The sequence below is a fragment of the Nycticebus coucang genome, chromosome 7, assembly GCF_027406575.1.
Source record: "Nycticebus coucang isolate mNycCou1 chromosome 7, mNycCou1.pri, whole genome shotgun sequence".
Taxonomy (NCBI): domain Eukaryota; kingdom Metazoa; phylum Chordata; class Mammalia; order Primates; family Lorisidae; genus Nycticebus; species Nycticebus coucang.
This window is the reverse complement of record NC_069786.1, coordinates 37,092,225-37,214,120: the sequence shown is the minus strand read 5'-3', so window position 1 is coordinate 37,214,120 and position 121,896 is coordinate 37,092,225. Positions and strand designations below refer to the sequence as shown.

Below are 121,896 nucleotides of genomic sequence, written 5' to 3'. Positions count from 1 at the left end.
ATCGGTGCAGACTCTGGGGTACGGCGGAGAGAGGACTGTTGGCCAGAGGGGAGCTACACTGGAGCGGCCGTTGCCTGAGCCATAGAACAGCGGTCCTCTTTTGCTAGCAATACAGCTCACTACCGAATATTCTGAAGCCACACCCCCTGTCTCCCTGGGCAACCAGAGACTCTGAGTTTGCCTGAGGCAACTCCAGCTTGCAATCCCGGGAAACTCCCAGGTTGGGGCTGACCCAGAGGTCCGCTTTACTAAACCTAAGACACACCTCAGGGGATCATCAGCCTATAGACAATACAGGAGCAAAGACAAGCTGATTTGGAGCTCAATTCAGCTTCTCTTCTGCAGGGGAACTGCAGAGTTGTTCTGTTCTGTTCTGTCAGTAACATTAATCAGGGGCGAGACTGGACCTGAGTGAAAACCCCTCAACCTTCATCAAGTGCCCGAGGTTGTCAGGCCTCACCTCCTCCTGCTGGAGAGAGGCAGAGCGCAGCAGCCTGGAAGACTTCCTTGTGATTCAGGCAGGTACAAACTCTTGGAGGACCGATTCACTACAGGCAACTGGGTCAGCCAACTGCAGGGCTATCAGTGACTGGATGTGAAGTGGTGCAAGGTGGGGAAGGAGGCATCAACCTTCCCAGACTGATTTATTGGCTGGGTGGCTTCTCCTGACTCCACGCAGCACTGGAGCAAGCCACACCAGAATAGTCACCAGACCCCTGTGATCCAGTTCCTAGAGACCTCTTAAACTCTCTCACCCGAGACAGGTACAGACTGAGACAATTGATTTGGACCTTTTTGAACTGAACCAATTGCCTGAGGACAAATCAGGTGGTGCCCTGGGTGCACGGTGAAGGTTTGATTTTTCTTCTCCAATTGTTTGCCGGTGGGGGGTGGGGTGATGTAATTGCTGATATTTCTCCACAGCTGAGACTTCAATCCAAAGTATCTGTTTCACTAGGGTGGAACAGAAACCAGCTGAAAACAAGACAGAACCACTTAGCCCCACCACACCAGACAGGGCCCCAGTTTCTCAGGCCACAACACTGTACGGGCCCTCAACAAAGCTCCAGGGGGAAAAATCAGAGGGAGTAAAACAACAATGGGGCGGAATAAGTGGAAAAACTCTGGTAACATGCATAACCAGAATAGATCAACCCCCTCCTCAAGGAAAGATATGGCAGATGCAATTGAAGATCCATTTCATAAACAACTGGCTGAGATGTCAGAAATCGAATTCAGAATTTGGATTGCAGACAAGATTAACAAAGTGGAATTAGGAATTCGAGGAGAAATTCAAAAGTTGTCTCAAGAATTTAACGAATTTAAAGACAAAACCACCAAAGAGTTAGACACACTGAAGCAAGAATTTGCAGCCCTCAAAGATATGAAAAATACAGTAGAATCCCTCAGCAATAGAATGGAGCAAACAGAAGAAAGGATTTCTGACATCGAAGATAAAACCTTTGAACGCTCCAAAACTCTCAAAGAGGAAGAGAATTGGAGAGCAAAAATGGATCACTCTCTCTGAGAGCTCTGGGATAATTCGAAGAAGGCGAATATCCAAATCATAGGGGTTCCAGAAACAGATGAAGTGGCCTTGCTGGGCACAGAGGCCCTTCTGCATGAAATTATGAAAAAGAAATTTCCAGACATGCCTAGAGATTCTGAAATTCAGATAGCAGACAGCTTCAGAACCCCAGCACGACTCAACCCCAATAAGACATCCCCCAGGCATATCATAATTAACTTCACTAAAGTTAATAAGAAGGAGAAAATCCTCAAAGCTGCCAGGAGAAAGAAAACCATTACCTTCAAAGGGAAGAATATTAGAATGACTACAGATCTCTCTGCTGAAACTTTTCAAGCCAGAAGAGGTTGGTCACCGACTTTTAATCTCCTAAAGCAAAATAACTTTCAACCCCGGATCTTGTATCCAGCTAAACTGAGTTTCATTTATGATGGAGAAATTAAATACTTTAATGACATTCATATGTTGAAGAAATTTGCCATAACTAAACCAGCTCTTCAGGATATTCTCAGACCTATCCTCCATAATGACCAACCCAATCCTATACCACAAAAGTAAACGCACTCAGAAACTTTGGATCAAACTCCAATTTCCACACTGGTGAAAGGATTAAAAATGCCCATTGGACTTTTGAAAAACTCAATACCCAAAACTTCACCACACTTATCAATATTCTCCACTAATGTGAAAGGCTTAAACTGTCCTCTAAAGAGGCATAGGTTAGCTGATTGGATACAAAAAATCAGGCCAGATATTTGTTGCACACAAGAGTCACATCTTAACTTAAAAGACAAATACAGACTCATGGTGAAAGGATGGTCGTCCACATTTCAGGCAAATGGTAATCAGAAAAAAGCAGGTGTTGCAATTTATTTGCAGATACAATAGGCTTTAAACCAACAAAAATAAGGAAGAACAAGAATGGTCACTTCATATTTCTTAAGGGTAATACTCAATATGATGAGATCTCAATTATTAATATCTATGCACCCAACCAGAATGCACCTCAATTTATAAGAGAAACTATAACATACATGAGCAAATTGATTTCCTCCAGCTCCATAATCGTTGGAGATTTCAACACTCCTCTGGCAGTGTTGGATCGATCCTCCAACAAGAAGCTGAGCAAAGAAATCTTAGATTTAAATTTAACCATCCAACATTTGGATTTAGCAGACATCTATAGAGCATTTCATCCCAACAAAACTGAATACACATACTTCTCATCAGCCCATGGAACTTACTCCAAAATCGATCACATCTTAGGTCACAAGTCTAACCTTAGTAAATTTAAAGGAATAGAAATTATTCCATGCATCTTCTCGGACCACCATGGAATAAAACTTGAGCTGAGTAACAACAGGAATCTGCATACTCATAAAAAAAACATGGAAGTTAAATAACCTTATGCTGAATGACAGCTGGGTCAGAGACGAGATTAAGAAAGAAATCACCAATTTTTTGGAACAAAACAACAATGAAGACACGAACTATCAGAACCTCTGAGACACCACAAAGGCACTTCTAAGAGGGAAATTTATTGCTCTACAAGCCTTCCTCAAGAGAACGGAAAGAGAGGAAGTTAACAACTTAATGGGACATCTCAAGCAACTGGAAAAGGAAGAACATTCCAACCCCAAACCCAGTAGAAGAAAAGATATAACCAAAATTAGAGCAGAACTAAATGAAATTGAAAACAAAAGAATAATACAACAGATCAATAAATCAAAAAGCTGGTTTTCTGAAAAGCTCAAAAAAATAGATAAACCTTTCGCCAACCTAATCAGGAAAAAAAGAGTAAAATCTCTAGTCTCATCAATCAGAAACAACAAAGATGAAATAACAACAGACTCCTCAGAAATCCAAAAAATCCTTAATGAATATTACAAGAAACTTTATTCTCAGAAATATGAAAATCTGAAGGAAATTGACCAATACTCGGAAGCACGTCACCTTCCAAGACTTAGCCAGAATCAAGTGGAAATGTTGAACAGGCCCATATCAAGTTCGGAAATAGCATCAACCATACAAAACCTCCCTAAAAAGAAAAGCCCAGGACCATATGGTTTCATGTCCGAATTCTACCAAACCTTTAAAGAGGAATTAGTACCTATATTACTCAACCTGTTCCAAAAGGTAGAAAAAGAAGGAAGACTACCCAACACATTCTATGAAGCAAACATCACCCTGATCCCCAAACCAGGAAAAGACCCAACAAGAAAAGAAAATTATAGACTGATATTACTAATGAATATAGATGCAAAAATATTCAACAAGATCCTAACAAACAGAATCCAGCAACACATCAAACAAATTATACATCATGACCAAGTCGGTTTTATCCCAGGATCTCAAGGCTGGTTCAATATACGTAAATCTATAAATGTAATCCAGCACATAAACAAATTAAAAAACAAAGACGATATGATTCTCTCAATCGATGCAGAAAAAGCTTTTGATAATATCCAGCATCCCTTCATGATTAGAACACTCAAGAAAATCGGTATAGAAGGGACATTTCTTAAACTGATAGACCATCTACAGCAAACCCACAGCCAATATCATATTGAATGGAGTTAAATTAGAATCATTTCCACTCAGATCAGGAACCAGACAAGGCTGCCCATTGTCTCCATTGCTTTTTAACATTGTAGTGGAAGTTTTAGCCACTGCAATTAGGGAAGAAAAGGCGATCAAGGGTATCCATGTAGGGTCAGAAGAGATCAAACTTTCGCTCTTCGCAGATGATATGACAGTATATCTGGAAAACACTAGGGACTCTACTGCAAAACTTTTAGAAGTGATCAAGGAATACAGCAGCGTCTCAGGTTACAAAATCAACATTCATAAATCGGTAGCCTTTATATATACCAACAATAGTCAAGTTGAAAAAACAGTTAAGGACTCTATTCCATTCACAGTAGTGCCAAAGAAGATGAAATACTTGAGAATTTATCTACCAAAGGATGTGAAAAATCTCTATAAAGAGAACTATGAAACTCTAAGAAAAGAAATAGCTGAAAATATTAACAAATGGAAAAACATACCATGCTCATGGCTGGGAAGAATCAATATTGTTAAAATGTCTATACTACCCAAAGCAATATATAATTTCAATGCAATCCCTATTAAAACTCCACTGTCATACTTTAAAGATCTTGAAAAAAACAATACTTCGTTTTATATGGAATCAGAAAAAACCTCGAATAGCCAAGGCATTACTGAGAAATAAAAACAAAGCAGGAGGAATTACGCTACCAGACCTCAGACTATACTACAAATCAATAGTGATCAAAACAGCATGGTATTGGCACAAAAACAGAGAAGTAGATGTCTGGAACAGAATAGAGAACCAAGAGATGAATCCAGCTACTTACGTTATTTAATCTTTGACAAGCCAATTAAAAACATTGAGTGGGGAAAAGATTCCCTATTTAACAAATGATGCTGGGTGAACTGGCTGGCAACCTGTAGAAGACTGAAAGTGGACCCACACCTTTCACCATTAACTAAGATAGACTCTCACTGGATCAAAGATTTGAACTTAAGACATGAAACTATAAAAATACTAGAGGAGAGTGCAGGGAAAACCCTTGAAGAAATCGGACTGGGTGATTTTATGAGGAAGACCCCCCAGGCAATTGAAGCAGTTTCAAAAATACACTACTGGGACTTGATCAAACTAAAAAGCTTCTGCACAGCCAAGAACACAGTAAGTAAAGCAAGCAAACAGCCCTCAGAATGGGAGAAGATATTTGCAGGTTATGTCTCTGACAAGGGTTTAATAACCAGAATCCACAGAGAACTCAAACGCATTAGCAAGACTAGAACAAGGGATCCCATCGCAGGCTGGGCAAGGGATTTGAAGAGAAACTTCTCTGAAGAAGACAGGCGCACGGCCTTCAGACATATGAAAAAATGCTCATCATCTTTAATCATCAGAGAAATGCAAATCAAAACTACTTTGAGATACCATCTAACTCCAGTGAGACTAGCCTATATCACAAAATCCCAAGACCAGAGATGTTGGCGCGGATGTGGAGAAAAGGGAACACTTTTGCACTGCTGGTGGGAATGCAAATTAATACATTCCTTTTGGGAAGAGTTATGGAGAACACTTAGAGATCTAAAAATAGATGTGCCATTCAATCTTGTAATCCCTCTACTGGGCATATACCCAGAAGACCAAAAAGCACATCATAACAAAGATATTTGTACCAGAATGTTTATTGCAGCTCAAGTCATAATTGCTAAGTCATGGAAGAAGCCCAAGTGCCCATCGATCCATGAATGGATTAATAAATTGTGGTACATGTACACCATGGAATATTATGCAGCCTTAAAGAAAGATGGAGACTTTACCTCTTTTGTGTTTACATGGATGGAGCTGGAACATATTCTTCTTAGTAAAGTATCTCAAGCATGGAAGAAAAAGTACCCAATGTACTCAGATCTACTATGAGACTAATTTAGGGTTTGCACATGAAAGCTATAACCCAGTTACAACCTAAGAATAGGGGGAAGGGGGAAAGGGATGGGAGGGAGGGGGAAGGTGGGTAGAGGGAAGGGGATTGGTAGGATTACACCAGCGGGGCATCTTACAAGGGTATATGTGAAACTTGGTAAACAGTCTGTAAAGCTAGTGAATGATGCCCCATGATCATATCAATGTACACAGCTGTGATTTAATAAAAAAAAAGAAAAAAAACCAAAAAACATAATTCTTTTGAGATGATCTACATTGCGTATACCTATGGTTCATTCTTGTTATTTCTGAGTACTATCTCATGCTATGGAAGTTAACACAATTTGTTTATACATTCTTCTTTGATGAACATTTGAATTGTTTCTAGTTTGTGATTATTATAATATAGCTATTTATGCACAAGTCTTCAGACGAACATACACTTTCATTTCCCCTTGGTAGATACTTAAGTTTGGCATGGGTGGGTCATATGTTAAGCATATGTTTAATGTTAAAAAAAATAAAAAAATTCTTTTCCAAAACGGATGTACTATTTTACATTCCTGCAAACTGTGTATGAGATTTCCATTTTTTCTCAACCATTTGGTATGTTCAGTCTTTTAAGTTGTAGCCATTCTAATGGATTTGCAGTGTTATCTCATTATAGGTTTTCTGTAATGAATGATGTTGAACATCTTTCCTGAGCTTACATTGCCTTCAGTGTATTGTCTTTGATGAGATCAATTTATTCTTTAAATTACATTTTTGATTTCTTACTATTGAATTGTAACCATTCAAAATATACGCTTTATCTAAAATATGCAACTGACAAATATTTTTTTCAGCCTGTACCATGCCAATGTATTTGAAGAGCGGGTTATTAATTCTGAGGAAATCTGATTTATCAATTTATTTTTAATGGAGTATATTTTGATGTCATATCTAAGAAATCTTGCAAATTTTTGTTTTAAAGATTTTCTCCTTTGTTTTATTCTAGAAGTTTTATCTTTAAAAATTTTATATATGTTTATAAATCATTTTCAGTTTATTTTTGTGTATGGTGCACAGTAATAATCACAGAATTTTTTTTACATACTAATATCTCATTTTTTCTGTACCATTTTTAAAAAGACTATTCTTTCTTTTCTGAATTTCCTTTTAAACATCAACAAAATTCAGTTGGCTATATGTGTTAGTTTGTGTCCAAATTCTCTCTTCAGTTCCATTAGACCTGGTCAATGCCATTAGCACACTTCCTTGATTACTACAGCATTTTTAGTCTTGAAACCAAGTACTGATAGGCCTCCAATTTTGTCCTTTAGAGTTGTTTTGCCTACCCTAGATCCTTTGGATTCACATATGAATTGTACAATCTACTTGTAAATTTGATAAGAAGCCTTCAGGAAATTGTATTGAGATCGGATTGAATCTGTAGATAAATTTGAAGATAATTGAGAGTATAACAATTTTTAGACTTCTAATTTATGGGCATGGAATATGTCTCCATTTTTTAGGTCTTCTTTAACTTCTCTCAGCAAAGTTTTGTCATTTCTCAGTGTATATATATCTTTCACATAAGGCCAGATTTTTCTTTTGTGTTTCATTTGTTTGATGGTATTATAGATTCTATTCTTAAGAAATTTTTATTTCCTATTATTGTTTCCAGTGTAGAGAAGTAAGATGTCATTTTTTTTTTTTTTTTACATTGGTCATATATCCTACAACCTTGATAAACTCAGTAGTTGATAGAATATTCTAAATAGCTGACCATTTTGCCTGTGCTTGAAGACTGTTTTACTTTTTATCTTCCTATCTGAATGCCTTTTATTTCTTTTTCTTGTCTGATCGCACCATCAAGAACTTACACTACAATGTTGAATAGCATTGGAGAGAGTGGATATTCCTTGTTATATTCTTTCTTTTTTTTAAAAAAAAATTTACTTTTTATAGAGACAGGGTCTCACTATGTTGCTCACTATGCTGGTCTTAAACTCCTGGCCTCACGTGATGCTCCAGTTTGGCTTCCCAAAGTGCAGGGAATACAGGCATGAGCCACCAAGCCTGGCCATCCTTGTTTTTTTCTTAATATTAACTATAATGTTAACTATAGATTTTTCTTAAATGCCTATATCAAGTTGAGAAAATTTTTTTCTACTCTTTGTTTTTTATGAGGTTTGTTTTACAATTAGGAATGAATGTTGTACTTGTTTAAATGTTTTTACTGCAGCTACTAAGACTATCATACATTTAAAAAGAAAGAGTTATTAATAAGGCAAATTATATAACAAGGGTGTAAAAATGTATACCATTTAAATAAAGGAAAGACAGTATTAAAATTATAATACTCAATATTTATTGGTAAAGTTTGTTATCTTGTGTATTATATCTTGTATGTCTTATAATTGCAGAATTTTCAGATGTCAAATATGACTTGAGTATTATAATTTTATCCTTCTTAAAATGTTTATACTTTTTTTGGCACCCTCTGTAGATTGGTTTTGAATATTAAACCAACATTAAATTTCTGGGAAAACCCAACTTGATTATGATATATTTTATATATGGTATATTTGACTTGCTAAAATTTTATTTATAATTTTAGCATCCATGTTGTTAAAGGAATATATAATTTCTTATAATATATGATTCTCTTCCATTTTCTGGAAGAGTTTGTGTAGATAAGGCATTATTTCACCTTTAAATGTTTGGTACAATGTACCAGTGATGTTTCTCCAGGCTGAAGTTGTTTCTCACAAGCAGATCTTCAAGACCTCTCTACCTGAAAAGCTGCTCTGTGTCTTTCCACACTCTCTGTTCTGTAAAGTCTTATTGCCATTTTCTTTCCAGACTCTTAGCTCAGTCTCCTCAACTCAGTGAGTTCTCCAGGTTATCCTCACTGTGCCATTGTCTGAAAATACTCTCAAATCAGCAAACTGGGACAATTGTAGGACATTTTATTTGTTTCCTGGCTATAAAAGAGGTCTTTCCTTTGTTGTTTGATATTCAGTGTCTTGACAATTGTTTTTCATGTTTATTGTTTGTTTAGTTGGTTTTTGCTTTTCTTTGGTTTAGTTTGATTATTTTAGGTATAATGGCAAACCTTGGTCAGAGGCAAAAGTCTAAAAAGTCCTATTTAATTACAATCATAATTTGTTTTCTTTTGCTGCTGTAACTCATTATTACAATTTAGTGACTTAAAAAGCATGGATTTATCCCCTTATCACACTGAAGGTCAGAAGTCTCATACCAAAGTTGAGTCAAAGCTGTGTTTCTCCAGAAGTCTCCAGGGAGAATCCACTTCCTTTCCTTTTCCAGGATGTAGACACCAAGTGCATCTTTTACAGGTCTGTTGATGTTTGGCTTCTTCCTCTGTCTTCCAAGTGCATCACTCCCTCCAAGCTCTGGTTCTACTGTCTTATCTCCTCTTTCTGACTTTGTTCCTCCTTCCTCCTTTTCATATCACAGGGTCCCAAAATAATTGATGCTTGGTGTGGGTGCAGAGAGAAGGGAACACTCATGCACTGCTGGTGGCACTGCAAACTAGTACAGCCTCTGTGAAAAACAGTATGGAGATTCCTCAAAGAACGAAAAGTAGACATACCATTTGATAGGGCAATACGATTAGTAAGTATTCACTCTCTTTTATAATTTAATTTAATCTCCTTATATCAAGACCTTCTGCTAAATTACATTGGTAAAATTTCTTTTATCATGTAGGGTAACACATGCACATATTTTAGGGATTAGGACATAGACATCTTTGAGGATCTATTATTCTACCACACATTACAAATACATTGGAGACAACTACTGAGCTACTAAGTAGACATTTTATAACTATGTGTGCTTTATTTCTTTTTTTTTTTTTTTTTTTTTTTTTTTTTTTGTAGAGACAGAGTCTCACTGTACCGCCCTCAGGTAGATGCCGTGGCATCACACAGCTCACAGCAACCTCTAACTCTTGGGCTCAAGCGATTCTCTTGCCTCAGCCTCCCGAGCAGCTGGGACTACAGGCGCCCGCCACAACGCCCGGCTATTTTTTGGTTGCAATTTGGCCGGGGCTGGGTTTGAACCCGCCACCCTCGGCATATGGGGCCGGCGCCTTACCGACTGAGCCACAGGCGCCGCCCCCTTTATTTCTTTTTTAATGAATAATTACTTTTGTGATACTTATATTATTATGGTAATTGATTTATTTAAAATATTATTGCATGGTGATGTTATGATCTATAGATAAGAATATTAATATGTTCTTCAGTTTACTTTGAGTTAATTTACACTCAAATATGTTTAGATAGTATGACTAATTTAAAGCTCGTGACTTTAGTAACTTAAAAATGACTATCTAGGGCAAAGGACTCATCTATGCTAAATCTTGTGAACCAAGTTACAATGTTAAAGTGTTATTTTACTTAGAATAAAAATGAAACATATATTGATGATTGACTTGTTCAATTTACAGATTTCTTAGCAGAGTAGCTGGTATACCTCAGTATTTTCTTAAATATAGACCACATTAAGACTTCTCCAGTCAGATAGTTGAGATACAAGATTTTTAGGATTAAATTAAGAAATAAATTTTCATCAGTCATTGACATTTTCACTGTAATAAAATTATCTATATAATTTACAAAGTTGGGTCTTGTTATTGCATGATATTTCGTTATAGCATCATGGCCAAGTTTGGGACTAGAATTGGAAAGACCTGCATTTAAAGCTTCTTAATCTAGGGCACGTTTCTTATCCTCTTCATATTGCTTTTCCTAAACTCTAAAATATTACCTTCCTTCATTGGTTTGTTTGGAGGTTACATGTCTTGAAATTAAATTATTGAATGGTAATATAAGTAGACTTGTAATGCTTTTGTTCCACATAGTTAAACACTTCATTCTTAGTGCCATGTTGTCAGGAAATAATTTTTTTTTAATATTTATAATCTTAATAACAGTAATTTTACTATGGACTGAATAATTTACATGTTTAGAAAGAGAGGGAGAGAGAGAAAGCAAAAAGAACATTCACCTTTGTTAAATTCTTGAGGAATATGCTTAGTGTATTAATATTCATTCAGCGTGGGTAATCTTAGATTTTGAGATGAGGTTAAATTTGAAAAATTCTAATGATTAACTGATAGACATTTTTTAATGTCCCCTCTGCATTGGATTGAATAATAAGGAGAGAAAGTATATGAAAAGTGGTCATTTGACAGTTTAAAAATCTGCTTATACTTTGTAGCTACGCTTAGATATATACCCAGAAGTGAAGTGTACTTACCCAGTAGTTATTAAAAAAAAAAAAAAAACTTCAAAGAGCAGTTTATCTAAATGTCAATGTGTGTGTATTTACTCACTAACTGCTCTTTGCAAAATTGTTTATTTTAAGGTCAAGTGTGTAGTACAAACACAAAGTCATATAAAATTACTAACTATTTTTTATGGATAGATGATACAAAGATATAAATCTAAAAAAGGTTAAATAGAAACTTCTTCAAATAAAATTATTTAAAAAATAGATTAGTAGTTTCACTTATTACTAAAACATATATTATAAATTTAAGAAAGAAAAACAATTGCATAGCAGAGTTCATAATAGAAACACATAATCACAGCAGTTCAAATGACAGCAGAGTAATTTAAGTTTCAGGTTATATGATATAAAAATTACTCTCAAAATTCTTAAAGCCATCGCCAAATTGTTTCATGTCATAGAATACATGATATTAAAATCTCTCTTAAAGTATGTTGGATGAGATGGAAAACAAGAGAAACCAGAGAATAAAAGAAAGATCAAATTTAATTTCTTAACCCTTGTCTTATCATTTAGATTGAAAATACCTCTCTTTCTAAGAGTTAAGTGGGGTTGCCCAAAATAAGTGTGCACGTATGTATACATACGTGTGTGTGTGTGTGTGTGTGTAGTACAACTATATTCCTTTGAAAAATAGGCTAAGATTCATGCCATCCTTTTCTCATTGTTAACAATATATCACCTTTATGTAGAAATTGGTATTTTTTACTCATAGCTCTTATCAAACACCTGATTTACTTTCATTCCACAAATATTCATTGGAAACTTCCTGTGTCTCTGGCCCTTCTTGAGAGCCAAAGCTACAGTAGTAAAGAAACCTAACCAGCTGTTTACCCTTATAGAGGTAAGGGTAAGGGTAAACAGCTGGTTAGGTTTCTTTATTAAGGTAAGGGTAAACATCTCTTTCACCTCTTGAGAGTGAGAAAGATCATACAAAATAAAGATAACACAAAATGCTAATGTAATTCATGCTGTGACCACGGGAGCAGATCTCAGGGAAGAGCAAGTGAGGGAGAGTGACCAGATGTTACTTAAATTTGGTGGCCAGAGAAATTACACTTCACTCACGGCTTCTATTTAATTATAATTTTTATCTTTCTGTCATCAAAGGAACAGATGGACATATTTTATTTATTTTTGTAGATTTTCCAAATAATTCATAGTATCTTTGGTCCCTGAAGAAATAGATTCACTAATTTAAGAGTTGATACAACATTTGACCTTTTATAGCTACTTGGTTCCAAAGTTGCTATTTTAAACTTTAGTGCCAGATTATTAGTAAAATCATTAGTAAAACACTATGTGATATTGGATTATTATTTTTTATATAAGCACCCATGCAAAAAACAGTCTACAAAAATATTTGGGACATTAAGTGAATTTACAGAATTATTTCTACTAGATAATGTATTTCCTACCCAATTTTTCCATTTTTCCATTAGTGACTAGTAACACAGGGTAAAATTTCATAACCACGTAATGTTTTCCAGCAAGTTAATATTACAACTAGAACTCTTGATTACCATCCAGTACTTTTTCTATGATATCACAGCTTCTAAAGGTAACTTGATTTTACTTCTGATAAAAAAATAAATGAAAACATTGCTTTTTAAACACTTTACTTCATTGAATCTAAGGTACTATTGACTCTGGGATGCTCCATTACTTCTAAAGATGCTTCCAAGTGAACTACCCTTCAATATTATTGTCACTTAGTTTTATATTTTATACTTTTATACCAAAAGAGCTCTTTTAGACATATGTACATGTCTTTATCAATCTTATGCATGCATGGCGGAAGGTGTAATGAAAATAAACTGGTTGAGTTGTCCCTATAAATTTTATACAATCAGACTACAAGTTATCTGAGTAATTTTTCAATTCCAGTGTTTGATATCACTTGTAAGAGCACACTGATAATACACAATTAAAAAAATCTTGTATGCTGGACACTTTAGTAATGGGCTTTTTAGATAACTTTGCAATTATAATGATCTATCTTACTTTTAAATACCATGTCAGGAATTCTGCTAACCACTGTTTGATTCAGTTTCTCTAATTTTGGTTTCTAAGAGTTTCAAAGAATGTTCCAGTGTTATCTCTGGGATTTCCTACAAGTGACTGCTACCTTTTCTGCTACAATTTCAGTCTGGCATTTTGATGGCTTCCCATGCATAAGTAATGGAAATTATCTTTTCTGGTTGATTGCTGTTGTGACACATTATTGATTTCAATACACGTCAAATTTCAAAGATGTTAAAATGAAAAAAAAAAAGAAACAGTATTTGATGATGACTAATGAAGCAGAGTAACAAAGTAAGCATATTCAAGGTGTCACCAGTTCAACAGGAGGCTCTGTTTAACTTCCTATCATTTACTGTAAGGTCTTAAAGTCAAAGTCCAATATGTTATATTAATATGTTCGCTTTTTACAAAAAGTCATTTATTTTAGAATAAAATTAAAATTTTCATTTATAGGCAGTGCCTGTTTTATGAATGAGATAGGTTCTGTAAGTTTGTACTTAAGTCAAATTTGTATGTAAGTTGGAATAGGTACACTTCACCTATTACTTTTAATAGCCTCTGTTTGTAGATGTAAGTCACATGTTTGCGACTTTTCATCTGAAGTCAGATGTTTGTAACTTGAGGACTCCCTGTACTTCAGTTTTCCTTTATTTTCATAAGTTAATGTTGACTTCCATTCTCATCCCTAAAATTTCATATAGCTTATTTGTCCTAATATAATTATATACTCTGGAGTAAAATCTCTCTGTGAAATCTACTTCCCTACCTTTTTTTCTTTCCAATTTATAAAAGCTCTAGGAAACAAAATCTTCAGGAGCTATTGCTAACCATTTTTGAATCTACATTGAGTTTGCTCAGCAAAATAATTGTTTTTTCCTAGAACCTTTGAAGCAAGGCGAGATAAGGAAGGGGACTAGGGTGTGTGGAGATTAAGCTAAAGGCAACTGTGTTTGCTGAGACTGCTTACTTGTGCTTTAACTCTCAGGGGAGATGTATGCAAAAAGCTGACCACTACAGCCACAATCCAAGTTCAGACACATAGTTTCTCTTTGGCTACTTATTCTGTCCTGTGTAGCATGTCATAGTAAATAAGTATGCTCAAAAGGTTGTGATCATGCACATTGTAAATAGGGGGATGAGTTCCCATTGTGGGGATTTTAAGGGTCATTCCAATATGGCTCTGGGAATTACACCCAGAGAGGTATATCATATGGAAGAATTTATCATATGGTTAGGTCCTAGAGACAAAAGGCATAGAAAACCATGCAAGGGGCCATATGGAAGAGCTCCCAGGGAGAGAGAGTCCCACTCCAAGCAGCTAGGGAGCAAGGGAAGAGAGGGAGAAAGATGGAGAGAAGAGGTTTGGGGGAGAGAGGGGAAGAGAGAAAGAGAGGTAGAGAGAGAGAAATATCTCCTGTGGATGAATGCTTTTCTTGGTGCTCAGGGTGGGAGTCAGGGTACTCACACAAACAAAAGGTGTGAGGGGATTTCACTGGTGCATCTGTATGTCACTAGGTTATAATCCAAGAGGGCAAAAAGAGGAACTGTTGGCAAGGATCAGTCTCATCACAGCGGTGTACACAGTCACCTAGGCAGGGTGCTTATGGCCTATTTACGGGGATTTTGAGGCATCAGGAAAATATGAAGTTTTAAAAATGTAAGATACTCCCTGTACTTGTTTCCTTTTCTCTTCTGAGTTAAATGGTGGATGAGGTGCATCATATTCCAGTTATATGTTTCTCACACCACAGTACTGAAATGTGAAAGCAGGTAGATGCTGAAGAATAAATGTCCCTAGAAAATGGCTGTCATGTAGCAGACTGGCTGGCTAGGACCCAATAGACTCCATAAACCAGTCTTTTCCTCTTCTTTATATTCTAAATATAAAGAAGTGCCTTGATAGTGGTCTTATCTTACAGAGACAGAGACACTAACCATACTCAAAAACAACGGTTAACCAGACTTTCTATTACTAATTTACAATGAGAAATAGAGCAATTATATACATATATGTATTAAGAAATATCTAATGCAGCCTTAGCTATGCTCAGCACAGCTTCATATAACCCACCCAAATCTGCTTCTTCCATAGCCTTATCAACCTGAATTTTATAGTTTTTGGATTCTTATAATTTAAGCAAAAACCTTGGTTGCACCTTTGGCTTCTGTGTTTCTCTAAATCAAGCATCCTCAGCCAATCCTGTGGACTGTGCATTCAAAACACATCCAGAATCTGATTATCCCTCCCTATATTTCTATTGCTACACTAGTCCAAATCACCACCTTCCCTTGCCTGTGTGATCATGGTGACCTGCCAAGAATTCTCACCATTTCCAACCTTGCTCTGCTTTGTTCTGTTCTCATCGCAGTGCTCCGAGAGAGTCTACTAAGACCTTTTATGCATAAAACTCCCCTACTCCAGCTTGGCACTCATAGCACAGTGGTAATGGTGCCAACCACATACACCAAGGCTGGTGGGTTCGAACCCAGCCTGGGCCAGCTAAACAACAATGACCACTGCAAAAAAAAAATAGCCAGGTGTTGTGGTGGGCTCCTGTAGTCCCAGCTACTTGAGAGGCTGAGGCAAGAGAATCACTTAAGCCCAAGAGTTTGAGGTTGCTGAGAGCTATCATGCCATGGCCCTCTACCCAGGACAACATAGTGAGACTCTGTCTCAAAAAAACAAAACAAAACAAAACAAAAACAAAAACACCTTCACCTACTGCTTTCTATTTTACAAAGTATGATTCAAAACCTATAACAACTGAAAGATCCCCGTGCTTAACTTCCATCCCTGATTATTCCCTTATATTTTGTATCCCCTTTTTTTGTTTTTCTTTACATAATTTACTACCATCTAACATTTTTACATATTACACTAAAATGTAAGTGCCACAGGGCAAGATCATGTTCTGTTTTGTTCACTGTTTTGTATTTCCGTCACGTACACAAACAGGTGCATGGAAGGCATCCAATACATGGGGAACAAATGAACTTGTTCTGTCCACCTAAGTATAGTGTTTTTTTGAAGGCAGATAGCAAAGCAATAAGGTGCTAGGTGAATATAGACATAAAGGAAAGCAATTATTTGCATGCTCAATGCTATAATAATCCAGTGCTTCCATTTCCATGAAGATCTAATATATATCATATTTACAGTTAATGTTGAGTGTGTGATTCAAGTTTAACTTCCCTAAAGTATCTTCTAAATTTTATGTACTTTTATATTCATTTTCCAAATTTATAGTTACCCGAGTAACTATAAATTTATAGTTTTATTTTCTTTATTGCATTGTTCTTTTAAAATAATGAGAATGTTAGATATGATGCTCAAGTTCCTTTTGACTCCCATGTTCTGGCCCCCTCATCCTTGCCTGATTTGGTGTATATCTTACTAGAATTAATCAAAAAGAAAGCTTATGTATCTGAATACATGCATGAAAACATGTACAAGTTTTGGTGTAAGTTTTTCTTTTCAGCTAATTAATACCACGATGTGCTTATAATTTTACAATTTGCTCTTTTTTTCCTACTCATGTATGTTTTCAATCTGTCTATGCTAATTTACATACAGCATCTTTATTTCATTGCACTCCACTTAATTATACTTTGCAAATATTGTGTTGTTTACAAATTGAAGGTTTGTGATAAACCTGCATCAAGAAAGCCTGTTTGCATTGTTATTATTATTACTTTTTTTTGGTCTCTACTGGGATCACTCAGTGATACCTCTAGCTCTAGGGCTCAGGCGATTCTCTTGCCTCAGCCTCCCAAGTAGCTGGGACTACACATGCCCACCACAATGCCTGGTTATTTTTTGTTGTAGTTTGGCCGGGGCCAGTTCGAACCCGCCACCCTCGGTATATGGGGCTGGCATCCTACTCACTGAGCCACAGGCACCACCCATGTTGGCATTATTTTTTCAACTGCATGTGCTCACTTTGTGCCTCAGATTTTGGTAATTCTTGCAATGTTTCACACATTTTATGGTTGTTATATCTATTATGGTGATCAGTGCTTTTCCATGTTATCATTATAGTTGTTTCAGAGAAACATGAACTACTCCTGAGATGGTGAACTTAATAAATATATGTGTTTGGACTGCTGCAGCCACTGGCCATTCACTCCTCTCTTCCACCCCTGAGGCCTCCCTGTTATTCAAGACTCAACAGTGTTGAAATTAGGCCAATTAATAATGGCCTCTAGGTGTTCAAGCGAAAGGAAGAGTCACACGTGTCTCACATTAAATAAAAAGCTAAAAATGGTCATGCTTGGTGAAGAAGTCACCTTGAAAGCAGAGACAGGCTGAAAAACAGGCCTTTTGCACCCGTTAGCCAAGTTGTGAATGCAAATGAAAAGTTCTTAAAGGAAATTAAAAGTGCTACTTCAGGGAATACAAAAAATAAAAAGAAAGCAAAAGAGCCTTCTTGCTGATATGGAGAAAGCTTTAGTAGTTGGATAGAAGATCAAAGCAGCTTTAACATTCCTTTAAAGTAAAGTCTAATCCAAGCAAGGACCTAACTCTTTTCAATTCTGTAAGAAAGATAAAGAAGCTGCAGGAAAAAAGTTTGAAGCTAGTAGAGGTCTGTTCATGAGATTTAAGTAAAGAAGTCATCTAAATACCCTACAAGTACAAGGCAAAGCGGCAAGTGGCAGGGTTTTGTCTTTGATTTTGAATGTCGTTCTTTTGTGAGTACAATGTTATTAGATGGCACTGAATGCTACAGAGAAATCTTACATGAAAGGGAGGCTTAATCGATGTGGCAAACTTCACTATTGTCTTATTTTAAGAAATTGCCTTAGCTACTCCAGCCTTTAGCAATCACCACCCTGATCAGTCAGAAGCCATCAACACAGACCACCACCAGCAAAACATTACAATTCATCAAAGGCATGGATGGTCATTAGCATTTTTTAGCAATAAAATAAACTCATACCAAATGGGTGCAATCTACATATTCTGGGTGAACATTCATAACAATGACTTCAAATGTTGTAGAAATGCAAATTATGTAACCAAAATGTGTGTACCCCTATAATACTCTGAAATAAAAAATAAATTTAAAAAAGCAATAAAGTATTTTGTAATTAATGTATACTTTTCAAAGGCATATGCTATTTCACAGTTAGTAATCTATAGTATAAACATAAACTTATGTGTACTGGGCAAAAAAATTTATGTGACTTGCTTTATTGCCATAAAGCAAGCGATTGCCTGCGATAGCTCTGAGGTATGCTTGTAGTTTGGTTTATTTCTTCTACCTGCTATATATTATTCCATCATATCAACAAAATAGGCTTAATTGATTTTTCAGTGTTTCAATTGCTTATTTTTGTTTTCTAACTTTTGGCAAGTATATTTAGTCATTAAATACCTTACTATGTCTCCATATATATATGCAAGTTTACTTAGAATTGCTAATTCACAGTCTTTGTACTTTTTTGGTGTTAACACTTTTTATAAATTCTTCTGCAAAATTGTTCTTTTGTTTACTTTACCATGATCAATGAAAGAAATTACTGTTTCCTCCCAATTTTTCAGAACAGAGTTGGTATAATAATATTTTTTCATTTTTTTAATATGATGGGTAAAAAGTGACATTTTATTGTTTTTTTATAAATTTGGATTGCTACAATTGCTACTGAGAATTAATACATTTTCATATAAGTAAAGATCATTTGAATTCCATCTATGAACTTTTTACTCATATTGTCTCCTCATTATCATTTTTGTTTAATCCTCATGTGTAATCAGTTATATGAATTGATAATAAATTTCATCTATAACATATTTCTTAAGATTTTTTTCCTTTTTATCAAAGTATTTAAATTTTGATGTTAAATATGTACATCTTTTCTATGGTCACATGTATATATGCTAAAATACATTTTAAATTGATAATAAATGATGACTTAAAAAATCAGGATAGATAGCAATAAACTCAAAAAGGGAAACACAGGTATGAAATGTTCTTGTGATTAGTTTTTAATTGATGGTTCAGGAATTATTTTTAATGTATTCATTTTTGTACATTGTTTTGTACAAATATTTTTAATATTTGTATTAAATATTTTATAGTTTTTTAAAAATTGTTGTCTTCAAATTCTTGACTATAATTTCATTTGTCAACTTTTCAAGTACCTTCCAATCCTTACCACCTTCTTTCTGCATTTTTATGCCATCATTAAGGTAATTTTCAGGTTTTGTTTTTGTGCTTTTCCCTATCTTTACCATGACATTCTTCTTTCTATGTTGCCGTCTGTATGAATCAACAATGTGATTTATTTGCCTCTGATATTCCCATAATATATTTTTTTATCTCCCTTCCTATGATTTATTTTAGATCTTTGAGAGAAGTAAAAAGATAAAGAACTATAGTGGAAAGATTTTGAACAGAAATCAAGTGAGTTATTTAGTGTCTTATGAGTATTTAACACAGGTGAAAAGTTCAAGTCTTTCTTCTCCTAGCAGGTTTGCATTTCCATCTATATTAAATTAGTCCTGTCTCTTCCATTTCTATTTCTTCTACTTATTAACTGCCTGGGAACTCTATGTGTAACTTCTGCTCTGCACTGGGTAGCTTAAATCAGTTTCTTGAAGGCAAAATAAATGCTCGCAGATTGTAATATTTTGAAGGAAAAAGGCACATCTTGTAGCTTTCTTTGTTCAGTGCCCGGGACAGCATTATGATGGTGAGGATTTTCTTTGATTCCTACTTCTTTAGAGTAAATAGTGGTTATTAAATCACCAGAAATTTCTCTTCTCTTTCTACTGCAATGTACCCAAATACCTAGGCCCCTATTCTAGAAGAAAATATTCTGAACAAGCAAATCTTTTAAATCTCACTGCTGTCTTCATGATTTTAATACTAACATAGCATGTAAGGATGTCAGAGAAAAGACTCTGTGAACATCAAACAGCTTTACCCAGTGTTTATTAACCATGTTGTGCAGGACTACCCAAGGAGTTATTTAGCTATCAGAGGGCTCTAAAAATAATATTTGTACTATTTTAAAATCCATAACACAACGTAAGAGAAATTTAAACACTCTACTTTTTATGTAGTAGTGCTATATCCTAACCCAGAGTGCTAGGATTACAGGCATGAGCCACTGCACCTGGCCTAGTCCCTTTAATTAAACACCTAGCAGAATCAAGAAGGATGAAGTTTAGGGCCCAAGAGCAAATAGGCAAATGATTTACACAAAGGACTATTATCTTTCCTCTGGAAGAAGATGGAGGAACTCTGCAGGAGGACTTAAGAAGAGGAGAGAGAAGTGAGAAATATAGATGATGGAGGGGCAGCATTGTCTGCCTACTGGCCGTTTGGATTAGGTTTGATATCTGGTGAAAATAAGTGAGCTCATGTTAGAAGCTGAAAGGATACCATTCGTGAACTGTGCTATAACACTCCAGGAATTCAGCCTTGGAGCTTCAGGGTCAACACAATACTGTGCATAAAATATTGTACTTGCAGATACTTCCAAAGGACTGGAAATGGATCTCAGGAGAGACCTGGCTCATTGTCTAGAAAAGAACACCGGAATAGAAAACCAGAATGTCATGACACATGTGAGATAAACACCAGCATTCATATTCTCTACAATAACAGATTGAGAAAACAGAGATTTGAGAAGGGATGACTTTCCTGCTTCAACCGATGAAGTTTTAAATCCAATGGGGATTAATGTTTAATGTGGCACTGTTGTTATAGTCTGATGAAACCTAAGACAGTTTATTAAACCATAGACCTTAATAAATATAATGAAACTAGTTCATCTGATTTAAACTTTATTTGTTGCAACCTATGAAAAGGAAATACATTTCATGGTGGATTACACACACAGACACATCCCACACAAAATTTAAAATAAGTTTATTGAAGCAATGTTTACCCTTACTGTGTGATTTACTTTGATATTTTCCATTTTATCCATTTACACTATTTTATTTCTTACAAGACTGCTGATTGTGACTCATTTAATTTATTTTATCACCACTAAAGAGATATAAAAGCCCTCCTTCATTTTGAAAAACCCTGATCACATTTAATTCTTATCATTAAGAAAACTAAGTCTTGGTTTGAGCAATAAATCTATACAAATTCCTAAAATCCATGATGCATACAATTGCATCATGCTGTTTTTGGTCATTAAATCCTTAAGAAGTGAGGCAACATCTAGTTAAATTGTATTCAACACCACTAGGTTTTTCACCTCTGTTTTTAGTGAATGTTTCACAGTAATTCTGAGTTTTTGAGCACACTGTTTCATGGGTTTATCTTATCTTGCTCAAGGAAATCATTAGCCCTTTGAGAACAGAATTATGTCCACCACTCTTCTTGATCTCCTACAGCAGTAACACAATTCTAAGCAAAGGATTCTAGGACTGAATAAAGACATATTTCGTTGAATGATAGAAAAATAATTACAAGAATGAAGATTTTATATTTATATGTCTCTGTGAGGAATAGCTGACAGGCTTGTGTCACTCTTCCAAAAATAAAATAAAAATCATAGAATTTTCTCAATGATATGAAAAACCTAATGTATCATTTCTCTCTTCAATATAAATTGTTAGCACAGTGACTCAAAATATTCTGTTTGGAGTCCATTACTAATAACAAAAAGCTTTTCCAGATTTATAAGAACATAGTTTGAAATAGACAAGCCTTCAGACTCTGTGACTAGCTCACAATTTTCTCAAATCTGTAGAGTGCTGGTACACCTGAACAGCCTAATAGTTACCCAAGATTCATGTTCTGCTAAAGTGGTTGGATTTCATGAAGAAAACAAACAGGTAGGCTAATTTTATATGAAAAAAGAAGAAAATAATCTCCACAGAGACTTTCAATTCTTCCTTTCTATCAAATAGAATTTTTATGGCTTTGGCATAAACCCTTGAAAAGCTGGAATTTTAATAGAAATGCCAATGTAGTTTTAAATATAGCACCCCTGGGCTATGCTTGCATTAAAGGAAAATTCAATGTCTCTTGTAGCAACTGAATATTGGAAATGTTGATGGTGGGTTTCCCTTCAATGTTTAGCTATTTGGCAATCTTCTTTTTGATAGGAAATACATTTGTCACCATTTACATTTGTCAGGTACTGAATAATTTTTAAAATTGCTATAATCAATTTAAATATATGTACTTAAAACCACTGCTTATGCAAGTCTAAATTTTTAGGTGCATAAATATGGTGAAATATATTTTGTAAGTATGAAGTATAATACTACATATGCTGTCAGAATGATGCAGTAAAAAGAATACCACAGCCAGAGAAAGAAAACCTGATTGTAAAAACTAAATTTGTTATTCACTGTCTGTGAGATATTAGCAGATCACTTATCAATTTAGGCCTCAGTATTCTGATAACACAATGAGAACAATGACATTCTTAAATGGCTATTATGAAAGTAAAGTAAGGCATAAAGTGACAATGTAAAATATATATATATATATATTCTGATTTAAAAATATGTAGTTATTGTAAACAAATATTACAACTATATTGTAAAACCTAGGAAATATTAAAGATTACAAGTACCACAAATAACCTAATACATGAAAAACACTAGTTTGATTTCTCCATAAAATTCTATAAATAATGTTATATCATTCTTCATATATTTAGGTTATATCTATAATATTTTTAAATTTAAAAACTTGTTCCTTTGTCATTAGCATAAACATCTTTGTAAACAAGTATAGACAAGATCACAAAATTAAGTTTGTGAACTCATCCTAGAAAAAGTGCTACACATCTCATTGCTAAATATCACTATAGTCACCTCTCTTAGTTCACCCCTCAAAGCAATTTTGGAACTCTTTTACTGAAATGGCCATCAGAGCTGTCATCATACAAAGGTCTGACAATTGAATTCACTAACTTGCTATCATGCACTTAAGTCGGCAGTACTGTACAAACAATTTGGTAAGAATTCATAATATTGGTATATCATTGCTCCACTGCTGTGTTCACACTGATGTGTAGTGGCATCTTGCTGAGTGGCATTCATCATTGCTATGTGTTTTGTGTGTGTATATGTGTACACGTGTAAATATTTGCATATATATAGAATTATTGCTTTTGAAGAAAACACTTGAAGTGGATTTATTATGTCACAATAGTGAAGATATGCTATTAATTGAAATGTAGAAGCATTTAATTCTTTAAGGTAATTCACTGACCAAGTGATGCCAATTTTAAGGTAGCATGACACTTTCAATATTTGATCATTTTTTAATAATATCTGACTTCTGCAACTAGACTATTATGCTAGACTAGACTAATATGTCTCTTTTGCAAAAAGTAAATAAATAGTGCTATCTAAATCACTATGTTAATGTTTTTAAGAATATTTTTTTTTGAGACAGTCTTAAACTGTCACCCTCGATAGAGTACCTTGGTGTCACAGCTCACAGCAACCTCTAACTCCTGGGATTAAGTGATTCTCTTGCCTCAGCCTCCCAAGTAGCTGGGACTATAGGTGCCTGTCACAGCACCTGGCTATTTTTTGGTTATAGTTGTCATTGCTGTTTGGCAGGTCCAGGCTGGATTCAAACCTGCCAGCTCCAATGTATGGGGCTTGCACCCTAACCTCTGAGCTACAGGCACCAAGCCCATTTTTAGCAATTTTTAAAAGGAACCGAAATATATTTGAAAATTTTAATATGAAAATCAGCTTGTAACTTTTTGAAAGACAAAGAAATACATATCAGTTTTTAATTTCTATCAAAAAAATGCTTAATTGAAAGTAATTTTTATCTGAATCACAGAAACCTCTAATTATTGAGGCTTTCTAAATTTCAGAAGAAAAATTTACTGAAAATAATATTTAACTTTTCTGAGTTATAATCATGCAGTATCTAAGGTGACTTTTTGTGACTAGGACACAGTTTAATTCATAGCTTAAACTGAGAGATATGCACTACAAAATGAATTTCCTACTAGCATATATAAATCTAGAAAGCACTTAAGAGTTAAAGTTTATTCATTTTTCAGTAACATTGTGTAAGAATCTACCTTTACAAAAATACATTACTTCTTTTCAATGAGATTTTATAAAAAATAGATTTGAAAGTATTTATTCTTTTGAAAGTCTATGGAAGATACTCCATTTTTCATTTGTGTAAAAAAAGATATTTAAAGAACACTTGACTATTTAGACAGCAGTCATGGAATACATGAAAATTAAGCTCATTAACTTAAAGCATCAGATTTTGTGACAGTCTGTGTGGGCAGGATATATCTATTCAATAATTAATGTACCTAGCTTGAGTTTACTAACTGTAATCCCAATGAATACTCAATGTTTAATACTACAAAATGAGAATATGACTCACAGAAGACTACTGTGGACATCAGACAATTAGCTGTTCATACTTAGCTAAGCAGTAATTGATAGTCTACTAATTAATAAATTGTCTAAATTGATAAATGTAAATGATTTCTTGCTGTACATTATGGTGTTTTTAGCTCTCAAAATATGCATTATTACTTTAAAAATACTGGAAGTGGAGTAGGTGGACAAACTTCAATAAATCAATGTTGTTTATCATTCACTATTGATATCATCTTTGAAAAAAAATCTCAAAACTTTATCCTAGTTGGTGACATTATTTAGTTGGCTTTTCTGTACATAAAATGACATTGATTAAATTTAGCGGGATGACACTATTGCTTGAATAGTATAACTGGGACACATAAATATAGCTCATAAGAGATTTTATTGAAGTAAGCATCGGGTACTTCCTTACCAGCTTTTGGCATTTTGGAACTGAAAAAAAAAAAAAAAAAAGCCTACAGACTTAAAGGCATTTAGTTGCCTATGAATTGAACTTTAAAGTAACTCAGGACAAACATGTCTCACTGCCAAGTTATATTTAGTCTTTTTTTGGTTAATAGTTTCATCTTTTTAAATAAATGGAATTATAAGAGTTTAAAATTGCTCCTGCCTTACGTAAAATATGAATAATAGTACTTATAATCTGACTACTTTAGAGAGAGAGGGAGAATGAAGAGGATTTATGAGGTGCTTGGAAATGGCTCCACATTTCTTGGAACAAAACGTTCAGATATCTCATTTTTGGTAGCATAAAAATAGTTGGACATCAATTGTGTCATAAAAGATGTGTTGGTGTTCCACTATATATATATATATATATATATTTTTAAATCTTTTCTGTTCTTTTTTTTTTTTTTTTGGTTTTGGCCGGGGCTGGGTTTGAACCCGCCACCTCCAGCATATGGGACCGGCGCCCTACTCCTTGAGACACAGGCGCCGCCCATTCCACTATATATTAACTCTAGGTACTTCTGATCTGATTTGAGGGTTCTGTCTATCTTTCTTTTCCTCCTAAGAGTTCCATGTAATTTTATAAATATTTGCAGTCACTGCATTCTGATGCAGTAACCATTTCATAGGCAAATGTATGTTACAATGATTTTTTTGTTGTTGGCAATAACAATAAATAAATTTGGCTAAAATTGTCATAAATAGAAAAGGAATTTTTTTCTTTTCAGAACTAGAAAATTTAATATAGTACTGTCTTCACATAATGCTTGCTTTAGAGACTCAATTATATTCCCAAAGAAGAGGCTTCTTTTAACTTTCCACTTTGCCTTTCATCTAGTTGACATCATCCCAAAGTTGTTTCCCTTAATGACATGAAAATGGATCCTTGCAGGTCACATGGGCTGCAAGTTTCTTCTTAAAGGTTAGCCTCAAAAAGTCCTTGAAAAACTACAGAAATTAAATTAAATTGGATTGTCTGGGGCCACATGTCTTGCCCAGACAAAATTCTGTGGTCAACAGAATGTACTGATTGGCTTAGGCTAGGTCCACATCCATGGCACTGTGGAAATAGTCAGTTGGGAACAACACACATTCCCAAATGAAAATTTTGACCTGTTATGAAGGTTGAGTTTTACTTTTGAAGTGACGGGGGTGATAGGCATGGAAACACTAGGAGAAGAAGAGTCTGACTGTGTTCATGCTGGTAAGGAGAGCCTGATTTAGAGGAACCCAACCAACCCAGCTCCTCAAAACCCTTGAGCTACAGGCATGGCCTAACCACCATGTTGAACAATGACATTTCTTTTATCACTCTTATCCCTCTTTCCTGGCCTCTTTTTCTTCTGTTCTTCAATTTTTTTTTTTTGTTATTCCATCTCCCCCTCCTTTTTTTCTTCTATTTTTCTTACTCTTTCCTTCTTTTTTCCTCTTCCCTTCCCCCTTTACTCTTGCTTCTCCTTGCTCTCTCTAACCCTTCTCCACCTTCTGCCCCCATACCAAGAGGTCTCTTCATCATATACACTCTGAGAAGGTAATGTGAAGCAAAGGAGGAATTGAGAAGGAAAAAGAGCACAAGGAAATGAACAAGAAGAAATCACACATGAGGAGGAACTAAAAGGAAAATTCAGGCACCATGAAGAACCAAAATAGAGCAACTCCTCCAAGGGACCCTGAGACAGTTTTTACTGAAGACTCCTCCTATAAAGAATTAATGGGAGACAGAGGAGGCAAGATGGCTGACTGGAGCCAGCTTTAGACAGAGTCACCCATCCAGAAGGAGAGATAAAGGACAGCAGTTTAGCAAGTAAGCTGATGGTTTGGAACTGAGCCAAGAAAGAAGATTGAAGAGTGCTCATAATCCTTGCTGAGGTGAGTTGCAACCCCAAGGAAATAAACAATAGGTACAAAACCCATCACCAAACAGGAGTCCTCTCCCCCATGAGAAGGGCTCGTGGTATACTTTCTACAAACAAGTGACCAGAGTTTAGATCTCCTTCTATTTTATCACATGGGAGAGACTCTCTAAAAACTAGAACTACTTCCCCAGGGAGGACCCACTAGTGTGCCATGGCACTATCCCAACAGGCATAAAACCAAACATATACTCTACCCATAATTCTGAACTCCCAGAACTCCCCTCCACTCTTACCCTATGGTCTGGAAGCCTGTCCCCCATGGAGTCCAGATTCTTGGGCATTTTCTTGAGAAGTGTGGACAGGGCATGGGCTGTTACAAGTCTGTGCTGAATCGGTGGCACAGATGTAAAGTGGGGACTGTGGAGTGAGTGAGCCATACGGGAGAGGGAGAGATGGTGGCTTGTGGCACAGTGCAGCAGTGGGAACAATAGGGCTCACACCCCTAGTGATATTTTGGAGAAACACTTTCCACCTCTTAGCAAGCAGAGGAAGCCAAGGCTCTGCTCCATGGTGGCAACAGGCAGAAAAGACCTGGGATGGAAATGCAGGTCCTTTGAGCAGAGTGTATGCTTGAGGCAGTACCTGTCTGGGTGGGTGCAGCAGGGTGGAGAATAGAATCACTGTGCATGCAGAGGCAACATACTCCCAAGGAGAGCTGAGTCAGAAGTGCTGCTTTTGTGACCCCAAGGTGCAACCGGCCCCCAGGACAGCGTAGCTGGGGCATAAGCAGACATAGCAGCAGTATCAGCCCAGGGAAAGGCAGGAACTGAGAGCTGTTTGTGAGCTCTAACTGTGCCTACCCCAACAGAGTGCAGCTCTGTGAAAATTGGTGCAGTGGCAGCTGTTCAAGGTGGGGCTGAGTCAGTTTCTGTGAATTCAAACTGTGCCTGACACACAGGGGAATATAGCCAGGACAGAAACACAAATTCTGTGAGAATATAAGTGGCAGCAACATCAATCAGGGGTGGGGCTGGAAATGAGTGAAACTCCCCAGCCTCCAGTAAGCACCTGAGGTAGTCAGGCTTCAGCTCCCCCTGCTGGCTGGTGGCAGAGTGTGATGGCCTGGCCGAAGAGACATACACCTCCCAGTGATTCAGGCAGGCACAAACTCTTGGTGCATCTTCTCATTGGAGGGAACTAGGTCATAGCCCTGTGGGGTTACCAGTGACTGGGCATGACAAAGGTGCAAGGTAGGGAAGGAGACATCAACCTTCCTGGACTAATTCATTTGCTGGGTGGGCCCTTCTGACTTCACAGAGCACCAGAGTGAGTCATACTCAAGCTGCCAGCAGACATCTGCTATCTAGTTGCTGGATACCTTTTGAATTCTCCCACTTGAGACTGGGTGCTGACTGGGAAAATTGATTTGGAACTCTTGACCTGGGCCAATGACCTGAAGACCATCCAAAGTGGTACCTGGGTTGTCTTGTTGTGGGAAGGTTTGATTTTCCTTTCCCGTGGGAGTTGGCATGACTTAGTTGCTTGTATTTCTCCATAGCTAAGACCTCAACCCAGAGTTACTGATTCACTAGGATTAGACAGAGACCAGCTGTAAACAAGACAGAGCTATTTAGCCATACCACACCAAGCAGGTCCCAGTGTCTCAGGCTGTAGTACAGTATGAGTCCTTTGCAAAGCTATAGGGGAAAACCTGTAGTCACCGGTCCTAATTCTTGGGCAAAGGGATGGTTAATCACTACTCCAGGAGCCACCAATACAATTTCACCTTATCTGTTCATCTAGCCAAATGGTGAAAAATAATCATGGAACAAAATCAGCGGAAAAACTCTGGCAACATGAATAATCAGAGTAGATCAACTCCCTCAAGGAACGACAAGGCAGACACACCAGAAGATCCCATTCGTAAACAAATGCCTCAGCTGTCAGAAATCAAATTCAGAATTTGGATTACAATAAGATTAATAGAATGAAGTTAAAGTTGGAATTAGAAATTCAAGGAGCATTTCAAAAGTCTCAAGAATTCAATGAATTCAAAGACAAAATCACCAAAGATTTTGGCACATCGAGGCCAGAACTTGCAGCCCTCAAAGATCTGACAAATACAGTAGAATCCCTCAGTAATAGAATGGAGAAGGCAGAAGAAAAGATTTCTGACACTGAAGACAAAGCTTTACAATACTCTCAAATGCTCAAAGAGGAATAGAAGTGGAGAGCAAAAGTGGGATAATTCAAAGAAAACTAATATTTGCCTTATAGGAATTCCTGAAAAGGCCCAGATGCTATATTCCAAGAGATAATTGTGGAGAACTTTCCAAACATGGCAAGAGATTCTCAGATACCAGAAAGTTTCAGAACCCCAGCACAACTCAACCCAAATAAGGCATTTCCCAGACACATCTCCCTTCACCAGCATTAATATGAAGGACAAAATTCTGCAAGCAGCAAGACATAAGAAAACCATAACTTACAAGGGAAAGAATATTAGAATGACAGCAGATCTCTCTGCTGAAACTTTTCAAGCTAGAAGAGGGTGCTCATCGAATTTTAACCTCATAAAACAAAATAACTTTCAACCCCATATTCTATATCCAGTTAAACTGAGTTTCATTTATGATGGAGAAATTAAATATTTTAAAAGACATTCACATGTTGAAGAAATTTGCCATAACTGAACCAGCTCTCCAGGATATTCTAAACCTATCCTCCATAACAAACAGCACAATCCTCTACCACCAAAGGAAACTCACTCAGAAACTTTTGATCAAACTCCAACTTCTACAGAGGTGAAAGGATTTAAAATGTCCACTGGAATATTGAAAAACTTGATACCCGGTGGTGCCTGTGGCTCAGTGAGTAGGGCGTCAGCCCCATATGCCAAGGGTGGCGGGTTCAAACCCAGCCCCAGCCAAACTGCAACCAAAAAATAGCCGGGCGTTGTGGCGGGCGCCTATAGTCCCAGCTGCTCGGGAGGCTCAGGCAAGAGAATCACGTAAGCCCAAGAGTTAAGAGGTTGCTGTGAGCTATGTGACGCCACGGCACTCTACCCGAGGGTGGTACAGTGAGACTCTGTCTCTACAAAAAAAAAAAAAAAAAAAAAAAGAAAGAAAAACTTGATACCCAAAATACTACCAGGCTTATCAATATTTTCAAATAATATGAAAGGCTTAAATTTTCCTCTAAAGAGGCACAGATTGGCTGACTGGAAACAAAAACTCAGGTCAGATATCTGCTGCATAGAATAATCTCATCTTTCCTTAAAAGATAAATATAGATTCAGGATGCAGGGATGGTCATCCATAATTCAGGCAAATGGAAATCAGAAAAAAGCAGGTGTTGAAATTTTATTCACAGACACAATAGGCTTTAAAACAACTAAAGGAAGGAAAGATACAAATGGTCATTTCATATTTGTTAAGGATAACAATAAACATGATGAGATTTCAATTAAGATTTATGCACTCAACCAGAATTTGCCTCAATTTATAAGAGAAACTCTTAACAGACATGAGCAACTTGATTTCCTCCAGCACCATAATAGTTGGAGATTTTAACACTCCTTTGGAAGTGTTGGATAGATCCTCCAATAAGAATCTAAGCAAAGAAATTTTAGACTTAAACTTAACTGTTTAACAATTAGATTTGACAGACAATTACAGAAAGTATCATCCTAACAAGACTAAATACACATTCTTCTCATCAGCCCATGGAACATACTCCAAAATTGATCACATCTTAGGTCACAAGTCTAACCTCAGTAAATTTAAATGAATAGAAACTATTCCTTGCATCTTCTCAGACCACAGTGAAATAAAAGTTGAACTCAGTAACAAAAGGAATCTACATACTCATACAAAAACGTGGAAACTAAATAACGTTAGGCTGACTGATGGCTGGGATTGATGACTGATGACTAAATGAGATTAAGAAGGAAGTCACCAAATTTTTGGAACAAAACGATAATGAAGACAGAAATTACCAGAACCTTTGGGATACCACAAAGGCAGTCCTAAGAGGGAAATTTATAGCAGTGCAAGCCTTCCTCAAGAAAATGGAAAGAGAGGAAGTTAACAACTTTTGGAACATCTCAAGCAACTGGAAAAGAAAGAAACTTTCAATCCTAAACCCAGGAGAATAAAAGAAATAACCAAAATTAGAGCAGAATTAAATGAAATTGAAAACAAAAGGATATACAACAGATCAATAAATCAAAAAGTTGGTTTTTTGAAAAGGTCAGTAAAATAGATAAATCTTTGGCTAACCTAACCAGGAAAAAAAGAGTAAAATCTCTAATTTCACCAATCAGAAATGACAAAGATGAAACAACAATAGACTCCTCAAAAATTCAAAAAATCCTTAATGAATATTACAAGAAACTCTATTGTCAGAAATACGAAAATCTGAAGAAAATAGATCAATACTTGGAAGCATGCCACCTTCCTAGACTTAGCGAGAATGAAGCGGAAATGTTGAACAGGCCTATATCAAGTTCTGAAATAGCATCAACTATACAAAATCTCTCCAAAAAGAAAAGTCTGGGACCAGATGTCTTCACATCGGAATTCTGCAAAACCTTTGAAGTGGAACTAGTACCTATATTACTTAACCTTTTCCAAAATATAGAAAAAGATGGAATATGATCCAACACATTCTATGAAGCAAACATCACCTTGATCCCAAACCAGGAAAAGACCCAACAAGAAAATAATATTATAGACCAATATCTCTAATGAATATTGATGCAAAAATATTCAATAAGATCCTAGCAAACAGAATCCACAGCACATCAAACAAACTATAGACCATGACCAAGTGAGTTTTATCCCAGGTTCTCAAGGCTGGTTCAATATACTACGTAAACCTATAAATATAATTCATCACATAAACAAAATAAAATTCAAAGACCATATGATTATTCCAATTGATGCAGAAAAAGCTTTTGACAATATTCAGCATCCTTTTATGATCAGAATGTTTAATAAAATAGGCATAGAAGGAACAGTTCTTAAACTGATAGAGGCCATCTACAGCAACCCCACAGCCAATATCATATTGAATGAGGTTAAATTAAAATCATCTCCACTCAGATCAGGAACCAGACAAGGTTGCCCATTGTCTCCACTGCTTTTTAACATTGTAATGGAAGTCTTAGCCATCACAATCAGTCAAGAAAAGACTATCAAATGTAATCATATAGGGTCAGAGGATATCAAACTTTCACTCTTCACAGATGATATAAGTGTATATCTGGAAAACTCCAGGGATTCAACTACAAAACTATTAGAAGTGATCAAGGAATACAATAACATCTCAGTTTACAAAATCAATACTCAGAAATCTGTAACCTTTATATACCAACAATAGTCTGAAAAAAAAAAACCAGTCAAGGACTCTATTCCTTTTACAGTAGTGCCAAAGAAGATAAAATATTTGGGATTTTACTTAACAAAGGACATGAAAGATCTCTATAAAGAGAACTATGAAACTCTAAGAAAAGAAAAAGCTGAAGATGTCAACAAATGGAAATATATACCATGCTCATGGCTGGGAAGAATCAACATTGTTAAAATGTCCATACTACCCAAAGCAATGTACAATTTTAATGCAATCCCCATTGAAGTTCCACTATCATATGTTAAAGATCTCGAAAAAATAATACCTTGTTTTATATAGAATCAGAAAAACCTCAAATAGCCAAGACATTACTCAGAAATAAAAAAAAAAAAAATCAGGAGGAATCATGCTACCAGACATCACATTATACTATAAATTGATATTGATCAAAACAGCATGGTACTGGCACAAAAACAGAGAGGTAGATGTATGGAACCAAATAGAGAACCAATTGATGAACTCAGCTACTTACTGTTATTTGAACTTTGATAAGCCAATTAAAAAACATTCAGCGTGGAAAAGACTCCCTATTTAACAAATGGTACTGAGTGAACTGGCTGGCAACCTGTAGAAGACTAAAATTGGACCCACATCTTTCACCATTAACTAACATATACCCTCACTGGATTAAAGATTAAAACTTAAGACATGAAACTATAAAAATACTAGAAAAAAGTTCAGGGAAAACACTTGAAGAAATCGGTGTGGGAGAATAATTTATAAGAATGACCCCCTTTCCCCGGGGCAATTGAAACAACACCAAAAATACATTACTGGGACCTGATCAAACTAAAAATCTTCTGCACAGCCGAGCATACAGTACGCAAAGCAAGCAGACAGCACTCAGAATGGGAGAAGATATTTGCAGGTTATGCTCTGACAAAGGTTTAATAACCAGAATCCACAGAGAACTCAAATGTATTAGCAAGAAAAGAACAAGTGATCCTATCTCAGTGTGGACAAGGGACTTGAAGAGAAACTTCTCTGAAGAAGACAGACACACTGCCTACAGACACATGAAAAAATGCTCCTCATCCTTAATCATCAGAGAAATGCAAATCAAAACCACTTTGAGATATCATCTAACTCCAGTAAGAATAGCCACATCAAAAAATCACAAAACCATAGATGTTGGCATGGATGTGGAGAAAAGGGAACACTTCTGTACTGCTGGTGGGAATGCAAAGTAATACTTTCCTTTTGGAAAAATGTTTGGAGATCACTTAGGGATCTAAAAATAGACCTGCCATTCAATCCTTCAATTCCTCTATTAAGTATTTATCCAGAGGACCAAAAATCACTTTATAAAAAAGATATTTGCACCAGAATGTTTATTGCAGCCCAATCCATAATTGCCAAGTCATGGAAGAAGCCCAAAGTGTCCATCTACCCATGAATGAATTAATAAATTGTGGTATATGTACAACATGGAATATTACGCAGACTTAAAAAAGATGGAGACTTTGCCTCTTTCATGTTTACATGGATGGATCTGGAACATATTCTTCTTAGCAAGGTATCTCAAGAATGGAAGAAAAAGTATCCAATGTACTCAGCCCTACTATGAAACTAATTTATAAGCACCCACATTTCCATATGAAAGCTATAACCCAACTCTAGTACAAGATGAAAAGAAAGAAGGAGAGGGAGAGGCAAGGAAGGGGAAGGATGGGTAGAGGAAGAGTAAGTGTTGGGACCACACCTATGGTGCATTTTACAAGGGTATAGGATGAAATCCTATATGTCTCAGTGTCTAAAAGAGAAAAGCCATTTTGCAGAGAGCAGCTTCTGTGCTTGACAGGCACTGTTTCATAGAGGCCAGGCTGCACTTACACAAACAAAACTATTAAGCCTGATTGCTTTTGGGCATAACAACCCAATGTCAGAGAACACAGCTATCATTAAGCCCAGTGCCTTGAAGATAATACTTCAGAACTGGTGACATGGTCAGGAGACTGATGCATGGAAAAAACATGCATCTGGTAAGCTGATGGTACCTCCAGGCTATGCTCTATTAAAATAAGAAGTTTATGCATCTCCAGATGGTATGAGACATTTTGAGACTTTAGAGATATTCATCAGTTCCCCTAAGAATAACAAACATTTATGGTTCAGGAAAGACATAAGAAGTTTTATGTCAGTTGTACGTACGATATAGAAGAAAGAGTATCAGTTAATTAGTAGGTTCCAAGAAAATATTTATGATGTTTTGTGATGTATTTTTTGTTTATTGAAAAAGATTATAGTTTAACAGAGTGTACATGACCAGCTGGCTATTTAAGCCAGCAGAAAATAAAATTTGTCACTACTTGCAACTCAGAGCATTCCTTGCTCCATACCATTTCAATAGTGGGCTCTGCATCTGCACTGCCAACCACTCGAGAAGCCCTCACACAGCAAAAGAGTACATGTTAAATCTACTAAGGGTAGAATATAAATATCTTAACACAATAACTAAGAAAATGCGGTGAAGGCTATGTTAACCAGTTTATGAAAGTATTTCAAATTGTATATAAAACCAGCACATTGTAACCCGTAATTGCATTAATGTACACAGCTATGATTTAATTAAAAAAAAAAATAATTGGGTGGTACCTGTGGCTCAGTGAGCAGGGCACCGGACCCATATACCGAGGGTGGTGAGTTCGAACCCAGCCCCGGCCAAACTGCAACAACAAAAAATAAAAAATAAAATTGAAAAAAGAAAAAAAAAAAAAGAATGCTGTGATGTCACAGCTCACAGCAACCTCAAAAAAAATAATAATTAATGGATTTGACAGAAACAAATTTAAAATGTAGATGATTAAGACAATAAAGGGAATGGATGAGGAAATGTAAAGACAGAACTTTTGAAATGAGGGGGGAAATATATATATATATACCCATGCATACACCATACATATGTGTGTGTGTGTGAGTGTGTGAAAATCTAGCTTCAAGATTTAATGCCTAATCAAACAATTTATTTTATTTTATTAAAAAATGTAGGTATAGGGTGGCGCTTGTGGCTCAAAGGAGTAGGGCACCAGCCCCATCTGTTGGAGGTGGTGGGTTCAAACCCAGCCCTAGCCAGAAACTGCAAAAAAAAAAAAAAAAAAAAAGGTATAAATGATATGGCCAGAGCTTGCTTGCATATAAGCATAAAATTGGCTTATATTTGCCCACAAATGTATATTTCAATAATGGCTAACCTCATAGCCAAGAATTGTGGCAGTAGCCTGTAGTCCTAGCTACTTGGGAGGCTGAGGCAAGAGAATCATGTAAGCCCAAGAGCTGGAGGTTGCTGTGAGCTGTGACGCCAGAACATGTTTTTGTTCATTCATTTGTTTTTTACTGAGTTCTCCTTCCAGAAATTTCTGAAAATTTTCAGTCCACACTTAGATATTCCAGAAAACAATTGTGGTTTTTATTTTTCACTTCACCTTGGCATCTGGCTCTGGTCTATTGATCCTCACTGTATTGGATAACTTTGCTCTGCTTTTCCTTAAGCCTATAGATTTTACTGCCCTGTTATCCAGACTGCTTTCTACCCAGCTCCTTACCTGGCTGACACTTCATCATTTCAGGTCTCTTTTCAAAAGTCATCCTTAGAAGAAGTATTCTTGGTCACCTAATCTATATTATGCCCCCTCATGCATTATATTAACTTATTTTATTAGTCTGATAATGCTAAATGGTATTTAAACTTCTTTATAGTATTTACTTGTCTTTTAATTGCTGATTATTTATGTCAGAGATCCTCAAAAATTTTTAACAGGGGGCCAGTTCACTGTCCCTCAGACTGTTGGAGGGCCAGACTATAGTTAAAAAAAAAAAATACTATGAACAAATTCCTATGTACTGCACATATCTTATTTTGAAGTAAAAAAACAATACAGGGACAAATACAATATTTAAAATGAAGAACAAGTAAAGTTAAATCAACAAACTTACCAGTATTTCAATGGCAACTATGGACCTGCTTTTGGCTAATGAGATGGTCAATGTCTGGTTCCATATTTGTCACTGCTAGTCGTAACAAGTGATGCAAGTGTGCACCAGTTAATCTAGATCTGGTTGGAGATTTCAGATGTTTCATTCTGGAAAAAGTCTGTTCACAGACATAAGTGCTGCCAAAAATGGTTGCCATTTTGAGTGCATGGTTCCTGAGATTAGGATATGTCTCAGAGGGGAGAGATGCATACAAATTAGGAAGGCTGCTTGACTTGAATGTATCTTTCAGAGAGTCACAATTCTGCAGTTCAGCCAGTTCCATTTGGTAAATTGTATCCACATTTTTAATGTCAATAGAAAATGGGTTATGGAAAAGCTGTATGTCCTGTTTGTGGAGATGAAGCTCTTTAAATCTTAAGTGGAACTCCTTTTGCAACTTTTCCAGTGAATCCACACATGTTTTATTTGGGAATGCAACCAAAGGATTTTTCCACTAACAGATTTTGAGTTGTGGGGAGATGGTAGAAACTTTCCTCCTTCACTTGTTTGATAAGGAGGCCTAATTTTACTTTAAATGCTTTCACATGTGATTGCATATCACAGATGAGCTCCCCCTTTCTTTGAAGTTGCACATTGAAACTGTTGAGTAGCTCTGTTACATCTGTCAGAAAGGCAAGGTGCCATTTCCATTCCTCATTATTGAGCTCCGGTACTTCTTTGTTTTTTGAAAGCAGAAAAGATGTAATCTGTGGAAGTAAGTCATAGAAATGTTTCAAAACTCTCCCTTGACTCAGCCAACAAACTTCTGTATGGTATGGAACGTCTTCACAGGCAACATTTAGCTCAGACAGAAATTCCTGAAATTGTCTGTGGTTTAGTGCATAACTTGTAATGAAGTTAACACAAGATACCACAGTTTTCTTAACAGAGTCCCACTTCAGTGATTTACTACACAGCACTTGTTGGTGGATGAGGCGGTGTGTGGCTATTGGATCTTGGTTAATGTGAGCAATTACTCCTTTCTTAGACCCCAGCATGCTAGGGGCACCATCAGTTGTCACACTGGCTAGTTTTGCCCAGTCCTGCTCCAAACTATTCACAGTTTGGCAAAACTTTTCATAGATATCCTTTCCGATAGTTGTTCCTTTGATGCTTTGCAGCACAGCAAGCTCTTCTGTGACTTCAAAATAGTCATTCATCCCATGAATAAAAATAATAAAAATTAGAAGTTGTGCAGAATCACGAACATCATTACTTTTGTCAAGTGCCAAGGAAAAATAGGAAAGTTTTGGGGGATTTTTGCAAATGCTGATGCAAATTGTCTCCCATTTCTTCAATCCTTCATGTAATTGAGGGTTCTGAAAGACTCCCTGTACTAAATAAATTGGCCTTCTCTGGACACATCTCTTTGGCAACATAAGAAGGCATTTTTTAACAAATTCTCCCTCCATGAGTGGTCTGCCAGTGCATGCTATTAGCTTGGCAACTTGAAAACTTGCTCACAGTGATGAAGTATTTAGTTGTTTCTGCTTCACAAAAGTATTTTTCTGAGTTTTCAATATATATTTCAGTTTTTAATATCTTATCTTTTCTCACTTCTCCGACCAAACAATCATATTTATCTTTATGTTGAGTTTGATAGTGTCGACGCAAATTGTATTCTTTGAACACAGATACTATATCTTGGCATATCAAACACACAGCTCTTTCCTTGTACTGCACAAAAAAGTAATCATAAGTCCACTGTTCTTTGAGTATCCTCCACACCAAGTCAATTTTTCTCTTTCTTGATGTCATTGTTTCCTAGGGATTCCAAATTGCTATTAGTAAAATACCAATATATATATGCAGTGCTCCAAAAACAATATACCAGCAATAACATTGCCCCACAGAGACATATAGACTGCACTGCCCATCAATGCAGTCTGATCAGTGCCCATAAATGCAGTCTGATCAGTGTCCATCAATGCAGCCTTGCCAGTCCACATCATTTCAGCCTCGCCAGTGCCCATATTGTGGAACTCCACCTTTACCTCAGGCTCACACTGGTGCAGTGTGGGAACAGGCACGATTACAGAGCTGGTTCCTCCACTACCTTTCCAGTTCACACTAACCTGTGCGAACCGCACTGCGATCTGTGAACTCGCACAGGAATCTTATCGCATGGGTGAGAATACCCATGCGATCAGATTCCACTGCAGGAAAAAAGAACGCACATATGCCTTTTTCTTCTGAATCTAATGCGAGTTCAGCCATACAAGTATATGGCTGAACTCACACTGTTCAGAGATCTCAACAGTGTGAACTGAGGCTTACACAGCACACAACATACAACATCATACACAACTGAATAGCAATCAGAATATAAATGCACTTACTGTCAATTAAATTGGGTTTCCTACTCCTTGGCTGTCTGCAGAGCCAGATTAAGTTCCCATGGGACCCTAGGCAGATTACCAGTTTGGGGCTCCCATGCAATAACACTGAGCACTGACCATTTGCATTAACACTGAGCACTGACCATTTGCGATAACACTGACTGCTGACAATTTGCATTAATACTGAGCACTAACAATTTGCATTAACACTGAGCACTTACAATTATCATTACCACTGAGCACTGACTATTTGCATTTCCTCTGAGCACTGACAATTTGCATTAGCACTGAACACCATTTGTGTTATCACTGTGATGTAACCCCCCTAGAAACCACCCCCAACCAACTAACCAACTTAAAAAAAAAAAGCTCTCCTAACTTCAAAAAAAAGGCGCTTCTAACTTCAAAAAAAGTCACTGCCTATCTGCAAAAGAAAAAAAAAGAGCTCTTAACTTTAGAAAAAAAGGCCCCCCTTAACCACACACACACAAAAAGGCCCTACTAACTGGAAAATAAAAAAAAAAAAAATAGACCTCCTAACTTCAAAAAAATGAATAAATCTTAACTTGTTCTTACCTCAGTCCTTAGGCAGCAGCAGGCTCTGCACAGGTAACCTGGTGACTCCTCCGATTATACCAGAGATTGAGAAGAGGAGTCAAGAGACTGAGAGAAGGAGGGGCGGGACAGTCTGAGAGAAGGAGTGAAGTTGGAGAGTTGGCACACATTCCATACATGCACACTGTGGCCAGGACGAGTTGGCTGCTAAGTAGGACAGGCAGTGTGGCAAAAACACCCAGTGGGCTGGGATGATTCGGCTGCTAACCAGGACAGGCAGCTGTGGCAAAAACACCCAGTGGGTCAGATAAATATCCTCGGCAGGCACATGTGGCCAGCGGGCCATTGTTTGAGGACCCCTGATTTATGTCACTGATCTCCTCACATTGATATCCCCATCAAGGGGATAGACTGTTTGGTCACAGTCTTTAACCTGCAGCTAGAATAGTGCCAAGCATGTAACAGGTATGACAAACATTTGGAGAATGAGCAAATGATGGTTTTGTCTTTGAATGTGATGTGATTTTTCCCTTTCTTGTCCTGTGTCTCAAGTATGGGCATAAATTTGCCATCAATCTCTCACTAAAGAAGTTGAAAATTAAAACAATGAAGTAAAATCTTGTGTGAAAGTTTAAGTAGTACCAGTCATGTTGATCTCAGAGCCCAAAGGTACCACCACTAGACTTTACTATTAGGAAGTTCCTAACAAGATAACTTCCAACTTGGATCTGTGTTGCATTGGTCAATTTCCTTTCCTCCTAATCCCTTTGCTCCCACACATCCAAATGAGTGTTCTATCCAGGGAAGAACAGGCAATGATATCTCTCTTTTCTTCCAATCTAAGTACTACCAAATCCATTGTCTGTCCCCAGTTAGACTTCCCAAAATGATTTTCATAAATATTTCTACTGATTTTAAGAAAAATTCCACCTCCAACCACAATGTGGAATCTGCCCCAAAGCCTTGAATAATCCTGTTGGAAGACAATAGTCCTCCATCAGATCCTTTCCTGACAAATTATTTGTCTTGAATAATAATAGTGTGGAGCATCAGCAATCAAATCCATTAGTCCAATGTCTAGCTTAGCACAATTCATTTCCAGTGCACAAGTTGGACGTTTTATTTTTTTTTCAAGCAGGAGTTAATTGAGCATTCAGGTCTTTCCTTAAGTCCATAGAGGTCTCAATTGCTGATGTCTTGTGGCCATTGTTTTCACAAAAATTTCCCCAAGGGCTGGTTATAATTTTCAGAGACAGCACATTCTAAATCCATCCTTGGAAAAAAACTTTCTCTAAGGGAAGCACAATCTGCAGATAAGCAATTCTACTTGTAACAGAGCCAACCTCTATATATTATCTTACAGAGCAATTGCATTCCTTGGAGTCACATCACTGATTTACATCCTCAAAATTAAAAAGCACATTATTAGTGCATGGTTTTCCCAGAACAATAAAACTAGCTCCCCAAAAGTAGAATTGTCTCTAATAATTGGAAGGCAGAAAATTTCAAGACTGCTTTAAAAGATTTGTTTAGTTTTATGTTTCTTCACCACTCTTTCACCAGCTTTAGATTTCAGAGATGTCAGCATGATGTTTGAATCTAAGTTCAAATCAAAGTACAGTATTACATCTGTAAGTTGACTGTAACAAACTAGTCAACATATGGAAGTGGTCAATGTAAGGAACATCTATTAAGTACATGTGACGCATGTCTAGTGTATGCACATTATGTCAATTTAAGGATGTGGTCTAGATAAGAAGGGAATCAACTATGAAATTTCTACTATATTTGCTAAATTCATCATCCAAGAATTCCTACTAGTGAAAGGGTTTCTTAAGGTTTTATTTAGTATGATCTTCAGGGATCTCTGCCTTTTCTAGCTTCCAACATCTTTTTATGTTCTAATTAGTTATATGCGGTACCACATTGGGAGGGAGGGAGCCAAAATGAGATTCACTAGTGGAAAAAAGGTTTGAAGCCAAAGCATTTAAATAAAAGTTTTCAGGCTCCATACCCGTAGCTCAGTGGTTGCAGCACCGGCCGCATACATGGGGCAAGGAGTGGGGAGGTGCGGCATGGCTGGTGGGTTTGAACCTGGCCCAGGCCTGCTAAACAACAGTGACAACCACAATAAGAAAATATCCAGGCATTGTGGCAGGCACCTGTGGTCTCGGCTACTTGGGAGGGTGAGGCAGGGGAATTACTCGAGCCCAAGAGTCTGTTGTTGCTGTGAGCAGTGATGCCACAACACTCTACTGAGGGCGACAAAGTGGGATGCTGTCAAATAAATAAATAAAGTTTTCACAAAAATCTAGGTATCTGTCCTACTCTTCTCCAATCACATCAAAATTTTAACTCTGGCTATATTCTTTCAGTTTATAGGTTCATAACATTTGGAGTAGTGATAGAAGGTTATTGGTCCCTTCTTAGATCAGGAAGAAAGAGTATTTCATGAACACCAAAAGGATTTGAGAAACTGGCTCGTCAATGGTGGAAGAGTTAAACCAATAATCAAGAATTGCTAACTATATTCACTGATAATATTTAGTTTCTTAAAAAAAATTCACACATTTCTCCACATGCAAATTGTGTAGACAGCTTTCCTCTGAGGATGATAGAATTGTTAATGCTGGACCTGAAACAACATGGAGGTTAAACGTGGAAGCTTATTTAAAAATAGTTTTGCCCCCTCCTTGGGCTTTAATGATAAAGGCCAAATACTTGAACTTGGAGTTTGCTAACATTTAAGGCCAAAAGTATTGACAGAGAGAAGCTCGTGTTAATGGCTTAATGGAGACTAGTGGAGGCATAGGACAAAGGGAATTCATTTTAGTAGCACTTTCATGAAGTGAGAATTTGGCAGGAGAAGCTGAGAGGCTGGTCAGTCAAAGGTTGAGGTGGTAATGGACTGAATGTCTCTTGAATTATTGGGACTTCAGTTTGATTGATTTACTAAAAGATATACTTAAGGGCATAATGGATATAGCATTCAAAGGTGTCATTATCTCAATGCTCTCAACTCTACTACTTCAATACTTCCAGAAATTGTTACGTCCTTTCACTTTTTATTGCCTTTGCCTTGACTACTTGCATACACTATTATCATATTAGCTCCCAAAGTAGCATCCTGAATGTCATTGTTTCTTGCCCCAGTCCATCTTCTAAATTTCACACAGAATTATCTTTCCAAAACACAACTGCTTAGAACTATATATGGATGTTGAGAAGGTAAATTGCTTCCAACTTAATGGGCAACTATAGCAACATGTATCAAACTTGACCAAGCAACTCCTCTGCTAAGAATTTATCTTATAGCTATTCTTACCCATGCAAAATGGTAAATGTATAAGAAGAATATACATTGCAGTGCAGTAGATATGGAAAGACTTTTAAAAAACTAAACAGGGGTTCTCAAACTACGGCCCGCAGGCCACATGAGGCAGTACGATTGTATCTGTTCCTGTTTTGTTTTTTTACTTCAAAATAAGATATGTGCAGTGTGCATAGGAATTTATTCATAGGCTTTTTTTTTTTTAAATATAGTCCAGACCTCCGACAGTCTGAGGGACAGTGAATTGGCCCCCTGTTTAAAAAGTTTGAGGACCCCTGCAACTAGCTAAATGGATTGTGGCACATTCATACAATTGAGTTTACATAGTCATTCAGCCAGTAAGGCAAATTAAACAGATCTTCCTGACTTTAAGTATGTGTTTGTTAGCTTTACTTATTTATTGGGAAAATAAGCTGTATAACAGTGAGTGGGGAAAAATGTATAGTAAAAGTAGAAGGATCAATAAGAATGTTTATAGTGAACACAGGAACAAACTGTAGGTTGGAGACTTACTTGACAATGTAAAGGTTTTGCTTACATATAAATTGAACTGGTGCTGTAATACTCAATACCCATAATTGATTTTAAAAATCATACAAATCATACAAATAATTTCTTGGATAATCTAAAAAATCATTAGTATTATATTCATATATAAAGAAGGAGATATACTATAATACTATAAAATTAGCATTATATGAAATATAACAATACCATTTGCCACATGTATCTATAATATATATATTCATTTTAATGGCATGTATGGATGATATTATGGAGATATATATTATATATGTGTGTGTAAATATATAGATGAGAGAGGTATTTGTAAGAATATTACTGTTGATAGTTATCAATGAGAAAGAAAACTTCCAAAATTTGCACCAACAGAGCTTTCTGAGTTTCCTTCACATCACATAGGGTATTTGGTGGTCTTTGTTATAAATTAGTTGTGTGTGATTCTGAAAAGCTGCTTAAAGTGAAACTTTTTGTTTTCTATTTTTAATATTGAATGTGTATCTATTGAGCATGTAGCATGTAATTCATGCTACATAAAATACTAAATTCATTATCATAATGCTTACAACTCTTTCATAAGTATGGAGACTGAGATTTATACAAGGACAAACAATTTATCCAAGGTCACCCAGAAAGTACATGAAAGAGTAGATATTTGAACACAGTTATCCCAGCTGAAGCCTGGAGTGCTTGTGTTTTCCTCAGGAGACAAACCCAGAAGTGAAGTCCTGAGGGAGCAACACCAGTATGATTGCAAAGATGTTTTCCTTGGGAAGGGGACATCCTTTCAGGGTGAGTCAATCCATGCAAAACTTCACGAGGAGAGTGACAGTGGGAGAGAAGAAATCTAAGACAGAGAAATAGGGATAGCATTTTAGTTCAAACTATATGAAGTCATCATTTTTGTATGTAAAAAAAGTCAACTATTGCAAATTTTATGTGATTCATCTAAAATGTGTTTGTGACAGTGGTAATAACAAGGGCAAAGTTTAGAAAGTGAAGAGTTTCAATTCTCTCCCAGATCTTCATTTTTAATAGGACTCCTGAATAATGCAAAGAAAAGAGAAAATCGGAGATGTGAAGAGATTAGAGTACTGGTTGTTAATGGGGAACAAACCTCAAACCCTATAAAATAATTTGCATTGGTTTTTGGAGCTGAGTATGACCAATAGCCCAGAGCACTTGGCCACGAGTGGTCCTGAGAAAATGTGGCCAGGTTACAGTTTCATTTTCATTCATGGATACAGCATTTACACACAAAATCATAAATCAATACATGGAAGGCATACATTGGTTTGGCCTGAAAAAGAAGGGGCTTAAAGCTTATAGGTGGGTTTAAAGATTTCTTAATTTGTAATTGGTTAAAGAAATGAAGCTTTGCTTATAGGTTTGGAATGATTTAAGATAAAATAAGGAAATCTGTTAATCAGAGACCAGCCAGTGAACATATATTGACTCAAATGACCTATTAAATAAACTGATGGCTTGCAGGTGTGGTTTAAATTTTGTTTTTGTCTGGCCTTAGGTCTGGCTAATGATTTAGTATCTTACTGTTATAAAGAGTAACTAAAACAAGGAGGGGGCATGATGAGCCATATCTGACCTTTCTTCTCCTCAGGGCTAGCAACTCAGCTTTATGGTTTTTCTGGAGTTCCCTTGGCCAAGAGAGCGTTCCGCTCACTTGGCTGGAGGTGTAAGATTTTATTTTAGTTCACAAGGTAGTCTGGGAAAAGAATAATGAAGATTTAAATGGAATGAAGTTCAAGAATAAATTACTAATGCCATGATCATTAATGTATGAACATTTTAAATCAGTTCCTGTTATTATTATTTTTTAAATTTTATTTTATTGTGTTAAGGACTTTTAGCTTGAGATCTACCCTCCTAACAAAATGTTCAAGTGAAAATTCTTAAGCAAAACATTTTCTACAGAGTTAAGACTAAAAATACACAATGCATCTTTAAAAACTATTTTAGTAAACTTTGTATTATAGTATAATATACACCCAAAGAATTACACATAACATAAATATTTAGCTCTATAAATATTATAGTGATATCAATTTCATTTTATTACCAGAAACACTTATAAAAAGAACCTAATTAGAACGAAGACTACCTTGTTTACTTCCCAGTCATTACTATGCTCAAATAGAACTATCTTTATGACTTTCAACACCATAAATTAGTTTTTCCTATTTTAAAATTTTACACAGATATAATTATATCATGTATGTATGTATGTGTGTACATATATATATAGTTTTGAATTGGTTTACTTCATTCAACATTATGTTTGTAGATTCATCTAGGTAGTAACCTGCAGCTACAGTAATTCATTAATTTTCATTAATGTTTAACATTTCATTGTATGAATATAGTAAAATTTATTGATTTGTTTAACTATTAACATACATCTGAGATGTTCCAGACTTGGAGCTGTTAAGTATAGTGCTATCATGTACATGTTAGTACATGCCCTTTGGTATACATACGTTAAACATTTCTTTTCAAGATTATATGTAACTGCTAGATCATAGATAGACATTAACTTTATTAGACACTGCCAGTTTTCAGTAGTTGTAGCAGTTTATCTTCTAATAGCAGTGTATGATGGTTACAGTTACTCTCAGTCCTCATCAACAATTGGTAGTCAAACTATTAATTTAGAAACATCCCAGTACATGTGTATGTATGTATGTATGTATGTGTGCAGTGTAATTTTTAATTTTAATTTCCATTTCCTTGATAATCAATGACGTTGAGCTTATTTTTGATGTTGGTTGGATATTTGATGTCTCTTTTGTGTGACATGCCCATTGAAGTCTTTCCCCCGTTTTTCTATTTAGTTAACTTTTTCTTGATTTATGGAAGTTCTTTAAATATGACTTAATTGCCAGACAAATGTGATTAACATATCCTCTCATGCTTGGTGACTTGCTTTTATTACTTTCTTTTAAAAAAAATAATTAGTGGTGATTTTATTAAAGTTTATATAGGTCATATGGAAATGGGTTATATTTCATAGTATGCAACATTGGTTTATTTTTCATTTTTTTTCAAGCTAACAGTATTAATTTAACGTGATGGGTGGTACTCAAACAATAGATATTGTTGTACACAAATGTAGGAAGTATTCAAGTCTTTTTTTGGAAAGTTGTGGTTTCTGTTTCAGTTTTCTTCTTTTTATATTTCAGAATATCATAAGAGTACAAACATTTTGGTTGCATAAGTTGTATTTTTACAGTTTGAGTCAAATTTATAAGTGTACCCATCACCTAGATATCATGCATTTTACCCATTTTTAGGTATGAATTTATCTGTCCCTGCCTGTCTGCTCCCACCTGCTTGGTTTTCCCTGAATTTTAATTCCAGGTGTGCCCATGGGGTTGAATGAGAACAATTAGTTCCAATTTAGTATATGTAGTGTTTGTTTTCCTGTTCTTATAATACCTCACTTAAAAGAATGGTCTCTAGTTCTATCTAGGTTGTTAGAAAGGTATTAGTTCATCTTTTTTATTAATGTTTTCATAGTACTCCATGGTATACATATGCCACATTTTATAGATCAACTCACGTATTGATGGGCCCTTAGGTTGTTCCACATATTTGCAATTGTGACTTACATTGCAATAATCATTCATGCACAAATGTCTTTGATAAAATTTCTTTTTCTTTTTTTTTTGTCTTTGAGTAAATCCCCACTAGTGAGATTGCTGAATCTAATAGCAGGTCTGCTTTTAGCTCTTTGTGGTATCTCCATACTACTTTCCAAAGAGATGATGAATAATTTTCAATCCCACCAGCAGTGGGACTTTCTCTCCACATTCATGCTAACTTCTGTTCTTTTGAGACTTTCGGATAAATGCCATTCTCTCAAGGAAGTTAGGTTTTGGTCATTGTGGTTTTGGTCTTTATTTCCTTGATGATTAGCAACTCTGAGCATTTTTTTCATCTTCTATTATTATTATTATTTTACTTTATTTGCTTTTGAAAAACTTCTGTTTGTGTCTTTTGTCCACATTTTTATGGGGTTGTTTATTTTTTCTTGTTGATATTTTTGCATTCTTCATGGATTCTGGCTATCAACCCTTTATTGAAAATATATCATGGAAATTAAAGGATTATGTGGTCTTTGTTGTAATTCTATGTATGTGGTGAATTACATTTACAGATGTTCATATGTTGAATCATCCTTGCATCTCTGGGATAAAGCCCACTTGGTGAATCGTTTTTTGAAGTGACACTAAATTCAATTGCTGAGAATATTTGCATCTAAATTCATAAGGGATATTGGTCTGTAGTTTTCTTTGTTGTGTCCTTTCCTGACTTTGGTATAAAGGTGATACAGGCTTCATAGAATGTACTTCGAGAGAATTCCTTCTTTCTCAAGTTTATGTAATAATTTATGTTGTGCATGTACCTGTTCTTCTTTGTAGGTTTGAAAAAATTCAAATGTGAAACCATCTGGTCTGGAACTTTTATTTGTTGAAATATTTTTTAATTATTGCTTTAATTTTGATACTTGATTTGGGTCTGTTCAGGATTTCTATTTCTTCTTGACTGAGACTAAGGCAGTACTGTGTTTCCACGAATTTGTCCTTTTATTCCACATTTTCATGTATATAAGCATAGAAATTTTTATAATATTCAGGCATAATGTTTTGTATTTCTGTGATATAAGTTGTGATTTTTCCTTTTTCATTTTTGATAGAGCTATTAGAGACCTTTCTTACCTGTTTCTGGTTAATCTAGCAAGAGGCCTGCCAATATTGTTCATCTTTTTAGAGAACCGACTTTTTGTTTCATTAATCTTCTGAATAATTCTTTTGCTATTTATTTCTTTAAGTTCTGAGTTTGGTTATTTTTTTTTCTTCTGCCAAGTTTGGAATTGGTTTGTCCTTCCTTTTCAAGTTCCTGAGGACTATTCTTTAGATTGCTGATTTGTGATTTATCTGTCTTTTGGATTTAGGAATTTAATACTATGAGTTTTTCTCTCTGTAATGCTTTTGCTGTATGAAACAACTTTTGATAATTTGTGTCTCCATTATCATTTAGTTCAAAGAATCTTTTGATTTACATTTTTATTTCTTCCTTGACCAAAATATCATTCAGCAATAGGTTGTTTGGTTTCCATGACTTTGTGTAGAGATGAATGTTTCTTTTGGAATTGATTTCTAATGTTATGCCACTGTGTTCTGAGAAGATACATGGTATAATTTCTATTTTTTAAATATGTTGAGACGTGTTTTGTGGCCTCAGATGTGATCAGTCTTAGAGAATGGTCCATGAACTCATGTGGATAATGTATATTGTGTAGTTTTGGAATAGAATATTCTATAGAAGTCTGTTAGGCCCATTTTTTCTAGAGTTCTATTTGAGTACATTGTTTTTGTGCTTATTTTTCTGTCTAGAAGATCTGTCCACTTCTCTTAGTGAGGTGTTGAAGCCCCTAGCCATTATGGCACTGCTGTTTATCATTTTGTTTAGATCAAATATGATTTATGTTATGAATCCAGGCCCTCCCATGTTAGGTGCATAAATATTTAGATTGTTAAGATTTCTTGTTGAATTGCACCTTTCACCATTGTAATGACTATCTTTTTATTTTTTTTACTTTTATTGATTTAGTCTGTGTTGTCTGATATGAAAATGGCTATACCAGCTTTCTTTTGACTTCCATTTGCATGGAGCAGCATTTTTCATCCTTTCACCTTGAGTTTAAATGAGTCATTGTGGGTTAGATGTGTTTCCCTGAGACAACAGATACTTGTATTATATATTTTTATTTATTCATCCAGCATATGTCTCTTGAGTGGGTAATTCAAGCCATTTGTTGAAAGAATTAATAAGAGGAGTGAATTTCTGTTCATCCTGTTGGGTGACCCTTATTGTTTTATTTTTCCTGTAGACACAATGTGTTATCTGGGCTCTGAACTTTAGCTTTTGGATGATTTTACACTGCCTCAGTGTCTATTGTGCTGATGAGTGCATAATGCAATTCTGAGCGCTTTCTGTAGGCCAGGTCTTGTTTTCACATGTTCCCTACATGTTTCCTTGTTGGAAAAAGTTTTTATTTCTCCTTTATTAAAGAAACTTAGTTTTGCAGGGTACAAAATTCTAGGCTAGCCTTTATTCTGTTTTAAAAGACTGAGAATGTATCCCCATTTCATTCTGGCTTCTAAAGTTTCAGTTGAGAAATCTACAGTTCATCTGATAGGTTTTCCTTTGCCTGTTACCTGTTTTGTCTTACTGCTCATAGGAGTGCATCTTTCCTTTTTTTGGGGAGGGGAGAACAGAGTCTTACTTTGTTGCCCTTGGTACACTTCTGTGGTGTCACAGCTCATCGCAACCTCAAACTCTTGGGCTCAAGTAATCCTTTTTGCCTTAGCCTCTCAAGCAGCTAGGACTTTAGGCACCTGCCACAACAGTGGGCTATTTTTAGAGATGGGGTCTGGCTTGAGCTCAGGCTGATCGCAAACTCCTGAGCTCCTCTTTCATATTTACTTTGGACAGCCTAATGACTGTGTGTCATGGTGACTGCATGTTTGTGCTGAATCTCCCAGAAGTGGTATGTGCTTCTTGTACCTGGATGTCTATATTTCTACCAATACCAGGGAAATTTTCCTTAATTATTCACTCTGATAAACTATCCACCCTTGTCTATTTTCTTCTTCGCTCTCAGGATACACACAACTGTTATATTTTCCCTATCACATAATCTGACATTTCTTGTAGACTTTGTTCTCTTATTCCTCTGTTCTATCTTTTCAACTGACTTGTTTAACTTAATGGTGTTTCTGTGTTTTGTCTGAAATTCTTTCATTCATTTGATCTAGCTTATTCTTAAAACTTTTCACTGTGTTTTGTATTTCCTTGATTGCATTTTTCATTTCTAGAAGCTCTGCTTGATTTTTTTTAATACTTCAATTTCTTTATTCTTTGCCTACATTGTTTTTGTGGTTTCTTGGTGTTGGTTTTCTATTTTCCATTGTATTTTGTTGAGCTTTCTTACAATTCATATTAAACATTTTTCATCTGTCATTTAAACCATTTCATTTAGGTTGGCATCCATTGGTAAGGAATTATTGATTTCTTTTGGTGTTGTCCTTTTGCCCTGATTTTTCATGTTCCTGGAGTTCTTCACTGATTCTTTCTCATCTGACATTTTAATCGAGAGTTGAGGGTGCTAGGGCTGGCTTATGGACTTCCCAGTCCCCAAAGATTGATATTTGTGCCATGAAGAGGAATGCTGGTACTGAGTTGTCTTTGAGTGTTTTAGTAGGTTTGATGAACTTGTTGGGTTACCTCTGAGCTGTTGTCTTCACCTCTTCCAAATGGAGTGTAATGAGATTGATCCCTCAGTCTAATCTTGGTGTGGTGGATTGTACTGGTGGAAGGAACTATGTTTAACTTTGGGGTTGTTCCTCATATCATTGATAGTAGTTTACCTAGAGTTTGCAGTGAGGGGCCAGCTGCCAAGGTAATCTTTTTTTTCCCATGTAGGCTCTGGACCTCCAGGTGAGGCACTTGAATGCCCCAAGATTTAGGAGGGACCCCAGAGCTCCCAGGGGATTGCTTGGTTCCTACTTCCCCTGAGGCGAGGGGAAGAGCAACACAGATCATGAGTGAACTTCAGGAGCCTGAGAGGTTTTGCTAAGGCTCAACCCAGCTCAGAGGTTGCTTATCTGGGCACTAGGGGAAGCTGCTGATAAGGAGTTCAGAGCAATTTCTTCAAGCCAGGAAGGCTATGTCTGGGGGAAGGGTCCGATTTGTGTAATTGAGATATCTCTTTCCCTCCCTACCCTCTTTCCCAGTTTTTCTTCTGGGTGCAGTAAAAGCTCTTGTATTTGCTCCCTGGAACTTCACAGCCCTCTTCTCCCAGACCAGTCCTAGTCCAGTATTCTGTGGCCACCCCAAATTGGCTCTTGAACTACCCTGTGGTCTGTGGTGCCTGACCTGCTAACTAGTGTCTTTGCTGTCAGCTGGGATAGGTATCTCTTGGCATAGAGAACTTTCATGGTTGCTGTGGGGGAGGGGGTTAGGCAGGCCATTGTCTCTCTGCACCACTCTCACGTGTGGGGGCGGATACCAGTCTACACCACCTATCCAGGCCACTAGTGCACAATTCCACAAAATGGAGCACAGAGAGAAATAGGCCTCTCAGCACCAAGCACTCTTATGGTTGCTGCGGGGGTGGGGTGAAGGGTCCTCGGTTTCCCTGGGCCATACTTGTGTCTACAGAGTGACCGTCTAGCCCACCTGTCCAAGCTGCCAGCAGGTGACCCTCTGTGAGGGCAGAGAGAAACAGGTCTCAAAGCACGGAGCGCTCACAGTTGCCACCGAAGATAGGGGTCATGGCCGCAAATCAACTAGGGCTCACACGGCTTTCATGATGCAGCGGATGCCGCAGATGGAGAGGAAGAGGCATGAAGGCGTGAAGAAAGCTGGTTGAGGTGAAGGCTATGTTGATTAGTAGGATGTAAGAACTCCAATTTGTACAAATAATCAACAAATAGAATCTCATATTGGCATAAATGTATTTATGATCTATGTACAAATGACTTAATAAAAAAAAATTAAAAAAAGCTGGTTCTCTGGTCCCTCATGGCACTATCCAATGCGGTGAGAATTTTTGCATCTCGCTGCTTGCCAAAGGCACCCAAGTGGAGAAGCAGAAAGACTCTTATCCTTTCACTTGGCTACTGGCCGTCTTCTCATCTTCTTTCTACTTCTTTGCAGCCCTTCTCGGTGGGCTTCCCCCAACCCCCACCACTATTGTCACTTCCAGCTCTCTGCACCTGAGCTGCGATTGCTCTCAGCTCTCCTCAGTCCAACCTTCCACTTTTGAGGTGGGACAATCTGAAGACTAGTCTCTAGTCGGCCATCTTCTCTACCTCCTTTCTCACTTGCTTGACACGTTTGATCACCAGAAGTTCTTAATAAGGTTTCTCACTTTATCATCCTGATTACCTTTATTAGCACTAATCGCCTTGGTTAGCACTTTTCCCCACTATTTGAGACACCTTTGTTATTCCACGTTCATGAAGATACTTTCCATTGTTATTTTCTAGAACCAACCTAACCAGCATAACTTTCCATGATGAAACTCTTCTCTATCTGTGCTGGTAAATAAGATAGTCACTAGTCACATATTAATACTAAGCTCTTGAAATGTGCCTATTACTACTAATAAAATGAATTTTTAAAGTTAATTCAAATTTAAATAGGCACATGTGGCCAGTGGTTATCTTATTGGATAACACTATTTATTTATTTTAGTTTTTAAAAATTTTCAGTTTGGTTTGCAATTCATCTGGAAGGGAGTTTTGTTTATATGAAGAGTCAATTAAACCAGCACTGTATTTTGGAAATTGCACCTTTTGTACCCAGATTGCAGTGAAACTTTTATATCTATATACATGTAAATGTGGGTGTCCTTCTTAATCCTATTCTATTCTGTTGTAAAATTTATCAGTCTTATTACATACTCTGTTAGTTATTGTAACTTTATAATATTATTTGATTTACAATATTGTAAGTCCAACACTTTTCTTTTTCAAGACTATTTTGACTATTCTTGGCTTTCCTTTGACTTTCCTAATTCTACATGAGTTTTCAAATTAACTTGGTATCTAAAAAAAGTTCTGGGACTTGATTGCGTTAAATCTAAGGATAAATTGGGAATAATTAGCAATATTAAATACTGCTTTTTTGTTTGTAAATGTAATAATTCCATTTACTTATCTTTTCTTCAATTTTTTTTATACTGATAGCTTTATTGATGGTATTACAGTAACATTGAGAGTTTTATCTATTCTTTTCATCGGATGTAACGTGCATAATTCCAGAAGAGGCATTCATATAGAACCACTGATGAACATGTTATCATTTAAGAAATTCCAAGGATCAAGGAAAAAATAAAGATTGATGCAGCCAAATCAATTAATTTTGCTTTTTTACTAATTTAAAATATATTCTGTCCTTGAAAACAGTATAAAGAGGGAATACATACAATAGTTACATAATATGTAAAAATTACTCATCATTACTAAGGTTAAAAGGGCTTTTTTTTTTTTATTAAGTCATTTGTACATAGATCATAAATATGGAAAAAAATATCCAGTGTACTCAGTACTACTGTGAAACCAATTTAGAATCACTCACACTTGCATATGAAGATGAAACACAACTTTTCTTCAATTTTAATAAATAATATTTAGTTTTCTTTGTAGAAGTCTTATACATCTTATATTGTAAATAGTGTAATTCTTAAAGTTTAATTTTTTAATTCTTGATTGTTGGCATATAAAAATACCATTTAGTTTTATATTGACCTTGTATAGTGTAATCCTGCAAACTTCCTGTTTTAGACATAATATTTTGTAGGTTCTTTAGGGTGTGCTATATATGCAGTCATGTCAACTGAGAGCAATGGCAGTGTTATTTCCTCTTCTCTAGGCCTCTTAGTTTTCTTATCCTCTTGCACTGGTTTTGTCTTCTAATTAGATATTGAATAGATGTGTTGATAAGGGGCATGGTTGTTTCTTTCAGATCTTAAGAAGAAAGATTAAAACAATTTACCTTAATGATAGTGACTACAGGCATTTTTCATTAGAGATTCAATTCAGTTTCTTCTATAGTAGATATAAAAGATATAGATACACACACTATATATACACATGTTAATTCTATAGCCCATTAATTAGTAAAGATAATTAGAGAAACCAAAATAATTTCCATTTATTCTGAGTGTATTTATTGAGTATTTTTAATACTGTGGTAGTTTCAATTAAAAATAAACAAATATTTGAATAGACATTTCCCCAAAGAAGTACACAAATGACCAACAAATGAAGATGCTTGATATCATTAGTCATTAGGGAAATAAAAATCCAAACCACATGAGATACCTCTTAATGACTAGTAGGATGGCTAAAATTAAAAAAGTCAATAACAACAAGTAATGACCAGGATGTGAAGAAATTGGTACCTCATAACTTTTAAACCCTGGCTGTGTTTAAAAAGTTGTAGTCAATTTGAAAAACAGCTTAATTATTCATCAAAACATTGCACATAGAATTATTCTATGATCCCACAATTCCATTCCTAGGTAAATTCCCAAGAAAATTGAATAGGTATTGAAACAAAAACTTATACATGGATATTTATTGAAACATTATTCATAATAACTAAAAAGAATCAGCAAATTGAATGTCCACCAACTATTGAATTTGATAAACAAAATGTGGAATACCCATACAATATAATATTATCCTGCAATTAAAGAGAACGAAGCTCATGTATCCACTACAATATGGCTGGACTTTAAAAACATTCACTTTTATTTGCATGGTTCATACATACAATGAAGTTGAATGATTCCATTCATATAAAATACTCAGAATAGGAAAATTTCAAGAGCTAGAAAGTAAGGCTGATTGTAATGATGAGGAGGTTGTTGAAAAGGGAGTTTTTAATAAAGAGTATGGATTTTTTATTTGTGGTAATGAAAATAATCTAAAATTAGATTGGTAGAGTTACGCAACTCTGTGAGTACAGAATTACTTTATTGCATACTTTCGGTGGGTGAATTTTGTTTTGTTTGTGAATTACAATAAAAAACCTGTTTATAAAATAAAGTAAAATAATGGATATCATGATAAAACATTTTAATAATATAAATTTTATTAAATACATATATAAAAAGTATTATCTTTCAAAATATTTTCACTAATTACTTCTCTGACCTCTTTTTGCAAATATGTTCTGAAGTCTATGATTATGAAAGCAATTTTCTGTTTGAGACAACTAATTACCTATTAATTCAATGAAACAGATGGCTAAGAAGAGTATCTTGCTCTAAATTGATTAAGGCAACCTCTCACCATTATTTTTCAGGATTAAAAAGGACATTCAAATTACACAGTTGGAAAAAAACTACAATGTGGTTTGCTATAACTTTGAAAAAACATTTTTTTTATAAAAAGCAAATCAGGTATGTTAAGTTTTGACTTAGTATTTTGATGGGTACTTTGTGAGAAATAATGAAAGACAAGCTATGTTAATGCATAAGCTATAATTGTTGGAGGGTACATAATATTCTTTCTATATTTACTAGTAAATAATTTACACACTTGTGAAGATAATACACTGTTAATTCCATTGAGAAGGCTTGACTTCATTTCTAACTTTTCCTATCACAAAATTTCACGTTGTGCGTGAATGGTAGTTATCTTAGTCAGGGTTCTCCTGAGAAATGGAGCCAATGCATATATAAAGAGATTTATCGGCTCACATGATTATGTGAGCTGAAGAGTCCAAAATCTGCAGAATGTGTTGCTGGGCAGACTAGAGACCCAGGATAGCCATTGGTGCAGATTAAGGTCTAAGGCAGTTTGTTGCAGCACTTTGAACTATTAAATGAGACCAGCTCATTTTGGAGGGCAACCTACTTTATCCCAAATTCACTGATTTATTTATTTGTTTGTTTATTTTATTTATTTATTTTTGAGACAGAGTCTCAAACTGTAGCCCTGGGTAGAGTGCTGTAGCTTCATAACACCTATGCATCATAGAACCTCCAACTCAGACTCAAGTGATCCTCTTGCCTCAGTTTTTCTATTTTTAGTAAAGATGGGGTCCAGGTTTTGCTCAGGGTAGTCTTGAACTTGTGCGCTAAAGCAATCCACCAGCTTCACCTCCCAGAGTGCTAAGATTATAGGCGTGAGCCATCACACCTGGCCAAATTCGTGGATTTAAATGCTGAACTTAACCCATAGTACCCTCTGAGTGTAAAATTAACCACCCTGGTATTTAAAAAATATATATTGGTAACATCTTAGGGAGGACCATATGAAACGTACATTTTCTCAGAAATTACCAGTTAATACCTTTGTCTTTTATCTCTAGATGTTATTTATCTGCCATGACACTTTCTCAATAAGCCCATCTGTCTCTATGCCTTCTACCTCTCTGTATCTTCTCCATGCCTTTTTTTTTTTTTTTTTTTTTTGCAGTTTTTGACGGGGCTGGGTTTGAACCTGCCACCTCCTGCATATGGGGCCAGCACCCTACTTTGTTGAGCCCACAGGCACCGCCCCTCCTTGTCTTTTATTGTCCTCACAACCTTTACCAATGTTACTAGCCAAACATGCACCCAAACCATACTTTGTATGCTACAACTTCAAGTGTCTTTTTTTCCCTAAAAGGCAAACAGATATTCTTGAACATGGTAAATATTTATATAAAGGAACAAAAACAGATGAATGAAGGTATAGTGTAAAATAAAAAGGAGAAAAAAGGAAGAAAGAAAATTATGTGAATGTATCATGTTTTAAAAAATTATTGTGGGATAAATTGAATTAACTTGACTTTTTTTTCTGCTAAAATCAAAAAAGGAAAGTAGTTTCATAACATCAATAAGAACTAATTGGGTGATAAAAATGAGAGACAGATGCTAAGGGCATTAGAGAGGAAGAAAAGCATTCTGACTGGTTAAATAAAGGATATAAAATTGTTAAAGATTTTCAAGGTTATGTCTTATATCATAGTTCAAGTCAAATTTCCTACTTTAACTGTAAACATGTACAGAATAGATTGATATGTAGCAAATATGACACTTTCATAAACACATGAAAAACAAAATATAAATATTGTAAATTGTTAGCAAAAGATTTGATGTTAATACAAAAAACTCACTCACTTGTACAGTTCTCTGATCTATTGACAGATCTTTCAGAAATTTACAGAATTCTAATTTTTCTTATTAGTGTCAGATTCTATGTAGTAATTCAATTTCTCATCACTTTTAATACATATTTTCATTTGCAACTGTTTAAAATGATGCCATATTATTATACATAGTAAAATATTGATGGTTATATTAAAAGAAATCATCTACATATCATTCAAAGTTAAAAACTGGTTCACAAAATTTATGTGTCTTGTTTGAAAAAGTATTTAATGCATTTCTATCTAAGGTATTTTGTGTTTACCTTGAGCCCATTGCAATAGCAACATGTAATTCAAGTAAATTAAAATCTAATTTGAAATATTGGGGCTGACAACATAAAAGTAAATATCTCTTTCAACAAAGTCCCTACATATGAAAATCTTAGTTCAAATCTTTGTTAAATACACAATATTTAAACAGAGTATTGTTTTTTTTTTTTTTTTTTTGCTATTGACAAATTTCATGCTAAGGTACAAATGCAATTGGAGTATGAGAGTATAGAATATTAATATATTGGTTTAAATTTAATTTTAAAGATTTGTGTGATAACCCTAAAATGTGTATAGTTTGATTAGCTGTTATAGGAGACAGTGTAGTTGGCCTTAGTTAACGCCTTTCCTAATCTTTTCACTTGTCCTCCTCTACTGTATGCTTTTCAAAGCTAAAAATCAAATCCCCATCCATGCTTACAGCTTGGGGCAGCCAAGTGTTCCCTGGAAGTGCAGATTTATCCTGCCAAACAGAGGGGACAATTAAAAAGATGAAAGCTGTGAAGTATGAAAGATGGTTGACCCAAGAAAGATCAATGGGGGAGGGAAGGTGCCACTGAGGGAGGATAGAAAGAGCTTCATTTTCCCAGGTATTTTCAGAGCCTTCACTAGTTCCATGCTCCTCTCAGAATTTCATGGTATGTGTAACAAAACTCTAATTTCTTTAATTTAATTTAATTTAATTTTTTATTTATTTTTATTTTTTTTTATTAAATCATAGCTGTGTACATTAATGTGATCATGGGGCACCATACACTGGTTTTATAGACCATTTGACATATTTTCATCACACTGGTTAACATAACCTTTCTGGCATTTCTTAGTTATTGTGTTAAGACATTTATATTCTACATTTACTTAGTTTCACATGTACCCTTGTAAGATGCACCGCAGGTGTAATCCTACCAATCACCCTACCTCCGCCCATCCTCCCCCTCCCTCCCCTCCCTCTCCCTTGTCCCCATATTCTTAGCTTGTAACTGGGTTATAGCCTTCATATGAAAGCCAAAAATTAGTTTCATAGTAGAGCTGAGTACATTGGACACTTTTTATTCCATTCTTTTTTTTTTATTATTAAATCATAAGTGTATACATTGATATGATAATGGGGCATCATACACTCGCTTCATAGACCATTTGACACATTTTTATCACAGTGGTTAACATAGCCTATCTGGCGTTATCTCAGTTACTGTGCCAAAACCTTTTTGAAGGTGCTGTTGGTCATGATTTTGTTTATTTGAAGCCAAATTCATTACCAAATAATAAAGCCACTATTAATTTTCATTTTTATTATTTTTAAATTATGTATATTTACTTAAATATTGTAAAAGGCACATTTTTAATGCATTTATCATGGATATAGAAATGTGTGTCTTAAGAGATGTCCAAAACAGAAATGACACATCAATAAAATCAAGAATCATCATGTTTGAACATTACAGCTAAAAATTATTTAGAGTCTTTTAGTAATATGAAATACAGATGTGAATTATATTTAGTTCTGCACAACTACCAAATATTTGATGCTTGCAATGTGCCAAATTCTATTCTAGGTATTTTACATGAGTCATTTTTATCTTTTTCGAATCTTCGCAATAACACTACAATGAAGATAACGATTTTACAAAGGGCCAAACAGGGACTAAAGTGGATAAAAAATCAGCCAGAATGTGTGTGATTGGGAAGTAACTGATCCAGGATTCTTACCAGCTCTCAGCAAGGACAACTGTCTGTCCTCTTGCAGACATCCCATTTCCTGTGAACGGTGCTGGTTCAGGTTTGAAAATTGCTGCTTTTTTCTCTTTCCACCACTGGCCAAATTCATATTTAAAATAGTTTATTCATGTGTTTTTTATGCATCACACTCTCATTTTTGAAGAGAAAAAAGTCTTTTTTGATGAATAATTTCATTTTAATGCTTTAATTTTCCATGGGAATCTATCAGATGAAGATTGATGGTGTGATACATTTGACAGTTGAGGGAATATATAAGACATGAGCTCAAAGAGAAGTTCTGGATAAATGTCATTGCTTCTTGCATGTAGATATTTATCTTGATATGTTTCACCAAATATTCACTCATTCCATACATTTGTGCTAGTTTCTGTGCTACACCCTGGGGTTACCAGTAAAGCAAAGATTCTTCCCTCAAAGTGTTTATATTAATAGTTTATCTGGGGGCATGCCTTTTTACAATGCAAATGAAAAATGTAGGAAAAGGGTCAGGACAGCTAAGAGGGAGTTTGCAAATTGTGATCTTAAAGGGCTCCTGGATGACCAGTGAGTGGTGGTGGAAGTCCAAATCAGTTTTCCCCTTGAAGCCCTGTGCCTCCATAGAGGCAGTGTCCAGTCAAGGGAGTCTTGTTTGTTTCTTATTGAATACATTTCCACTAGCTGGCCAACCCTAAATGCATTATCATTATTCTTCCATGCATCTCTCTGCACTGGTTGGAAGAAGTGCTGTTCCTTCATAAAAGGACAAGGAAAGTGGCAGCATCAGCCATTATATTAGTGTGCGAAAGGAACCCCCAATCTTATTCAACATGGCAAAGGAAATTTACCTCAAATAATAGCCAAGAATCTCATCTTTGCAGACCATCAGAGCTCTCTGGTGCAGAGGATACAGAGGTGGTGTATCAGAACAAAAATATGCGGAAAATCAATAAAATATGCTCAAGAAAGTTGAATTCTGAAAACTTTGTTTATCAAGTATCATGGTGAGAAGGTTGCACAGATCTCGAAGACTTCCTACTCCAGAGTAGGAATGATATAAATATATATTTTGTACTTAAACAGTCTCTATCCATATAACAATAAGATACAGAAATTAGAGATTTACTCATAAAAGGATGATCTTATAAATTTTACCTTACTTACACATCAACTTAAAGACCTCCTGGAGAATGCTGATGTATAAAAGAAATAGTCTCTTATCTCATAATAAACTGAAATTTTTTATTTAGATATTGTAAGGGAAATTAGTTATAATTTGGAAAGAACTGTTGACCTCAAGAGAATCAATATTTTTTCTTATTTATAATCCATGAGGTATATTTATTCTTAGGTAAATCTATCTAGTGTGCAGTTCAGTATAATAGATTTTAATGTGATAGAAGGTATAACATTTATTGATTTAATTTGAATTTTCACATTGCAACATACCTTTAAAATAATACCACTTGTTGAGTTTTGGGTAGAATCAAATAACATCCACAATTTTCTGAAACACTATTAAAATACTCCTGTCTTTTCCAACTGCGTACCTGTGTGAAGCTATATTGTCTTTAGTTAAATCGATCAATACAACAGTTAGCAACAGTTGAATGCAAAATCATATTAGAATCCACCTATCTTCTACAGTCAGACATAGGAAGAAATTTGCAAAAATGTAAAATATATTCCACATTTTCACTACCATTTTTTGCCTTGAAAAATAGTTAATATAGAAAAATGTTATTTATGTTAGTATGGAATAAAATTATTATCTTTATTTTGAATGAATCACTCTATGATTTTAAGCTTTCTCAGTTTTACCTACCTGTTCAGTAATATTGATAGGCATAATCTGAACAAACAAAGGCCTTTGGGTCCCTTGATAATTTATTTTGATAGCTTTATGGGGGTATAACTGGTTTATAATAATCTTTACATATTTACTGAAAGTAATTTGATAAATTTGATGGATTACACCTATGATTTCACCACTACATTCAATATAGTAAATATACAAATGTACAACAAATATAGTAAATATAGAAAAGGTTCCTTTTGTCCTTTTGTGATTACTTTTTCCCACCCCTTGCCTACCAGTCAACCAGTGGTGTGCTTATTGTTCCTATAAGCTAGTTTCATCTGCAAAATTTTATGCAAATGAAATCAAGTGCATTCACTCTTCATTGTCTGGTTTCTGTCAGTCAACAAATTTTATTTTGATGTTTGTTCATTTTGAGTGTGCTAATAGTTCACTTAGGTATCTTTAAGTTTTCAGCTGCTAAAGCGACGTGGACATCCATGAATAAGCTTTTGCATGGGTACACGTGTATGTTTCTTTCCTTCCACCAGGGTAAATACATAGGGTCATACGGTAGATGGGCATTTTAAGAAATTGCTGAACTGTTTTCCAAAGCGGTTGTGCCTTTCTATATTCCTTTCAATAGTGTATGAGGGTTTCATTTGTTCAATAGTTTTGGTTCACACTTGATAAAATCAATGTTTATAATTTAATTCTTTTAATAGATGTGCAGCTACCTCCTTCTGTGCTTACTTTACATCTACTTTACAAAAAGATGTTAAAAATCTTTTCATATGTTTACTTTTAAGCTGTATATTCTAATTGTTGAAGTGTCTAAGTCATTTGCTATCTCTTTATTGAATCATTTATTCTCTAATTAATGTTTTTGAGGGTTCTCATGAACTCAGGTATAAGTTTCTTTTCAACTATTTTCTCTCCATTGGTGAATGATTTTTTTTTCAGTGTTTTTCAGCTTAAAGTGAATTTAACAGTATATTTCAAAAGAAAGAAATTGTTTTAATGAGGATTAATTTAACTTTTTTTTGTTTGTTTTATGAATTCTATTGCTGTTATTGCATCTCACAAGTCTTTATCTAAACCAAGGATACACAAATTTTTCTTTCTCTTTTTTTGTCTTTATCCAGAATTTGAAAACTTGTAAGCTTGCATTTAGACTTAGATTCTATTTGGAGGGTTTTTTTTTTTTTTTAGTTTATTTTTGTTTAAGATAGATTAAAACTGATTTTTATGTGAATATATAATTGTTATTGCTTTTTTTTGCTGTTGTTGAAAACATCATTTCTTCACTGAATTGCTTCTGTTGAAATCAGTTGAAAAAGAATGCTCCGGTGTATTTCTGTATAATCTATTCTGTTTTACTCATCTATTTGTTTATGATTATGCCAGCACCACACTGCTTTGATTATGGCAGCTTTTAATAAGTCTGGAAATAGAAATTAAGTAACAATAGTTCTCACCTTTCTTCTTCTTCTTTTTTTCATTAAATCATAGCCGTGTACATTAATGCAATCATGGGGTACAATGTGCTGGTTTTATATACAATCTGAAATATTTTCATCAAACTGGTTAACATAGCCTTCCCAGCACCCTCTTAGTTACTGTGTTAAGACATTTATATTCTACATTTGGTAAATGTCACATGTACCCTTGTAAGATGCACTGTAGGTGTGGTCCCACTAATTACCCTCCCTCCACCCATCCTTCTTCCTTCACTCCCCTCCCTCTTTTCTTTTTAAAGTTGTTTAAGTTTTTCTAGATTGTTTGACTTTTTTCTTTTCTTTTCTTTTTTCTTTTTTTTTTTTGTGTGTGGTTTTTGGCCAGGGCTGGGTTTGAACCCGCCACCTCCAGCATATGGGATCAGCGCCCTATCCCTTTGAGCCACAGGTGCCGCCCCTTGTTTGCCTTTCCACATGCATTTAGAATCAACTGTTAGTTTCCACCCAAAAAAGTTTATTGGAATTTTCATCAGAAGAGATTGAATTTATGGATCAAACTGGACAGAAATTATATCAATGTGTAGTCTTCTGACCCATGAGCACATCTCTCCATTTATTTAAAATTTCTATAATTTGTCACAGGAATATTTTGTATTTTTCAGTGTATTCTTTTACATGTCTTATCAGATTATCCCTGCCAGAATATCTCTATTTTGAGTTTTAATAGCCCAAAATAAATATTTTTATTATAATAAACTAAAAAAATCATTATAGCAGCAGATGTGTTAATTTTGTATTTTATCATTTCTATCAGTTCATTTTCAATTTTAATTTCCAATTGTATGTTGCTAGTTCATAAATTGATTTTTATTTATTATTCATCCATCCTTTAACCTTAATAATCTCATTTATTAGTTATAGTAGCTTCTTTGTAGTTTTATTGGGTATTTTATTTATTTTAATATATATAAAATAATTTTGCCTATAAATGAAGACTGTGTATATTTATTCTTATCCAACTTGGATGCCTTTTATTACTGTTTCTAACCTTCTAACACTGGGTATAAACTCTAAGATTATATTGAATAGAAATGAGATGGGCATCCTTAATTTGTTCTGATCCTTCGGTGTTCCACAATTAGTGATGATGTTAGCTGTGGATTTTATTAGAGGCTGTTTATCGGGTTGAAGGAGCTACTATTATTATTTTTCAGAATACAGGTGTCCCCAAAGTCGCCCCAAAGTCACCATACATAGTGAAAAAATGGGAAATTGTAGTTAAATAAACCATTATTAACAAAATATTCACTGTAAAATATTTAGAAAATATTCTCTAAGTATTTTCCATGTCTTTGGTTTTTACTTTCTCTCTCTCTCTTTTTTTTTTTTTTGAAGGGAAGAAATCTGCTCTGTTTATTGAGAGATGTGCTGCTCTGAGACTTAACATTAATTTGTATCCTAGAAGAATTGGTCTGGTTATTGGAGAAACATAATTCAAAAATATCCAGCATTCAGGAGAGACTTCTAGTGATGATAAGTAGCTGTTACTTTTATTCTCATCCTTAGTCTAAAGAACAGTAGAGATACATCAGTTGGTTGTTCTTCACACTGTTCATAGTGCCTGAGAGTGGACCTTTGCATACCATCTGATTCTTTTTTTTTTATTATTAAATCATAGCTGTGTACATTAATATGATCATGGGGCATCATTCACTAGCTTCACAGATTTACCAAGTTTCACGTATACCCTTGTAAGATGCACCACTGGTGCAATCCCACCAATCCCCTTCCCTCTACCCACCTCCCCCCTACCACCCCTCCCTTTTCCCCTTCCCCCTATTCTTAGGTTGTAACTGGGTTATAGCTTTCATGTGAAACCCCTAAATTAGTTTCATAGTGGGGCTGAGTACATTGGGTACTTTTTCTTCCATTCTTGAGATACTTTACTAAGAAGAATATCTTCCAGCTCCATCCACATAAATATGAAAGAGGTAAAGTCTCCATCTTTCTTTAAGGCTGCATAATATTTCATGGTGTACATATACCACAATTTATTAATCCATTTGTGGATAAATGGGCACTTGGGCTTTTTCCATGACTTAGCAATTATGAATAGGGCTGCAATAAACATTCTGGTAAAAATATCTTTGTTATGTTGTGATTTTTGGTCTTCTGGGTATATGCCCAATAGAGGCATTACAGGATTGAATGGCACATCTATTTTTAGACCTCCAAGTGTTCTCCATATCTCTTTCCAAAAGGAATGTATCAATTTGCATTCCCACCAGCAGTGCAAAAGTGTTCCCTTTTGTCCACAGCCACGCCAACATCTCTGGTCTTGGGATATTGTGATATAGGCTAGTCTCACGGAAGTTAGATGATATCTCAAAGTAGTTTTGATTTGCATTTCTCTGAAGATTAAAGATGATGAGCATTTTTTCATATGTCTGAAGGCCATGCACCTGTCTTCTTCAGAGAAGTTTCTCTTCTTGCCCAGCCTGCGATGGGATACCTTGTTCTTTTCTTGCTACTGCGTTTGAGTTCTCTGTGGATTCTGGTTATCAAACCTTTGTCAGAGACACAACCTGCAAATATCTTCACCCATTCTGAGGGCTGTTTGCTTGCTTTACTTACTGTGTTCTTGGCTGTGCAGAAGCTTTTTAGTTTGATCAAGTCCCAGTAGTATATTTTTGAAGCTGCTTCAATTGCTTGGGGGTCCTCCTCATAAAATACTTGCCCAGACCGATTTCTTCAAGGGTTTTCCCTGCACTCTCCTCTAGTATTTTTATAGTTTCATATCTTAAGTTTAAATCTTTAATCCAGTGAGAGTCTATCTTAGTTAATGGTGAAAGGTGTGGGTCCAGTTTCAGTCTTCTGCAGATTGCCAGCCAGTTCACCCAGCACCTTTTGTTAAATAGGGAATCTTTTCCCCACTGAATGTTTTTAATTGGCTTGTCAAAGATTAAATAACAGTAAGTAGCTGGATTCATCTCTTGGTTCTCTATTCTGTTCCAGACATCTACTTCTCTGTTTTTGTGCCCGTACCATGCTGTTTTGATCACTATCTATTTGTAGTATAGTCTGAGGTCTGGTAGCATAGTTCCTCCTGCTTTGTTTTTATTTCTGAGTAATGTCTTGGCTATTCGAGGTTTTTTCTGATTCCATATAAAATGAAGTATTGTTATTTCAAGATTGTTAAAGTATGACAGTGGAGCTTTAATAGGGATTGCATTGAAATTATATATTGCTTTGGGTAGTATAGACATTTTAACAGTGTTGAATCTTCCCAGCCATGAGCATGGTATGTTTTTCCATTTGTTAACATTTTCAGCTATTTCTTTCCTTAGAGTTTCATAGTTCTCTTTATAGAGTTCTTTCACGTCCTTTGTTAGATAAATTCCCAAATAGTTCACCTTCTTTGGCACTACTGTGAATGGAATAGAGTCCTTAACTGTTTTTCCAACTTGACTATTGTTGGTATATATAAAGGCTACCGATTTATGAATGTTGATTTTGTAACCTGACATGCTGCTGTATTCCTTGATCACTTCTAAGAGTTTTGTAGTAGAGTCCCTAGTGTTTTCCAGGTATACAATCATATCATCTGCAAAGAGTGAAAGTTTGATCTCTTCTGACCCTATATGGATACCCTTGATCGCCTTTTCTTACCTAATTGCGGTGGCTAAAACTTCCATTACAATGTTAAAAAGCAATGGAGACAATGGGCAGTTTTGTCTGGTTCATGATCTGAGTGGAAATGATTCCAATTTAACTCCATTCAATATGATATAGGCTGTGGGTTTGCTGTAGATGGTCTCTATCAGTTTAAGAAATGTCCCTTCTATACCAATTTTCTTGAGTGTTCTGATCATGAAGGGATGCTGGATATTATCAAAAGCTTTTTCTGCATCGATTGAGAGAATCATATGATCTTTGTTTTTCAATTTGTTTATGTGCTGAATTACATTTATAGATTTACGGATATTGAATCAGCCTTGAGACCCTGGGATAAAACCAACTTGGTCATGATGTATAATTTGTTTGATGTGTTGCTGGATTCTGTTTGTTAGGATCTTGTTGAATATTTTTGCATCTATATTCATTAGTGAAATTGGTCTATAATTTTCTTTTCTTATTGGGCCTTTTCCTGGTTTGGGGGTCAGGGTGATGTTTGTTACATAGAACGTGTTGGCTAGTCTTCCTTCTTTTTTTACCTTTTGGAACAGTTTGAGTAATATAGGTACTAATTCCTCTTTAAAGGTTTGGTAGAATTCTGACGTGAAACCATCTGGTCCCCGGTTTTTCTTTTTAGGGAGGTTTTGTGTGGTTGATGCTATTTCTGAACTTGATATCGGCCTGTTCAACATTTCCACTTGATTCTGGCTAAGTCTTGGAAGGTGACGTGCTTCCAAGTATCGGTCAATTTCCTTCAGATTTTCATATTTCTGAAAATAAAACTTCTTGTAATATTCATTAAGGATTTTTTGAATGTCTGAGGAGTCTGTTGTTATTTCATCTTTGTGCTTTCTGATTGATGAGATTAGAGATTTTATTCTTTTTATCCTCATTAAGTTGGCCAAAGGTTTATCTATTTTATTGACCTTTTCAAAAAAACAGCTTTTTGATTTATTTATCTGTTGTTTTATTCTTTTGTTTTTAATTTCATTTAATTCTGGTCTAATTTTGGTTATTTCTTTTCTTCTACTGGGTTTGGGGTTGGAATGTTCTTCCTTTTCCAGTTGCTTGAGATGTCCCATTAAGTTGTTAACTTCTTCTCTTTCCGTTCTCTTGAGGAAGGCTTGCAGTGCTATAAATTTCCCTCTTAGAACTACCTTTGCGGTGTCCCAGAGGTTCTGATAGTTTGTGTCTTCATTGTTGTTTTTTTTCCAAAAAATTGGTGATTTCTTTCTTAATCTCATCTCTGACCCAGCTATCATTCAGCATAAGGTTATTTAACTTCCATGTTTTTGTATGAGTATGCAGATTCCTGTTGTTACTCAGCTTAAGTTTTATTCCATGGTGGTCCGAGAAGATGCATGGAATAATTTCTATTCCTTTGAATTTACTGAGGTTAGACTTGTGACCTAAGATGTGATCGATTTTGTAGTAAGTTCTATGGTCTGATGAGAAGTATGTGTATTCAGTTTTGTTGGGATGAAATGTTCTGCAGATGTCTGCTAAATCCAAATGTTGGATGGTTAGTTTTAAATCTAAAATTTCTTTGCTCAGCTTCATGTTGGAGGATCGATCCAACACTGCTAAAGGAGTGTTGAAATCTCCAACTATTATGGAGCTGGAGGAAATCAAGTTGCTCATGTCTGTTAGAGTTTCTCTTATAAATTGAGGTGCATTCTGGTTGGGTGCATAGATATTAATAATTGAGATCTCATCATATTGAGTATTACTGTTAACAAATATGAAGTGACCATTCTTGTCCTTCCTTACTTTTGTTGGTTTAAAACCTAATGTATCTGCAAATAAAATTGCAATACTTTCTTTTTTCTGATTACCATTTGCCTGAAATATGGATGACCATCCTCATTTCTGAGTCTGTATTTGTCTTTTAAGTTAAGATGTGACTCTTGTATGCAACAAGTGTCTGGCCTGAGGTTTTGTATCCAGTCAGCTAACCTATGCCTCTTTAGAGGACAGTTTAAACCGTTCACATTAATGGAAGAATATTGATAAGTCTGGTGAAGTTTTGGGTATCGAGTTTTTCAAAAGTCCAGTGGACATTTTTAATCCTTACGCCAGTGTGGAAATTAGAGTTTGATCTGAAGTTTCTGAGTGAGTTTACTTTTGTGGTATAGGATTGGGTTGGTCATTATGGAGGAAAGGTCTGGAATATCCTGAAGAGCTGGTTTGGTTATTGCAAATTTCTTCAACATATGAATGTCATTAAAGTATTTAATTTCTCCATCATAAATGAAACTCAGTTTAGCTAATCCAGAGTTGAAAGTTATTTTGCTTTAGGAGATTAAAAGTCGATGACCACCCTCTTCTGGCTTGAAAAGTTTCGGCAGAGAGATCTGCAGTCATTACAATATTCTTCCCCTTGAAGGTAATGGTTTTCTTTCCCCCTGGCAGCTTTGAGAATTTCTTTCCTTCATATTAACTTTAGTGATGTTAATTATGATATGCCTGGGGGATGTCTTATTGGGTTGAGTCGTGCTGGGGTTCTGAAGCTGTCCGCTATCTGAATTTCAGAATCTCTAGGCATGTCTGGAAAATCCTCTTTCATAATTTCATGCAGAAGGGCTTCTGTGCCCAGTGAGGCACGTCATCTGTTTCTGGAACTCCAATGATTCGGATATTCGCCTTCTTTGAATTATCCCCGAGCTCTCCGAGAGAAAGATCCATTTTTGCTCTCCATTTCTCTTCCTCTTTGAGAGTTTTGGAGCATTCATTGGAGCATTGCTCCATTCTGTTGCTGAGGGATTCTAGTGTATTTTTCATATCTTTGAGGGCTGCAAATTCTTGCTTCAGTGTGTCTAAGTCTTTGGTGGTTTTGTCTTTAAATTCGTTAAATTCTTGAGACAACTTTTGAATTTCTCCTCAAATTCCTAATTCCACTTTTTTAATCTTGTCTGCAATCCAAATTCTGAATTTAATTTCTGACATCTCAGCCAGTTGTTTATGAATGGGATTTCAATTACATCTGCTATATCTTTCCTTGTGGGGGTTGATCTATTCTGTTTATTCATGTTACCAGAGTTTTTCTGCTGATTCCGCCCCATGGTTGTTTTACTTCCTTTGTTTTTTTTCCCCCTGGGGCTTTGTCGAGGGCCTGTACAGTGTTGTGGCCTGAAAAACTGAGGCCCTGTCTAGTGTGGTGGGGCTAAGTGGTTCTGTCTTGTTTTCAGCTGGTTTCTGTTCCACCCTAGCGAAACAGATACTCTGCATTGAAGTCTCAGCTTTTGTTTGTATCCTTGTGGTTGCAGCTGGCCTCAATGGGGTTGATGTGCGTACTTCAACCTTCTCTCTTAGTGCAGCTCAGATCCACCGGGTTACTTGCTAAATTTTTGTCCTTTCACTCTCCTTCTGGATGGGAGCCTCTGTGGAAAGCTGGCTTCAGTTAGCCATCTTGTCTCCTCCCCCCATCTCTGCTTTTTTCTTTTGATCTTTAAAATTTTTTTTTATTATTTTGGATTCATTGAATGTACAAAGAATGAGGTTACACTGATTGCATTTGTTAGGTAAAATGCCTCTTGAATTGTGTCCTGCCTTTCAAAAAGATGTGCCATCTCATTGTTAAATTTTGTAATGAATATTTTGTAAATTAAGGTATAGTTAGCTAAAATTTCCTATTGTCGCCTATGTACAATGACCCTATATATTATTGTTTTCCTTTATGTTTAGCTAACATTCAGTAATTATACTTTTATGGGAATGTGATAGTTCAGTGCATATATATAATATGTAAGGCTCCAATAAGGGTGATCCATCACCATGAGCATTTATAATTTCTGTGTGCTATGGACTTCAAACATTCTCTTATTTAGCTTTTTGAAAATACCCATCAAAATATTGCGAATCACCTTCACCCTAGTGTGCTACTGAGGAGTCGAACTTATTTGTTCCATTTAGCTGTAAGTTTGCTATCAGCTAACCATAATCTCCTTATCCTCCTCTCCTTTACCCCCCCACCCCCAGCTTCTAATAACAATTGTACTCTATATTTCTATGTGATCAGTGTTTTTTTTAGCTCCTGCACATAGTGAGAATATTAAGTATTTATCTTTCTGGGCCTAATTAATTTCATATATCATAATGTCCTCCAGGCTCTACATAGCTGTGAATGACAGGACTTTATTCTTTTTTAAGGCTGTATTCCATTTTCTTTATCCATTCGTAAGTTGAAGGACATCTAGGTTGATTCATATTTTGGCTATTATAAATAGAGCTACAATAAACATCAGGGTGCAGGTATCTCTGTGGTATTCCATTTCCTTTCTTTTGGATAAATACCCAATAGGGGGATTACTATATTATATGCTAGTTATATTTTCATTTCTTTGAATAATTTTTATACTATTTTCTATTGTGGTTGTAGTAAATTTACAGACATAACAGTTATTTTTTCATCAAATCCTCCCCAGCATTTCTTATTTTTTGTCCTTTTGATGGTAGCCATTCTAACATGAATGAGATGATATGTCATTGTGGTTTTACTTTGCATTTTCCTGATGATTAGTAATGCTGTAACTCTAATGTCTTATGCAAATATTTGACATCTGTGAGCCTCAAAATATGGATAATATTTTCAATAGTCTGCTTAAGAGATGTTGAAAACATCAGATGAAGTACTATTAGCTCTATATTAATCTTTTGATATGATGGAGAATAGGATTAGAGAATCATGGAATCGAAGTGTAGAGCAGGTCAAGTAACTCTAAATTATACAGCTTATCTTGTCCATTCTATTTATTTTGGTTCTGTAGATTAAAAACCTTAACCATTTTTCAGTTCTAAAACTTTATGAGTTTGATATTTCCAATCATTGTTACAAAAATCAATAAGGGAATCAATTAATGTTATGAATTTTTAAAGGAATAAGTGCCAATTATGCATTTATTAGGACAAAATAATGTGTAGGTAAAGAAAAGGAGAGGCTGATATGACAGCACCTTTGATAGAAAAATTTTGTGTTTTTGTTGATTATGACAAACAGCATGAATCAATCATCTGATCATGCCATTGAAAATACTGTCATCACATGGTGTTAAATTGTGTTAATCAAATATTGTATACATGTAAGGAGAGTTATTCGTCTCATATATCATGCAGATCACAATTGGAATATTTTCAATATTATACACCACAATGTGGAAGAGATAGTGGAAAATTAGTGGGTGTTCAGAACAGTAAAGTGTCTGAAAACTCTGACATATGAGGAAAGATTAAAGAACTGGGAGATAAAACTTAGGAAAGCCATGATAGATGCTTTTAGATGCTTTTAAGTATTTGAGTAGATAATTTTTTGGAGAAAGAATATATTCTACATATTCTATATGTCTTTCAGACATCATTAGTATGTGTTTATTAAAGTTTTAGTGAGGCAGTTTCTAATTTTTTAAAGGAAGATTCTTGCAGTGAACTTCAATGATAGAATAGACAGTGAAGATTAACTTCAATGATAGGGTAGACAGTGAAGATCATATTCAATGATAGGGTAGATAGTGAAGATCAACTTCAATGATAGGGTAGATAGTGAAGATCAACTTCAATGCTAGGGTAGATAGTGAAGATCAACTTCAATGCTAGGGTAGACAGTGAAGAACAACTTCAATGATAGGGTAGACAGTGAAGATCAACTTCAATGATAGGGTAGATAGTGAAGATCAACTTCAATGCTAGGGTAGATAGTGAAGATCAACTTCAATGCTAGGGTAGACAGTGAAGAACAACTTCAATGATAGGGTAGACAGTGAAGATCAACTTCAATGATAGGGTAGACAGTGAAGATCAACTTCAATGATAGGGTAGACAGTGAAGATCAACTTCAATGATAGGGTAGACAGGGAAGATCAACTTCAATGATAGGGTAGACAGTGAACACGGCTTTTGCTGGAAATAAATGAGTATCAGCTCATTTAGCATCTGTAGTGAATGTTTGGTGAACAGAGGGGTTTAGCAGTTGAGCATTCAAAATTTTGAGAGCTATTTAGAACAAAATCAAAGCAAAATTGATAAAATTAGTCACCTGCTGAAATTCCTCAGGTGATTGTCCATTAATATTATATGAAGAAATATGGGGATACGTAGTTTTAATGAAAGCAGGAGTCAAATGGGATTTTTTCTGAAGAAGAGTCTAAAGAAATCTAATACTTCTGCCCAATATGGGCTCGATATAGGAGTCTATGTAATTTACTTGGTTGTACCATTTTGGAGGATCTTTGAATATAAAAACAGATAAATACTTTTAAGTTCAGAGTCAGAAATGAATGAATCATTTGAGGAGCATGCAAACTTAGAAAAAGAGATTGGAAAGAAGGAGGTGATAAGAAATCTGAGTCATAAGAAGGAGTAAGAAGTAGAGGTGCAAACCCCATGTATCTGAGAGTACAAAAAAGAAGCCTAGATGGCCCTTCTACTGAGTCACCAGAACTAACATTGCATGTGATGCCCTACATAATGATTTAAAAATCTCAGTGCTACAGGAACAGCTGTGAAGCCCTTTAAAATAGTTTTCTTTGGTCTTTATACTCCTCAGTAACTTGATATAAAATTCCAAGGTGACCTGAATCTGTCTCTGTTATTTGCAATTTTAGGAATCCTAATTAGTTGTACCTTTAAGTTAAAATCTTTGATTTGAGAGAGGTGGAATGTTACCAGCATGGAGTCTAAGAGAAGTAGATGGAAGGGTCAGGCATTAATGGAAGCATGAAATTAGTACACTCAGCACATTCTCTAATCCCCTCTCTCCTCACTCCAACATTGGGCTGATTTCTTTTCAAATAACAATTTTTTTAATATTAGAATTTGACCTTCCATGAAAATCTGTCCTTACAGTGTACTTACAAATGTGACCCAAGAACCTCTTATAAGGTGGACAAAAAGTTCATGTGCAATTTAAGTTTACTATTTACATTGCACAGGAACTTTTTGTCCATCCTGTATATTAGAATTACCAGGGATATTTGTTTAAAATACAAAATACATAGTCCTGGACCTCATACCACTGAATCAGATTCTATTGCAGCAAAATCTCAAGCTATGAGCCCAGGAGTCTGCATTTTAGTTACATGAAATGTGAGAACCATTGTCCCATACAGAAAGAATATGTTGACCAGTCAGTCTGGACATGGTGGTACATTGTACTCAGTAATCCTGCTACCCTAGCCCTAGTGAAACCACCTTTGTCTCTTCAGTCTGGTGATAGGGATTGTGGGGCGTTCAATTGTTGTTAATCTCTGGGCTGTGTACTATCTTCCAGTTCCTGGTTGTTTTCTGGAGTGTTCTCATCATTAGTCTAGCTGAGTCCTCTTACTTAATTCCCTCTGGTTTATATACTCAGAGTGGTGTCTTCTTTTCCAGTTTGTGTCCTGACCCTATCACTAGGATGGCCAATATTCTTGGGTGTCATACCCATCTAATTTCCCTTTCATTAAAATCATAATTGTTTAATTCAAACACTATTTGAAAGAAAAATTAAGGTCAATTTTTCACTAGTGTCTGAGAAAATTCCACATATTTTCAATGGCTAACAATTGAGAGAAACTGTTCAAGAAAGGCAAATGATTTCTCCAAAATGCATGTGGCTGTTTGACTTGGCTATGTGCAGTTCAAATCAGAGGCTTTTAAAAGGGCCTGTCCAGGCTTCACAGCTCTGGACAGAAGTGATACTCTTCTCCCTATGTTCAGTGTCTGGCCCTTTAACATAATTATATAAGTTGTCAGTAATGTAAGAATCTCTGTTTTTCTGTTAAAACCAGACAGAGGTACTTCACAAGCATGAATGATAAATAGAAGCACTTCAAAGGTATGAATTAGTAATCAAAATAGAGGCTATCTCGACATTTTATAAATCCTACAGAATGCCAAAGAACATGAAGTTTTCAACTTTGATCTCAGAGTAGGTCAAAAGAATTATTTATTGCCCCTCAGTAGTATTGTGTTTAAAAATTTCACTATTTTTCTTCTTGCTCAAAAATAAAATATGAAAAAGTTGTTCTCCATTTTTTTTTTTTTTTTGGTTCTTCAAGTTAAAGAAACATAACTGTGAGAAATGTGAAACTTTTTTTTTTCTTACAGGTAGCTTCCCAGCTGTCCTCAGAGGGAGTAGGAGGTATATGAAAAATTTCTTTAGGACAATGGAGTGATCGTGCTTGCTGAGAGTACAGTCATTCCTTGAAAGATAGAAATATAGTGACTTTCATTACCAGGGAATGTGTTCAATGATAGAGTTACATAGATAAATAAGATATATTTCTGTCTTGGGCAATTGACCAGCAATTGAAGATATTAAGAAAATAAATAGTAGTACTATAAATAAATAAAAATTTAAAAGGGTGTTTTTCTTTTTGAGGCCTTTTGAGAAACCATGGAAAATGAACCAGGGAAGGGAGACACTACACTTTGAATGCAGAGGCCATCATGTATACTGTAGACAGTTTAGATAATATTCTTATTTTTCATTCTCCAGCAATCTTAAGAAGTAAACATTTGGAGAGACTAAGTCAATCTCCAGAATTAATTTTCAGGTCATTTCTCTGATCTCTGAATAAGGGAACACTCCGAGGTTCATACCCACATCTTTCTTTTCTCTATCTACATATACTTCTTCCATCAGCTTTTCTCACCTCTCATGGCTTTAAATACCATGTCACCACTGTGCTGACAGCCCTCAAATTACATCTGCAGCTCAGATGTCTTTTTTGTTCTTCATACTCACATATCAACCCCCCAATTGACATTTACACTTAGATGTATAATAGGTATTTAAATTTGGTACATAAAAAATTGAACTTCTGATCTCTCTCATCTCTCAAACCACCTTCTCTCGTAGTCATTACCTTTTCATTAACTAATACCTTCACTTTTCTAGTTTCTCAAGCTAAAATTCTTGAACTATTTTTGATTTTGATTTTTCTAATAATCGTCTTATGCCAACTTCTTTGTGTCATCAGATTTTGATCATTTATCATTTTTCTTCTCCAAAGTTTCTTTTATCATTTAAAGAGACTTACTAAGATAGATCAATCAATCTATTTACATATCATATATCTATATTCTCTATCTATCTATCTATCTATTTGATCAGGGCTGGCTTTCTACATACAACATATGTACAGTCTCAGAGCATCCTGGGTTCAGAAGGACTAATGTTTGGTTTAATGTTCTGCTGTCCCTATCTTAAAAATTCTTTATAATTTTTTCTTTGAACTTTTGTAGATGAAGTCCAATGGATAAATGGAAGATGCACATTAGCAGAAGAGCATAATTTGCATGTGTGCTGCCATTCACATATAGCTTTTGTAATGCCCCATGAACACAGAGCTCTGGCAGAATTATAATACATGAGAGTGTGACAAGGTGCAGAGTGACACAAGGGACGCTTGTAATATCTATGACTTAGTAAATCACAGTACTCACACCCTGAAGAGACTACACTTTCATTAGAATCGAATCTTTTAACACAGAAGGCAGACAATGGCATTCTAAGAAACATGGACACCTGAGAAACTTCACATATGCTTTCTCAGTTGTGTTACTTCTTTTCTGTTAGCCAACCATATAAACTGAACATGGTGACACCTAATGGGAAAGAAATTAAATGATTGGATAAGGATATATTATATACATAATGGCCTACTATTTTGCCGCAAAAAAGAATAAAATCATGTTTTGTTTTGTTTTTGTAGCAACTTGGATGGAACTGGAGGCCATTATCTTAAGAGAAAATACTCAGAAAGAGAAAAAAACACACCACATGTTCTCACTTATAAGTGGGCACTGAATAATGTGCACACATGTATGTAGAGGGGGAAGAATGAACATGGGAGACTCAGGAGGGCGGGGGACAAGAGACGATGGGTGATGAAAAGTTACTTACTGGGTATGATGTACAGTATTTGGGTAATGGATATACTAAAATCCATGACTTTACACTATGCAATATATCCATGTAAAAAATTACACTTGTACTCCATGAATTTATACAAATAATAAACATGTAGGAAAGCCCTTAGTTCCTTTTCCCATACTTATTAATCAATAAGCTAAAGGAAGTAAACCAAACATTCACTTTTTTAATCCGCCTGAATCAAAAAGTGAAATAAAGAGTTGAGTTAGTACATGTTTCTAGTATTCTGGTTACAACAAAAGACATATGTATATCCCAGTTATGATCTTTGTAATTTCAGTGATTCCACTTGCTCTTCTACATGCTCTTATTTGCATTTAAAACTGGCTTTGTGTAACACAAAGATGGGCAGTAGTGCTCTTATTTTTCTGTCTTTTGAACAAGAGGCTTCACATTTCCATTTTGTGCTCCATAAATTATGAAGCTGGTCATAATAAATATATATAGTATATTTGTATGTATGAGTATATAAACATATACATTATGGACTCACATACACACTATGTCCACACACACACTCACTTTCCTTGTCTTATTCTAGGACTAGCCCTGCATTCTGTGACTATAGTACATTTATACATTCTTCTTCTTTTTTTTTTCTTTTTTTTTTTTTTTTTTTTGGCCGGGGCTGGGCCTGAACCCACAACCTCCGGCATATGGGACCGGCGCCCTACTCCTTGAGCCACAGGCGCCACCCTATACATTCTTCTTCTTGATGGACATTTGGGGTGTTTCTATCAATAGTGCTATAATACGTGGCTGTTTTTGTAAACCTATTTTTGTTTTTCTTTGATAAAAATCTAGTAGATGAAATGTTCAGGCATTGTGTAAATACTGTATATGTTTAAATTTGTAGTAAAAGGTCAAACAGGTCTCTAAATTGTTTATTTTACCCCTCTTGGAGCAATGCACTGTACAGAATGTCCAGTAGTTCCATGTAATTGCGGATACTTGGTAGAATCTGTGTTTTCTCTGTTAGCTGTTTAGTGGATGATAAATGGTATGTCATTGTGGTTTAATTTACAGTTTCCTGATTACAATTCAATTTATTGACATTTGTTGATGTTTTATACAGTATCTCTTTATGACTTTTGAACATTTTGATTATATTTGTTTTGCTAATATATTTGTGAAAGTTCTTTATAAAAGTTCTTGATTGGATGAATGCAGTGTAAATATTTTCTCCTAATCCGGCTTATTTATTTAGAGATAACTAGATTAAAAATCCTTCAAGCATTGGAAGATGAATGATTCAAAGTTTCTTCGCTCAACATACTTACAATCACCAGGTTTAGAAGTCACCAGTAGGTAATTTTTTGGTTTTGATTTTTACTTGGTGTAGATGGGTGGTCGCCTTTCTAAGGCTCAGATTCTCTCATTCTCTTGGCAGCCTTTAATATTCTGACTTTCAAATTCCACAGTTTCTATTTTGGAGTTCACACCCCAATTTAAAGTCTTTTCTTGTATTCTAATAAAATTGGTAGCTATTACATATGGTTATTTTGACGTTTTTTGCTCATTTGCTTAGTGATGAGCCTAAGTTATTTACAATTTCTTATTATCTGCCAAAGACACATATACTCTGGTCTATATTCTTAGGGTGTTAAACTAAAACAAATAAATTTTTATATTATTATTAATTTATTTCAGATTAATATGAGGATACAAATGGTTAGGTTACATTGCTCACATTTGTTAGGTAAAGTTCAAGTAATAGTTGAGCCCTTCTCCAAGGAGATGTACCATATACCCTTACATTGTTCCCATTAGGTGAGAGCCTCCTAATCCCCTTCCGTCATCCTTCTCCCCTTTCCCTCCACCTTCCTTCCCCCCATATGAATTTAATTGAAAATGAATAAAATTTTACATTAAAGTCATTTATTTATTTCAGAGATTACAATTTGCTAAAAGTTGTAGGTATCAAGTCCTGCCACCAATAAAAGCATACCGTACAGTTACCTCTGGCAGTCATTTTGTTTGTTTGTCTGCTAGGATTGTAGAATTTTAGCTGATAATGTTACTCAAGAGATATTCTGTTTACCAGGATGGGTATGTGCATAATAAATAGGAAATATGTTTGTTTCATAATTCCTTTCTATAAAAATGATGTGGGTTATTCCATTCAAGCTGATCATTAAGTAAAGTTTAAAGGTGACAATCAAGAATGCTTATAGAGACAAAAGCATTTTCTTTTAGCCACAGGGGAAATGTGTAATAAATATATTATGCCATTCAGTGAGGTGATAACCCAGAAAGTAATTATTAGCATTATCATTTTAAATGGTAACCTTGTGAGCATTTTACAGGAAATTTATCTTCTTAGCAAAAATAACGAACAAGACATCTGATTATGGGTCATTAATTATATCTATTGCACCTGGATGCTTATTCTCATTACATAGATCACACAGGTTCTAATTCTGTATCTGCCAAAAGTTTCTGGCACTAGCTGCATATAAGCTTTTCATTTGAAGCATCTAAGAAATTTTTGTTTCTCTCAGAAATCACAGTTCATATCTACTGTTATCTATTTATTGTTTTGCCATAGAGTTTCAACTTAAGAAACTCTCCACATTTTTGTTCAATTTTTATTTTATTTTAGGATATTATGCTAGCTAAAGTTGTAAATTCAAGAATTGAGTTCAAATTTTAATTAAAAATTAAATAAAAAAATTAAAAAAAGCTTTGGGTTCAAATTTTGACTTTGTCATTTCTCAGCTTTATAGACTGGAGAAGTTATTTCACTTTGCTATACCTCAGTTTTTTAAACTGTAAAGTAGAAATAATGAACAGCTCCTAGGAATATTCTCAGGTTAAATAAGTTATTTTAAAGATACATACACACTAAATTAATGTGTATGTGTGTGTATGTGTTTATAATGAATTGGAAGGTGGTTTAAATATCCACTTCCCTAAATTCTTCACTTAGAGTCAAGAGGAAATTAGAAGAGGCATTATGTTATGACAAGAAACTAGCACATGGAAATACAGTAGAATCTCCATAGCTGACCACCTCCCTACATTGACTACCTCCTTTAGTTGACCTAGTTTTCATAGACTGGACATGCACCAAATTTATATATCAGTACAGTAGGCCTAGTTCCTTATGTTCACTACCTCCATATGTTAACCAGTTTGTTCTAGTCCTTTGGGTGGTCCACTTAATGAGGCTCTCCAGTTATTTATTATCTATGTACCATGTTAATAGGAGATGTATGACTTAAAATGCATAAGTTTGAAAATAAGAAAGTTAGAAGTGAAATGAGCCAAGTATTCATCTCAGGGAGTTGGAAAAACAGTGCCAGAATAAACACTATTAAACAAGAAGAAAATGTAATAAGACATAAAACAAATATAAGAGAACCAAGAACAAAGAAAAATAGAGAAAAAACAAAATTATATTTGTTTCTTTGAAAAGGCTAGTAAGATAGGAAATTGATGGCAAACTGATTATAAAAATAAGAGAACTGAAAAAATACATAAAAAGTAAAAAGGAGACTGGGGCAGTGGTTCACGCATAAAATGTTCATGCCTACTTTTGAGGCTGTAGTAGGAGGATAACTTGAGACCAGAAGTTTGAGATCAGCCTAAGCAAGAGAAAGACCACTTCTTTACAAAAAAAAGAAAAATTAGGTGGGCATGGTGGTACACATCTGTAGTTCCAGCCAGCTACTCTGGAGTTTAAGGCAAGGTGGCTTGCTTGAGCTCAGAGATTTGAGCTTGCAGTGAACCATGGTGATGCCACTGCAGTCTAGCCCTCTTTTTTTCTCTTAAAAAAAAAGAAAAAAAGGGGTGGCGCCTGTGGCTCAGTCGGTAAGGCGCCGGCCCCATATACCGAGGGTGGCGGGTTCAAACCCGGCCCCGGCCAAACTGCAACAAAAAAAAAAATAGCCGGGCGTTGTGGCGGGCGCCTGTAGTCCCAGCTGCTCAGGAGGCTGAGGCAAGAGAATCGCTTAAGCCCAGGAGTTGGAGGTTGCTATGAGCTGTGTGAGGCCACAGCACTCTACCGAGGGACATAAAGTGAGACTCTGTCTCTACAAAAAAAAAAAAAAGAAAAAAGTAGAAAGGATATCAAAATATTAAAATTTACTGAATCCCTATCGTTTCCCACTGAATGCATATAATGCATGGACATATGGCATGCTCTGTGGGTGTAGGACACAGCTATAACTCCGTCTTTAACCTTCCATGTGTAAATTATGTAACTCAATGGTTTGTTACCTATTTATTAATCTAAAATAACAACAACAAAAAAAGAGGAAACAGGGAAAAATATTGAAATTTGAAAGCATATTATAAAGATTAAACAAAATAAATTTTGAAATAAAATGAAGTTAGAGAATTCTGGGAAGATGGCTGACTGGTAGCAACCCTTGGCAGAGGCTTCTGAGCAGAGGAAGAAAAACCAGATGGAATCGGACTCTATGAAGCCAAAGACAGGGAGATGAGCCAAGAAGGAAGTTCGGCAAGCTATAACTCCAAGGAAGAGCATTCAAGAAAACAAATTACAGGTACAAAGCCTATCAACTAGAGGATGGGTGACCCCTCCCCCAAGCAGGGGGGCCTGTCCCAGGATATCTGTGAAAGAGCAGGGAACAAAACACCTCTCATTTTACCTCACTGGAGAGAGCCGCTGAACTCCAGGTCTCTTTCTGCAGGGAGACCCCACTTATGAACCTAGACACCACCCCACCAGGCATAAAATTGAACAGATTATTTTCCCCCACAAGTCCAAACTCCCAGTCCACCCTCTCCCCCTCACATGACAGCCCGAAGTTCCTCCCCCTGCAGAGCACAGAGTGTTTGGTCTTGTCCTGAGAGAACTGGGCATAGTGTGCTCCACCAACCATCAGGACAAAATCTATGACTAATGAGGAAGAAAGAGGGTGTGGGAAGAAAGGGACACCCAGCGGGAGGAGGAGCAGTCCGCTGGTTATGACTATGCCTGGCAGTGGTAGTGTTGACCCTTGGTTTGGGCTGTGTCTGGCAGGACAGGGTGCAGAACCCCCTACTCTTATGGCACCCACAGCAGGAGAGTGGTTACCCTGTGTGGCCTGAGTAAGGCAGGCAGAACTGGTCCCCAGCCCCTGCTGGGCCTGTGAACAGATGCTTGATAGGCATGGACTACAACCTGAGAACAAGAGTGTGGTCCCCTGATTCCAACAGAACCCTAGAGCAATGGCTTACTGTGGCCTACCAAGACCTGAGGGCTAGGGCATAGTCCAATACCTCCAGAGGGGCTGGTGAGCAGAGGTTTACCAGGTTAGGACTGAGACTTGTGGGCGGAGTATGGTACTCTGACTCTAACAGAGCCTGTGAACAGAAGTTTGCCAGGCAGTGGACTGAGACAGGCAGGTGGGGGCATTGTCCCCTGACTCCAACTGGTCTGGTGAGCAGAGGCTAGCTGGATGTGTCCTGAGATAGGTGGGCGAGGGTGTGGCCCCTGGCTCCAGGTGGGCCTATGAGTAGAGAAGCAGACAACAGTGTGGACTGAGTCTGGCAGGTGGGAGTGTGGATCCCTTGCTCCAATTGTGCTATTGGAGACCCTTGAATCCCTCTCTGTTGGGCAGAGTTTGCGCTGCCTAAGACAATATGGTTGGAACCTGTGTCTGGAGCTGTCCACTCGGGGACATTCTGAGGTTGACCTTCGAAGTTCTGTAGCAGAAAAGAAGTGAAAGGTGAAGGCTGGGTGCTGCAGCTGTTTGTATCTCTTCACAGTCAAGATTTAAACCTAATACTGTGGTTTCTTAGGATAGGGTAGAGGTTGGCTGATATAAAAACAGAGCTAATTTGCGCTATCTCACCAAGTAGGGTCTCAGAGTCTCTGGCTAAAATTCTGAAAGGGGCCTTTGTAAGGTTGTAGGAGATAAGCCACAATTACAAAGCCTAGTGCTTTGGTAAGGGGTTATCTCTATGACTTGGGAACCCCAATTCAATCTCACCCTACCAGTTTTAATAACCAAATGGTGGAAAATAAAAATGGTATGGATCACTTAAAAGTGATCAAGGAATATAGCAGTGTCTCAGGATGCAAAATTAGTACTTACAAGTCAGTAGCTTTTATATATACCAACAATAGTCAAGCTGAAAAAAAAATCAAGGACTCTATTCCTTTTACAATAATGCCAAAGAAGATGAAATATTTAGGAATTTGCCTAACATGAAAGACCTCTATAAGGAGAACTATGAAACTCTGAGAAAATAAATAGCTGAAGAAATAGATAACAAGTGGAAAAACATACCATGCTCATGGCTGGGAAGAATCAATATTGTTAAAATGTCCATATTACCCAAAGCAATTTACAGATTTAATGCAATCCCTATAAAATCACTTTTGTCATACTTCAAAGAACTTGAAAAAATAGTACTTCATTTTATATGGAATCAGAAAAAAACCTCAAATAGCAAATACATTACTCAGAAATAAGAACAAATCAGGAGGTATCACGTTTGTGCTATACTATAAATCCATAGTGATCAAAACAGCATGGTACTGGCACAAAAACAGAGAGGTAGATGCATGGAACAGAATAGAGAACCAAGAGATGAACCCAGCTACTTATCGCCATTTGATCTTCAACAAGCCTATCAAAAACATTCAGTGGGGGAAAGACTCCCTATTTAACAAATGGTGCTGGGTGAAGTGGCTGGTGACTGAAACTGGACCTGCACCTTTCACCATTAACAAAAATTGATTCTCATTGGATAAAAGATTTAAACTTAAGAATGAAACTATAAAAATACTAGAAGAGAGTGCAGGGAAAACACTTGAAGAAATTGACCTGGGAGAATATTTTATGAGGAGGACCCCTCCATCCCACCGGGCAATTGAAGAAACACCAAAAATACATTACTGGGATCTGATCAAACTTAAAAGCTTTTGCACAGCCAAGAGCACAGTAGGTAAAGGAAACAGACAACCTTCAGAATGGGAGAAGATTTTTGCAGGTTATGCTTCTGACAAAGTCTGATGACTAGAATCTACAGAGAACTCAAACTAATCAATAGGAAGAGAATAAATAACCCCATTTCTATGTGGGCAAGAGACTTGAACAGAAACTTATCTGATGAAGACAGGCGCATGGCCTACAAACACATGAAAAAATGCTCATCATCCTTATTCATCAGAGAAATGCAAATCAAAACTACTTTGAGACGCCATCTAACTGCAGTAAGATTAGCCCACATCACAAAATCCCAAACTACAGATGTTGGTGTGGATGCGGAGCGTAGGGAACGCTTCTGTACTGCTGGTGGGAATGCAAGCTAATGTGACCTTTTTGGAAAGAAGTTTGGACAACACTGAAGGAACTAAAAGTAGACCTGCCATTCGATCCTGCAATTCCTCTACTAGGTATATACCCAGTTGATCAAAAATCATTTTACAACAAGGACATTTGCACCAGAATGTTTATTGCAGCCATATTCATAATAACCAAGACATGGAAATAGCCCAAGTACTCATCAACCCATGAATAGATTAACAAATTGTGGTATATGTACACCATGGAATACTATGCAGCCATAAAAAAGATGGAGACTTCACATCTTTTATGTTTATCTGGATGGAGCTGGAACATATTCTTCTCAGTAAAGTATCTCACGAATGGAAAAAAAAAGTATCCAATGTACTCAAAAATCAGTATATAACCACACACACACTCATGCAAATGGCAAAACCTAACTATAGTCCAGAAAGTAGAAGGGAAGAAGAGAGAGGGGGGAAGGAAGAGGGGATATAGGAGGAGGGAGAGTATTTGGGGGGACCTCACCTAATGTGCATGATGCAATGGTACATTTCAAAACTATTAAGAAATGAGTCAAACTGTTTATAAAACCAGTGTATGGTGCCCCATGATCACATTAATGTACACAGCTATGATTTAATATTAATAAAAAAAAAACTGAAGAAAAAAAAAAACTAAATGCAATAAGATATTCTGGATGGGTTCCTGAAATGGAAATAGGACATCAGGTAAAAACTAAGAAAATCTGAATAAAAGTTATATTCTAGCTAATGGTAAGGTACCAATATTGGTTCATTAACTGGGCAAATGTACTATGATAATGCAAGATTTTAATAATAATAAAACCTGGGTGAGGGTATGTGGGAACTCTATGCTATTTTTTCAACTTTCCTTTAATCTCGAACTCTTCTAAAATACTGGTTAAAAAAAAAACTTAATAAAATGACTTTGAAATTAAAAAAATTGTATAATTGTATAATTGTGATGGATTGACGGATGTGTTACTAAGTTCAATGTAAGCATTTCACATTGTATATCAAAGTAGTACCCTGAACCCCATAAAATGCATCAGTGTACAAAATTATGATTTAATATAAAATAATTTTTTAAAAAGAAATAAAGTATAAAAACTAAAGTTAATATATTTCTGAAAAATAAACAAGGCAAAATTTGGTGTAAAAAGCTATAGAAAATCTTAATATATTTTTATTTATTAGGTAAATTAAATAATAAAGATTCTAATCCCTTTTCAAAATGCTCCTTGCCAGCCATCTTTAGAGAAGAGTTGATTTAAATTTTACCGCCAACATTTAGAAACATTAAGCACATAGCCATAAAAATTAAAAAGGAAGACTAATTGGCTAAGTCATTTTATGAGGCTAAAATAAACTAAATATAAAGAAAAAAGTATAGATTCATTCTGTGAATGCAAATGAATGGCTACTAAATAAGATTTAACTATATTAATTAAACAGCTTATTGGAAAACTTTAAAGGTCCTGAAATAATCTTAAATCTTAAGATTTTAAATAATCTTAATCTTAGTTAATCTTTAAAATCTTAATCTTAATCTTTAATATCTTAAATAATCTTAATCTTAGTTAATCTTTAAAAAGGAAATATATTTATTGACTGAAAATAATATATGCTATGATGAATTTATAATGTCAATAATTGATAATCAATGTATATTATTTATCACATCAAAGGACCACATAATAAAAAAGCCAATTGCTTCATTAGTTCTGAAAAAGTAATAGTTCATAATTTTTCATGAAAATAGAAAAATACTGTCATGAAGAAACATTGCTGAAGAATATCGTCTATTTACCTGAGAACTTTACTGTTTTGGTCCTTTTATGTTACCAGAGGCCAGGTAATTTGTAAGGAAAAGAGGCTTATTTGGCTCATGAGTTTTGCAGGCAGAGCAAGAAGCCTGGTGCCAGCATCTACGTCTGGCAAGGGACTCAGGCTACTTTTCAGAATTGAACTTTCAGCGAACTTTTGGAAGAAAAGGGGACATTTCCCTTCATCCATACAATTTATCACTAGAGATAAATGGATGGGCTATCCACTGCCGAAGTCTAGTGGTACAGTTCTACATTATTTTAGCTTTACACCTGATGTTATGTTATTTAATTATTTAGCTCATTCTCCTACCCAATTTTTAAAAAATAAATCCATTTTTAATGTTTGATATGTTCTTGTATGTTACATTTTTCTTCAAATTGAGATAAGCCTCCTTTGGAGCAAGGTAGAGCCTAAGTAAAGACATGCAAACAAACAAGGAAATGAATATTTGTCTTAGGATCTAAACAGAAAAATAAAAACTGACAGAATTTACAACAGAGAGGAATTACTGTAAGAAATTGATATGGGGGTGGGGACACTGAACTAATGGTGAGGTAATTTAGATATCAGGAATAGTTGGAAGTCATCACCACCTGCAGACTATTGAGATTAAGGAAGTAGGATGAGAGCAGAGTGCAGCTGCCAGGACCACGTGAGAGAGGCTGGAATCCAGATGTGAAGCTGGCAGAACAGAGGAGGTGGGGAGAAGATGCTCTGACTTCTCAAGGTCTCCCATCCCCTGAGCCCAGTGCATGGTGGGAGACACAACCTCCAGAGCTTGTCAGTTTGTGACACAGAGCAGAGGACAGGAAGGGCAAGGTGGGGACGGGTGGGGTAAGGTGTGGATCTGAGGACAAACAAACCAGGACTGTCTCCATCGTTTGATAAATTATCCTTACAAAAGAAAACCAAGGACAATGAAAAAAATGGTCCCTGATACTTGACAGATGAGAAGATAGCAAAAGGAATTCCTTCTATATTTACTCTAATATCTACAGAATTCCTCAAAACTAAATCATAATTGTTCTTTTTTTTTTTTTTTTTTGAGACAGAGTCTCAGTTTGTGGCCCTTGGTAAAGTGTCATGGCATCATAGCTCACAGCAACCCCAAACTCTTGGGCTCAAGAGATTCTCTTGCCTCAGCCTCCCAAGTAGCTAGGACTTTAGGCACCTGCCACAATGCCTGGCTATTTCTTAAAGACAGGAGGTGATCCACCCTCCTTGGCCTCCCAGAGTGCTGGGATTACAGGCATGAGCCACCTTGCGGGGCCCCATATATGTTCTTACATAAGATTCATTCAGTAACTAATCATAAGTTACAAATTAAGTACATTTTTTTAATGATAAAGTTTAGTGTTGGGTAAATACTCAATTCAATGAAATCATATATAATATTTTTAATCTTTATCAAGCATAAATGCTAGGAAATCATACTAAAGGAGGAACAGAAGCTACTACATTTAAGGCCACCTTTTATTTAGTGAAATTATAACCAATTTTATGTGTCAATGAGTAGAGGTAATCTATGGGAAATGGCAGTCCCAGGCCTCTTGACATTGTGACAGATTGTAACTTAGCAGGCTTCCATTCTGATTCCTAAACCACAGGAACCATGATCCTATAGCCAATTGGCCTAAATATGTGTTGTTAATATTATAATATCAAATATAAAATATAATTTTTGTATAAAATATTACAACAAAAATTAACTATAATTACAAAGATTAATACTTTTAGCATTTAATTATATTTCCTAATTGGTAATAAATATTGAGTATAGTTTTATAATACTTGGAACTCTTCAGGTCTTGGGGAAAATATTTTAAAGTTATAAAAATAGGATGAAAATGTTGTATTTCTTTTCTTTCTTTTTTTTTTTTTTGTTTTAGAGATGAGGTCTCACTTTGTCCCCTCAGTAGAGTGCTGTGGCGTCACAGCTCAAAGCAACCTCCAGCTCTTGGGCTTAAGTGATTCTCTTGCCTAAGCCTCCTGAGTAACTGCAGGCACCCGCCACAATGCCCAGCTGTTATGTTGTATTTCTTTACGGTTTGTTGATAATGGCTGCTCATAAAAAAAATATGAATTTTTTATTTGCAAATATTTTGTTGACTCCTATGTCAGAATGTACCTGATTAGTGTTGTTATTTGTGTAACTTCATCCTGTTGTTAGCAACTTGTGAAGTCTTTCCTCTGACTAGCCCAACAAGCTGCCTCCAACATCTCTATCTTGAAGGCATAAATAACTTTACCAAAGGAGAATGAAAATAGGCAAACAGTATATATTCCATACCAGGTAAATTGTAGTTCCACAGTAGTCCAGGATCTGACAAGCATTTCCCAAAGCCAGATTTATCTGATAAGCATTTTTTCACTCAGGGTTTGAATTTCTGATACAATTGTGAGAAAGGGTGAGAAGACAGGGTGTTTTAGTTTTCTCAGACTGCCATAACAAAATACCACAGACTGGGTGGCTTAAACAACAAATACCTATTTTCTTATAGTGATGCAGGTTAGAAGTCCAAGATAAAGATGTCATAGCTGGTTTCTGATGTGACCTTTCTTCCTGGCATAAAGAGAGTTGCCTTCTCTTTCTGTCCTCACAAGGCCTTTCCCCTCTGAAGTCATTTTAAGGATGGGCGTAAGAAGGGGGGAGAGAGAGAAGAGGAGGAGATAGATTTTTTGTTACAAAAACACTAGTTCTTTTGGATTAAGGTCCCACCCAGAGGCCCTCATTTAACCTTATCTTCTTAAAGCTCTGTCTCTGAATTCAGGTGTAAAAACTTCAGCACATGAATTTTGAGAGGACGTAATTCATTCCGTAACAATGTTAACTTACTATAACTTAGCCGTGACTGTGGCCCTCAGGTAGAGAATCTTTGCTAATGGAAGAGTACATATCAAATGCAGCTTGACTTGGCAGTAAGATTGGAGAGCTAGAGAGGAAGAAAGAATCATCCTAATGTTGGCTTTATCTGTACTTACCTCAACCCACCTGCTAGCCCTGAGTATTACTTCTGAGAAAATGCCATTTTTAACACCAAACAGAACTGTAAAATTCCAGGGCCAAGCAACTCTACTACTAAATATGTACAAAATAGCCCACCTAGGAAAGAATAGTTATCTCCTTATCATTTTGTGGCAGAGCATATCAAAAGAGGCCTGAGTAGGGTGGTCAGTGGTATTGACATCAGTGGTTTTATAGCAGTCTGAAAATCAAAGAAAGAGTGGACCAGGCAGGCACAGTCAAAAGAGTAGCTTTTTGTGTGTGGCTGTTGACAGCAGTTCTGGTACAGTACCATGTAGGTGGTTAGGGTCCTCTTATGGGGCTAAGATACAGACAATAGTAAGGGCAGCATTGTGGGCACCACCACAATGGTTTGCAGGTGACACCAGCCCACGGCAAGGCACACAGATATGAACTGGATTGAGGTATGACTATGGTGTTGTAAAAAACCATGAAAAGCCTTATATGTTACATTGCTTTCCAGCTAACAAATTAGTTTCCAGAGTTTCATGAATGCTGGTAGAACACATAAGTATCCTGGGTCAGAAACAAAAGATTTTGTTACTTAGCACATGGAAGTCATTATAAACTTCATGGTCTTATTTCTGCCCCTTACCCCAAAATCCCACAGGGTAAAGCGGAATGCTACATTCCGTATGTGAGGTGCAATGAATGGCCTGGCGTCACCCATGAGAACTCTTGTGCTTAGGAATCTCAACTTTTAAGGGGGCTCAAAAAAATCCTGTCCAATCTTTGCCTTAAAGAGAGACATGAATTATTCTTAGTAAAGCATCACAAAAATGGAGAAGCATAAATCCTATGTACTCAATTTTGATATGAGGACAATTAATGACAATTAAGGTCATGGGGGCGGGGGAGGAAAAGCAGAGAGAGGGAAAGAGGGAGAGGGGTGGGGCCTTGGTGCGTGCCACACCTTCTGGGGGCAAGACATGATTGCAAGAGGAACTTTACCTAACAATTGTGATCAGTGTAACCTGGCTTATTGTACCCTCAATGAATCCCCAACAATAAAAAAAAAAAAAAAAGAGAGAGAGACAGGAATTTTATTATCTTCATAAGGAAACCAATATGCCCTCTGTCCTGGAGGGAGACAGTATCTGTATCTTCCAGGCCCTTTGCTGTACAAACATGTTTAATAAGATATTCTGGAGCATAGTTGTCCAGGCCTTTTGATTAAATGGCATGCAGAAGGTTGAGAGTCTATAACTGTCTCTCAGTAGGCACAACACCCCTGGGGACTAACTAAGCTACACATGGAGGGCCTGGGGATGTTAGTGTGATCTCATTTCTATCTATAACCTGAGATTACTGACTTGAACTTATAAATGCAGTTGGGTAAAGTATTCTTTTTAAATATTTGTATCCCTTTGAATAAACGCTAATCTTCTCTTAACATAAGAGAAGTTTCGATTATAAAATATTTTCCAAATAAAAATGGGGGCAGGGAAGTGAGCAAATAAGTGGGCCAATTAATATGGTATGTTCTTTTTTGACTTTTGAACAATTCATATGCTTAGTAACTGAAGACGGATTGGGAAACCAAAAATGATTGATAGAAAATGTCAACTAGGAACTAGAATTTGCTGGTACTTAGTCCTTACTATTTAAAAAGAACTGCAGGATTGGAAGGAAGGCATGGATACTTAGCAGCAGAACCCTTGTTAAATTTGCATCTGGGATTAGCCAGTCTGGTAAGGAAGTCTCCAGTGTGAATCTTTCACTGGATTTTTGAGATGTCAAAGACAACAGCACATGGGCCTTTGCCATAGTCAGGGGTCCTCAAACTTTTTAAACAGGGGTCCAGTTCACTGTCCCTCAGACCGTTGGAGGGCCGGACTATAGTTTAAAAAAAAACTATGAACAAATTCCTATGCACACTGCACATATCTTATTTTGAAGAAAAAAAAAAAAACAAAAAAAAAAACAGGAACAAATACAATCACACCACGGCATGTGGCCCGCAGGCTGTAGTTTGTGGACCCCTGCTAGATGATTCTTCCATTTGTGGGGGGGGGAACCCAAGAAGGAAAAGAAACACTTAAGTCTTTGGCTATGAGGCTACGATGAGGTAAAAGCAATCATTTGATTCAAAACAATGAATGGTGATAATGTCTCTGCCTAGTAATAATTTTTTTCAAGTGAATTGATTATTTTAGTTTTAAGAGATTAGGGAATTGTTTTAGATGGATCAGGAATACAGGAGTTTGGGGACCCTAGAAATGGGAAACAAGATTAAGAGGAGATATAACTTTTGGTTTAAAAGTGAATCAGGAAATAAACTTTATGAAAGAAAAAATTCTGAAAGAGAATCCTTCGAAGATGTATACAAGGGATATAAAAATTATACTGTGTAGCATCCATTTTTAATGAGATTTATTGAGGTATAATTTACATTTAACAAAATCTCCCATTTTAGCTGTATAGTTCCATGAATTTTAATAAATACATACAGTCAGGCAAATACTACCACAATCAAGGAGTCTGACCCTTCTATGATTCAATAAAGTTTCCTTATGTCCCTTTGTAATTTATTCCTTCACCTCCATCCAGCCCCTGCAATCACTCATCTGTCTCTGCCTCTGGAATTTTGTCTTTGCTACAGAGTTTTACCTAAAATATGAATGCACTCATACCTTTTGAGTCTGGCTTCTTTTATTTAACATAATGCACTTGTGCTGCATTATGGCTGCACATATTAATAGTCCATTCCTTTTTTAATCTACACCTACTTTTTGATTGTTTTCTGTTTCTTTCTTTTTTTTTTTTTTTTTTTTTGTAGAGACAAGAGTCTCACTTTATTGCCCTTGGTAGAGTGCCCGTGGCATCACACAGCTCACAGCAACCTCCAACTCCTGGGCTTAAGCGATTCTCTTGCCTCAGCCTCCCCAGTAGCTTGGGACTACAGGCACCCACCACAACGCCCAGCTATTTTTTTGTGTTTCACACCATGGTTGCTCTCAGCAACTTCTCACCCTGTATTCCAAATCTTATGTGAATTTTATTAAACTTATGAATTTAATTTTAGTCTTCTAATTGCTCTGCCATGAGAAAGTTGGCATACTTTTATGTTTTGTGGTTTTAGCTGACTGGTGTAAGCTTATACAACATGGTGGAAAATGGTTGAAATGCTGGGAAGAGAAGTTTGCAGTGATTAAGAACGCAATCATCAGAATTCCTTTCCCTAGTCTAATCTTCATGAATTTTCAAGGCAAGGCTTTAATTCCTACAACCACATAGGATCCAGCTTAAGTTATTTTATTTATACAAAGAAGAAAAGAGTAATTTCAGTACCTGAAGAGCTCAAAGCCTCTATGATTATAGATGGTATTGGGTATTAAAATTGAAAAAATAATATCCCTAATCAAATTCAAAGCATGACATTAACCTCTGTTATACAAAAAAGGATGCACAAAAAGTGTTGTCTAAATGTTATATCTGTTTTTGTTTAATACTAACACTAAAGCATGGCCATTATATTTCTAAACAAACATAATAGTAAAAGCTCTTCAAGGCAAATTTATTGTAAATTTGGCTTCAGAACATCTTGTGGAAAATCCTTTTTATTTATATATGAACACAAGAAAAAAGAGTGTATACTAAGATTTTTGGTAGAAAAAATTAAAATGTTAAAGAGAAACTCATCTAAAAGTTTCTATATATCATCTCATGTCTCTCACAAGTTTGACATATATGTACATTGGCTAAAATAAAAAAAAATATAGTAATAAAAGGTTTGGAAAGTTGTATAAGTAGTCAAATTTGAGGAAACATTTTGTATATTTCCATGATGTTGTTTTATTTAACATAAATAGTGTTTCTCTATGACATGAGTAAAGGCATACAACATGTTGATCCGTCCTCCACCACCAGTTGAAGATTTGACAATGGACAAAAGTGACTAATTAATCTGACAAATATTGTGAAATAAAGTGGAAGTCTTAATTCTCAAGTATTAATTTTTAAAATGAGTTACAAAAATACTAGGTCCTTATTACAGAATTGATGCCTTGTAAATTGTTTGAAATGGATAGGATTTTTCTACAATGACAAGAAGTTTTATTATTGTACAATATTTTGCAAAAATAACATCATACTGTTGATAAATGATTACCAGAAACAAAGAGTTAATTTTTAACTTATGTGTTCCTTATAAAAATAAAATTAATCACTCATGGTAACATTGATCACTTAAAATAAAGTTGTAAATGATCTTTTTTTTTTATATTTACATTTGATTAGAAAGTAAAAATCCATTCCCCAGATGTTACACTTTTGCTTTTAAACCAGAATGATATATTGATTCGAGTACTTAATTTTTAAAACATTTTCTTCTTGAGAAATTAGTCTTCTGTCAACTTCTTTTCTGTACACGATTGGAATTCAGAGCATTCCACCTAAGAGGCATAATGTTCATCTTTTATTCTGTGATCTTTAACTGTGAAAAAAGCTGAACCTTGTTTCTGTTTGTAATCATTTCCTTTCGAATAATCCCTTTCCCTTATGTACCCAATACTGACAAAGAATTATATTTCCCCTGTATTTTTTCAAACTATTTTATGTTTCGTCACATTTTTTTAAAGGCCATACTGCACACTCATTAACTACATTTTATTCCTTGTTCCACATGTTATCCTTAATTTACTTTAGGTAGGGGATATATTTTGAGATACTTTTTTTCCCCCGAAGCAGGCTTACCTTTTCTTTATCCTGCTATGCTCTTTCACCCAGGTTCCACATGACTGTGATGAATCAATTGCTTGTTTTCCGTTTGGTGTTCAATGTTCATATATGACGTGCAAGTGGAAGTAAATTTCCAATAGAAGTTCAGAGCTATGACCTTGTCAGTATTGACTTCTAACTCTGCTTTAAAAGAAACATTGTTTGCCAAATAGTCACTAAAAGTATGTTTACTTTCTAAAGGGCAAGAGGATACTTTGCTGTTTTATATTTGTCAATAGTCTAATCTCTTAGAACCCCAAATGTTTATCCTCACTTTTAGATAAACGTAAAAAATCTTAGAGTAGTTAAAGATCATCCCTAAATTTGCACAGGTAAGCAATAGCACATTCTCGATTCGGTCATGTCAGTTGACTTTGAACCTGTATTCTTAAACATTAGGCAACTCTGATTTCTTAGAAAAAGTAGATGTGAATAGGGAAAATGCATCAATTTTCTATAAGATTTGTTTTTGAAAAAGCAACAAAGAAAACAATGGGTTCTGATGTTTTGACAAAACTTGATTCTATTGCTTAACTCTCATTTATATTTCTACCCTTAGCTTTTATGTATTTCTTTTATAACCTCCAGTGATCTCACCAAACCAAAGTTGTTGTTGTTGTTGTTGTTTTATTCTAAGATGCTTTTCTGTTCATTCTATAAAAAATTAGGGAAATATTTTATCAGCTGTGTGTTAAACAGGTCTGTTCTGCATAATATTGGAAGGAAGAAGTAGTCGGGAGATTATCCATTCTTACCTATTCAGACTGTTTGCTCAGCTCAGCTGTAGAATACCACTGTTGAGAAAGATCTATGAAAGTTAAACCAGTTGCATATCAGGGACTGGTCATATTTGGCTAATTTTATTTTAGTTATTAGACTATATTGATTTATTTAGTCTAATTTATTTAGTCAATTTTATTTAAGTTATTAGACTAAATCTCAGATTTATCATTTGTAAAGTGAAACTAAAGTTTCTTGTCATAGGGCTATGGGAGGAATAAACTGTAGGAAAAGTTCCTTACAGGTGTGGAAACCAGATAATTGCTATTATGCACCTTTTACACTCCATTTCCTGCCCTCTGTACTTCATCTATACTTCAAATGACTGAGATGCTTTCACACAGTACACCCCATGACAGTTAGCCCTAGCTGCCAACCGTCAACTGGCCGCCTCTGCTCCAGCTCATTTACCTGCTGCAGCCCTCTTCTCACTTTGCTGTCATTTGTTTGGCTTTTAACTCTGCTTACATGGCATTATGACTTTGTGTGTGTGACTATTTATTTATTAGCTTATAATCATTGATTTTACTGTGATCCCATGTCTTCCCATGTTCTCCCTGGTGGGAACCTCAACTTCTTTCTCCTTCCACTTTGAATTTGCAAATCCTATATCTTTGTGGATCCTATATCTAACCCTAAACCCATAGGCAGCTCTCTAGGTGGGGCACCCCAGCCTGTGTGTCTATTACTAGTGAGGGAAACATTTAGATAGTGTCCATTGCTGGCATCGGACTGGTATATAGTATTTTAGAACTTCACACAGAAAAGCTCATCTTGATTTTATAGTGTTTTTGAATATATAGCTGTGTATAATTTCCTTAGTGGTTGCTCAAGGCATTAGAATATACATAACTTGTTACAGCTTACTGGTATTGATGTTTTACCACTTCAAGTGAAATATAGAAACTTTACCTTCATTTAGATTCCTTTAACCTTCCCACTTTTATAAGATGACAACATTGGGTATTTCTTCAATATACATCAAATAACACATCAAGTGGTATTATTATGTTTCCCTCAATCATAAAAGATGTTGTAAGACTCATGAAGGAAAGAATTGTCTATTATTTTTAACCTTATTTTTACTCATTCCTATTTTTTTTAAATTCAAAAACTTCTGTGATCATTTTTTCTGTTAATAGAACTTTCTTTAGCCATTCCTTAATGATAGTGTAACAGACAGAATGACCTGAAAGGAAAAGAAAAAGATGGCAAAAATGTTTTCTCTCTTTAATGCTTACTCAACTCCTTTTGGACACTGAGGCCTTTCATCTCCATCTCAGATTGTGGTTGGCAGGGGCACGGGAATGTCTTTTGTTCTCTGTGCTGCAGGAAATGGTTTATCTAAGCTATGTGAGAAGGAAATGAAGGCCTAGATCCTGGGAGAAAGAAGCCCCACCCCACCCCCCACTGAGGGCAGAGGGCTTTGTGTTCTGTAGAGACCTCCAACCACTTGCTTTTTTCTGGTATGGCTTTGGGAACAAGTGCTGAGCTTTCAGTAACAGATTTGGGCATCCCTAGATAAGCTCATCAGCACCCCAGTAGAATGGTGCCCCTCAATTGTTGGAAGAAGCTGGGAACAGCGCCAGAGGTAAACAGTGGTTCTTCACTGGAAGGAGTGGCTTCTTTTCAAGGTGGAGAAGTATGAGACAGTTCCACCAGAGTCCAGGGCATATATATATATATATTATTTTTTTTTTTTAATTTCAGGTGAATGTGAGGATACAAACAACTAGGTTAAAATATTTGCATATTTTAGGTAGAGTCCCTCTTGCAGTGTGTCCCACACTGCCAGGGCATTTTTCAGCTTTGGAGAATTCTCATCTCTGTCTCCCCCAAGTCGCTGCAGCTCCTGAAACCTGAACTGAGTTGAGTAGAGGGAAACTGATTTAAAAAGGGTCTGGACACCAGGCCTCATTGCTGGATAAGCTGTAGTGAAGCCCCAGACCCTTGCTCTCACCCATTTTAGGGCTCTGGTTGTGGGGTGGGGGTGGGAGTGGGGAAACAGGAAATGGAGTGGAACTTTGGGAACCTGGTTTGCATTGAGCTCATTTTCTGTTCCCAAGGAATGGGAAGACTAGGGAAGTGCTTACTTTCCAGTCCTTTAGGGTATTTGGGCACCATGGAGCTGCCATTTGGGGTGGCATTTGTGACTAGGCCACTATTTGGGAAGAGTTTACCTTTGCATCCTTTAGGGCACTTGGGGCACTGTCTGAGGTGCCATTTGGGGTGGCATTTGTCCTCTTTGGATTTCCATCTGTTGATAGGGCTGGCATTTTGTGTGGAAAATTCTCTGTGTTGTCCATGTTTGTTATTTGTGAGTTTGCTGCAACATATAAAATTTTCTCTAAAATTCCCTTGTGAAGAGTTTTGGCTAAATGGTCAACTTATGGCTGCAATCCTATGTCTAAGAAACATGGTTTTATTATGATCTAATACATGTGCTAGAGTGTGAGAAGTGACTATTAAATGGAAATCATGAATTATACTGTTTTACAAGTAGAATTATTTTGTCAAAGGTCAGGTAAATGGGTTATTGGGTAGGAAATGTTCATTTCCTTGTTTAGTTTGAGGTTGGACACTTCATGTTTAATGACCTAATATGGTCTTAAAGCCAGAGATAAAGTTAATGGTATACTTTATTTTAAATAGCCATTCCCCTGGCAGGAGGGAGAACTGGTAAGCATGGAGGGCTGCCACCCAGGAAAGGACCTGATGAGGGAGCTGCTGTTACCCAGTCACCCAACCCCACGCGTGCACGAGCAAAGGGAAGGGAGGTATGCCAGGTTCCAAGGGGGGAGGGGTGGCTGCAGTGCCTGCCACAGTTGGGGTGATGTGAGGCCTCTGCAGAGGCTTGCACCCAGCCCCCAAAAGTGAAACCCCACCAAGGGCACCTGCTGTCCTTTGCTTGTAGCTGCTGGGGGGAGAGAGCCCCCATACCCACTAGGTTTGTAAGTTGGGGTTTGAAAGGTCCTTGCCCACACACCTGGAACCAGAGGAGGACACTTTATGCACATTTAGCATTTTTTTCTTTCTTTCATTTTTTTTTTTTTTTTTTTTTTTTAAGAAAGAAGATCAGAAAGAACATTGCAAAATGTTACAAAAGACTTCAGGTAGCAAGAAGCCCCCAGGGGAAGTTCAGGATGGAGACGGTGAAGAACTGGACTGGAGCCCCCTTGCCTCCCAGATATCCTCGAGGAGCCCTGGGGAAGATTAAGAGTGAGGAAAAGGGAAAAGATTGGTTCCAAGACCAGGGACAAGGACATTTGGGGTGGGGGGCGCTTCTCCAACTTCCCTGACCCTGACACCAGCCACTCCCATGGCTCTGTAAGCCCCACAGGCAGCGGAGGGAGGAGAGCTGGGCAGTAGTGTGGCTGTTGTAGACAGGCTGCAGCTGGCTGTGGCAGTGGGCCCAGGGACGGACCTGGGTGAGGAGCAGAGTCACTAGAGATGCTTTAAGGGCAGCGGAAGTTTGCCTCTGAGGGGTCACTAAGCTTCTGCTAGATAAACATCATGGCCTGGTAAAGTGTGCAAGTCACTGTGCTTTAAAGTTCAGGCCTCAATAGGCCTGTGTATTGTGACAGCATTTGCAAGAAGAAAGCTACCCAGAGTGAGTAGGGCCTTATAGGGTGACTGCGAGCCTAGCGAGTGTGTGACCGGTCTACTAAAGATAGAAAAACTAGCCAGGCGCGGTGGTGCCTGCCTATAGGCCCAGTTGCCTGGGTGGCTAAGGCAAGAGGATCACCGGAGCTCAGGAGTTTGAAGTTGCTGTAAGGTAGGCTGATGCATAGCACTCTACCCAGAGAGACAGAGTCAGACTCTGTCTCAAAAACAAACAAAAAGGAGCAAAGGGGCAAATGACTTCCATTTGGGTTCTCTGTTATCTCAATATATTGCAGGAAAGAAGATTAAGAACGTGCTGGTGTTGCCAGAATTTTTCTCTATGCCAAGTTCTTGGCCTCTGGTCCCTAATGGAACCACAGATCATGTGGAGAAGCAACAGGATAGTTTATTGATGAAAAGATTGATAAGCAAAAGAGAGGGCAGCAGAAGGGGAACAAAACCTCTGGCAATAGTGGAGGGGGAAACCAAAGTGGGAAGTCCCCGAGTTTTCAGTCTAGGGGGCTTAAATGTTGCTATTCCTATCCTGCAGGCAGCGTATCTTGGGGATAAAAATAATCCTAAAGTTAGCACAGGAATGCAGTCCTTGAAGTCCTTGCCCCAGTCAAGGAATTAGGATGTGAGTGCCCTACTCAAGAAGGAACGGAAACTCCCAGAAAGGGTGGCCTGTCTGTACCTAGAGATAACGTTCTGTGATGACATCCATTTCTGAGCTCACACAGGCCTAGAAAATGGGAGGGTGTCAGTCTAGCCCTGAGTGGGGGAGTCCTGTATCACTATCAGACCTGACCAAATCATTTAAAACATACTACCTGTCTCTCAGTTTAACTTACAAGTCAATCTGTTTGTTTCATTATTAATCTTTCCCAGCAACCACTCAATTGCACCAAAAATCCATATCCACCCCCTTCTAAAAGTTTGGTACAAAAATATCTGAGTTTCATTGAAGTATTGGGTAATCACTTTTGTAATTCTCCCCATGTGCATGGTATTTGGAAATAAACATGTATCTTATTAATCTGCCTGAATTGTGAGTTGATCACTAAACTTTTGGAGGAAAAGGGCAAGTTCCCCTCACCTCCACAGTACCCCAGTTAGATCAAGGCTAAAGGCTGGGATTCTGCCATTTGGGATGGCGGTGCTAAGTGGAGACAGAATTTTCATGGACTCATTCTTGGCCTTGGTTTGGGCTGTCTGAGGCACCTATCTGTGTTAACTGACAAAGAAGGTCCGGCTGACTGACACTGTCAGCCAATATGCCCAGACTGGAATAGGTCCAAACATGCTTTATTTGTCAGAAGGCCTGTGATTCTGGAGAACAGCAAGAGTAGCCTCTTAATTCTGTTCTGCCTCAGCTACAATTCTAGTAAATTTTATGATGAAATTTGAAAATTTTAACTTTACCTGATAGGAAGTAACATCAAAGTAGTCTCCCTTCTAACAATACAACATGTTTACACAGCAGAAAGGTTTTCATTTTAACAAATGAAAGATTTTCATTTTAACAAATATCTAAAAGAATCATTAGAGAAAACTTCATATCATCAAAGTAACCTTTACTTTACCAATATCACGATACCTATTGTCTAGGTGTGACTACCTCCTCAGAGTCTACTGAGGTAAGCATCCTTATAAACAGTCACGGGGCTGGGGGGTAGGAGAATGTGAGCTTAGCAGACTAGGTCTGCTAAGTATAGGTCAGCTATACTGCTTCAGCTCAGCTTCTCAGACTCCACCTGGCAGACGGCTTTTCTGGCTTCATCTACATGAATACACACATTGTAGACATGAGGCTATCTAATAGATTGGAAGGGACCTCATTTGGGAGGACCCTGGTACAACAAACTATTTATGTGCTTGGGGTGGTCTAAGGACAGAAAGGCGACCCACAGAGAACCCAATATGGGAGCTTTTGGTAACTGTAGGTTTGCAAGGGACAAATTCTCTTAGTTTCTTTTTAACTGAAAACATCTTTATCCTGAAGAATGTCTGTATCAGCTGTAGAAACTGAAGTTATTTTCATTCAGTACTTGAAAAACGTGCCATTTCTTTCTGGTGTTTATGGGTTTGGTTGAGAAATTTTCTATCATTTGAACTGATATTTTTAAATAAGCGATGTTTCATTTATCTCTGCTGTTTTCAAGATGTTTTCTGTTCTTTAATTTGGGAAGTTTTATTATGTACCTTGGTGTGGATTTCCTTGGGTTTATCCTGTTTGGGATTTACTCATCACACACACAGAAAGAGTCACATACACACATGCACAGATCTCTTTAAAAAGGGAGGGTACAGCTCAAGAATATTGAATTTATAGACATTGTAGGTTTAATTTTTGATATTTGTTACTCATCCAAATGAATAAGTCTAGTAAACTTATGGCCTATAAATTTTAAACTAGTCCAAGTTGAAAATAAAAATTACATCTGTGCTACTTTGAAATTGCAAATGATTCTTTGAGCATATGGCTAAATTCTTTTATGACAATTTTACAAATAAGTTAAAGAGACATTGGGAAAGTTAATCTCTAAATGACTATTTGATTTATGTTTAATGTTCAATAATGAAACTTCAAAAAAGTAACCTAGAGAATTCCTTATGGAGTGAGTTGAAATCTTTTATTTGCTTTTTTTTCAAAATAAAATTTAAAGATACTTTGTTTATAAGTAGTTAGCTGAATTTTAAAGGCATGTGTATAAAAGAAATTCCTCTATGCATTTTTATTAAACTTTTAGTTTTAAAAATGTACATTTTAAAATACATTTTTCTTTATGTTTTATGCATTTCTAATAGAATTTTTTATGTTTTTATGGAAATTTCTTAATGTTTTATGCATTTCTAAAAGAATTTTTTTTTGAGATAGAGTTTCACTTATGTGGTCCTCATTAGAGTGCAATGGGGTCACAGCTCACAGCAACCTCAGACTCTTTGGCTTAAGCAATTCTCTTGCCTCAGCCTGCCAAGTAGCTGGGACTATAGGTGCCCGCCACAATGCCCCGCTATTTCTTTTGTTGTTGTTGTAGTTGTCATTGTTGTTTGGCAGACCTGGACTGAGTTTGAACCCATCGGCCCTGGTCTATGTGACTGGCACCCTAGCCACTGAGCTGAAGGCTCAGAGCCAATTTCTAATAGAATTTTAATGTGTGTGTGTGGCTTTTTTTAAAATAACATTTCCCCAATTGGTGGAAAATCTTCTACTCATTTTAACGGATATACATGGCTTCTAATATTTTCTGGGTAAATATTTAACCAATTCAGAAATGTCTATCTTTACTTTTTCCTTCTATTTTTGCCAGAGGGTCATCTTACATCAGGATCAGGTGATAAATAACAGACTCAAAGTGGGTAAAAGAAGATAGTATGAAAAAAGATTATTTATTTGTTTTTTACATGATAAATATGAAACATACAATTATTAAATATTGCTTTGCCAACAAAGGAACAGGCATACAGCGGAAAACAATCTAGAAGTCAAGTACTTACTTACATGACAGAAGCTACACAAACCGTTGTGATGCGATACGGATTATTAAACAAAGGCTTCGCTAAAGTTAACAAGTGAGAAGAATATAATTACACATCTCATAAACATACACCAAAATAACTCCAGAGCTGTAAAAGTGTCTCTTTTTTTTTTTTAAAGACATCTCTTTTTAAAAAGATTTTCTATTAATATGAGGGTATAAACAATTAGGTTACATTGTTTGCATTTGTAAGGTAAAGTCTGAGGTGTAGTTCTGTCCTTCACCCAGGCACATTGTTCTCACTGGGAAGGATTCACAGACACCTCTCCCTGCCTACCCAAAATTGAAGAAAGGATTATTTACAAAGGTGTAGGCAAGGTTGAGGGATATCAATAAAGGATGGTGAATCACTTGAGGATTGGCCACAGGGAAGGTTGTGATGATTCCACTACCGTCAGGGCAGCAGGGGAGGCACTACTTGGGTCCCAGGGAGAATAAGTGGACATAGGTGTGGAGAAGAAGGCAGCACTTCCAAGATTTGTATTGGCAGAAACAGAGAGAGTGGGAAATTCAAGTGAACACCTTGACCTATTTATATGTCTCTTTCATATCTCTTGTCAGTGATTCCTAATGTCCAAATTAGTTACCGCACAAATGGCAACAGGGCCTGACTAAGGCGTGAGCCATCCACACCAGCTCTAGATCAAGAGCAGGACAGAAAAGAGTAAATCTGGAGGGGCCAGTGGGAAATAACAGCCAAGGGTTTACATATTCTTTCATAAGGGAAAAGGGTGTTGTCTCTGCATTGGCAAGCAAATGCCTGGCTTCTGACATGCTTTATAATTCTCACTGATTTTTCATCATGGGCTCCTATTCTCACTGCTCCAGTATTGAGTTCTGCGCCCTCTTGTCCCCGGGACCATTTAGACTTTCGGCTCCCTCCTTACCACAACTATACGAACTTCTTCTGGGGTTGAGATGGAGGAAAGTTAAAATTTGTTAAATATTTCCTTGTGCTTCTCAAAGTTCAAGATTTGAGAGATGGTGGGTCTCTCTTCTTCCTGACAACTCATGCTCTGACATTTATTCTTAGAACCGTCTCCTTACAGGTTTCAGCACAGAAGGTAAGATACTAATTCTTCTGCACTTAGGTTTCACTGGAACTATTGATCTTTTGCTTTTTCCTCCCAAGCCTGGAAAGCATTTTGAGAATTTAAGTTGTGGAGTTAAGGGGGAACTTTCCCTTTGCCCTTGGGAAGGTTCCTCCAAAAGATCAACTCACAATAAGTCAGATTAACAAGATGAAGACATTTATTGACCATGTGCACAGGGAGAATCACAGAGTGATTATCCAGTATCCCAATGGGGTCCAGAAGTTTACATGCTCTCATTTTGGAGGGATGGGAGGGTGAGAAATTTGGGTAATTCTGTTCAGGGGCCATCAGTGGTTATTAGGTAAGATGAATAGGTACTTCAGAGAATGAATGCATTGAGGGGGAGAGAGACAGACTGACTTGTAAATAATTCTCTTTGGAAATTCAATTAACCTGGGAGACAAACATTGTCTTTAAATCAGTTTGGGCCAGGTCTGGTTGCAGTTGCATTCATGATCGTCTTTCCTACAATATATTGAGATAATAAGGAGGACAAGAAAAGGCAGCTGTTTTTTGGATGACTCCACCTGGTTTTATGCAGCTAGAGGGGAAGCCCCTTTCAATGCCTGCTGCTCTCTAAGGGTTTTTAATTAAAAATACTCTGTATAACAAGGAATCATATTTTTGGGGTAACATTCCATGAGCTCCTTCAAAGACTAGTGGAAAAGGGTCAGATCATCTTTCATGGCTTTCAAAGATACTATTTTCTTAAACTAGTCAGAGACACAGAGGCAGACACTGCAGATGAAATGAATGATTTATTAAGTGATGGCTGGTGCTCGCTCAGGCACAGCAGCAAATGGCCGTTCTTATTCACTTTCTTATATACCCAAAATCATCAGATAGAAATAATCCAAAAACAAGGAAGACAAAAGGTAAAGATTCCTTGTCAGAGTTAATCCAGCAAAGTACATACACACCTTTCTAAACCAAGAATATCTTGTTTAGAGATAAACAACAAAGGAGATGAACCACAAAGGGCTGGGTTGTCTGTTCTGTTTGCTTACTTCTCTATATGATTAACTGAAAGTTTTTGTGTAAATAGAAGTAGAGGATTAAGTGCCACAGTCCATTGCCCAAGGCAGATGCTCTGTCTCCAAGCTACGACTTGGCCTTGGCGAGAGCCCTCCAGGATATTCTTTCCTTTAAGGTATGACTGTCTGCATTTTTCAGCAAAGCTGCTTATGTGAGCTTGGGGAGAATATCCCCCAAAACTATTACCTAGCTCAAGTACTGGAAATGTCCCCTCTCAGGGTCTTGTAACTTCAAGGAGCACAAATGACACTGATTCACCTACAAGGGTGCAGTGGACTGTGCTCCTTCAGACTGACTTGTAAATAATTCTCTTTGGAAATTAAATTAACCTGGGAGACAAACATTATCTTTAAATCAATTTGGGCCAGGTCTGGTTGCGGTTGCATTCATAATTGTCTTTCCTACAGTATATTGAGATAATAAGGAGGACAAGAAAAGGCAGCTGTTTTTTTGGATGACTCCACCTGGTTTTATGCTAGAGGGGAAGCCCCTTTCTTTTTTTTTTTTTTCCTTTTTTTTTATTGTTGGGGATTCATTGAGGGTACAATAAGCCAGGTTACACTGATTGCGATTGTTAGGTAAAGTCCCTCTTGCAATCATGTCTTGCCCCCATAAAGTGTGACACACACTAAGGCCCCACACTCCTCCCTCCATCCCTCTTTTAGCTTCCCCTCCCATAACCTTAATTGTCATTGATTGTCCTCATATCAAGATTGAGTACATAGGATTCATGCTTCTCCATTCTTGTGATGCTTTACTAAGAATAATGTCTTCCACTTCCATCCAGGTTAATACGAAGGATGTAAAGTCTCCATTTTTTTTAATGGCTGAATAGTATTCCATGGTATACACATACCACAGCTTGTTAATCCATTCCTGGGTTGGTGGGCATTTAGGCTGTTTCCACATTTTGGCGATTGTAAATTGAGCTACAATAAACAGTCTAGTACAAGTGTCCTTATGATAAAAGGATTTTTTTCCTTCTGGGTAGATGCCCAGTAATGGGATTGCAGGATCAAATGGGAGGTCTAGCTTGAGTGCTTTGAGGTTTCTCCATACTTCCTTCCAGAAAGGTTGTACTAGTTTGCAGTCCCACCAGCAGTGTAAAAGTTTTCCCTTCTCTCCACATCCACGCCAGAATCTGCAGTTTTGAGATTTTCTGATGTGGGCCATTCTCACTGGGGTTAGATGATATCTCTGGGTTGTTTTGATTTGCATTTCTCTAATATATAGAGATGATGAACAATTTTTCATGTGTTCGTCTTTGGAGAAAGTTCTGTTCATGTCTCTTGCCCATTGATATAAGGGATTGTTGGCTTTTTTCATGTGAATTAATTTGAGTTCTCTATAGATCCTGGTTATCAAGCTTTTGTCTGATTGAAAATATGCAAATATCCTTTCCCATTGTGTAGGTTGTCTCTTTGCTTTGGTTATTGTCTCCTTAGCTGTACAGAAGCTTTTCAGTTTAATGAAGTCCCATTTGTTTATTTTTGTTGTTGTTGCAATTGCCATGGCAGTCTTCTTGATGAAGTCTTTCCCCAGGCCAATATCTTCCAGTGTTTTTCCTATGCTTTCTTGGAGGATTTTTATTGTTTCATGCGTTAAATTTAAGTCCTTTATCCATCTTGAATCAATTTTTGTGAGTGGGGAAAGGTGTGGGTCCAGTTTCAGTCTTTTACATGTACACATCCAGTTCTCCCAACACCATTTATTGAATAGGCAGTCTTTCCCCCAAGGTATGTTCTTGTTTGGTTTATCAGAGATTAGGTGGTTGTAAGATGTTAGTTTCATTTCTTGGTTTTCAATTCGATTCCAAGTGTCTATGTCTCTGTTTTTGTGCCAGTACCATGCTGTCTTGAGCACTATGGCTTTGTAGTACAGACTAAAATCTGGTATGCTGATGCCCCCAGCTTTATTTTTGTTACAGAGAACTGCCTTAGCTATACTGGTTTTTTTCCGGTTCCATACAAAACACAGAATCATTTTTTCCAAATCTTGAAAGTACGATGTTGGTATTTTGATAGTAATGGCATTGAATAGGTAGATTGCTTTGGGAAGTATAGACATTTTAACAATGTTGATTCTTCCCATCCATGAGCATGGTATGTTCTTCCATTTATTAATATCCTGTGCTATTTCCTTTCTGAGGATTTCATAGTTTTCTTTATAGAGGTCCTTCACCTCCTTCGTTAGGTATATTCCCAGGTATTTCATTTTCTTTGAGAGTATGGTGAAGGGAGTTGTGTCCTTAATTAGCTTCTCATCTTGACTGTTATTGATGTACACAAAGGCTACTGACTTGTGGACATAAATTTTATATCCTGAAACATTACTGTATTTTTTTTGATGACTTCTAGGAGTCTTGTGGTTGAGTCTTTGGGGTTCTCTAAGTATAAGATCATGTCGTCAGCAAAGAGGGAGAGTTTGACCTCCTCTGCTCCCATTTGGATTCCCTTTATTTCCTTGTCTTGCCTAATTGTATTGGCTAGAACTTCCAGTACTACATTGAATAGTAAAGGTGACAGAGGACAACCTTGTCTGGTTCCAGTTCTAAGAGGAAAAGCTTTCAGTTTTACTCCATTCAGTAAAATATTGGCTGTGGGTTTGTCATAGATAGCTTCAATCAGTTTTAGAAATGTGCCACCTATGCCTATACTCTTCAGTGTTCTAATTAGAAAAGGATGCTGGGTTTTACCAAATACTTTTTCTGCATCTATTGAGAGGATCATGTGACTCCAGGCAACATGAAGAACCAGTCCAGAACAACCCCGCCAAGGGACTATGAGGTAGCTACTGCAGAGGATTCCACCTATATAGAAATGTTAGGAATGACAGAAAGGGAATTTAGAATACACATGTTGAAAACAATGAAAGAAATGATGGAAACAATGAAGGAAACTGCTAATAAAGTGGAAAATAACCAAAAGGAAATCAAAAACAGAATTAAATAAGAGATGAACGATATGAAGAATATAAAAAGGATATAGCAGAGCTGAAGGAAATGAAAAGGTCAATCAGGGAACTTAAAGATTCAATGGAAAGTATCAGCAACAGGTTAGACAATGCAGAAGAAAGAATTTCAGAGGTAGAAGACAAAGTTTTTGAGATAACTCAGATAGTAAAAGAGGCAGAAAAGAAGAGAGAGAAAGCAGAACGTTCACTGTCAGAATTATGGGACTTTATGAAGCGTTCCAACATACGAGTTATAGGAATTCCAGAAGGGGAAGAAGAATGCCCCAGAGGAATGGAAGCCATACTAGAGAATATTATAAAAGAAAATTTCCCAAATATCACCAAAGATTCTGACACACTGCTTTCAGAGGGCTATCGGACCCCAGGTTGCCTCAACTCTAACCGAGCTTCTCCAAGACACATTGTGATGAACCTGTCCAAAGTCAAGACAAAAGAAAAGATTCTGCAAGCTGCCAGGAGTAAGCGCCGGTTGACCTACAGGGGCAAATCCATCAGAGTGACGGCAGACTTCTCTAATGAAACTTTCCAAGCAAGAAGACAATGGTCATCTACCTTTAATCTACTTAACAGAACAATTTCCAGCCCTGAATTCTGTACCCTGCTAAGCTAAGCTTCAAAATTGACGGAGAAATCAAATCATTTACGGATATACAAACATTGAGGAAATTCGCCACAACAAGACCAGCTCTACAGGAAATACTTCAACCTATTCTGCACACTGACCACCACAATGGATCAGTAGCAAAGTAAGAACTCAGAAATTAAAGGACAGAACCTAACCTCCACACTGATGCAAAAGATAAAACTAAGCAATGGACTCTCACCAAATAAGACGAATAGAATACTACCACATTTATCAATTATCTCAATAAATGTTAATGGCTTGTATTCCCCACTGAAGAGACATAGATTGGTTGACTGGATTGAAAAACACAAGCCATCCATTTGCTGTCTGCAAGAAACACACCTGGCTTCAAAAGACAAATTAAAGCTCCGAGTCAAGGGTTGGAAGACAATTTTTCAGGCAAATGGAATTCAGAAGAAAAGAGGAGTTGCAATCTTATTTTCAGATACATGTGGATTTAAAGCAACTAAAGTCAAAAAAGACAAAGATGGTCACTTTATATTGGTCAAGGGAAAAATACAACAAGAAGACATTTCAATTCTAAATATCTATGCACCCAATTTAAATGCTCCCAGATTCTTGAAACAGACCTTACTCAGTCTGAGCAATATGATATCTGATAATACAATAATAACAGGGGACCTTAACACTCCTCTTACAGAGCTGGACAGATCCTCTAAACAGAAATTAAACAAGGATATAAGAGATTTAAATGAGACCCTAGAACAACTGTGCTTGATAGACGCATATAGAACACTCCATCCCAAAGATAAAGAATATAAATTCTTCTCATCACCCCATGGAACATTCTCCAAAATTGATCATATCCTGGGACACAAAACAAATATCAACAGAATCAAAAGAATTGAAATTTTACCTTGTATCTTCTCAGACCATAAGGCACTAAAGGTGGAACTCAACTCTAACAAAAATGCTCGACCCCACCCAAAGGCATGGAAACTAAACAATCTTCTGTTAAATAACAGATGGGTGAAGGAAGAAATAAAACAGGAAATCATTAACTTCCTTGAGCATAACAACAATGAAGACACAAGCTACCAAAACCTGTGGGATACTGCAAAAGCAGATTTGAGAGGAAAATTCATCACTTTAGATGCCTACATTCGAAAAACAGAAAGAGAGCACATCAACAATCTCACAAGAGATCTTATGGAATTGAAAAAAGAAGAACAATCTAAGCCTAAACTCAGTAGAAGAAAAGAAATATCCAAAATCAAATCAGAGATCAATGAAATTGAAAACAAAAGAATCATTCAGAAAATTAATGAAACAAGGAGTTGGTTTTTTGAAAAAATAAATAAAATAGATAAACCATTGGCCAGACTAATGAGGAATAGAAAAGTAAAATCTCTATTAACCTCAATCAGAAATGATAAAGGGGAAATAACAACTGATCCCACAGAAATACAAGAGATCATCTTTGAATACTACCAGAAACTCTATGCCTAGAAATTTGACAATGTGAAGGAAATGGATCAATATTTGGAATCACACCCTCTCCCTAGACTCAGTCAGGAAGAAATAGAGCTCCTGAACAGACCAATTTCAAGCACTGAGATCAAAGAAACAATAAAAAATCTTCCAACCAAAAAATGCCCTGGTCCAGATGGCTTCACTCCAGAATTCTATCAAACCTTCAGGGAAGCCCCTTTCAACGCCTGCTGCTCTCTAAGGATTTTTAACTAAAAATACTCTGTATAACAAGGAATCATATTTTGGGGTAACATTCCATTAGCTCCAGTGGAAAAGGGTCAGATCATCTTTCACGGCTTTCTAAGATACTACTTTCTTAATTTTCTTTCACTGTTCTCTTTTCTTTCAAACTAAATATTTTTATCTAGTTTGAAACAAGAAATGACCCATGTCACATTTTTTCCTAATTATTTGTGGAATAAACTTTGTCCTTTACTTTTTGAAGGAAAAAAAGTATAGAAACCTTGATAAAACATCAAAAATAGTTTCAAACAGCCAGGCGTTGTGGTGGGCGCCTGTAGTCCCAGCTGCTCGGGAGGCTGAGGCAAGAGAATCGTGTAGGCCCAGGAGTTAGAGGTTGCTGAGAGCCGTGTGACCCCATGGCACTATACCCGAGGGCAGTACAGTGAGACTCTGTCTCTACAAAAAAAAAAAATAAATAAATAAATAAAAAAAGAAAAAAAATAGTTTCAGACAAGCCACGTGTTCAGTTTAACATGGTGGTTATAGTAGGAGCTATGAGTTTTTGAAACACTCTTTTAACTAACTTGATTAGCTACTTTGGTTTCACTTGTATTGCCCCACCCCCACCGAAACCCCACCTGCCTACACAATGGATGCCACTAACTTCATGGGCTGGGACAAAAGTGACAAGAAAAAACTCACAAAAAGAAAAGAAAATCTGCTATTTCCTGGTAGTGTTGTGCTGTATATACTTTGGGAATTATAACCCTTAGAAAGGCAGAATGGTGTACACCTGACATCCACAGTGTTCCTTACAGTGGCATGCCCATTATGCTGGAAATTAATTCTTTAATAATGGAAGTGATTTGATTATGCCACTACTTTACTTCTAAATCAACATTGTAAATTAATAATATTCACATATATCTTCTATGTAAACATTACAAATAATTTTCCCAGATGACATAAATTTTATGCAAAAGATTTACTAGAGACTTAAACACAACAAAAATAACATTCTTAAAATGTTACCTCTCTTAAGATCAACTCTACATTTTACTTTACTTCAAAGTGGTTGTCCAGAGAAGTAAGTCAGCAGTTGCAGATTTTATTTGACTGAACACAGTCATAGAAACATAGGTGACAAATGCTATTTGTGAAAACTGTTTTTGGAGTTTTTAAATATTCTATTGAAACTGGCTTTGTCAGCAAGGTAAAGAAAAGAAGGTCAAAGTGTGTTTACTTTTGAGTGTCCAAAGTAGCACAAGGAACATTGTGTGCTATGGTAAACAAAACCAAATAGGGCAATTACACTTATGATTACCCTATTCGTTTTCTGTTCCTTGTTACCTTGGCTACAGATCTTCTGTCTGTAATTATTAATAGTTAAGGAGAAGTAAAAAGAATTTCCAAGAATTTAACAGTTTGACTACCAGTCATTCGAAGGTAACAACTGAAGCTCAGAAAATGTTTTTGGAATAGCTTAACTTCTCCTAGTAAAAACTATTATGAATATAATAGTTTCACTGTTAAGTATTTCAGTGATGTAAATTATGAGATATGATATTAATTTATTTAATCATATCTCTGAAAGAATTCACCAGCTTTGTGTCAGTTTTTCAATTTTATTTTTACCTATTTTTACAGCATGGAGTTTCCTGTTGGACAGAATATACAGTATTTTGCTTATTTTTTTGCTATAGTTTTAGACATTAATACAGTCTCCTCTTTCAGATAGATCTTATTTAATCACTATTCAGTGATTTATTTATTTATTTTTTGTATAGTAGTAATTGGGAGACCTTCTTAAGACTAATGTGTCAAATTATGTTTAGCTCAAGTTCCAGCTGCCTTCTCCCTAAACCAACCAACCAACCATCAATAACTAGAACAAAACAAAGGCAAAATTCTCACTGGATACACAGACTTCTAGAAGAATAAATGAATAAATAAGTAGGCAGTAATATAAGGATAATAGCATTGTCATTCTTAAACTAACTGATTTGGAACTAATTTTTTAAGAATATTATACGTGTCTAATATGTACATTAGATATAGAGATATGAGTGTGTGTGTATCCAATCTGAAAGGGTTACATATTAAATTATTTTATTTATATAACATTGTGGCAAAATTATAATGACAGAAAATATGTCAGTGGTCTCCAGAGGTTAGAGATGGAGAGATATGACTGTTGAATATGATGAGAGAGGTAGTCTGTGTGTGTGTGTGTAATAATAAATCAGTTCCATGTCCTGATTTTTGTATTGGTTACTCAAATCTCTACATGTGACAAACTTTCATACAGCCATAATCTCTACTCAGCACATAAACATACAAAGTACAGGCAAATCTTGAAAAATTCCAATAAAGATCTATAAATGAATTAATAATTTTTTTACCTATGTCAGTTTCCTTACTAGACAATGCACCATGATTGTGTAAAATATTATTATTGGGAAAAAATAAGGGAAGGATAAATGGAAAATCTTGGTTGGTATTATTATTATTATTTTTTTTTCTTTTTTGAGACAGAGTGTCACTATGTTGGTCTGGGTAGAGTGCTGTGGCATCACAGCTCATAGCAGTCTCCAACTCTTGGGCTTAAGTGATTCTCTTGCCTTAGCTTCCCAAGTAGCTGGGACTACAGCTGTCTGCCACAGCACCTGGCTATTTTTGGTTGCAATTGTCATTGTTGTTCAGCAGGTCTGGGCCGGGTTTGAACCTGCCAGCTTCAGTGTATGTGGCTGGTGCTCTACTCACTGAGGTACAGGCACCAAGCCCCAGCTGTTTTTTGTTACAGTTGTCATTGTTGTTCAGCTGGCCCAGGCTGTGTTCAAACCCACCAGCCCTGGTGTATGTGGCTGGTGCCGTAAGCACTGTGCTATGAGTGCCAAGCCTGGCAGGTATTATTTTTGTAACTTTTTGTGAGTATTAAAATATTTCAAATAAAGTTATTTTTAAAGTATGACTCAGAACTGGCATAGATGTTAGGGTCATTAAAACTTATTATAATCATATTCTATATGTTTAAAAAGTCTAATAGAGACCTGAAAAATATAAAACAATGACTCAGATGAAACTTCTTGAGAAAAGTCTGAGATGCAAACTAAAATATCTGATGAAAAATACACTGAATTCTATAATTTCACTATGATTGTGTAAGAGGATATCTTTGTTTTAAGAAATTACTAGTTAGAAATTATTTTAAACATTTTTAAAAGAAGAAAGAAAATGAGGCTTAGAGTTCCTAAGCCATTTATCCATGGGGTCATAGATAGTGAACGTTGGAGACCAGGATTTTTACCAGTACAATAAAATATACAATATCTTGCAGTGATGCCTTCCCTTGCTTCTCCCATCCCCATCTAATTAAGTTTCTTTTGTTCCACTAGATGACTTTATCCCAGGCTATGTTCATGTATTATCACCTAGAGAATATGTATCCTTATACAAATTTTTATTTTTTTCAAATTGGCAGCATTCTGTTACATAAGGTAAGAGTGGTCAAAATAAACAAGATTCAAGTATTCTGTACTAGATCTAGTCAAATAAATTGTCCAAGAATTTATAGTAAATTATTGGAGTGCTGATTTCAAGGCAAGCTTATCTGTTACTATCTGACCTCTGAGCAAAAAATCTGGTGTTGATGTGAAAGAATTATACAAGTTTATAATGACAACTCTCTCATAGAAATGTTAACAAACATGACCCAAGTGATGAGATTCTTCTGCAGAAACGTGATGACATGTTAGTCTTTTAGTAGATTTATTTTTAAGGATATTTAAAGATATGAATTTATTTTATGTTAAATTTCAAAGAATAGGCATATTATTTACTGGAATTTTTATCATGGTTATTAAAGGTCACAGAATTTGACTTGTAAATAACACTGTATTTCAGACTCTGTTCTATTCAACTTACATCCATTATCTTACTTAATTGAATGAATTCTTATAACAGCAATAATCTGATGGCCATCATAAAGATGAAGAAACTGAAATTAGAAGCACTAAGTATCTTGGTGCGAATAGCATAGCTAATACGGAAAAGCTGGGACTGCTCCCCCGTCTGTCTGACATGAGACTGCACCGTTACTGTCTGCATCCATTCCTCTGTGCTTTGCCTGAAGAAACAGCTCCCTTTGGATGTTTCATAGGGAACTTAGACTCACCCACTTAAAGGAATTTAGATGCCCTCCATTGCCACCACAGGCATACTCACACATACATAAATCTTCTTGGGTATGGACAAGCAATATTTTCTCAAGCTTACATAACAACAAACACAGATAATGAAACTTCATCTCTACTAATTGCCAAGCATGAAGCTATGCTACTTGGTAACAAAAGTGCTCTATTGTTCAAAATGAGAGTCTTTCTCACTATACATAACCTATCCCATAGTTCCAAATTCTGAACATGTCACAATTAACTTTCTTATCATCCCAGTGAAAAATGCCAGACCTTTAATTTTTCTGTTTCCCTGGCCCCTGTGTCTTATCAGTTGCTATCATCTATAGATTGCTCTTTATTAGTAGCTCTTATTCTTTGCACTTCCTTTGTTTTCAAATAATCCATGTCCTCACATTCTGTGATTTCTATTTAACTTGCTGTTTCTATGTCCTCAGTGCCTGTATTTCCTGTGGAACTTCTGATTCATTGATCTTCTTTATACTCACATTTCCTTTCTCCTGAACACACACCCATGCACTCATTCCACTAGTCAGAAATTAACATAATCTATGCCTACTTTTCAGTGGTTATTCCTAAAGCATAATACGTATACTTGAGTTTAGGAACTTCTAAAACAATGTGAGGGCTTCATTTTTGGCTACTTTTCTCCTTTTATATGTTATTGATTTCCTGTTTCCCCCCTATAATTTTGTCTTTTTAAATTATTTTCCATATTAGCTATCATTGTTTTATAATGTTAATTCTTATTAAGATTTGCTGGCATTTGCCAATTTTCTTGCTTACCATTTCTTTTAAATCTTTGTCTTTTCTCCCAGATCTTCTGCAAAACATTCATTTGCATTTGCTGGAGAAAGGTCTGTGCCAAATCTCTATTTCTGTTTACTATTGTTTTGTCTCCTTTGTAATGAGAATTTCATGAGGTACAATGTGAGCAGCGGAACCCTCCCCCTGTGTTCCCCCCATCTCTTCCTCCTGTCCTTATGCCCTTATCTAACCCTTTCCCTTTGACGGTGGGCTCCACTAAGTGTCTCTTTTCTAAAAAATAGAATGTGATAAAAATGTTGAAATTTCACTTCCAAGATTAGATTTATCAAAAGTCTAAGGCTTCCACCTTTTTGACCTTGTCTTCGTTTTTCTACTTCTCATTCTAATGGAAGTCAGCTGCCGTGTTTTTAGCTGCTATACAGAGGGTCACATAACAAGGAGTTGAGGGAGGCATCCAAGTAACAGTCAGCAAGGATCTGAGATCCTCATTCTAAAAGCCTGCAAGGAATCACACCCTGCCGTCACCAGAAGAGTGACTAACCACCAGAAATATTTCCTTCTTCTGACCTCCCATACTGCTTCATACACTTCTGCCTGTGGTACTTCTTGTTTTTAACCTTGTGTATGTACAGCACACGTATCTTAGTCCTCTTAGCAGATTCTAAGCTCTTATTCACTTATTTGTATGAAATATTTATGGGATACGTGGTATATTTTTGTGTTGCTGAAAACAAAATTAAGGAAGAAAAAGAAGGAAGGTAGAGTGATACATAAGTACATAGCAAATAATCTCAAGTAATTGTATAGTGTGGAGCTATTGAATTCTAGTTCTCATTGTAACTAGAATAGTAATTCTAGCCAATAGTAGAATAGTAATTCTACCTAATTGTAATAGGGTAATGACCACATTCTATGTAAATGGATAGAAATATACAAAAGATGTATGTTATCAGGTATGTTAATTTATAAAATACACTTTTACTTAGCATTTAATTTTTACCAGACACTGTATTAACCCTGAACTACTTAGAATACCTTTGCCATTGAAGAACATTTACCATTTACTAGTTAATGGATAAAATAGAAAAGTAAAGAAATAATTGTATTGCAGCACGATTTACAATTACAACTTTATTGGGAGGTATGTGATACATGATAGGGTATGAAAAACTGGGATTAGATATGCTTCCCCCAAACTAACTGATTTAGCAGGGTGATGAAAGGAAATAGAAAGGGATGAAGAATAATATCATAAGCAGAGGAAATAGTAAACATGAGAGCAACAAGCCACAGGAAATTAAACCTATAGCCCTCATCTAATATGTCCATGTTGGAGCACAGTGTGTTTAGGTTGTAATGAGTTATGAGAAATAAGTTACAAGATTGAGTGTCATGAAGGACAGCGTATGACATTCATGCTGAGAAGCATGAATTGTATTCTGAAGGTCATCAAAGCCACTGAAATGAAAAGTTATATTAGTGTCACCTAAACACTTGCTATTTACAGTGCGGTCCATGGATCAGAAGCAACACTGCCATTTAGGAGGCTGTTAGAAATGCCCTGCCTGAGATCTATAGATCAGAACCCAGAATTTCCAGGGCATTGACCTAGACCACAGAACTTTGTTGTTTCTGGTGGTTGCAGACATTATATATGGCTATCAAACTATAATTTCTATTCTATTTTCTTGGCTAAACACAATTTCATTTAGGATAAGTAAAAATTTGTCTAAGTTAATCCTGGAATTCTCTTTCCCCTTGCTGCCAAGTTTAAGGTGAGCATAAAACCTGGCATATCCAGTAAGATGAGAATAATGTCATAAATGAGTAAAGGATCTCTGATCTTAAAGAAGAGACCCTGATCTAGTTTAGGATGATGAGATGATGTCTGCAAGTACTTTGCCCATATGAGGGGCATGCCAGAGGATCAAGGTGGAGTGAATAGAACTCAACTTGGAGTGAATAGAAAAGTGCCCAGAGTCTATGTCCCTGATGATGTTCCTGAGCCACTGAATTAACAACACTGCAACCACTACCCTTGCCCTACTGTTAAACAGATACCTTCCCTGTTTAAGCTGTACTGAGTTGTGTCTTTTAACACTTCCAGCCAAATCATGCTAACTGCAACAAATGCTAACTCATGCAAAGTCAGATTGCCGCACTCACCCTCTACCAGAACCTCCTCCTTTTCCTTATGGCTTTTTATTTTTTTCTTTAATTTTTTTTTTTATTAAATCATAGCTGTGTACATTAATGCATTTATGGGATACAATGTTCTGGTTTTATATACAATTTGAAATACTAACAACAAACTAGTTAACATAGCCTTCACCGTACTTTCTTAATTATTGTGTTAAGACATTTATACTCAACACTTAGTAGATTTGACATGTACCCTTGTAAAATGCACCATAGGTGTGGTCCCACCAATTGCCCTCCCCCCTCCCTTCCCCTTCTCCTCTTCTTCCCCCTTCATCTTGGGCTATAGTTGGGTTATAGCTTTCATATGGAAGTGTTGGTGGTATTTTGGTTTCATAGTAGAGCTGAGTACATTGGATACTTTTCCTTCCATTCTTGAGATACTTTACTAAGAAGAATATGTTCCAGCTCCATCCATGTAAACATAAAAGAGGTAAAGTCTCCATCTTTTTTAGGCTGCATAACATATACCACAATTTATTAATCCATTCATGGGTCGATGGGCACTTGAGCTTCTTCCATGACTGAGTAATTATGAACTGGGCTGCAATAAACATTCTGGTGCAAATATCTTTGTTATAAAGCAATTTTTTAGTCTTCTTGCATATTCTCTTAATATGTAATATACAGTCTTTGACAAAAATAGAATATAGTACTTCGTGATACCTTTCCTCTTAATTATCTTTCCAATTTAGCATTATATGGATCTACCAAATGCTTTTTTTTATTAAAATTAAATCATAGCTGTGTATATTAATGCAATCATGGGGCACCATACACTGGTTTTATAAACAGTTTGACACCTTTTTATCACATTGGTTAGCATAGCCTTCCTGGCATTTTCTTAGTTATTGTGTTAAGACAATTATATTCTACATTTACTAAGTTTTACATGTACCCTTGTAAGATGCACCACAGGTGTAATCCCATCAATCACCATCCCTCTGCCCATCCTCCCCCCTCCCTCCCCTCCCTCTCCTCCTTCCTCATATTCTTAGGTTATAACTGGGTTATAGCTTTCACATGAAAGCCATAAATTAGTTTCATAGTAGGGCTGAGTACATGGATACTTTTTCTTCCATTCTTGAGATACTTTACTAAGAAGAATATGTTCCACCTCCATCCATGTAAATATGAAAGAGGTAAAGTCTCCATCTTTCTTTAAGGCTGCATAATATTCCATGGTGTACATATACCACAATTTATATATGTACACCTTAGGGCTTTTTAGAAATTATGTACACAATTTATTGTGGTATATGTACACCTTAGGGCTTTTTAGAAACTCTCAAAAATGTCCAGAGGTGATTTAACTATGTTTTCAGAATGACCCTGTGACTTTTGGTCCCACCTCTTTTCATCTCTGGGTCCCGGAGCATTTAGTGTGTCTGCCAGTGATTGCATCTGTCTCTGGCTGGATCTCTGGATGCTTCAGGATTCATACCCAGCTTCAGAATATCTGAGGTGTCTATATTCTCCCCACTGCCACAGGCAGATTTCCTTACCAACTCTTCTCATCTCAATGTCTTACTTCTCTCTGGCTGGTAAGAAAGGGGTTCTTTTTTCAAGTACTTATCTAAAACGGGAAGACACCTAGGTTAAGAGTTTCTAAACTTCATACTGACATAATGTCAGGATTTTCTTTTATGACAATCATCTTTGCTCTACACAGGCAGATTGAGTAGACTGAAGTGTGGCTTCACAATGTACCTTAAAAAATACCTTTTATTTATTAGCAAATAAAGCTGTTGCGAATAGTGTACCTTGATTAATTCATTCTTTTTTTAAGAGTTTTTTTTTTCTTATAACCACAGTACTTACTTTCTGAAATCAGTTTTCTCTAACATTTTCCAATCCTTCAGGAATGTCTGAAAAGGTCTGGACTCTTATAGCTCATTAAAGTTTTTTCTCATGAATATTCTTAGTTCCCATAACCCAGGATATATTGCTTGACTCCTGTTTGGATGCCTAGGTGTTATTTTCCCAGGGCTATTAACCTCACTAATGGGGGTGTTATCTATGTGCACATGTGAAACATTATCCAAGCAACTAATGGACTTAAACAACAGAAAAGAAATATGAAATCTGTTCTTTAGACATATCACCGTGGTGTCAGCACAGAAGAGCATAAATGCAGAGACGGATGGGAGGCAGAGGCATCATGCTGATCACTGCCACAAGCTGCGTGAGAAATGGTGGTAGCTTCAGCTTGAATTAAAGCTGGGGTGTAGGGAATGCAGCGGAGAGAGCCAACGTGAGACATTTTCATTACTAAAGTAAATATCGGACATTGGAAAAGAGGAAATCCAGAATGTTTACAGATTTCAATCTGATTCATATAAATTTGTTTCCTTTGTCTCTCTTGTTACCAGGGGATTGTGTTTTATTAGGCGAAGGAATGAGTTTAGTGTACCATATAAGACTGACTTGACCTCATTAGCCCAAGGTACACTGTGTAAGAGCAAAAGAAATTATAGCCTTGCTAAGGGGATCAGGTTGGGCTTCTAAATAAAATGATGCAATGAAACTAAATATGTGTAATGCATTCTGCCCATCCTTTCTATTTTGTTTTGGTTTTCAAGGGAATATTTATTTGTAAGATAATGAAAAAGCACACACTTGCTGCAAGTATTCACTTTCAGCACACAGTTATGCCTTCTTAACCTATAATGGGAAGGAAAAAAAGTTTTAGAAGCTATGAAAATAATATAGAATTTATATGCTGACTTCATGTGAATTTTGCAAGCCAAATAGATTGTCCTCATGTATGAAGGTCTTCCCAAACCATTTCAGTACCTGATAGTTTGGACTTTCACAAACAAATCACTTTAAGTTTGCACAACTACAAAGAGTCTTATTTCTTCTCTATAGCTGGGCACTAAACTGAGCAATTACGTCTGTTAGAAAATACAAAGGGCATTGGAACTTTCAGACCTTCCAGTGACTCATGGAACTGGTTGATATTTGTGTGCTCACCTCCAGGTCTCATTGGTGTTGTAGTCAATTCCCAGTCCATTTCTAAAGAAAAACATCAAATAATCTAAGTGCTAATGGTGTCTACTGTTTATAATTCCTCTGCCACTCACCAGGTCCTTAAAAAACAAACCCTTGTGCTTTCTCACATCAGGATGTGAGAAATATTTTTTCTCTGTGAGTGAAAATTACTAGCTGGTTGAATTTTGGTAATCATTCCTTTACTCTCAATTTGTGCTAAGAACAAACTCTATATTGTCTTAAAAAGATTGTTAGTTTCAAAGAATATCATCCACGTCAGCCATTCTTCTCCCAGCAATGGTAAGTTTACCAGTGAATTTGTTATTTTTCCTCCCTGGTTCATGACACTTTGATTTAGTAATTCCTAAAATATATTTGTCACAAGGAAAATCTGAAAGAGGTTTTGTAACGTGCCTCTCAATATGACCCTTTGGGACTGGGAGGTTGTTTTGCCGTTCTTATTATTCAGAAATGGATCAAATTCTTTGAAGTCAACAATGCATTCACTAATGTATTATACTTGTGAGCATCATTAAAACCTGGCATAGAATACCTTTGAACTGTGGTATTTCCAGACACATGTGGCACGATTGCTTTGTATGAATTAATTTCTGTGACTTTACATTCCAAAATGTTATTATTTATACACATTTTCCATTTTCAGACATGTGCTATTCTTTTCTTTCTGTACTGGTAGTCAGGACTTTAGAGGACAGCTGGAAATCTGCTTGGCAACAAGAAGGCAACTTCCCTAAAAGGAGTCTTGAAGCTGTATTGTCCTTCAGTAATTCTCTGTGGAAGGGTGCTGGTGCAGCTGACCTGGACTCTTACATTCTTTAGTCCCAAGTTCCTGAACACACAAATTCCCCAGCTGAATGCAAAACACCAAGTATTTCAGAAGTGCCAAAGGCACCAATTGTGATGGTAATTGGCATTTGAGAAATATCCTAACCCCTAGAGACTGCAAAGACAACATATCACCTTACCTACTATTTGAGAAGTGTACTTTTTGCCTTCTCTCTGTGTTACTGGATTTGTGCCTCTGGACTTTTTGCTGACAGTTGCCCTATTGCCCTTTAGTATACCAAGTGAGAGGAAAAAAAACCTTTTAGTTTTTTCCCCTCTTCTTGGCACATTAGGTTTTTGCAGTGTTTTACTTTTAGTTATTATCCAAGTCCTGCCTTGGGCAGCAATCACATCAGGCACCAGTGACTAAAGCTAATGAAAGCAACCCCAGGAGAGCTATCAGCATCCCTACCTCCCTCTGCTACTCACAGTTCTGGGAAGGGGCTGCTCAAAAATCATGATGCTATGGGAAGATTCTGCCCTGGAATTATTAGAGGGAGTATTGTTGTCGTGATCACTATTCAAATCACCATTCGCATACCAAGGTTGACCCAATAACTCTATCTTTATTATATGGATGCATTCATCTTTGGTAGTGGTTCATAACTCCCATGCTCATGAATAAGTGTTATGCTCTTGGCTCAAAGAGTAACCAGATCTTAAAGGTAAGGTATAAATTAAGATGTGTCATGAAAGTGTCGGATTTTTTTCTGAAATCTAAATGAGATCATAAATAACAGATGAAATGCAGTGACTTAGAACGTAAGACTAAATGTACAGAGGTCTGAATTTCCAATTAGATTCAGATAAGCATGTCAAAATTTGGTCCTTCGGTGTATTTAAAACTTTGGTTAGCCTGTCTCTGGGTCAATCCTGTCACTTCAGTATCTCTCCATGTTTTGTGTGTGTGTGCATGCTCATGTCCACCTGCATGCACATACATGTTTGTGTTTTTATGGCTAAATTATTGGGATAATCATTAGTGGTCTGCTACTGATCAATCAGATAATCCATGGTCTAAAATACACCCCCCTTCATTATGCTGATTATACATGGGGCAAATGTTAGTTTCTGTCACTAAATTCAATTAAGAATAGAGACATGAGGTTTTCCTCTAAGAATTACCTGAAAAGCAGGGTATTATTAATCAAACTGTGGTAGGCAAAGCCTCCAGAAAGGTCAAAATAATATCTGGGATGTAAATTGATTAAAGCACCTGTTTAAAAATCAATGGCCTGTTGGTGGGGACCACCACATTAGGAGCAAACACAAATAACTATAAAAAAAACTATTTATGGTCAGTAGGCTGACGGCATCTCTCCCATTCCAAAGATATCCACGTTCTAATACCTGGAACCTGTCATCAATGAAAAAGAAGCCGAAGTCTACAGAATAATTTGAAGAGGTTTATCCAAAGCTCAACTTGAAGACCATAACCTAAAGCCACACCCAAGAGGCCTTGAGCAAGTTAGACTCCCTGTGGTTAGGTTACAGTTTGGTTTTATACATTTCAGGGAGATAAGAATTACATATAAAACACAATCAATATAAGGAAGCCATACATTGGTTTATCCCGAAAAGGTGGAACATCTCAAAGGAGTGGGCGATTTATAGCCTAGGGGTTGGTTTAAAGACTCTTTAATTTGTAATTGGTTAAAGAAATGAAGCTTTGCCTAAAGGCTTGGGATGCTTTAAGTTAAGGAAGTCTGTTAATTAGACAGGATACTGTAACTATACCCAGATCAAGGTGGTTTGTTACATATGTTAAGGATCTGCAAGTTTGCCTTGCATAGCCTGAGGTCTGTTAATGAGTTACAAAGGATATCTCCAAGAACAAAGGAGGACCTGGGGAGGCATGTCTGACCTCCCTTCTCCTCACTAGCAACTCAGTTTTAAGGTATACCCTTGGTGAAGAGGGCGTCCATTCTGTCAGCCACTGGTGAGGGGTAGATTTAAGATTTTGTTTTAGTTCACACTGAATATGTTATTTTACGTAGCAAATTTAACTTTAATATGTGATCATGAGTACAGAGCTTGAGACGGAAAAATTGTCCTGGATTATTTGGTTGGCCTAATCTTATCATAAGAGTCCTTAATAGTGTTATTGAAGCTGCATAGGGGTTTTAGCCTAGATCTAGCTGCTCTCTGCATAAATGTTCAATTATTGAGACAATGAGGATTACCAAGAAAGGGAAGAATTTTAATGCAAAAGACATCTGTTAGGAGAAGGGGAGAAATAATCTCAAACCTATCTCCCTGACTAATGGAGATCATACTTTTTAGGAAGTCGCCATGTACATTGGGCCAGGGCATAAGGGATAGTGAGTCTTGGCATTGGGAATCTTGCTAAGGGACCTTAGGATTCTTAAGTCCCTTGCCTTGTAGAAACCTGCCATTTCTGGGACACCATTCAAAAGATTCAAGTCCTTAAATGTGGAGATTATAAATATATATATATATATAGGGTTGTTAAAATTTGCTCATAGAGCCTGGTAACAAAAGTGGAAAATCTATCCTGGCTGGGTTAGAAAATTGAAGAGAAAAGAAGTAGAAGGAGAGATTCAATGTGCTAGAGGGACTGGGTTCCCATCCATGGCTTTGGAGATAGAGGAAGAGGCCATCAGCCAAGAATGTCAGGATCTGGAAACAGTTTTGGCTGATAATCAGCAAGAATATGGGCATCTCAAGCCTACAAGCACAAGAAATTGAATTGTGCCAAGAACCCAAATGACCAAGGAAAGGGAATCAAACCCTGGAGCCTCCAAAAAAGAAAGGAACACTGCTGCCACCCTGATTTCAATCTAGTAAGATCAATCCAGTCTATAGAACTGAAAGATAACATTTAAACCACTAAATTGGTGGTAATTTGTTCTGGCAGCAAAAGGAAACTAATACACTACATTACAGACCAGGCATCTTCTTATCCAGGTATCTATCTAAATCTGTCATCTCCTTTGCAGTGCTTTTTAAGCCCCACAGTGTAGCACCTGAAATATGCCTTAGGAATTTCTTTGTTCTTTGACTAGAAGAGAGGAGACTGCCTGCAAATTGGTTTCCTGT

General features: G+C 36.3%; 1 protein-coding gene across 5 annotated transcripts; it reads right to left on the bottom strand.

Moving 5' to 3' along the window:
- Window positions 1-281: 281 nt before the first annotated feature.
- Window positions 282-92,630, bottom strand: LOC128590134 (general transcription factor II-I repeat domain-containing protein 2-like). Of its 5 annotated transcripts, XM_053597312.1 has the most exons (8): window positions 92,487-92,630; window positions 53,447-53,665; window positions 44,713-44,832; window positions 43,749-44,152; window positions 39,281-39,539; window positions 36,327-38,129; window positions 9,241-9,545; window positions 282-954 (listed from the first exon to the last, which is right to left on the bottom strand). In XM_053597312.1, the coding sequence occupies exon 6, from the start codon at window positions 37,775-37,777 to the stop codon at window positions 36,788-36,790; it is 990 nt and encodes a 329-aa protein (XP_053453287.1). In that variant the 5' UTR covers window positions 37,778-38,129; window positions 39,281-39,539; window positions 43,749-44,152; window positions 44,713-44,832; window positions 53,447-53,665; window positions 92,487-92,630; the 3' UTR covers window positions 282-954; window positions 9,241-9,545; window positions 36,327-36,787. The 5 variants fall into 5 exon arrangements, with proteins under 5 accessions (XP_053453287.1, XP_053453286.1, XP_053453288.1 ...); XM_053597311.1 differs by lacking the exon at window positions 282-954 and having other exon boundaries at window positions 6,990-9,545; window positions 43,824-44,152; XM_053597313.1 differs by lacking the exons at window positions 282-954; window positions 44,713-44,832; window positions 53,447-53,665 and having other exon boundaries at window positions 6,990-9,545; window positions 43,749-43,956.
- Window positions 92,631-121,896: the final 29,266 nt, after the last annotated feature.

Bases quoted from the DNA above. Each gene is read 5' to 3' on its own strand.
- LOC128590134 (XM_053597312.1), bottom strand. From the start codon at position 37,777: ATGGAGGGAGAATTTGTTAAAAAATGCCTTCTTATGTTGCCAAAGAGA.